This window comes from Artemia sp. Qi Xiang Cuo, chromosome 1 (assembly GCF_049724085.1).
Source record: "Artemia sp. Qi Xiang Cuo chromosome 1, ASM4972408v1, whole genome shotgun sequence".
NCBI classification, from domain to species: Eukaryota; Metazoa; Arthropoda; class Branchiopoda; order Anostraca; family Artemiidae; genus Artemia; species Artemia sp. Qi Xiang Cuo.
The window spans coordinates 99,502,615-99,646,793 of NC_142794.1; the positions used below are offsets into that span (position 1 = coordinate 99,502,615).

Below are 144,179 nucleotides of genomic sequence, written 5' to 3' on the forward strand. Positions count from 1 at the left end.
GCAAACAGACAAAGACAGACACTGTGACAAACAAACACCTGCCCAGAAACACAGGCACAGAGAGTGGGAGAGACAAAAAACTCATAAAAACACACAGATTCAGACATACAAACAGTCAAAGACAGACACTGGGACAAGCAAACACCTCCTCAGACACACGGACACAGAGAGAGAAAAAAAAAAAAATACAAACACACAGATTCAGACATATAAACAGACAAAGACACACGCAGTGACAAGCAAACACCCACCCAGACACACACGCAAAGGAAGTGAGAGAGACAAAAATACTTGAAAACACACATATTCAGATATGCAAACAGACAAAGAAAGACACTGGGACAGGCAAACACCCGCCCAGAGACACAGGCACAGAGAGCGAGAAACACAAATACAAACAAACACACAGATTCAAACATACAAACACGCAAAGAAAGAAACTTGGGCAAGCAAACACCCCCCCATACATTCGGGCTGAGAGAGTGAGAAAGACAAAATTACATACAACTACAAATATACAAAAATAAAAACCGAAATAGTACGGCATTGTGACAAGAAATCAGCAACCCAGACAAACAGGCACAGAGAATGATATAGATAAAATACATACAAACACACAGATTTAAACATGAAGACAGACAAAGCTAGACACTGTAATAAGGAGACACCAACCCGGACGAAGGAGCTCAGTTAGAGAGATACAAAAACATTCATACAAACACACAGATTCAGACATACAAACAGGCAGAGACAGACACTGGGACAAGCAGTCACCCGACCAGACACACGGGCACAGAGAGAGACAAAATAAACACACACGCAAAGAGAGTGAGAGAGACAAAAAAAAATGCAAACACACAGATTCAGATATACAAAACAGACAAAAAAAGACACTGGGACAGGAAAACACTCGCCCAGACACACAGGCACAGAGAGCGAGAAACACAAATACAAACAAACACACAGATTCAAACATACAAACAGACATAGAAAAAACTTGGGCTAGCAAACACCCCCTAGACACACAAGCACAGAGAGTGAGAGAGACAAAAACACACACAAACACACAGATTCAGACATACAAACAGAAAAAGACAGACACTGTGACAAGGAAACACCCGCCCAGACACACAGGCCCAGAGAATGAGATAGACAAACATTCATACAAACACACAGATTCAGATATACAAACAGACAAAGACAGACACTGTGACACGCAGACACCCGCTTAGACACACTGGCACAAGGAGTGGGAGAGTCAAAAACATACAAACACAAAGATGTAGACATACAAACAGACAAACACAGACACTGGGACAAGCCATCACCCGCCCAGACACATAGGCACAGAGAGGGACAAAACACCTACAAACAACAATTCAGACATACAGACAGACAAAGACAAACACTAGTACAATCAAACACTCAACCAGAAACACAGGCAGAGAGAGTGAGAGAGGCAAAAACACATAAAAACACACCGATTCAGACCTACAAACAGACAGACAGACACGGGGATAAGTAAACACCTGCCCAGAAACAGAGGCACAGAGGGTGAGAGAGACAAAAACACATACAAACACACAATTCAGACATACAAACAGACAAAGACAGATACTGGGACAAGCAAAAACCCACCAAGACACGCATGGACAGAGAGTGAGAGAGACAGAAACACATACAAACACATATAATCAGACATACAAACAGACAAACACAGACACTGGGACAAGCCATCACCCGCCCAGACACATGGGCACAGAGAGGGACAAAACACCTACAAACAACAATTCAGACATACAGACAGACAAAGACAAACACTAGTACAATCAAACACTCAACCAGAAACACAGGCAGAGAGAGTGAGAGAGGCAAAAACACATAAAAACACACGGATTCAGACCTACAAACAGACAAAGACAGGTCCTGGGATAAGCAAACACCAGCCCAGACACGCAGGAACAGAGAGTGAGAGAGACGAAAACACAAACAAACATGTGTTTATATGATATATATATATATATATATATATATATATATATATATATATATATATATATATATATATATATATATATATATATACATATATATTTGTATATAGTCAGTAATTTATAAGTCAGATTTGAATTTTCCAGTTTATACTTGTAAGAAATTTCAACTCTTTTTATGGGATAATAATCACTATGACAATGTTTCATTTTATATATGATCAACTCCTTTATAATAAATTATCATATTTGACATTTTAAGTAACAGAGTATCAAAACTGAGTATTTGATTCACTTGACCATCGAATTTTCAATTGATGGGATCAGAAGATATTTTGTTATCCCTTTCTTACAATGTTACTCATTATTACTTTCAAAAAATATGTCACTGAACCACTTTCCGAAATTCTTATTTTTTCAACTTCTGTCTATCTGACATTTAACTAGGACAAGCCTCAGACATTAGAATTAGGACTATGGGTAAGGTTTAGTGCCCAAATAAAGTGTGCAATCCATGGTATAGGCTAGCTTTAGTGCCCAAATATGGAGGTAGAATCAGTATCTATGCCACCGCCACTACTCACATATAGTAAAAGAAATTAATCTTTATGCTGATTCCAAAGACATGGAATTTGTTATGTTTAAAACTACCTGACAAAAATCCAATTCTTAAAAAAATTGCTCCATTTGCTCTAAAATTTGCTCCACAAAAACAGGGGAAAAAACTATTGCAGCTATCTTCTTTTATTTGCGAATTGAGGTCAGTTTCGTCTTAATCCTAGCTAAGATTTTTTCAGATGTATTTGATTGCTTCTCTCACTTACTACGACATAAAAAAAATTCAGAGAAATTATCTACGGTCCTCTACGGCCCAAGGGCTGTATCCAGGATTTATTTCAGGGGGAGTTTTACGCAAGGATTTTTTTTAGGCGAGTTATACAGGAAAACCATCAAAAAACGCATAAAAATTTGTTTGTATCCTTGTTTTACGTTTTTACGAGACAGATAAACATTTTTTTTTTGGGGGGGGGGTCAACCCCTCCCCATGGATACGGCCTTGGTTAACCCTCCGGCAAATTTTTACGCTACCAAGCTATGACACTACCAATGAATTTATAAGCACTGATGCATAGGCTACAATTTAACATCAAGCCGTTGGAGGTTTATAAGGGAGGTAGCCCTCATCATATCCTGGATAGGCCTGAATGTGATTGGACAAACAATGAGAAATTGAAAAGCAAGTTTTTTTTTCAAATAAAATTAAGGAGTGACATTCTAATTAATTTGACAGATATTTAGAGCAAAGTTTTAATATAATTTGAAAATGATTTTTATTCCAATTAAATAGCCTTATGTTTGAGTGGTCGGTCTTTAAGAATCGGGACAAGCCGTCAAACTATGGCGTGAAGAAGGAGAGGTTTGCTTAACCGTAAGCTTGTCTTAGGAGGGGGTGACCCCACTCCTCATATATGAAATTATTTCCATCCGTTTTCAATTTCAGTTTAATCAAGAGACTCGAGTCTTATTTTGAGTCCAAGCCTCCTTGATTATATTGAATTGGTGACTAATCAATTTGATTGGTGTGGGAAATTGCGTCGTAAAAATAAACCAGTTGGATGTTTTTAAGACGGAAGTACAGGGCAGTATTATCAATGGCTATAGGCTACCACAAGAAAAGGAATTTGTGATAATTGAATCTTAGTTTGTATTGGTTTGTATTGATTTGCGTGTTTCTGTGTATTTCTTTGTCTTTTTTTCATAAATCAAAAGAATATATAAATATCTGGTTTTCCAGTTATCTATACTATCTCGGGAATGGGTTGGGGGATGAAGTTGAAATTTTAAAGGAATCTGCTGGTTCAAGGCGACCTCAAAATACGATGGAGGAGGGGCAGAGATGAATCGAAAAACCCTATGTGTATCCGAGGCATCGCAATATCGAAATATCATATCTATAAAATATTGGGAACAGCTTGGGTCGTTGATTCTACACTTTCAGTTAATTTTAGTGAAGGAAGAGTGAGACTTAAGATTTTGTCGTGGTTGGCAGGGGTTGAATATAATTTGTCCCTGGTTAATCTGAACATTTTCGCACTATAAGCAGCAGTGGGACTTGAAACCTCTTCACGGTTAAGTAACGAGGTAAGTCAAAGACATTATGACATAAAGTCTTTGTAACACATTGTGTTACCAGGTTAGCGTATTTACATTATTCTTGGAATGTTTGGAAAATTAAGTCGAAACTTTCAGGGGTTATTTTGGAGGGGAAAACCAAGTGGAAATTAAATTCTTACTTAGGTTAGGAAGCAGAGAGGGGTTAAACGTTCTTTGTCTCCAATTTGCCTAAGATTTCCGGCAATTTAAGTCCCTGTGGCCTCTGAGACTTGAGTCTATTCATGGTGAAGTTACCGTGTAAATCGAAAGCCATTATAACACCCAGGTTAACGAACCATGGTATTTCTAAAATTTCATGAATCCAGCTTTAGAAATCCAGCTTCAAATTCTGGAGTTAGGGGGGTCAAGTGAACAATAGTTTTAAACTTCGAGGAGGAGCAGAGGGGAATCTAGAGACATTATCCGTTCCATCTGACCTAAACATTACATCTGCAATATCTTGGGAATTATTTGGGAGTTGAAACTTCAAGGCGTTGTGGAGGGACATAGGGACGTCAAATTTTGTGTTAGGATACGGCTGAAGACCTTGCATCTCTAATCCACCTTAACGTCTTTACACTGTAAACCCCTGTGGGAATTTAGACAATCAAAATATCTGTAAGATCCCGCGGATAGTGTTTGTTATTGGGAAGCATACAGGCATTCGGGGGGGGGGGTCTGCAGGGAATAGTTTTTCGCGGGGAGAATTTTCCGAGGATAAGGGAATTTTCCTGGGGTGAACTTTCTAGAGGAAATTTCACCCGGGGGAAATGTGCCAGAATTCCTATAAGAATTTTTTTTTATTTGTCTTACTTTCTCTTTGGCGACTCAGTTTTACATTTGGAGATTTTCTGAGGAATCATCCTGGTGAGATTCCCAATGATGCTGGAAAGTCTGAGAGATTTTTTCGTGCTGGAAGGACATCCCACGGGAGAAATTCTCCATTGGGAAATTCTCCAATTGAGAAACGTTCCATTTGGGGGGGGGATTTACGAGATAATTTTCCACGGAGTGGGAATTTGAGGACGATTAGAGATTAAGTAAAACACAAGCCTCTTTTCAAATGACAGTAGGTTATGGAGAATTTTCTTGACAGAATTGTCCGCAGGAAATTTTCCAGGAGGAATTTTCAGCGAGGATGCAATTGCCCAGGAGAGTTTTCCTTGGGGGAGGATTTTTTGTTGGACGAACTTTCAATGTAGATTTCCCGGCATTATTTGAAAAACGATCAGAAACTAAACTTTTAAAATATTTTTTTTTCAAATGAAAGTAAGGATCATCATTAAAGCTTAAATCGAACAGATTTTTTTTTGTCTATTATGGAGGCTGCCCCCTCCTCAACGCCAAGCTTCTTACAGTAAAGTTTGACTTTTTGTCACAATTCTTTAAGAACGAGTCCTGGAACATAAGGGTTGTTTAATTAAAATAATAAGCTTATTAAAAGAATAAAAAGCTTACGCGGAAGAGCGAGGTATTGACGAGGGGGCAGCCTCTCTCATATACGGAATGTTTTCCGTTCGTTTTAATTTTTAATGTTGATTCTTACTTTCAATTGAAAAGACTATTTATTTTTTATTTCATTTTGTAAATTAAAAACGAACAGAGAGACAATTTTTCACAATGTTTAAAAAAAGACGTTTCTTAAAGAGGAGTAAAGAGCCATAATAAACATGAGACAAACAGAGATAAAATCATGCATGGTTGAAACTTAAAGCGATCGGAGATTAATATCAATGAGTAAATAAACCCTGAAACGAAAAGAAATTAAAATCTAAATTCACATCAGACATCGAGATAACAGATACTGGTATAGATAAATAAATGGGTTCTAGGCGTTTACCCCTTCTGTGAAATACCCTCTGGAAATACCCCCCAGGAAAATACCCGCTTGCGGGAAATAAATCCCCGCAAAATAACCTCCCCCACAGAAAATACCCCCCCCCCCCGCGGAAAATACCCTCCGAAAAATACCTTCCTTGAATAAAACCCCTCCCCCCCCCGCCTGGAATTTATCATCGGAAAATACCCCCTCAGGAAAATACCCCCCCCCCCTCAGGAAAATACCCCCCCCCCCCCCCCGCGGAAAATAAGGTTACCAAGTTTCAGAAATTTGTTCGGGTTGTTTTTTCTGGTTTCTTTGAAAAGTGCTAAGGAACAGGAAAAACAGGAACACACCAAAAGTATCTTAAAAACAAAAAAAACGCAAATTCATTTTTGTTGAAAAGACTGCCATATGATCTTCTGTAATTTTTGGTAGTAGTGGCCGCCAAATTAAAAAAAAATGAAGAACAATTTAAAAAATTAAAAAAAATAGGCGAACAGTCATCAAAGTTAAGCTAAAAACATATGGCACCAAAAAGTTTAAGAAGGTTTAGCTTTCCTCTGAAAGGATAGTTGGCTTTGGGAACCAACAAATTCTTATTGTTTAAGTTTTTACGGATGAAAGCGTTGTCAAATTCTACGAATTTGTTTTTCTTATCTTCCAAGTGTTAAATAAATGAAACCCAATAAAATAAATAAAATCCAATAAAAAAGTTTTTTAAGTTAATTTCTGTCCATTTTTATTGACATAGTCTTTGTCATAGAAAAAATATTTTATATCTTTTTGTATTTTTTTCTATTAGACTCCGTAGCTTTTAATTGGAGATTATTTGACTTTATTTCTGCTCATTTTAATGAGGCTCTTTACTTTTCTTTAAAAACTTGTTCCATAGGTTTCTCATTAACAAATACTATCTGTAGGTAATTAAATAAAACAAAAAAACAAGTTTTCCAAGTGAAAGTAAGAAGCAGCATCAAACCTTAAAACAAACAGAAGTTATTACGTATATTAAATGGGTTGCCTCCTTCTCAATACCTCGCTCTTTACCCTAAAGTTTTTTTACTTTCAGTTGTCAAACCTTTTTTTTATATTTAATTTCTGATCGTTTTTAAATAATGCCCGGAAATTTGGCTCTCTCTCCATGAAAAATTCCCGGTAGTTGTGGATTATACGCCACTCACTCAAGTTTACAATGTGCAAAACTCGAGAACAAACCAGTTTCTTCCTTAATTTAGAAACAAATTTGGGCTATGTATTTACACATTAGGGGGGGGGGGGAGGGTAAAGTAAAGCGGGTCTGCATGCAAAATGTATTAGGTACAATTATTCTGCATATTATGAAGTAAGAATTATTTTCTGGCTGCAAACTATCCAAATACCCACCCCCCTTTTAGTGCATATACACATAGCCCAAACTATATATTTCCCATCTATTCTGTCACTTGTCTTTGTCTTGTCTCGAGCCAAGCTGAAAGAAACTAACGATGTTCTCGAGTTTTATTTCGTAAACTTGAGTGAGTGGCGTATACTACACAAGTACCAAAATTCCTTTCCCCTACGGAAAAAAACTTAAATATACTTCTCAAATTAGGAAAGCCTTATTTTCCACGAGGAAGGGGTATTTACCGGTGTGTATTTTCCGTGGGGGTATTTTACATGGGGGGGGTGTTTTTTGGGAGGTTAATTTCCAGGTGGCGTTTTCCACGGGGGTATGCTCCAGGGGGTATTATCAGCGAGGGGGGTATTTTCTGTGGGGTATTTTCCGGGGGTATTTTTCACGGAGGGTATTATTTCCGGGGGAACCGCCAGCCTCCAAGAAAATGAAACATAAAACGAACGGACATTAGAATCAGCAATTAAATCAATCTTAAAACGAATAGAAACTACCACTAACAAGAGTAAAACCACCGCTCGCTTAACCTTCTAATGGCCAGAGCGTCATTAGCGCTTTACTGAAAGCGATTTTTATTTCGAGTAGTATGTTTTCTATTTGCCATGCATAAAATAACAGCAACAAAAAACATACGTGATTGCTTGAACTGGCTGAGTTTGTTTCTAAATCTTGCAACATTTTCGTTTGCTTGAAATGTTCACTCGGATCTTCAGAACTACGTTCCACTTGCAAATGGCTGTGAGACGTCCTTGCTTCAGCTTTTTTTTTCTTGGGATTGACTAGCACACCGGTTCTCTAGCCGTTCAGCAATGTAAGCCTATATCTGCCGTAGTAATAGACAAAACCACAAAGAGCAATAACTTAGAAGGAAGATTAATGCTATTACGCGTCCTTTGAATCAGTTATGTAACATATTCAGACTTTCAAGGCTAGGCTTAAGCACTTCAACTACTTTTCTATTTATTATAAAATACATTAGAATTGATGTAGACGTGTGGTCTCGCACGCAAAAAATGGTTTTGAGGGGGAATTCCCTTCCCCTTTTTTAAAAAGTCTTTTAAGACGTTTAAGTAAGATAAGAATACGGTCTGGTGGTCTTGGTACAAGATTAACTTTCTAAACTAACTCCAAAAACAACAGGCCAATCATCGCGAAGTTTATTAGTTTGTTTGTTCTCTCTTTTTTTTTTTTTTTTTTTTTTTTTTTTTTTTTTTTTTTTTTGCATATTACACATAATCAATAATTCGGCTCTGATAATTAAAAGTGTGACATATGCCATTTTTGTCGAAAAAGAGTTATGTATGTGTCATGAGTAAACTCAGCACTAGGAATTGAATGGTCTAGTCAGAATTGTCCTATTTTGTAGCATTACAAAGATGAAAAAAAGCGGAATATGCCAGTTTTGACAGAAGAAGATTATCTTATGGATCTATAATGGCATTTGTCTTCTTTATTGTCAAAGAAAAAGGAGACATTCGCCAAAAATGGATTAATTTGAATTCGCTGAGAATACTTTCAACAGAAGAGGATGGGTATTATCATAGGCAGCGCAATAGCGCTGTCTAAGTAAAGAACGATGTGGGCACAATGTATTATTATTTATTTTTTTTTTAGACCAGAGCACTTCGTATCGAAAGAGTTGTCGTAGAAACTTCAAAATGGGCTCGTTCGATTTAAAATTGGAAGGGATTGTGGTATTTTTAATAGTCGAAAGTGATTGGAGTGCAACTAACACCCCTCTCACGCCCACCATTTCCCCAAACACATCCAATAAAAATTTTGAGATAGCTATTTTGTTCAACGTAGTTTAAAGTTCTCGAAAGTAGGTCTTTGAAGATGACGACCCCCCCCCTCCCAGCCCTCAGGGCAAGGGTTGTAAGTTATACACTGGGGTCGTATGAGGTTTTTCTAGAAAGTGTTGTCGTAGAAACTTCAAAAAGGTCGAAAGTTAATGGAGGGCAACACTAACCCCCCTATCACACCCATCATTTCCCCAAACAATCTAATCAAAATTTCGAGATAGCCATTTTGTTCAACGTAGTTAAAAGTTCTGGAAAGTAGGTCTTTGAGGAAGACAACCCCCCCCCCCAACAGCCCTCAGGGCAAGGGTTTTAAGTTATGCCGTGGGGGCATATAACGTTGTTTATAGAAAGCGTTATCGCAGAAAGTTTGAAAAAGGCTCATTCGATTGGAAATTGAAAGGTGTAGTGCTCTTTTTAATAGCCGAAAGTAATTGGAGGGCAACTAACCCCCGTCTCACGCCCACCATTTCCCCAGACACATTCAATCAAAATTTTGAGATAGCCTTTTTGTTCAACGTAGTTCAAAGGTCCAGAAATTATGCCTTTGAGGATGACAAACCCCCCACAGCCCCCAGGGCAAAAGGTTTTAAGTTATGCCCTGGGGGCACATAAGGCTTTTTATAGAAAGCGTTGTCGTAGAAACTTCAAAAAGGGCTCATTCAATTTTCAATTGAGAGGGCTAGTGCCCTTAATAATAGTCTAAAGCGTTTGGAGGGTGAATAACCCCCCCCCCCCCCCACTCCCATCATTTCCCAAAACACTTCTGATCAACATTTTGATGTAGCCATTTTGTTGAACATAGTTGTATGGTCTGGAAGTTATGTCTTTGAGTAGGACAACCCCCCACAGCCATCAGGGCTAAGGTTGTAAGTTATGCCCTCGGGGCATATAATATTTTTTAAAAAGCGGTGTCGTAAAAACTTCAGAAAGGGCTAATTTGATTGGAAATTGAGAGGGCTACAACCATTTTTAATAGTCGAAAGTAATCGGAGGGAGAATCACCCCCCTCCCCCTCCCCCTGCCCGTCATTTCAAAAAACACTTCCGATCAACATTTTTATATGGCTATTTTGTTCAACGTAGTTGAAAGTTCAGGAAATGCTGTCTTTTAGAAAGAAAACCCTGCTCCCCCCCATAAAGCCCTGAGGACAAGGGTTGTAAGTTATACCCTTGGGACATATAAGGTTTTTATAAGATTTGTAGTCGCAGAAGCTTCAAAAAGGGTTCATTCGATTGGAAATTGAGAGGGCTAGTGCCCTTGTTAATGGTCAAAAGTTATTGAAAGGCAACTAACCCCCCTCTCATGCCCACGATTTCCTCAAACACATCCAATCAAAATTTAGAGCTAACCATTTTGTTCAGTGTAGTTGAAAGTTCTGGAAAGTAGGTCTTTGAGGATGACAACCCCCCTCCCTGCAGCCCTCAGGGCAAGGGTTATAAGTTATGCCCTGGGAGCATGTAAGGTTTTTTTATAAAAAACGTTGTCGTAGAAACTTCAAAAAGGGCTCATTCGATTGGAGATTGAAAGAGCTAATGCTCTTTTTAATTGTCGAAAGTGACTGGAGCGCAACTAACCCCCCTCTCACGCCAACCATTTCTCCAAACACATCCAATCAAAATTTTGAGATAGGTATTTTGTTCAACGTAGTTGAAAGGTCCGGAAATTATGTCTTTGAGGATGACAAACCCCCCACAGCCCCCAGGGCAAAGGTTGCAAATCATGGTCTGGGGGATATAAGTTTTTATTGAAGGCTTTGTCGTAGAAACTTCAAAAAGGGCACATTCAATTGGGATTTGAGAGGGCCAGTGCCCTTATTAATAGTCAAAAGTGATCGGAGGGCGAATGACCCCCTCCCCCCACGCCCTTCGTTTCCCCAAGCACTTCTGATCAACATTCTTATATAGTCATTTTGTTGAACGTAGTTGAAGGGTCGGAAATTATGTTTTTGAGTATGAAAACCTTCCCCCACAGCCCTCAGGCCTAAGGTTGTAAGTTATGCCTTGGGGGCATATAAGCCTTTTATAGAAAGCGTTGTCGTAATAACTTCAAAAACGCCTCGTTCAATTGGAAATTGAAAAGGCTATTTCCCTTTTTAATAGTCAAAAGTAATCGGAGGGAGAATCACCCCCTCCTCATGCCCATCATTTCCCCAAACATTGCCGATCAACATTTTGATGTGGCCATTTTGTTCAACGTAGTTGAAATGTCTGAAAAGTATGTCTTTGAGGATGGCAACCCCACCTCCCCTCCGTAGCCCTCAGAACAAGGGTTGTAAGTTATGCCTTGGGGGTATATATGGTTTTTTATAGAAATTGGTGTCGTAAAAGCTTCAAAAAGGGCTCATTCAATTGGAGGAAATGATCAGAGGGCAAATAACCCCCGCCCAACGACCATCATTTCCCCAAACATTTCCAATCTAAGTTTTTAAGATAGCAATTTTGTTCGACGTATTTGAAAAGTCCAGAAATTATGACTTTAAGGACAACGAATCCCCTCCCCACAGCACTCAGGGTAAGGTTTGTAAGTTATCCCCTGGGTGCATATAAGTAGTAAGGCAATAATAGATACTGGACGTGATTGCGTAATATGCCTTACCCCGGGCAGGTATCTATATATTCTACGAGTAATTGCGTATTATGCCTTACCACGGTCATTCATCTATTACTACGACCGGTATGTGCCTTAGCAGACAGGTTTCTGAGGCAACACCTATTTTCTGAGCCAATCATAGAGAACGGATACAGAGGGTACTCCATATACGATAACTTGATTAGCATAGTAATCGGATTCAAATATAAGGAGTGATTTTCATTGTACTTCATATTAGTAAGAGACTTGAATTCAGAGAGAGCAGTTTATAATTATTTGAGACGATATTAGCAAAGAAAATGAGTGGTACGTTTACACTATTGGAGGTTGATGGTGGAGCAGATAGAAGCAATGATACAAGGGCGAGAGTACCAAACGTGGCAGTGGAAATAACACGAGGATGTAGACTAAGCCTTGAATGGGACGATATGTATGCTAGATATGTGATATCATTGAGCAAATTTAAGTTGGAGGAGCAATTACACTTTGCTGCAAAACTGAACATTGTGCATATAAATAGACTTCAAGCTGCATTAGATACACTAGTAAAATATATTGAGGAAAATTAATTGAATCAGTGATTGTTATTGTTGTAATTATATTCAATAAAATTGTTTCTAAATCGAAGATATTTTTTCTATAGTAGGTTACCGTATATTTTTTAGAGTAGAAAAAGAATCCTGGTTAGTCTGAAGTTGGCTGTGAGAGTGTTAGGACTCTAAAAAATGGATATATTTGAGAAGGAGAGAATCATAAGGAATCTTGTGCTTATGGGAAAAACGTTTGATTCTAGATGATGATTTTTTGGAGTTATCAGTTCAAAGGAAGATATTTTCTCGAGGAATACTTGTCGATATAATGAAAAACTGATTCTCCGTCATTAGACTATTGCATGAAGCTTTTACGTCGTGGTCCAAAAGCATTTACACAATTTATTGACATATTAATCACGACAAGACAAAATGATATAGTGGATTTGCTTTTAAACACACACTAGCTTAGAAATTTAAGACTATCATTTTTCACGAGAAAGATGTTATTCAAGGAGGATTTACTCCTCTCTCTCTATCCCAATCAATTTGTTGATCGTAGCTCAGTTTCATTTTCGCGATGAGAGTGTGAACACATAAAAAAATGTTCTACGTATGTTCACTATGCATGTATGCACTGGGCAGCTGGTCATCATGTGAGAATTTTGCAATAACCAACGAGTCTTATGAAAAGTGCAGATTATGCAACCCGTGTAAATTCCATTGAACATGTGCTGTACAAATTAAAGGTTGTAATTCATGTCTTAAAGGGGTGTGTGACTCTCATCCTAGATGACACCTATGCTCTAATTGCCACTATGATAAATGTAATCAGTGGGAGAATACATATCCTGGTATGATTGGTGAGAATCCTAAACGTGATTTTAGTTTATTGCTAAGAGGTTGGTATCCTCGTGGCTTTAGATTGTTTTGGGAGGATGAGACAGGTCTAGGATTCAACTGTTGGAACAACAGAAGAAATTGGTTTCTACGTCATTCTTGTGAAGAAAATGGCTATAATTAATGTAAGCTTTCTAAATTCTGTTTTGTTTTAGCAGAATTTGATTTATCACTTAAGAACTCAGCATGAGAGGGTACTTCAAATGAGAAAATTAAAAGATTCGAATTCTATAAAATGTATAAGAATAGTATCATTGATTATACAAAGAGATATGATAAGAGTGAAGTAACATTATACTGTAGAAAATGTGACCCTGACAGTGCAGCACATCAGGATCAGTATACAGTGAATTCAGATGATCCACCTGCATTAGTTATTCTCGACAAATACCTATACGTAGTATAAGATGAAATCTACAGAGTAGAAAAGTCGTTTTTTTATCATGTATATACATTATTTTTATTAATAAACAATTTTACATACATTTTTGGAACATTTTATTCGTAATCAATATTAAAAACGATTGAAAGTATATTTTCCACTAGAAAGTCGTTCAATCGAGGAATCAACGTAAATGCTGAGAAACTGCTTGTAGGTATAGCCACGACATCTGAACATGAATAAGAGTAGTACATGAAAACCGCATGTCTTTGTCGTTAAATCCTGTACTCTCCTTTGATTTTGAATAATAGTTTTCCCACTGCGCTCAATAAAGTTATTGATGTGTGGAGCGTAGAATTTATATGATAGGCCAAGAGGATCAAAAAATTCGATATTCTTTGCTGTTTGAAAGATGCATAGCCAATGACCTGTCTTCAAACTCGACGAACTGCTATTAACAATGATTAGGGTATTGTTAACACTTGGAATTTTTTCAATGAAGTCCGATGGTATGCAATAGGAATTGTATCGGGACATGCATAGATCCATATTAAATACGCTGATTATTTGGGTTGTGTTCATGGTGCTAGGTCTAGTAGAACACTGCCGTCGGGTGTGATATCCCAATAGGTTTCAAATTGACTCAGTGATATTAGCGTGATACTCTCACTCAAAGCATTGACAAATGTGCACTCCAAACGTACATTTCCCGTTCGTACTATGCTCATATCCTGAGTCCCTGACAAGTACAAAACAATTACACCATTGTTTTTTGAGAACATTGAATCGGTTATTCCATTTTCAAATAGTTGTGAGTCATGATCTAGGAATTGTATTGTCAACTCATACAGAGTTCTGTAGGATTTTTTGTCAAGTGATAGAGTGTACAGCGAAATTTCATTCACTTTGCACACAAGGCTAGATAGACCAAAAAATTAAAATCATGGGAATTGCAGTGCAGGATACAACGACACTGGCACTCTTCACAAAGGCCAAAGCGATTTTTAATGGGATTTCTCCATTGATAAATGATGAATCGCTATAGCTGCGAGAACCAATGGCAATGTGACGTTGATTGGTGATCGTATGAGCGACAAGAAGTTTAATGTTGTTACCATTGGCTCGCAGTTTTTCCACTACAAATGCAACACAGCTCATAACCTGTTGTTGTCGAACATGAAGAATTGCCGAAGTGATTTTGACATTTGCATCGGGTGCTGCAGCAAGTGTTTTTCTCAAAATAAAATACGATGGAGCTAGTTTTAACTTTATGTCAATCTTGACATAGGGGGGTAACCATTGGGATACATTGAATATCTCATGATTTAATATTTCATCTAGATGATCATGCAGCCGTTAACGCACCGTCAGTATCAATACCTGATCAATAATTATAGCCCAATGACTGTCCTCTCAACTCCTGATATGCCTTTGGAGTCATCATCATAAATCGCATGTAGCTTGCATAGTTGGATAAATTATTGCTAGTGTTCACCAATGTTCTATTAATAAATACATTAATTTGTTTGAACAAATTGTTTAGGATACATTTTTCATAGGACAGGCGATCGGCAACAGTTGGAGTTGTATTATCTGGCTTTTTCTTCACCACAAAATTCAAATCAATAAATGTTGATGATAAATCAATGAAATAGTCTTCATTGGAAAATATATGAAAGTGTATATTTTCCGAGAGGGGTTGTTGAGGATGAAATTGTTCATTGTAGCCATATTTACCACTAACATCAATATTTTCAGCATTGAACAGATTCAATGAGGAGCTGATTGATGGATGCGATTCTTTGTGGGGGAGATAGGTCATCTTAAGAGAAGAATCCTTCTTTGATCTAGCAATCTTTTTCTTCTTCTTTTCTTATTGTTCTTCTTCGTTTATTCCCCAAAGTCGTTGTTGGTGTCCTTCGCCTCCCGCCTGGGTAGAGACTGATGAGTGAATGATTACCACGCACCCTTTTTAGCCCCTTCCCATTTTTCTGAGATTTTAATTGCTCGCTAACGGCTCTTGCTGAAGATCTAATATTTTCTTTAACACTCTCGTTGAAATTTTTACCCGATCCCCAGTCCTGTGGTGTTAAGACAGCAAAATTTGGTGCAGCAGGTACAAGATATTTTCTGGCAAGGGGTAGTGCAAAACGAAATAGCCTAGCAAACCAACTACCAAGACCATAGCCAGACATGGTAGTACGCCCCTTGTAATAGTCCAATCCATGACCTATTTGACGAGGACTCAGAGCGCTAACATAGCAGTTGATATCAGGTCAGACAAATGGAATTCTTCTATTGTTTATTTTAGGCAGTGATGACGATGGGTCGAATATGACATGTAATCACAGCTAAACCTTTTGATATTGCTAGAGGATGACCTAATTCAGTTCTTAGTGTTAACTGACAGAATTCCAGATATGAAGTGTTTACGGGCACATTCTGAAGATGCTTTATATTGTAATGATGAATATGATCTTGATTGGTTTTTCGTTCAAGAACTCGTAGGAGAGGGGCATTGCTCGTGCCAACTTTCGACGATCCAACAAATGAGGCATAGAGAAATATACAAGTGTCCGAAGAGGAGGCTGGTGGATACTCAGCATAAATAACATTAGTGTTTCCGGCAATTTCACCATTGATTATATTAAGTTTAAAGCCAAGAACATCTTATAGATTATCAATGAGAATGACCTTTTCATCGGCAATGAGTGAACTAATGTAGATCTTCCCCTCTTCCTTTGAATAGTTGAAATGAAAGGCGCCTTTTTTACGAGCGGAAACTCTTTTATGTACTGAACGACACAAATCATTCATACAACTGAGCTCCTTGTATGGTAATTCAAAATACAGATAATTCAACCAATTGAGCTTTTGAATTTGTTGTTGATCACCTGCGGGTGACGGCCAATCATAGGGTCTAATTTTTATATCATATTTGCGATCCTTTCTCGGGATATCATAGGTATTTTTGAGAATGCAGTCGACCAGAGCCACTTCATACGCACCGTCGAATTTGATGGCGGGGGAGAGTTTCGTCCAAAAATAACTTGTTTTATTCAAGTCATTGTAGAGAGGATCGGAGACGTTGGACATAAATGTTCCGTAAAAATCATTGGGCATTGTTAATGTCTTCAACACCGATCCAAGAATCAAAATCAGAGTTGTATCCTAGCCACCGAACAAGTAACTGTTTCTTACCCCTACGAGTACGAGTCTTTAATATATTTTCAATTTGATAGATTTCACTATTATTTTTAAATTTTGTTGTTCATAGTCATAGAAACCGTCAAGAATCTCTTCATCTTTGGTGTCTCGTAGACGATCAGTTATGGGTTGGGTGTCTAGGACCTTTGCCACTTTCAATATTTAAGTGGACCACGAATAATTGTCCTTTTTAAAAATATTCGTTTTTCTATTAATTCAAACAGTACCACCAATATTGAATTTTTTCTTCACAATCATTTCATTGGAATATTGTTTTAAAAAAAGTATCAAATGTTTCATGATCAGAATGATGAACTTCCGTTGGGGTTGAGTTGTCATCCTCAAAGACCTAATTTCCAAAACTTAAAACTACGTTTAATAAAACGGCTATCTCAAAATTTTGATTGGATGTGTGGGGAAAGGTGGGCGTGAGAGGGAGGTTAGTTGCCATCCAATCACTTTCGACTATTAAAAAAGGCACTAGCCCTTTGAATTTCCAATCAAATGAGCCTTTTTTGAAGTTATTACGACAACGTCTTCTATAAAAACCTTATATGCCCCCAGGGCATAACTTAAAACCCTTGTCCTGTGGGTTGTGGGGGAGTGTCCTCCTCAAAAATATAATTTCTGTCTGGAAATCAACTACTGTGAATAAAATCGCCATCTCAAAATTTTGATTGGATGTGTTTGGGAGAATGATGGGCGTGGGGGAGGGGCTAGTTGCCCTCCAATCACTTTCGACTATTAAAAAGGGACTAGCCCTCTGGATTTCCAGTCGAATGAGTCTTTTTTGAAGTTTCTACGACAACGCTTTCTATAAAAACCTTATATGCCCCAGGGCATAACTTAAAACCCTTGCCCTGGGGGCTCTGGGGGAGTGTCCTCCTCAAAAATAAATTTTCTATCTGGAAATCAACTACGCTGAACAAAATAGCCATCTCAAAATTTTGATTGCATGTGTTTGGGGAAATGATGGGCGTGGGAGGGGGAGGGGCTAGTTGCCGTCCAATCACTTTTGACTATTAAAAAGGGCACTAGTCCTTTGAATTTCCAATTGAATGAGCCTTTTTTGAAGTTTCTACGACAACGCCTTCTATAAAAACCTTATATGCCCCTAGGGAATAACTTAAAACCCGTTGTCCTGAGGGTTGTGGGGGGTTGTCCTCCTCAAAAACATATTTTCTATGTGGAAATCAACCACGCTGAACAAAATGACTATCTCAAAATTTTGATTGGATGTGTTTGGGGGAAAGATAGGCGTGGGGGAGGGGGCTAGTTGCCCTTCAATCACTTTCGACTATTAAAAAGGGCACTAGCCCTTTGGAATTCGAATTGAATGAGCCCCTTTTGAAGTTTCTACGACGACCACTTCCATATGAAGTGCCTCTGGGAAAAAAATAATAAATAATCATAAAACATTGGAGCTGTATGGCCTTTACTATAGGCAACGCTATAGCGTTGCCTCTGATTAACGGCCTTTTTGATTAAGGGGTCATTTTTAAAGAATTGGAAGAAAATTCAAATTTTAGTGTAAACAACGAGGTATTGACTAGGGGTATTTGACGTAGGGTATTGACTAGGGGAACTTACGTAACGGAGTTACGTAAGTTAATTCGTAAGTTACGTATATTTATTACTAGTAAAAACGTTCGTAAATAAAATTAAACAACTTTCGAGAAAGCAATTCAACCAAACAAAAGTAAAATCAATATGCAAATTGTGGGTTAATTATTCATGTACGGTGAGCCAAAAAAAAAACCTGCATTAATTCAAAAACGTTCAAAAATTAAACACAAACAACAAGTTCTTTTTAACTGAAAGTAAGGAGCGACATTAAAACTTGAAACGAACAGAAACTATTCCGTATAGGAAAGGGGCTGTCGCCTCCTCAACGCCTTGCTCTTTACGCTAAAGTTTTTTATTGTTTAAAAGAAAGTTGTGAGAAGGAATCTAATTTTAGCGTAAAGAGCGAGGCGTTGAGGAGGGGACAGCCCCTTTCGTATACGGAATAATTTCTGTTCGTTTTAAGTTTTAATGTCGCTCCTTACTTTCAGTTAAAGAAAAACCAGATTTTTTTTTATTTAATAACAGTAGGAGTACAGTTAATGGTAGTAGCCTTAGATTTAGTAGCAGTAGTAGTAGTAGCAGTTATAGCAATAGTAGCATTAGTTGTAGGAGTAGAAGCATTAGTGTTATGATGCAAATACTGTCTTTTGGTTTGTTTAACATATGCCCTATATGTTGATATGCCATTTTGACAACCGGCATACGGATGGCAGGTTGTCAACCCTACAACAGAAATATTCTCTGAAAATTTCACCTTCATACCTTCTTAGGTTGTGGATTTTGAGCTAGTCAGAAAACACTGTGTGTATTCATTCAATGATGCTTCTATGGCAACTGTAACTAACGACACTAATGGCAATAAGTTGAAACTTTTAGGGAACTTGTAGGAGGAGTAACGAACAGAAATTAAAATAAATAACAGTCAGACTCAAACCGAGCAGAAATCAATATGAATAGGGTTCAAAACCCCTATGCTTTCTAAATGCCAGAATATAATTTGTAATTTACAGAAAAAATTCTTTTAAATGTTTTCATTGTTATAACTTTAAGAAATCAAAAACCTAATTAAGGTTTTAAGAAATAAATATCAGTATACGTATATTAAACTGACAATGCATATTCATTTGAATTTGTATCAGTAAAGTACAAATTATATTCTGGCTTTTAGAAAGCATGACCTATCTAGATCTATCTGATCTATCTAGATCGTTTTTTTATGCGAGAATATCCTAAGATACCAATTTTCCCGAAAAAATGTGAAGCTGTTTTCGAGAACATACATACTTGCATACATATACATTTATTGCTCACATATAAAGATAGTGCTTATATATATATATATATATATATATATATATATATATATATATATATATATATATATATATATCAGGGCCGTATCCAGGATTTTTTTTCAGGGGGTTTTTACTAATTTTTGACTTTTTTGGGGGGGGGTTTTACTAATTTTTGACTCAGTTTTCGACTAATTTTACTGATTTTTACCTAGGTTTGACTAATTTTCGACTTATTCTCGAGTCGGTCAAAAATTTCGGGAGGGGTTCAAACCGGGCAACCCCCCCCCCCTGGATACGGCCTTGATATATATATATATATATATATATATATATATATATATATATATATATATATATATATATATATATATATATATATATATATATATATATATATATTTATATATATATATATATATATATATATAATATACAAGGCATGTTTTTTAAGTAAGTACCGTTTTATGATTACGCCGCCACAGTGCTACGGTTGCTGTTCTGCGCATGCACGCTGGTTACCTACATCTCTTGTCTACGCACTGACGCCATTACAGTCTGATTTTTAATTGTATACGTTGTTTACTGAGTGTTTAAGATGCCTCCGACAATCGTGAGTCCCGCCGATTATGAAGTACGGGCGGTTATACGATTTCTTTAGTGCTAAAGGCGTAAAACCGATCGATATTCATCGTGAGATCTGTGAAGTTTACGGACAAAACATTATGAGTGATGGAATGGTAAGGAAATGGGCGAGAATCAAAACAACAATCCATGGAATGGCGACATTCATCATCACCCAAAAAAGTGAAATTTAAGCAAACAATTTCTGCCCCGAAAATCATGTGCACAGTTTTTTAGGTGATGATGAATGTCGCCATCCCATGGATTGTTGTTTTGATTCTCGCCCATTTCCTTACCATTCCATCACTCATAATGTTTTGTCCGTAAGCTTCACAGATCTCACGATGAATATCGATCGGTTTTACGCCTTTAGCACTAAGAAATCGCATAATTGCCCGTACTTCACAATCGGCGGGACTCACGATTGTCGGAGGCATCTTAAACACTCAGTAAACAACGTATACAATTAAAAATCAGACTGTAATGGCGTCAGTGCGTAGACAAGAGATGTAGGTAACCAGCGTGCATGCGCAGAACAGCAACCGTAGCACTGTGGCGGCATAATCGTAAAACGGTACTTACTTAAAAAACATGCTCTATATATATATATATAACATATATATATATATATATATATATATATATATATATATATATATATATATATATATATATATATATATATATATATATATATATATATATATATATATATATATATATATATATATATATATATATATATATATATATATATATATATTATTATTATTTGAAATTAGAACCTTGGTTTCGACTCTTGTTGATAGAAGAGCACCGCCATGTGCTGAAAACCATGTTGTGACCAAGATGGGCCCAGGATTGCACAAAGCCCCCATTCATGGAGGTTCCAGGGACTTCTTGCTGTCCGGTTCTAAGCCGGCTTAAGCACTTCGGCGTAGACTTGAGAAGATATGTGATCCCCGTCCTTCACTGGTATCCGGGATCATTGCTTTTCCCGAGGCGAAAATAATTTCAATGATTTAAAGAACATGAAAATTGGAACTTGGAATGACGTTGGAACGACGTTAAAAAATGACTATCGTATCGACATTTTGACTGACGAATTCAGACGATTCGAACTGGATTTATTAGGAGTTTCAGAAACTCATATCCCAGGGGCAGGAAGCATGAAATTAGGTGATATAGAATTTGTTTACTCATGTAGGAAGGATGGGGTACATAGACAGGGAGTAGGGCTCTTGATGAATAAGAAAGCTGATAAATCTTGTTTAGGCTGAGAAGGTACTGATAATAGAATAATAATCGATCGTTTTATGACTAAAAAGTTCAGGGTATCAGTTATAGTAGTATATGCCCCTGCAGCTAAGAATATTAGTGAAAAAGCTTTATGTTTAATAGAAAGGAGAAAGGACTTGTACAAGAATTATCTGAGTGATAGATCATATGAAAACAAAAGGAACGTAAAGGAAGTGGAGAAAGCATTAAAATATGAACTAAGGTGGTGTGAAGTGGAGGCCATGGATGAAATTGCCGAGGATCTGGAAGAAGCAGCTAGACAGCATAATAGTAAAATATTGTATTGGTATGTTAACAAATTAAGAAAGAGTAGTCAATCAGGACTTGGCCCAGTTAAAGATAGGATAAGGAAATAAATAAAGAGAGATGGGCCGAACATTTTGAGAATTTGCTTAGCCGAGATAGAGATGCAGGAAAAGATATAGAGGAAAATGAAAAAGTTTGTGATACCTTGGATGTGAAGAGAAATTTGTTTTGTGAGGAGGATTAGAGACAATATTAAAAGGATTAAAAAATAGTAAGGCTCCAGGTGCTGATAGGGTGGTGAATGAGTTTCTTAAATATGGTGGCTCTGAGGTTAGAAATAAGTTACTGAAGATTATGAATATGAAAAAGGGGAAGTACCTAACGATTTTAGGAAAACCTTAATTAAGCCACTTATTAAGAAAGGTGATAAAAATGAGTGTGATAATTATCGAGGCATTACTCTGGTCTCCGTAGGTAGTAAATTACTTAGTAATATGATAATTTTAAGACTGAGAGAGGCCGTAGACAAAGTTTTAAGAGAAGAAACGTGCGGTTTTAGAAAAGGTAGAGGATGTGTCGACCAAATTTTCACTCTTAGGCTAATAATTGAGAAGTGCCTGAGTTTTCAAACACCTTGGTCCTCAGTTTTATAGATTACAAGAAAGCGTTCGATTCTGTTGGGGGAAGGGCTTTGGTAAAGGTTTTATCCTTGTATGGTATACCAGACAAATACATTAAAGTGATTAGTGCTATGTACGAGAATAACACTGCTGTGGTTAAGGTAGGAAATGAGGTTAGCAGGTGGTTTTGTATTAAATCAGAAGTTAAACAGGGTTGTGTTCTATCTCATTTATTTGGATTATTTTGATAGACTTTGTCTTAAGGAGCATAGGAAAGGCAATGGGAGACCACGGAATCAAATGGAGAGGAAAAAGTTTGCTGGACTTAGATTATGCTGAGGATTTAAGCATCCTAGATAAAAGCTTCAGCAAAATGAATGGACTTTTAGATGTTTTGCGAGTACAGGGTGCTAGAATAGGTTTTAAAATTAATGTTAGGAAGACTAAGTCACTAATGCTAGGAATAAGTGAAGATGAAAAGGTGACGTTGGGTAATGAAAAGATTGATCAGGTGGGCAGCTTCGTTTACCTTGGTAGTATTATTAGTAAAGATGGTGGGAGCAGTGAAGATGTTAAAAGTAGAATAGCCAAGGCTCAGGGTGTTTTTTTCACAGTTAAAAAAAGTTTGGAAGAATAGGGAGATAAGTCTGCAAACCAAGATTAGAATATTAGAAGCTACAGTGATGACAGTGGTCAAATATGGCTCTGAAGCATGGACGCTTCGAAAAGCGGATGAAGATTTGCTGGATGTTTTCCAGATAAATTGCTAAAGGATTGTTCTGGGTACCCGGCTGACTGAACGTATTTCAAACAATAGGCTATGCGAAAAATATGGTTCAATACCGCTCTCTAGGGCTATAATGAACGAAAGGTTGAGGTGGATAGGGCACGTTGTGCGGATGAAGGATGACAGATTGCCGAAGGTTTTTCTTTTCGGCCAACCTCGTCTGGGGTGGGAGGACGTCATAAAGAAAGATTTAAAGGAAACGGGAACTTCGTGGGTGGGTGTAAAAAGAGAGGTTTTAAATAGATTGGGATGGAGGAGGAGTGGGCGTAGCTGTGTTGGCCTCAGGCGGCTTGGTGTTGCGGTGATTTGTTAGTAGTAGTAGTAGTAGACACTTGGTTACTTTAATTTTGAATCCTCATAGTGAAGCCTCACTTTAGAGTAAGGCTCAAGTCATAACTTCCGTAAATCTTTCTGTATCATTCGAAATTAGACATATGGTTACTTTAATTTTGAATCCTTATAAAGAAGCCACACTTTAAAGTGTGGCTCAAGACATAACTTCCGTAAATCTTTCTGCTTTATTCGAAATTAGACACATGGTTACTTTAATTTTGAATCCTTATAGTGAAGCCACACTTCAGAGGGTGGCTCAAGTCAAAACTTCCGTAAATCTGTCGGCTTTATTCGAAATTAGACAAATGGTTACTTTAATTTTGAATTTTCATAGTGAAGCTGCACTTTAGAGTAAGGCTCAACTCAAAACTTCCGTAAATCTTTCTGATTTATTCGAAATTAAACACAGGGTTACTTTAATTTTGAATCCTCATAGTGAAGCCGCACTTCAGAGGGTGGCTCAAGTCAAAACTTCCGTAAATCTTTCTGCTTTATTCGAAATTAGACATATGGTTACTTTAATGTTGAATCCTTATAGTGAAGCCACACGTCAGAGGGTGGCTCAAGTCAAAACTTCCGTAAATCTGTTTGCTTTATTCGAAATTAGACAAATGGTTACTTTAATGTTGAATCCTCATAGTGAAGCCGCACTATGGAGTGTGGATCAAGTCAAAACTTCCGTAAATCTTTCTGCTTTATTCAAAATTAGACACATGGTTACTTTAATTTTGAATCCTCATAGTGAAGCTACACTTTGGAGTGTGGCTCAAGTCAATACTTCCGTAAATATTTCTGCTTTATTCGAAATTAGACACATGGTTACTTTAATTTTGAATCCTCATAGTGAAGCCGCTCTTTGGAGTGTGGCTCAAGTCAAAACTTCCGTAAATCTTTCTGCTTTATTCGAAATTAGACACATGGTTACTTTTTTTTTGAATCCTCATAGTGAATCCGCACTTTGGAGTGTGGCTCAAGTCAAAACTTCCGTAAATCTTTCTGCTTTATTCGAAATTAAACACAGGGTTACTTTAATTTTGAGTGCAGTCACACTTTAGAGGTTGGCTCAAGTCAAAACTTCCGTAAATCTCTTTGCTTTGTTTGAAATTAGACACATGGTTACTTTAATGTTGAATCCTTATAGTGAAGCCACACTTTAGAGGGTGTCTCAAGTCAAAACTTCCGTAAATCTGTTTGCTTTATTCGAAATTAGACACATGGTTACTTTAATTTTGAACCTTCATAAGGAAGCCACACTTTAGAGTGTGGCTCAAGTCAAAACTTCCGCAAATCTTTCTGCTTTGTTCGAAATTAAACACATGGTTACTTTAATTTTGAATCCTTATAGTGAAGCCACACTTCAGAGGGTGGCTCAAGTCAAAACTTCCGTAAATCTTTCTGCTTTATTCGAAATTAGACACATGGTTACTTTAATTTTGAATCTTTATAGTGAAGCCGCACTTTGGAGTGTGGCTCTTGAATCTTTTGTATATTATTTGTTTTATATGAATATTATTTATAAATATTATTATTTCAGTATATTGAATATTGAATTTTTTTGGTTTGTTTAAATATTTTAAAATATTCTTAGATTGCCTGATATCTATTCACGTAGTAAATCTATGAGTAAGACACGAATGTAAAGAGACCTTTGGATCTGAACTTCACAATCTCCTGATTTAAATAAGTTGCCCCGTAATTGTCCTTAATAAAATAATTTACACATATTTTATTGTTTTAATAGCTTCATTTTCGCCCCTCCTCGAAAGAAGCTTGGGTATACGCGCCATGTGCTCTTACCTGTTAGAATTAGTTTGGGCTGTTGCATTGAAAACAAGTTAAGGTTTTACGGTTCTTTGACCCCAGTACACATTAATTTCTCCTTTATTGTCCCATCTAAATGTTTTTACCTTCAAACATGTTTTCAATAACCTTTATCTGTGCTAATAGGCCTATAATTATTCTTCTCCTTTTTTTCTAATGCAAAAGAAGGTTATGCTATTTATGGGCAAATGAGTGTGACTTTTATACAGTTTTTAATTTTTATGTTTATAACAACAGCGTGCTCTTAAACCCTAAGAAAATCTACCGCTCCCCCCCCTGATAAATTTCGTTTAAATATAGTTATAACTTTCTTGTTTTCTGAATCAACAATCCGTGAGCTAGTCTCTGTGCCTTTCTCGGAAGGGGAGAGGGGTAATGGAGCCATTTCTGGCCCACACTCAAAGAGCAAGCAAGCTCATAGAAAATGCACCATCACGAAACTTCTTCTCAATGGGATAAAATATGGTTTTCTTCCACCCCTTCAAAAAATACTGGATGGTCCCTTGTATGAATTTATTGCATACAAACTTGTGACAACTTCTTAAAAGGACGCGGTGCCTTAAAATAATTTCGCAAGTCTCAGAGTCGGCTTACTGTCACAAAGACCGAGGGCCCCTTTTCGGTCATAGAGAGCTGTCGAGAGTTTGTGCTGTGCAATTTGACTGAAAAACCAGCGAAAATATCCAGTAAAAATTGGTTTGATCATTTCGTCAACTGACCGTATCTTTAGTGTTTACTCTCCGAAATTTTTCGAGAAGAACTTGTCTTTTATAAAGAAAATAAGCAACCAGTATCTAAATTGAGCAGATTTTTTCAAAAAGAAAGAAAAAGTTTCTTGAGATTTTAAAAGAGGTCTTTAAAAGAAAGTTTTATATTATTTACCTCATGTGCCAGGACGAAGTGAAAAGCTGGAAAGATTTTTACAGAGCAACGGTTTAAAAGTAGCTTTATAGAGTAGTAATACTTTAGGTAGTTTTTTAAATTCTGGAAAAGACCAAACTTCATTGGGGCAGCAAAGTGGGGTCTATCAAACCCCATGTACTTGCGGAAGTTCATAAGTGGGACGCATGGGCGTAGGCAGCATTAGGTAGCATATTGTTTGGGGGGGCAGTCGATAGTGTGATGGAGTTTTATCAACTGCTTTTTCCAAACCATCTGCTTTTTCATTCATATCTAATGTAAATTTGAAGGTCTAGGGGGGGGGGGGCCGCTGCTCCCCAGCCCTCCCCCCTCCCTACGCCCATGGGGGGACGTACTAACCAGAATTTTGGAATGAGATTACTGCAGCATCAAGACTCTGCTTCATCGGATTTAAAGCAAAATTAATTTTTGAAAAACAAAGTTTTTCCGAGGGAAGTAAGGAGCGAAGTTGAAACTTAAAACGGACAAAAATTATTACTTCAGAGCACATCTAATATATATCAATAAGACTGATACAGATAAACAAACTTGTTATGTTTCCTATGTTTCTAGGGTTATAAACAACTAGCGCTTTACTGAAAACACAAAAGTCAAGTATAAGAAATAGGAATATTGATTTTGGAGTCAAAAGTGAGTATGAAACCTGACAACAATAAACTAATCTATAAAGCTTTTCACAGTCTTTCAGCAGTTGTGCCATCAGTAACTTCCAGTATACAATTAAAATCATCTTAAAAACATAAGCGTAAAATTAAATATTTTTTTAATAACCGCAAAGTAACTGAACAGCATACAGAAATATTGGATTAATTTATCAGGTTGTATTTTTATTGGCATCTGACGTATCGATACCACTCGTATCGGTACGGGGGCACTGTTATTGGGTGTTTTGGTATCCTCATTTTTGTAGCTCATATAAAAGAAATTGCTCATACATATGTCCTTCCTTCTCATAAATTCCACCATCAGCAAGTTCCAAATGGCACTAACAAAAACGGCATTTTGGGTGCCCTGTCTCAAGTGGGAAAAGCGGGCCTACTGGGCTACCGGAACTTTTTAGAGTGACGTTTAATGGCTCATTTGAAAGCAATTGCTCATATCTACGTGATTTTTATCAATTCTACCATCCGTAAGTGTGAAATAGCACTAAAAACAGGGGCGTAATTTCGTCAAAAACTTTGGATGCAAAGGTGGACCAAACTGTCCCAGATCAAGTGAAAATGTCAGTGAGAAATAAAAAATTAGCCTTATAGTACCATACATGCAAAGAATTACTAAAAAAAAATGGCCCATTTCTCTGAATTATGCAGGCTTATTTTAGTTTTGGCAAGATTTTTGAAGAAACAAAATTTTAACTGGGGGGGAGGAAACTGGGTTCCAGAGGGGGAAGGTGCCCCCTGTCCCATAAAAAATTTCGCCCTGACAAAAAAACAACACTTTTGGTGTCACTTCTTAAGTAGATGATGCAAATATTGCAAATATATAAATAAATGTAGACTTCCTCGAAATGATTCTACATCGATCTTTTGCGTAATTATCTTAACTTTTAGTTACTATGTACCGTGTTTTGTTTTTTACCAGGTTTTAGCTATATCTGATGAAACTAGCTTAGGCTCCATGTAAAATGAACTGTATCGGTCCTTTATGTTACTCTTTCTTGATATTGACTCAAACTGCATATTTTTCTTTATTATCGTTGGTGGCTCTATTAGTGGAGCGTAGGTCTTGAAATCTAAAGGCGTCGAGTACGAGTCTCATCCAGGCCACCTTTTCTGTTAATTATAAATGGATGATGCGGGTTTCTAACAAAGTAAGATTTTATTACAAACCTTAGTCTCCGAGTAATATTCAGTTATTATAAGCTTTACTATTCGTTCTTTACTTTAACTAGCAGAGGAAAAAAGAAAAACCAAAATATAACAATAAAGTGGTACTTGTTCATTATTCGGTACACCCTCGAGAAAGGAGGTTACGCTTTTTTCTCTGGCTGCTGTAGAATCGTCAAGAGTTTCCGATGTTAGAATGGTGAGCATAGCTTGTACAAATTTTGTAAAAATTGATACTACTTACTCTCCAATTTTTTGGGTCTATTAAAAAGGGCACTATAAATTGTAATTTTCGATTAAATGAGGCCTATCGTAACATTCTAGGACCACTGGGTCGATATGATCACCCCTGTGAAAAAGAAAAAAACAAATAAACACGCATCCGTGATCTTTTTCCGGCAAAAAATACAAAATTCCACCTTTTTGCAGATAGGAGCTTGTAACCTCTGCATTATAGACTGAATCATTGAATCTATACACTGAATCTAATGATGTGATTTCCATTAAGATTCTTTGACTTTTAGGGGGTGTTTCGCCCTTTTTTCGAAAATAAGGTAAATTTTCTCAGCCTCGTAACTTTTGATGAATAGAAATAAACCTGATGAAACTTATATATCTAAAATTAGCATAAAAATCCGATTCTTTTGATCTATCTATCGATATCAAAATTCTGTTTTTTAGAGTTTCGGTTGCTATTGAGCCGAGTCGCCTCTTACTTACTCTTTGTTACCACGAACTGTTTGAAAGGCTTGGAAGTATAAAACGATATCATCATTGTAATAATTATGGTCCAAAACCTTTTACTGGAGGTTTGCAAGAACACCTCCTTTATGTCCCTTCTCCAAGCCTCCTTAATAAGCTACGGAATTAAGGTACAAAACCAATATATCAGATTATTAGAGGCGTGGTTCTGTTAGCACAGCGGCGGACTTCAAATTAGAGTGTCTTGAGGTCGATTCCTTATTATTTTTTTTTCAATCACGGTTTTTTCCCCTTTTATATGTTCATTTGCAGATAATTTCAGTGTTTTAATAATTTGATGCACTCATCATGGTTACAGCGGTAGCTGCAACCTAGTAAAGAGCAAAAAACAGCCTATAGTAACCAAAAGCTAAAAAACACGCTTTGAAAAAAAATGCCTAGTGAAAAAAATACCATCTTGCACTAACTCAGGAATGTATATCTACGTGCTTTTTTTATAAATTCCCCCATCTGAAAGTGCCATGTGGGACTAAAATGGCATTCCTTATAGCTCATATAAAAGATATTGCTCAAACGACTTTGTTCCTATAAAGTTCACCATCTACAAGTTCCAAATGGCTCTAAAAACGGCACTTTTGGTGCCATGTCTCAAGTGGAAAAGCTGGGGCTAGTGGGCTACCAGAACTTTATAAGTCATGTTTAATAGCTCATTATAAAATTTTTACTCATATCTATGGGCTTTTTTATCAATTCAATCATAAAGTGAGATATAGCACTGGAAACAGCACTTCTGGTGCCACTTCTTAAGTTGAAAATTTTGGAAGCATAAAACGGAAGCATTGTAATAATTATGGTGCAAAACCCTTAACTGGACGTTTGCAAGAACACCTCCCGCATGTTCCTCCCCCAGGCCCCCTTAGGAAGCTTCGCAATTACAGTCCTACAAACACCAATATATTAAATTATATTATTAGAGGCGAGGTTCTGTTACTACAGCACTAGACTTCAAATTAGATTATCATGCGTTCGATTCCTGCTTGGATTTTTTTTTAATCATTGTTTGTCCCTTCTTATGATTGCTTTTCAGATAGTTCACTATTTTTGCAAATGTGATGCACTCATTTTTTAAAGCATATCCCGGGATGGCTCATTTTAAACTTATTACTCATATCTACGTGCTTTTTATCAATTTTACTATCCATAAGTGCCATATAACATTAAAAACGGCACGTTTGACGCCCCTTCTTAAATGGAAGAGTTTGGAGGCATATAGTGATACCATTGCAATAATTATGTTCCAAAACCCTTAACTGGAGGTTTATAAGTATCCCACACCTATACTCCCCTCAAAGCCCTCTTGTTAAGTTTTATAAACTTGCCTACTACTCTTAAAAGTAAAAGATTATTGCGAAAACAAATTAACTAAAACTAAAATCTTTTCAACTAAAAATCTACCAACAATTAAGCTTGAATGACCAACAGTTTTGAATTGAACCTTCAAATTTAACTCTGCGATGAAGCCCGTGTGCAAGCTCTAACGTCGGTAATTGAGGGGAAGGGACATCCATTCTAGAGTCCTTTCTGCAGTATTTTCTAGGAATATCTTATCCCCCCTGGATCAGTGATGATCAGAAATTGTATTAAAAAATATTTTTTTCAGCTGAAACTAAAGAGTGACATTAAAATTAAAACGAACAGAAATTATTCGGTATAAATAAAAAAAGATCATGGCGGTATTGTTTCTACATCAATATTTAATCAAAAACGAGCAAAGATTAATTAAAAAAAAACAAAGTTATCCGTGGGAAGTAAAAAGCGAAGTTGAAACTTAAAACGGACAAAAATTATTACTTCACAGCCTATCTAGCATATCTCAATAAAACTAATACAAATAAACCAACTAATTATGTTTCCCTAAGTTTCTAGGATTATAGAAAACTAGCACTTTACTGAAAACACAAAATAATATAGGAGCTTTGGTAGAGTAAAAGCAAACTAATTAAGGACACTTTTTAGGGAATAAAAATAAAGTATTCTAGGATTGTTGCTTTATTTTTCTTCGTTTAATTTGGTATTACTGCACGGGCGGATCCAGGATTTTGTTAGGGGAGGCAAAATAAGTTTATCCGATAAACTTGCGTTAGGAGCAAGTTTAATTTACGCAAACTTGCGCTAATTTAGTAAATTACACTACTTTGTGCGACGTTGGCAGGGCGCGCGCCCCCCTCGCCCTCCCCCTGGATCCGCTGCTGTCACTTCTGCACAATGGCACAGTTCAATGGCTGGCTCTCGTTTTAGTTCTGAAAAGGACATGTCATGATTAGTTTGTACACAAGTTAGAAGTAAAGCCATCTTGATAGTATTAGAACTATAGACTAGCTTTAGAATTTGTATCATATCTTGAAATTCATTGTTGTATAGAGAGAAATAACCAGATTTCCAGAGTTCATATTATATCTTATTTGATCTTCATTTCAAATAATACTTAAGCATACTTCTTAAAATTTAAGATTTTATATCACTCACCATAGCTGGCGAGACCAAAATGCTACCTGATAAATCAATCGAATATTTCTGTATACTGAAAGTTACTGATGCCACAACTGATGTAAGACTATAAAAAACTTTAAAGATTAGTTTATTGTTGTCAGGGTACATACTCACTTCTGACTTCCAAATCAATATTCCTGTTTTTTATACTTGACTTTTGTGTTTTCAGTAAAGGTCTAGTTTTCTATAATCCTAGCAACTTACGGAAACAAAATTAGTTGTTTTATTTGTACTAGTTTTATTGATATATATTAGATAGGCTGTGAAGTAATAGTTTTTGTCCGTTTTAAGTTTCAACTTCGCTCTTTACTTCCCACGGAAAACTTTTTTTTTCAAATTAATTGACTTAGAATCCATCTGTCGAATAGAGATTTTTCGATGGAGAACCACACAGTTTTTAGTGTACTTTCAAAAATTCTTCTGAGGGGATACAGAGGCTAATCTTTGTGGGGAATACTCCAATTCACGTGACTTTTAATTTACAAGGGAACATTTTTGAATGAGGGTGTCAATATTTTGGCCTCAGTTACAAATTAGATTAAGAACTCTGTTACATCTAAACTCAAATGTCATTTTTGTGGCCCAAAATAAAAGATAAATAAAACCCAAAATCAAAATGGCGCAGCTGATCTTCAGTGTCTCACGTGGCTGATGTGATTAATGAAGCTGTCTGTTCCATTCCCGAAAGGAAAACTCAGTGACATTGGGGCAGTATATCGGTAGGTTTTTTCGCGTTGTTTCAAAAATACCAAAAAATGGCCGCTTTCCAAATACCTATTTTTACTCACAGCAGAAAAGTAAGTAGGTTAATTCACTAATAAATTCTTCATCCCATACCCCTCCTTTGTGCAGGTTGTGGCTCTAGTGGCTCTAGACCCAAGTTTATTCCTTTGTCTATGATATATTTCAGTAGGATACCCAAGTCACTGACCCCCCTAAACTTAATAAAATTAGAAAGCATGTATCAAAAACGGAAGAATTTATTCAGAATAGAATATAAAATAAGCTTTTCTGGTACCTTTGCCCCCACTCTTCCCTGATAAAATTCTAGCTACATCCATATTCTTTCACTATTATATGCCACTGTTAGCTAGCTCTAAGTACATTCGAGTATTCCTGCAACAGTTATTTACGCAAGTCGGGCCCTTAGACCCGTGCTCTCTTACAATGTCTCATTTTTATAAAAATTTCTCCAGCATATCCTTTAGCTCCCCTTTAATTGGGTATTTCTCGAAATTTCTAAGAAAATATCCCCTCCCCCCAGGCTGCTTAAAAGGAAATCCGCATATGCATATATCTTGAATTTTGTCTCTTTTTTTGTTTTTGATCACACCCTTCGGCTTTTGGGTGGATATTTATATGTTTGAAAATCATTCGTGGAAAAGTGTTAATGCAAGTAGGGTTAAGACAATTGAAAGGGAGATGAATAATGAAACCTGCATTCATTTCGCTATCGTTTTGGGTTTCCCCTAATGACATCTCTGTATCTGATTTTTATCAAATTAACGCATGCGAATTTTAGCGTAAAATTTATGACAAAATGAAAGATAAGTCTTTAGTAAATATTGAGTTTTTGAAGTGACACTTAATTAGCATTCTACTTTCCTTACAAAAGCTGCTAATCTTGGGCCTCACTGTCCAACCTTCATTACTGCTACCAGTTTCGAGTAGCATACCCAAACCCATATTCATTTCCCGCTGTTCCGGTTTTTGGCTTGATACTATTTTCCAGTAGGGCTGATTAGGCAGATCAGTCGAGTGGTTGCTGCAGAACTTTATACTGCTTTGGGATACCTAACTCGCCATGCTGTCGTTGCTTGAACTGATTGGCCTACTCTCGGTTACTTTTATTTTCTACCTATTTGTGAATTTCACATGGAGACTTTTGTACACAACTAGAATTGGAAGCATGCTTGGAAAGAGCATCAAGATGAAGGAGATGGGAGAATGGGCTGGTATTTTAATTTTCTATACTTTCCTAGGGTAGCTACTATTTCGATGCATAGTCACACGCCCAGTCATTTATTTTGAAGTGAGAAAATTGAAAATTTTTCCAAAATTTTTTATATGTTCGATTAGTTTGCAAATTAAAAATTTGAAGAGGTAAAATACTACTTTAGCTACTTTGGGCTATCTTAGAAAGGGGTTAAGTTAGGAAAATGAAACTTTCTGGGGTGAGTCTACAGGCTAAAGTATGTCCCGGGAAGGTACTTTGAAGTAGGCTACCTACCTTCCCTCCTTCTACCTCTAGAGGGTCTTGAAATTTGCCTACATGACAGGTCATACCTATTGAAAATTTGACAAAACAACATTTTACCTTAATTTTCAGTGATCAGTTTCTTTTTCTCTTGCTTTAGTTCTGGAAAATGCAATTCCTGTTATTTGAGTAGGCTAGAATTTTAAAAGCCATATCACTTCATTTAAACAAGATCTATTTGGGAAGGTTTCACCATTATAACACACAGATTTGTAAAGGTCATCAAAGGTCAGGACCCTCTAGAGGGAGAAGGAGTGGAGGTAGGTATTTCAAAATACCTTCCCAGGACATACTTTAGCCTCTAGACCCATCCTGAAAGTTTCATTTTCCTAACCTAACCCCTTTCCAGGATAGTTAAAAGTAGCTAAAGTAGAATTTTACCTTTGAAGATTCTCTCCAAACCTATGATAATCATTACCCTCAAAAATGGTCCTGAGCCCCCTCCGATCAATGTGGATGGTTACAACTCCAATGACGTCAATTGAGGAGGGGGTAGGTGCTCCCCCTAGATTTTTTGGGGGTTCCTCTCTAGATTTTGACACATTTTGTTTGTGTTTCGTTTATCATTTGAAATTACGAACTACAGTTGTTGAGAAATAAACCCCTCCCCCCCCCAAAAAAAAAAAATTGCAAACCCACAAATTTAGCCCAGGGCTAAATCTGGCCTCTTTAGCAAAGGAGCTTGGGACTCATTAGCAAAATTAGAGATTAATATAATTACAAAGAGAAAACTTACCTTTTGTATGGATGCTTGAATCATGCAGCCTTATCTTAGTTTTGACAAGATTTTTGAAGAAACTAAATATCAGCAGAAGGGGGGACAAACTGGGGTCTGGGGGGATCGAAGTCGAGGAGGCAGTTGCGGATCCAGGGGTCGAGGGGGCACGAGCCCCCTAACATAGTCTAAAGTAGTGTAATTTATTTAATTAACACAAGTTTGCGTTAATTAAGCTTGCTCCTAACGTAAGTTTATCGGATCAACCAGGGCCGTATCCAGGATTTTTGTTCAGGGGGGTTTTACTAATTTTTGACTTTTTTTTGGGGGGGGGGGGTTTACTAGTTTTTGACTCAGTTTTCGACTAATTTTACTGATTTTTACCTAAGTTTTACTAATTTTCGACTTATTTTCGAGTCGGTCAAAAATTTCGGGGGGGGGGGCTCAAACCGGGTAACCCCCCCCCCTGGATATGGCCTTGGGATCAACCTATTTTGCGGAAAAATCCTGGATCCGCCACTGCTGGGAGCGCCAATTGCCTCCCTTCCCCATAGCAAATTAGGCCCCTGGTTAGAAGGCGCATTATCGTTTGTTCGTCGTTTAGCTAGTGACTTAATCGAGAAAACCAAGGTGAATGGTTTGGGGGGTTGATTAATTTGCTCTAACAGGTCAGTGTTCAATTTGGGTCGCCATCTTCCGAATAAAACAATCGCCACCGCTGTGTTGAATTCCTCCCTTCCCCCATTCAAGTGCTAGAACAGCCCAAAACGAGGTACTGAAGTTTGCTGGTTGAACTGATTCAAATTCATATTTTTAGTTATTTCTGTCAAAAAAAATTTGTAAACTTGGCGACCGGACTAGGGCCGTATTTAGGTATTTGAAAAAGGAGAGGGTGGTTGAGTTTGGAATCAATTGAGATGGTAGGGATTATGTCAGAAAAAAGGGCTGAGTTTATTAGGAGGGGGAGGGGTTTGAAAACTAGAACTCTCCCTTTCATAATTTTTTATATTGAGTTCTTTTTCTCGTACCGGGTTTCACCCCGACAAGCTTGGCGAATATTGATGAAAATAGTAGAGCCAGCTAGGGGTATCAATTGGGTACCCCCCCTTGATTTTGGATGATACATTTTAGGGGTGGTATTTCATCGAAAAATGCCGTTTTTCGGCATTTCCTTTGAAAAAAAAACCAGCTAAATTGCCCTTTTGATTCTGAAAAATACAATTTGCTCTCCACCTCATTATTTTTGCGAACTGACGTCACTGGAGCCGGACTTTAAGGAATGGACTCTGAAAAGATCAGGATGGTTCAGAAGTTTTTCAGATATTTCAAACTATCCTGATCTTGAAAATAGAAAGTTTGTCTATAAACTTTTGTTTCGACTATTTGGACCACTATGCTAAAAGAGGAAGATAGTTCTAAGTTACGCCTTCTAAAACTGAAGTCGTTCAATTGTATCTCCTTTACCAAAGCCGTATTTCAAAGGAATAAATTATTTTTCAGTGAAATGTCGTTTCCATTATTTCCGCCACATTGTTTCCGTCAGTGTTGCAATCAAATTGTTTTTTCTCTTGATTAGCTTCTTTGATAAAGTCTAGTAACTCCATATACAGGAAATGCATTCACCAGAATGCGGCCCTGAGCCCTGGTAGGATCATTATTTTTCTAATTTGATTCCTTCAACACGTCTGAGACAGAGTTAGTCTCTTTATATCTAGCTATTGAGTTCTTGCAGAAGAAACATTATTTGTTGCAAGCCAATAAATTTCCACCACATTCAGTGAGTGCCAAGCGCAACTCCGTTCAAATGTGTGGGTTTCGGCTCTGACTTTGTGGTTAATGACCTGCCTAAAACATCAGATACCAAATAACCAGTAAGTTGTAGAAGATCTGGGTAACCCGGTGACTTGGTCATATCTTGTGTTCGTTAAATTCAAGTCAATAGATAAAATTCCGTGATATGATGACTCATCACGTATTCTTGATCTTCCGACAACTACATTTAGTGTTTTTGCCTAATAATCAATTAATAATTATTCACCCTGTGGTACTATGTGCTAATGTATTCCTTAAAAAATTGCATACGAGTTTGTGTTTTAAACTGTCCAATGTTTTTCATGCCAAATTCACTGGTAGTTCTGGTCTTTTGCGCCCGGGACGAAATCTCGATTAGCGCCCCCTGGCCTCCAGAAATATTCAGGCCAGATTTTAACAAAAGTTTCATTAATTCTCAAAATTTTAATTTATTCACAAAATTTGAAAACAGATATTACAAAAAACGTCTACTTACTTTTATTTTCAAGGAATGTTGGTGAAGATATGGGATACAACGAAAATATTCGATTGAATTTACGTAGAATTACTGCCAACTGCACCTTCTATTTTAACAAAATGAAATTTCAAAAATTACGAAATTATCATAAGCGCTAGGTTATTTATTTGAAATTTTGCGCTCCTAAAACTTATGCGCCCGGTGTAAATGTCCCCTCTGTCCCCCCTAAAAAAGCCATAGGTCAAATTATTTTCTCCTTATTTTCAATTTATTTGCCTTTTTTGTTATACATTTTTATTTTATCTTAACTCCGAACTAAGTCTTTTCATGAGTCCAGTAAAAAACAAATTTCATTCAGTAACATTAATAACAAGCGTAAGGAAATTAGTAAAAATTTGAATATTCGGGAATGGTGCCTCGGACCCAGAGACCCCCCCCATACACGTTTCGTTATTACCTGTGTGATGTAATTAACAAAGATGATGTACGCAGGGAATATGTGAAAAGTAGGACAGCCAAGACACAGATTATATTTTCGCAGTTGAAAAAAAAACGTCGGAAGAATAGAGGATTTGGCTGCGAATGAAAATTAGAATATTGGAAGCCATCGTAATGACAATGGTCAAGTGTGGCTCCGAAGTGTAGGCGGTCCCCAAGCAGAAGAAAATTCGTTAAATGTTTTCTAGAGGATTTCTATAAGGGTAGTAGGGATGTACGCATGAGTTGTTTGGGTGCGGGGGTACAAGAAAAAATATTGATAATGGTACTTACGGGTTACCCGACCGCACTCAAGAAGTGAAGTTAGGTTAATCCTAATAAAATACACCAAATATGACGAAAATATAATACTTTAGTAACAAAGTTGGAAACTACACCAAAGAATTGTGGAAAACAGGCCGCCTAGAACACATTATATTAAATATCTAACCAACTCCATATATTAAATATTTAATTGAAATATACATGCATAGTAGTTCATCTCACTCATGCTAAGCTGATTATCTGAGAGTGCACATAGAAAAACCGGTTTTATACGGATTACAAACAGACCAAACTTCTTGACTGTGGTCGGGATACACGTGAGCACCTTGGTAATTTGTATGGGAAGTGCCCAGAAATTCGGGAGAATTTAAGATCTTTTAAGGGGGTGGGAGGGGATCTTCCTACTTGCGACTTGAAGGATGATCTTCGATGCTTGTTTGACTGGTCGCATAACAAGCTTTAATTTACGTGAAAGACTTGTTCTGATCTCATTTTCTAGGGCAATAATGGAAGATAGGCTAATTCTCAACAATTGTCGATGTGTATATTTTGGGTTGTCCTCTATGCATATTTCAAATTCACAAATTAAGCAATTCAAAACTGACTACAGAGATGACTGTTTTTCTTTGTTTCAGTTGATTGACGCTCTATAAGTTCAAGTCAAAACGCATCGACTGAAAAAAAATTAAAGGAAATATACATTGTTTGGACTTTATCTGGGACCATCAGAGGGGGGGGGGGTAAATTTTCAGAAATGCGACCATGATATTTGGAAATAGCAGAAAATAAAGCGTCTAATGGTACTGCCGTTATTTGTGTAAAACATTCCTTCAGAAGGGGCGAACCATTAAATAGGTTTTATGCTATTAAGAGGCAACCATTTATTGCCTCTTAATAGCATAATATGAAGAGGGAAACCATTAAAAGGGAAAAAGAGGCATAGGCCTACCAAGCAAACTCACATAACCCCGTTTGCTTTATCCTGTCGAAAACACAAAAACTGAAGGACGTTAGAAACCATAGAGGTTATAATTGTAACCCTTTTATGGTTCCCAGCCTTTCAACTCCAGGAATGGCACAAAGACGTTTCATATGTCACTGTATGGAGGTGTCATTAAGGCGAATCAAGAAAAAAATTACGCTGATATGATCAAGAACTTGGAATTGAGGCATTAAACATCTCCATATGAGGTTGCAGTAGCCTGCTAGTTCTGATATTCAGCAACCAATCTATGAAGCTTATTAAGATGGCTGGGAGGGGGACTAGAAAACCCAGGCTAAGGGTTTTCGGGTACTATCCTATTATGCGGGTCTCTCTAAAAAGTCAAGTTTGGTTAATGCTAATGAAATAAAATAAAATAGAATGAATATATTATAGTTTATAAACAAATTTGGGCTGTATATTCGCACACTAGGGGGGGGGGGGGTAAAGCATTGCACATATTAAATACGTAACCTAACCTAACCTAGGTACCTCCCCCCCCCCTAAACCCCAAAAAACACAGTTTAATATAGTATGCGCTATGAAAACCTTGCCATCATTGCCTACTCTATAACAGTTAAGACGTCAAAAAACGGATTTTACCATTGCCTACTCTGTAGTTATTAACCCGAGAGGCCCGCATAATGGGAGAGTACCGGTTTTCGACTATGGAAGTAATGATAGTACGTTTTTATTCTTTCCACTCTAGACATGCCACCCAAAGTGCAATTAGGGTACCATATGGCACTTCACGATGTCGTTATCAATTCGATTATATGATATAAAACTAGATCTAACTACGTTCTTTAACAGCTGTTTGTGATGTTCCAGATCCCGTCCAGTGCCATCAGGGGCAGAGAAAAAACAGAACAAAACAAATAATACTATATGGCTCATTTTTCATTTTCGCTGTCATTTTCACTTGATTTGGGAAAATTGGCTCCAACTTTGTCCTCCCCCCCCCCAGGACTTAGATGAAATTTCGCCACTGCTGCAGAATGCCCAGGAACTAAAGGATATCACATAAAAATAAATAAAACCAAAATATAAAATTAAATAAAATCCACAAGCAAAATAGCTGCCGGCGCTGAGGAAAAGTGAGTGCCTCTTCATCAGCTCCGAAATTATTGTATTAAAAAAAAAGAAAAAAAAAATATTGAAAATACAAAGTTTTTCTGAGGGAAAACGAACAAAAATTATTACTTCACAACTTATCGAATATATATCAATAAAACTAGTACAAATAAACCAACTTATTATGTTTCCCTGTGTTTCAAGAATTATAGAAAACTAGCGCTTTACTCAAAACACAAAATAATATAGGAGTTTAGGTACAGTAAAAGTAAACCATTTAAGGACACTTAAAAGTATAAAGATAAAGCATTTTAAAGCGTATTTCTTACAATTTAATATTGTATATTACTCACTATTGGTATTATAGCTGGCGAGACCAAAATGCTACCAGATAAATTAATCCAGTATTTCTGCATGCTGTTCAATAACTGCAGTTATTACAAAAATATTTAATTTTAGGCTTATGGTTTTAAGATAATTGTAATTGTATACTGATAGTTACTGATGTCACAACTGGTGTAAAACTATGAAAAGCTTTATAGATTTGTTTATTGTTGTCAGGCTACGTTAGGGTGACCAGACGTCCTACATTGTGCGGGACAGTCCCGGATTCCGAAACCTTGCCCTGTATTTAAAAACACCCCGCAAAATGTCCTGCTTTTTTTAAAAGATTAAAACATTTTTTTATTAAAAAAAAGAAAATATATAATTACTTTAATAAGTTTAATATTTTTTCCCATATATTCGTAAAAATGTTTTAATCTCAATGAAAATGTTTTGATAAAAGCAGACACAGGATTTCGGCTATGATAATTAAAAGGGCGACATATGCCATTTTGGTCGAAAATGAGTTATGTATGTGTAATACATAACTCAGCACGAGGGGTAAACCCAGCACGAGGAATCGAATGGTGAAGTCAGAATTCTCCTATCTCCTACCGTTACGAAGATAAAAAAAGAGACATGCGCCACTTTTGGACGTGGAGCGCAGCTGGGCCAAAAAGGAGATACGTGCAGAGCACGTGTCTCCTTTTGACCCTGTTCTTTTGAACTTTAATATTTGGCATATGTCTCCTTTTTGGCTCAAGAATCAGCCGAATCTCAGCATAATCATCGTGATTTGAAGAAAAGAAGAAAGAGTTGTTGTAATGTGATTGAGACCACAATGCATTAGTTCTTTATTTAAAGAGACATTAAATAAAGAACTTATAGTGATGCATATCGAGTCTTTCAGGCCATGCCAGCCGCATTATCGGCGAAAAAAATAGTCCAAATGTGAGATATTTACCAAGAGAACTCACTGTTCAGTTGATGCTTGATGATTTTCAGAAAAACTATCCAAATGAAAAATGCTCTCGTGCTTCTTATGCCGCTGTGATGCACAGCATGAATGTATCTTTGAAAATGCCTGAGAGTGATACCTGCGAACTTTGTGACACCATGAAAAAAAAAGAAAAAAAAATGAGCAGCTAACTATATCAGACAAGGAGGTAATGGAAATCATAAGCAAATGGCGCAGAAAGCACGAAAGGAGCTAGAAAAAGATGCACAACACCCTCATGGGGTTGAAAAAGTAGTGTACAGCATTGTTATTCAAAAAGTACTTTTGCTGGCCATTATGCAAAAAATCAAGGAGTCACACTTCGCTACCCATTGAGAAGTCCTTAATGAGACTTTTTCTCCTGTAAGATCAGGAAGTGTGCTGGAGACAATGTATTGCATAGTATGGTATGAAGCCATCTATGGCAGAACTGCTGAGGGTGTCCTCTCAGTCAAATACTCTCGAATTAGCAAGATGGGAGAAGTGAAAGAATTTGTCTTGTGGCGCGATAATTGCTCAGCCCAAAACAAAAATTAGATTCTGTTTATTACACTTGTTTGCATCGTGAATCAGAGCTGGGGACCCAACTCCATTACTTTAAAGTACCTTACTAAGGGTCATACACATATGACGGCGGATGCTATCCACGGTTGCATCGAAAAGAAGATAAGAAATCAGGATGCTGTCGAGGATTTGAGGGATCTGGTAACTGTGATGCAAAATTGCAGGAAAACACTCGTGTGAAGGTTCTGGACACTAAAGATTTTTTCTTGTGGAAAAATGAGAAGGCACCTAAAAAGAGCCCTGAAAAGGATTCTATCCTGCTGAACAGAATTGTGCAGGTTACTTTTCAAAAGGGGCAGAAAGATCTATGCTACAAGTACGATTTCGATGACAGTTTACAACGTTTTGATTTTCTTAAACAGAAATCGAAGCGCATGAAAGGTTTGCCAGATAACGTGAAAGGTCCTAGAGGGATTTCAAAAGCAAAGAAGCGAGGAATTTTGAGGCTATCCACACACATTTCCGATGAGCGGAAAACGCAATTTTGGATTGATTTGCCAGTGAATGAAGAGTCTCCTGATCTAACCACGTGTTTTGAAGGATGCCAAAGTGATGATATTTAAACAACGACCTAATAAGCTACCTTGTGATTCATTTCTTCTTGTAGATTCAAGTAGAAGTAGCATAAGTAGAATTTTGCACTAATCAAAATCCATTTTTGGGTCTGGAATACTACGAACTGCAAACGTGTTTAGTCATTGTTTAAACATCATCACTTTGGTGTGTCTTGTGGAAGTAAATCTTCCAGTGTTCCAAACAGGTCGTGCCAATGATTGAGTTTTTATATTTTACTTTGCATTATTCGAAGTTCTTTCAGGAGGTTGTGCCAATTCAGTTCCTTATTTTTACTCTTGTATTATTTGAAATAAAACAGGTATATTATTTGAAGTCCTGGAGTACAAAAAGAGAACGAAGAAGACAACGAATAGTTAGAGTCGGGCGAAGAAAAGTTTCAAAGTACTTTGACGAAACGATGAATTAATATAAAAGGAGGGTAAAATGCGCTCGGTCTGATAATATGAACAAAATGGCCACGATCCGGGAGGTTCTTGTAAGTAATTCTGTAGTACACCAAGGGAAAGGAAGAGGAAGCTAGTGCAAAAAGTAAGACTGGATCAGAAGTCTCTAGTACTTCAACGGAACGATGGTCGCAGGTAAATTTCATATAAAAAAAAAAAGCTCAGAGGCAGCCTCTGTTTGATATTGCAGACAAAATGCCCAGATTCCTTCAGTATTTTTTGGAATTCGGAATGACAGAAGAGGATTTTCTTATGGAGTTATGACATGGGGACCTGGCATATGTCTCCTTTTTTTGTCAAGGAAAAAGGAGACATACGCCATAAAATGGAATAATTTCGAGCTTGCTCAGAATACTTGAATTCAATTTATACCACTGAAAAAAAAAGCAGAAAAAGCTGGTCTAGAATATGTTCCCTTGATCTCCATTAGCCTCGCCCTTCAGAGCGACCACAACCAACAAACTTTTTTCCGTTTTCTGGCTCTCCTGAAAAGTAGCAAAAATGGCGTATGTCGCCCTTTTAATTATCACAGCCGATTTGCCCTATTTCTATTAAATGTGATTTATTGTACTATAAGGTAAACCCCTAGCCAAGATGCTTGGGGCAGCTTGCCCTGGTTGCCCTCCCTGCCCTTGAATGGCTCTGAATTCAAAGTAGGCTATATATATTTACACTCTAGGGGGGGGGGGCGTGTTCAAAGTTCTTTTCTGACACAAAGGAATGTTATAGGCTATTTGGAATCAGAAGGCTATGAAATTCTTTGGTATGTCCCGCATTGGGTTTGTCCCGCAATTTTGGTATGTCCCGCATTGGGTCTGAGAAAATCAGGTCACCCTAGGCTACGTACACACTTTTGACTCCCAAGTCAATATTCCTGTTTTATTTTCCCAAATCAATTTTATGCTTATGTTTTTAAGATAATTGTAATTGTATACTGATAGTTACTGATGTCACAACTGGTGTAAGTCTATGAGAAGCTTTATAGATTAGTTTATTGTTGTCAGGCTACGTACTTACTTTTGACTACAAAGTCAATATTCCCATTTTTTATGCTTGTCTTATGTGTTTGCAGTAAAGAGCTAGTTTTCTATAAACCTAGAAACACAGGGAAAATTTATACTAGTTTTATTGATATGTATTAGATAAGCTGCGTAATTGTTAGTTTTGAGTTTCAACTTCACTCTTTACTTCCCTCGGAAAAACTTTGCTTTTTAAATTAGTCTTTGCTCGTTTTTTATTAAAATTTTATGTAGAAACAACACTACCATGATCTTTTTATTTACACGAAATAATTTCTGTTCGTTTTAAGTTTTAATGTTGCTCTTAATTTAAGATTGTCTTCTCATTGTGTATTCATTCACCATCAATCAATTAGCTTTAGTTTTTATAGTATATTTTTCTAAAGGAAATACAGTCATCACACGTGGTTATTACTTTTTTAAGGAAAATAGAAGATCGGACAATTCCATTACGTACACTTTCCCCCGCGATGAGGAACCGCTGCTTACACTTTGTCTTATCATCTTTAGTTACAGTAGTAGACCAAGGATTCCTTTACAAGAGGAAAAGTAAAAAGAAAAAATGAAGAATTCTTTAGATATAACATTTAGGAGTTTGCATGTTAGAAGCCTGGTAACACTCAAACTATTTATAAAAGTATATATATATATATATATATATATATATATATATATATATATATATATATATATATATATATATATATATATATATATATATATATATATATATATATATATATATATATATATATTGAATCAACATGCTTGACAAAATACCTTCCCGGGTCAAGCTTGAAAAAATGAGTGCATCACATTTACAAAAACAGTGAAATTATCTTATCTTAAAAACAATCATATAATAATAATAATAATTTATTATAAGCCAAAGAAAACAGGCCATACAGAACAGTATTCTTAATTAGACTCCTACGCTTGCTTTCTTTTTTCCGTCTCAACTTTACGCACGGAGTGGTTAAGAGTAATTGTCCGGGGTAAATTTTCACCGGGATCGAGTTGTCTAGAGGATATTTCCGTGGGGAGGAGGTTTCCCCGTGGAGGTGGGGCCAGTTTTCCCGGCACTATTTAAAAAACGATCAGAAATTAAATAAAAAAACAAGTTTTTTCAACTGAAAGTAAGGTACGACATTAAACTTTTAAATGAACAGAAATTATTACATGTATAAGGGTCATTGCCCCCCTCCTCAACACCTCGCTCTTTACGCTAAAGTTTGAATTTTTTCCCAATTCTTTAAGAATGACTCCTGAAACACAAGAGCCATTTAATTAGAACAATAAGACGCTTTTTTTAAAGTTCTTTTTAGTGCTATATCACACTTACGGATGGTAGAATTGATGAACATCACGTAGATATGAACAATAGCTTTCAAATGAGCCATTAAACGTCACTCTAAAAAGTTCTGGTATCCCAGTAGCCCCACCTTTTCCACTTGAGGCATGGCACCAAAAGTCCCGTTTTTAGTGTCTTTTGGAATCTGCTGATGGTGGAATTTATATGAAGGACGTAGATATGAGCATCTTTTATATGAGCTATCAAAAATATGTTTACGATGTTCTGGTAGCCCGCTAGCGCTACCCCTTGAGCAATGGCACAAAAAGTGCCATTTTTAGTGCCATATGGAACTTGCAGATGGTGGAATTTATAAAAAGTACGTAGATACGAGAAATAGATTTTCAATGAGCTATCAAGCATCTCTCTATGATGTTCCGGTAACCCGCTAGCCCTGCTGAAAAAAAGGAAAAAAACGAAATTTCTTTTAATCCTGAACAGCCGCAGTGCTAATGACCCTTTTTTGGTCACCATTACTCTGCAACGTACGACAATTGTCATACCTGTTTTTACGGTGCTTCTAATAACGTGTTTGCTGTGTTAGCGTCACAATGTTTATGCCAAATTTTTGCTGATTTCTTTTTTTTTCTCTTTTAGTGGTCACCGGAGCAACGGACGGCATTGGAAAAGCGTATGCGGAAGAGGTAAGCCTCAAACGTATTACCTTTTAGGGCTTGTACTTGAAATAATGACGAAGCGATACCCAAAACCGGAAGGTTTAGTGTAGTGAGTTAATTTAAATCAAACCAAAGGCTTGTCAAGGACTATTAAGGTAATACAGGAGGCGTATGATGCAGCTTCACGCCAAATCAGAAAAATTACTAATTTGCCAATGAAAATACTAGCACACTGGATTAAAGAATACTCCATTCTCAAAAACACTATCATTGTTTAATTTAGTCGCATGTCTCTTCTTGTCTGAGTTGAGTGACTTCAACATGTTCTTCTTTTCTTCAAATCACTTTCTAATTTTTGATAAAGCAAGAAATATATACAGAAAAAAATTGCTTGGCAGCTAAACCTTAACTTTACTTTCAATTTTGATGCTTTCATGTGAATTTTTATTTTTCATCGTAGTACTCGCCCCAAGGCCTTTAGCCTTACTATTTTGCTCTCTTATTTGTCTTGGATTATTCTAATTATCATCTTCTTCATTAAAACAATAGTCTGATTCTTCTCACTCCCCCAAAAACCCTTGCTTGATTTTTAACATACCATGAGTCGAACATTCCCATTAACACATCAGGGACTTCAGTAGGCTACCTCTATTCGTACTGAAGACCGTAACTCCAAGATTTTTCTTTAGGTTGTTTCCAAATGTAAAGTTCTTGCGGCAGTACCAAGTGCCACAAGCTTTAACTTTGAACTAAAAGATCAAAACCAATTTGTTAAATCTGATGGCAACACTGTTTTTACAAACATTGACAGTCTGTTGATTCCCGAAGAAAACCTTCAAAGGGAAGCAACATCTTCTTAAGGTGATGGTGGCACTTAGCAGTATTAATCCGGCAAATTCGAATCCCGTCCTCGATCCTCGAATATTGTCCCCGTCCGTCCTCGAATACCTTGGTATCACTTCGGCCAGACGCTTAGGTCAACTAGACGGTTGTTGGCTAAGTCAGACTGTAGATATATCTGCTCGGCCTTTGGAAAAGCTGTCAAATGCAAGTGGTAATTCAATCAGTTTATTATGTCAAAGCCTTTCAATGCCGTCGTCTCTCCCATAATCTGGAACATATCGCCCTTGGAGGAAATGTTGTCCCTTTCCGAGTGTTGAAAAGTACGAAGCACGTACTACTGACTTGCAAAATTTTTGCTAAGACTTCCACTAAGGTTCTCTAACATGGAGATCCCATCAATATATAGAATCCTGGATCCACCAACAAAGGTGATTGACCTAGAACAAAGAGCTTCAACGCCATATCTCAGTAAACTATACGACTCACCACTCACTCAATCCTTAATGTGAATTGATTACTTGTAGTTAAGTTTTAGTCTTGGATATGTTTTTTTTCTCTTTTTCTTTTGGTACACCGATTTTTTTCATTTTTATTGTAAGCAGGCACAAATATATATACATATAGTACTGGTAGACCGGTGGCTTCGCCGTCGGGCTCCGGCACGCTTCCATATACGGATTCTCACTGTCGCTTGTCTTCTAAATACAGACAATTTAAGCCTTTTCTTGATATTATGATATCCAAATTGACCTTAAATTAGAAGTAGTGCCTTTGTAAACTTATGTTTTTTTGTACCTTTAACTTTTGCCTCGGCTTGTCTTTTGTCTTATGAAAGACATATCGCTGAACCTTTGTTTCTTTTAATTGTTCAGCTGGTGGGACAAAAAATTCTTCTTTTGCCTCGGATTGTCTTTTGCCATTAGGAAAGACATGTCGCCGAACCTTTGTTTCTTTTAATTGTTCAGGTGGGGGGACAAAAAACTTCTTTTTCTTCCAACGATTTATCTAGTCCTGAAGCGCTCACATGTTCAGTGTCGCATGTCTTCTAGCCGCACGTGTCTTAGCTCTTCATTATCATTTTTGACTCGCCGCCACTGCTCTTCTAACCGCGTGTGTATTTTCTCTTCATTTTCAGTTTTGACTCGTTCAAATGCTCGGTGTCGCATGTCTTCTAGCCACGTGTGTCTTTGCTCATCATTTTCATTTTTGACACGCCGAAGCTTTTCTTCTAACCGTGTGTGTCTCTGCTCTTCATTTTCATTTTTGACTCGCTCAATTGCTCGGTGTCGCATGTCTTATAAACGCGTGAGTCTTCGTTCTTCATTTTCATTTTTAAGACGCTTTAATTCTAGTTTTCGCATATCTTTTAACCGCCAGTGTCTTTGCTCTTTATTTTCATTTCGACACCTTTTTGGATTTTGATTACTTCAGACAATTTAGCAATGGCCTTTGCTTTAGCTTCCCGTGTTGGTGTTGTCGCAATTCAAGGTCCAGGTTGTCGATTTTCACATAGTACATGACGTCATTTGCAAAAACAAAAATTAAGGTTCTTAACGAATTTACTAAGACTTCTGATTTATCTAGATCGTTTTCTATGCGAGAATATCCCAAGATAACAATTTTCCCGAAAAAATATGGAGCCGTTTTTGAGAAAAAATAAATACATACACATATATACAATTATAATTTTAGCTTGTTTTTTGCTGATTTCCACCTATGTATCTGTCTTTTTTCAATTTTGTGCCGATTTTTACCGAGAATTGCACAACTTTGTATGGAGGTCTTTTTCATTAAGAATTCATTTTCTGTGTTTTCCTAATTTGTTAAGGTGTATATTGCTAAGCAAATTTTAACTTAGCCAATGCAAATAATCAGATTTTATTCTCACTGTCCTTGTTATTTTTACAAAACGACAATAACAGCTATAACAGAGGCGTATCCAGGATGATTTTTGGGGGGAGGGGGGTTAAAAGAAAAAAAAACTTTAGAAAACGCATCGAAAATTTGTTGATATCCACTTTTTTTTACGAGGAAGACCAAAATTTTGTGGGGGAGAGTCCAACCCGGTTCCCCTTCTCCTTGATACAGCCTTGAGTGGAAATATTATTTTTCGTTTTTCTCTCTGTTATCCCCAGCTGATTCCGAGCCATGGTGCATAACAGAGGACGTGTTGAAGTTGTTTTAATTTTATTGGTGGCGGAATTCATTGCTTAAACATGTAATCAAAATCCTGGGCGTATTGTTTGAAACATTGTAATGATTCTTCTCCTGTAACACCCAAGAAACACAAAAAAAAGTCAACAGATGTCCAAGAAAGATAATTCCTGACCAGTGATGAGCTTTCGTTCCTTCCTCTAATTTGATTCCTGCATTTAAACGGCTGTTTCTGCTTTTGCCTCTTCCGGCAAAGCCATTTCGCCAGAATAAGGCCTAATGATAAAAAAAGACAATTTCTGGCGAACTCCCCGCATACTTGTCTGAATATTTGACAAGAATTGATGACAGCAGTCAATCAGTCACATCAATCGAGTCGGTTGTTGACAAACCTTTTGTTTGATTGTCGCATGATTTTTGACGAGTGGCAAATTAAATAGGTAACTGTGGTGCAATAAATAATAATCGGTAGCTTTTTGAATACTGCCGACAGTAATCGTATGTGCTGCTTATATCCGTGTGCCTGTTTAAATTAGACATAATGACGGTGGGAGATTGACAAATTGTTTATTTGATTGTAACTTATTTTAGACGCATGACAAAATGAATATGTGTTAGATTTTCAGATAAAAGACACCCGCTTAAATCCGTCTGGGTGTTTAGATTGTCCATATCGATGGTGGGAGGTTGACAGATCCAGTTTTTGATTGCCATGTAATTATTCCTGATTAACAAATGAATTAATTCTGTGAAGAATAATAGTGGTGTAAGCTATTTAGATGAAGTGCGACCATAGACAAAAATAAGGGTGAGACTGACATCCAAATCTGCTTGGGCTGATGCCAGGGCCGTATCCGGGATTTTTGTTCGGGGGGAGGGGGGGGGGTTTACCCGAGTTGGTCCCGTGGACTTTGTCTAACATCCTCGAGCAACATTACGTTAGCTCGAGACCGTTAGTCCGCCTCTTGCGAATGAGGACGCGTCCACTAGACATACTTTCGTATCTATAAGGGGCATTTTTTTTTTTTTTTTTTAGTAACGCAAAAAAAATAAAATTATTTACATACAGTTAAATAATACATGCTAATTTTTTTTTTTTTGTGCAAAAATAAGCCAAATAATAGGGTAGAAGTAGTCTATATATTTTTTAGTTTTTTTTTTTTTTAGCTAAAAGTAAGGGCTAATATATATAGAAACGAAATCCAGGTAACGATTTTTATTCCCTGCAAAAATGTCGATTACCTTGTCAGGGCAGATGTCAACGTCCCTATGGACTGCAAGGAGGGCTAAGCCACTCAATCGTTCTTCTCCTGTTGAATTTCTCAGCCAGGGTTTGAGCCTTCTGAGCGTTGAGAAACTTCTTTCCGGAGTAGCAGTGCTAACAGGTAACGTCGCAAGAACAGCCAGAAGAAGAAAAACATTTGGAACAAAGGTAGCGTCGCATGCCTGAAGCGAAGACACAGTACAAGTAGCCCTCTCTGATACCGGAACATTCTCCCACTTGATGCGCCATAGCTCAATTTCTTGCTTCAGACAGTCTGGCTCGGGAAGAATATCGCCATACAATTCAACCAATGACTCCAGGTTTAATGCCTTCAGATCGACAGAAACAATTTTGGCAGGAGAAAGGACGCTGAGATTTGACAGCAGTTTCTGGTGAAGCACAAATCGTTGTTTCAGCTCGGAAGTGAAGTGGTCCATGAAAGGAATAAAGAGCGAGGTTCTATAGTGGTTGAGAAGGTCTGGATCTTAGCCAAGTCCGAAATTGAACTGAACTGAACTGACAATCTTGCACTCTCTTATACCATACCTCGAGCGCCTATTAATCCTAATTTACTATGCAAGGTCAGGTGAACATGGGGTTACCTAATTGCGTAAGCTGATCAGAGCGCATATTATTAACCCTAATTTACTATGCAAGGTCAGGTGAACATGGGGTTACCTATGGTTACCTAATTGCGTAAGCTGATCAGAACCGTTAACCCACAAAATGCAATAGGATTTAGTATGGGAGCATATTTTTTTTCTGGTAAGGTTTTGTCTTTACAGGTATTTTTTAGACTAATTTTCGACTCGGTCAATAAATTTTGGGGGGGGGGAACAAACCGGGTAACCCCCCCCCCTGGATACGGCCTTGGCTGATGCACGCTTGCACACATACCGAAGGATTTCGTCTCTAGCTCATAATATTCCTTGAAGATAACTCCTTTGCTATTTAGTAAACTAAGTAGGGGCGTAAAGAGTAGGGGCGTAAAGAGTAGGGGCTTGAGGGGTGTAATCCTTCCTTCTATTTGAGTATTTTCTATTTTTTATAAATTTTAATGCCATTCTTCGTTTTCCTTCTAAAAATCTTATTTTTTAAATGTAAGTCGGTACTTGTGTATTATCCCCAATACAGTCGAGAAGTGAAGTTAAGTTAATCATAACGAATATACCAAAATATGATGAAAATATAATACTTTAGAAACAAAATAATGGAAACTACAACAAAGAATTATGGAAAGCAAGCCGCCTAGAACGTATTATATTAAATACCTAGCCCCTAACCCCCTCTATCTATTAAACATTTAAGTAAAATATACCTGCATCGTAGTTTTCCCCACTCAGACTAGGCTAATTATAACTGATTGGAGACAGACAAACCGGTTTTTCTCAGAGCAAACTTCTCGAGTGTGTTCGGGATAATACGCAAGTACCTTTAAGTCATTTTGTAACTCAATTCCGTTCTCTAAAGTGCTTTCATGAAACTACAAGTACAAATTTTGCATAAAGAGTGGGGGGACGTGGTTGCCCTCCAAGTTTGTACTGTGATTTATGTTTTGTTTAAGCTCTATGGTTGCTACTTACTTTGATTTAGTGGCCTCGTAGTTATTATGATAGTTTATAATATATAGGAATTTGTTTCTTTTTTACGATATTAATAACAATTACTAATTAAGACAATTTGTCACTTTCAGTGTGCTCGACAAGGAATAAATACTGTTTTGATTAGTCGATCTCTCAACAAGCTGCAGAATGTTGCCTCAGAAATAGGTAAGAAACTATTCATTTAAACAATTAGCATCAAACTCATTAGGAACAGTGTGATTTTCAGTCCAGTTTAAATTTCATTCAAGTTTTGGAGCACATGGAGCACAAACTCTTCCATTGTTTTCAACTTCGTTCCTTTTGTCGATTAATCATCTGACTCGGCTCCTTGTAATAAAACTCTTAAATTTAATTTAGCTTCTACATTTGTTTCAAATTAAAACTTAAAACATTTACATCAAGTCCGGTGCAAAACTAAGCATTTAGTGTGTCTTTATTCGTTAGCAATGTGTCCCATTTCTAAACGTAAGGACAATAGAGCTGTTTGTCATCCAAATTTCTACCAACAATTGATTAGTTCGTGGGCACAAAATCGTTAACTAAAATAAATATTCACGGGAAAATTCACGGGAACGTGTGAACGGGAGCAAAAATGGGACCTTCAAATTAAAACAGCTTTACAAACTTCATGTTCGAAATCCATCTGCAATTTTCTCCAATAGGACCTCTACTAGTTAAATCATTTTAATTTTTTTGGAAAATTCTCCGTTAATTAGGGGAACAGGTCTAATGAATCAAAGACAAACTTTTTAAATACCCGACTTTTAAAAATTGTTTTGCTGCCTGTAGTCTCTTTAGTTTCAATGTACCTTTGCCTTAAACTTTCTTATCAGATTTTAAGTATATTTCCCCTGCTCTCTAAATAATTTGTTTAATTTAATCTCTCTTTGGTTTGCTTTTTGATAAATCTATTTGTTTAGGCACGTTTGACTAAATAAAAAAAAATGGCTATTTGCATGGCTTCGTAAATTTTATAACGCTTACGAAGCTTTAAATATAAAAAAAAAACAGAGATGAGGAGATGGAAAAGCAGCAATGACAAACCAATGAAGGAGCTGGAGTCAAAGTTGTTACAAATTAATCCTCAAAAGTTAACAATCTGACGCAGAGCTTGGGCAGGGCACAGATATTTGCCCCCCACCTAAATTTTTGATCCTATATTTTTATGTTCAAATTTTGAAAAAAATGTCTTCTCTTGCAGTTTGGAAAATACTTTATATGTTCATAACTAAAAAATTTAAAATAAATCCTTGTCCCCCCCTATATTTTAAACCCCTTCTTTAAAAAGGTATATTTGATGCGAAACTTTGAATCTTCTAAGCTCTTGTCTTCTTCAGATTTTCTTCTGTTATTCGTGTTTTTAATTTTCATTTTGTTACTCATTTTGTTTCATTTTGTTATTTCTTCTTCTGGAGGATATTTCTCAAATTTTGAAAAGTTGTCGAAATAAACAAACTCCAGCTCTACCAAAAGAAATAACATAAACTGATGAGTGATCAATCATGTGAATGTTGAAAATTCACTATTTCACATTTATGATGTAAATTCTAAAAGTTAATATTTTGAACTCGTGAATGCTGTTTTTTTTATGATGTTAAGATGATTTTTTTACAGAAAGTAGTAATTTTCTTGGAAAAAACTTGGAATAGTCCAAGCTTTTCCTAATTATTTTTTGAGTCATCGTGACTAGCCTCGTTATTTAGTCTGGCAATCTAAGAAATATCATTTTTTTTATAGTGGAAATCAGGATCTCTCACTTGGTTTGACCCGACTTAAGTGTCATTCTTACAAAACTTACCATCCAATTAAAAAACAAAACAACTTTGGATACTCCGAACGCAGACGCGAGTTCATAATATTTTCTCCCCTTATACAAATCCCTGCAGAATCGAGTTCAAATCTACGCGGTTCTTACGCGTATCCACACATTTTAGTTACTTTCTGCGACATAAATGTGCCATACTAACTGTTTATGTCTCTCGATTTTATATTTTTTCGGTTAAGTAGATAACTTCACATGTTTCCGGCTAAGGCGCCTGTTTTAGTTTCCTAGGTAACTGTGCATTAGTGGGGAGCAGCCGGAGATCCCAGACTTCAGGAGCAGTATATAAGCTCGGACATGAGGAATATTTAATCAGTTTAAAATAGTTATTCAGAGATTGACCGTAATTACAATGAATCAAATGAACATGCTATGGGAAATGAAGAGCCCCTTGTTTCACACTTTCAAAATGACTCAGATTAAGAAGTTTTCCATCGATTAGATTTAGAAGAATTCTATAGATCTCGTCATGAATGAACCTACGGCCATGGTGAATGTACTTTCGCTTGTTGCTTAGTCTCAAGATGATTCGGATGAGAATATTCGGTCAAGTAGATTAGGAAAAATCTCATTCCCCCCTCCCGAAAAAAGAAGTGACGAGATGCAAGATTCGCCACAAACAGATGACTTTTTAAGTGAAGTATTAGGGAATCAAGATATTGATTATCAAATATGTCCAGATTTGGAAGATTTTTTTGAAGTGGAGAAGAATGGCGAAACACATAGTGTTACAAATCAAGTTGAAGGAGCAGAAACCCATCCTATACCCAGTACTTGAGGACGAAACGAAATTCTAGTCCAGCAAGAAGATTTTAAATTGAAAAGACATGCCTTTGAAGGTTATTTAACATTGTATGCTTTGAAACCCCAGACCCGGACTAGTGTAAATACTGCAAACTCAGAACAAATTATGAATGGTTTAAGAGAATATTTAAATCGTTATTCACCAGGGCCACATCCAGGATTTTTTTCGAGAGGGGGGGGGTACCAAAAAGACTTTGAAAACACATAAAAAAAATTTATATTCATTTTTGTTATGTTTCTACGAGTCAGACACAAATTTGGGGGGGGGATTCATATCCCCTAATCCCCCTGGATACGGCCTTGTTATTGCTCCATAGAGTACAGTTAGTCAAGACGCTTGATGGAATATATTTAAATTGGAATGATAATATTATCTGCATAAACTGCCTATACAGTATAAGGTATTTGGCGGTTTTGAATCAATTTTACAGAAAACAGAAGACTCAAAGTTTTGAGAGCACAAGCCTGAAGCTTTTGGCTATACCCTCATAAAGCAAAACAGGGAGCTAGTAAAGTGTAATGGATACTGAGGACCACCTTGTCATATTCAAGGGCGGAATGAACTCTTAGAAGAAGCAGAAAAATGCCTAGACAAAATTTACAATACAAATATACCAATAATTATTTCAGAAGATGATAAATGAAAATTTAATTTTGATGTTGTTGTATTTGATTGTTGGATTTGCGAGAAACCATTAGAAGATAGCCCAAAAACAATAGGAAAAGTGTTTTAAATCATGATCATCTCAAAGGTTGCCTAAGAGATAAAGCCCATAGCGTAAATTTTAAGGATTATATATTCCTGTTGGATACCATAATCTCTGATATGACATTAAAAATCTAATGGCGGGATTTTTAAGACTTAAGAAGCGAGAATTCGAGATTATGCCAATTGACAAAACGAGCAGAAGATTTATGTCGCCGAAAGTTTCATGGTATAACTCGAATAAGCGGAAAAAGTCTTTTCAGTTTTTTGATAGTTTTATTTTTCTGTAAAAACCCCTCATGTCATTGTTCTAACGCAAAGAAGTGAAGACCCAAATAATTTTCCCTACGCATTAGCACTGGAGTTTTTCTCTATCCTTACGTGGACTTATTTCAACGCTTTGAGGGAAAACCGTTACCAACCAAGGATTTTTTTATAATGACTTAATACAAAATGAAATTTCAGAAGAAGAATACGAATGTGTCCATTCAGTTTGGAGTGACTTTGGCTGCCATAACTCATATGGTTATATTTAGTAAGTAAAATATTTAGTGGCTACTAAATCGAGAACGTGTCAGCATGGCACCTTTATCTTTATACTCACAATTTTAGAGATGTTACGTCAGTGCTGTCACCATCTCTGGTATTTAAGAAATTTGTGCAGACTTTCCCAGGGCAATTTGTTGGACAACACTGCCGAACAGATTTACAGAACCATGAGAATGGACGATGCTGCCATTGTGGATCCTAAACCTTACCACTTTAGAACTCGATGCTACCCGTTCGTCCACATGCTACCCATTCAAAACACATGAAATATGTTTGCCTCAGCATTCAATGAGAAAACGCTTCAAATAAAATTGCGTTTTACCTATTCATTTTTCTCATCAGATGGCCATATCCACGAAATTTATCATCCTCGACCATCAAAGACGAAAGTAGAAGGTCCAAACAAGCCCAAAATTTCAAATTGCGACACGGAGGAGAAAAATAACAATCCTCTAAGGCCAACATCCGGTGGATTTCAGTCAAATTAAATAATGGCAGTCAGGTTCATCATACTTACGTATGAGGTGAAGGATAAAAAAGGAAGGCCTTGTGAAAAAGTGTGTGTTGGAATCAAGGCCGTATCTAGGGAGTTAAAGGGTTTTAAGCCCCTCCGAAATGCTTGTCTGACTCGTAAAAACGTAACAAAAACGAATATAAAACAAATTTTAATGCGTTTTTAGTTTTTTTTACTCCCCCCGAAACATATTCTTTTGTAATCCCCCCCCCCAAAAAAAAAAAAATAAAATAAAATACTGGATACGGCCCTGGTTGGAATGATTAAGTCTAATGTTCCAGATTATGTGATCTTTCTCAGAAAAGCTTGGACTTCTCTACACTTCTACCGTTTTCCTGAAATGATCATGAGATTGAACATTCCAGAGTAACCTAGATCCTGTTGTTTGTGGAAATTCTCCTGTTCCACGATCCTGTTGTTTGCGGAAATTCTCTCAATTACAGGTTTTCAGGCGCAAATACCTGGGGTGTCTGACGTAAAGTGATTTAGATTTTTGTGGTTTCAATTCCAATATTTTATTATCTATGAAGTAGTTGTCATGTATTTTGTGCATAATGTCATAAACACGAGCGTAAGTCATGCTTGTGAGTATTGCACCAAGTTCAGCAAACCTTATAATATGCGTTTCAGTCTAAATGGTACAAATTTAAGGTTTGTGTCAGAGACATCTCTAACGTATACTGATTAGTGGTAGTGCTTTCCACCGAAGATCAGTGACAATCGTGCTAAAGATCGGCCACCGAAGAGAAGATGGACTCTCAAATGAAAATAATATTTAAAATAGGAAATACTTCCGCTGTTTTTGAGTCGCGTTTTTCTAACAAACCGCAAAAACCATCATCTAAAGAGCTTGGCGGCGTGCTGATGCAATACTTATACGCACTCGCCACCGATCTTTGGTGTCAATCTTTCTAAAGATCGGCCACCCAAGAGAAGAGAATAATAATAAGATATAGAAATCCCTGGGCCGATTTTGAGGCGCGTTTTTCTAACAAAGTGTAACATCCATCATCTAAAGAGCTTGGTGGCGTGCTGGTACAATTCTTATACGTACTCGCCGCTGAAGATCGGTGATGATGTTGCTAAAGTTCGACCACCCAAGTGAAGAGAATAAGATTAAAAAATGGAAATACTTCTGCTGTTTTTGAGTCGTGTTTTTCTAACAAAACCCAAAAACCGTCATATAAAGACCATGGCGGTGTGCTGTTGCGATACTTATTCGTACTCACTATAGAAAATCGGTGGTGATCTTGCTTAAGATCGGCCACTCAGGAGAAGAGAATAATATTAAAAAAATGGAAATCCTTCACGCTGTTTTTGAGTCGCGTTTTTCTAACAAACCGCAAAATCCGTCATCTAAACAGCTTGACGGTATGCTGATACAATTCTTATACGTACTCGCCACTGATCTTCGGTGTCGATCTTGCTAAAGATCGGCCATCCAGGAGAAGAGAATAATAATAAGTGCTTCAATTAAACAGCCTCGTGAAATTCCCTATATTTTTGGAATTCTAGAAAACTAGCGCTTTACTGAAAACTTAGGTTGCTTGAGTTTTTTGAAGAATTTAAGCTGTATACTAAAACTTCTTGACTTTCTGGGCAGAGAAAGACTATTGAGAGCCATAAAAATTAGTCTTTTATTTTCTGCTAGCTACTTGAGGACTTTTCTGCTCCTAACTTTTTTGTTGGGTCGATTTCGTGTTTTTAGTTAAGCGTCAATTTTCCAGAATTCTACGATTATATGAAAATATTACGAGCCAGTTTAGTTGAACAATGCTGCAGTTATAAAACGACTCGTAAATACGAAGCAATAAATTTTGGGTACTTGTTTAGAATCCAGAAAACACGCGAAAAGTGAAGTTTCGTTAATACTAATGAAATAAAACAGAATAGGATGAAAATATAATAGTTCAGAAACAAATTTGGGCTATATATATGCACACAAGGGGGGTGGGGTGGGAATAAAGCATAGCATATATTAAAGACGTAACCTAACCTAACCTAGGTACCTTTTATTCCCCTTAAACCCCAAAAACCTAAAGTTCAAATATAGTTCCCAGAGTGAGAAACCCTTTGTTTATACAGCGTCTCATATAAATACCGGGTAATTCTTTTCGATTTTTGCAATACAATTCTCGCGTGTTTTCTGGATTCTAAACAAGTACCAAATGTTGTCCTTTTTAGGTGTCGGCCTCACTCAGGGTTGCCACCCTGGGCTGGAAGAATTTACTAAATCTGAGAGGAAAAATATACTAAATCGCAACTGTTTTTACTAGATGCCATAAAATTCAGATATATTGAAAAATTAAAAAAAAACAATCAACGAAGAAAAACAGCTACAACTCATATTCACGAAGCAATTCAGGCGATGGAGTGCTTAGAATCTGAGGTGTGTTTGAAAGTGACGGCTTTTGAAATTTGTTCCCCAGTTTTCGTTTTTAGGTTTGAAATCTAAACCCTTCAATTTTGCATTTTTAAGAGGAAATTTGCCACTTTTAAAACACTAATTGGGCTGGTCTTTAAATAAGGGATAAGTTGCTTACAAAGATTTCTGGCAAATTTGAAGCAATTAATTTAGGATTTTTTTGAACTGATTTTTTTCTGGATTCTCTCATTCGCATTCAAGGGAATCAAAAACCAATATAATCTATGTTAATTCAAAACGGAAATGACGTGGTCGGCTACCGGTTTAGTTGTAAAAATATGTAAATTGAAAAGTGCACCTCAAGTTGGACTAGGGCTGTCAAGAAAATGAAAATCTATACAACATACAATAATTAGTTTAAAAAATAACATTGTGTCAATATTCTTCAGGTCAGGCAAACCATACAAATTAAAAGTAAGAAGAAAAATATGTAGTCACAATTAAAAAAAAGTCGCACTTAAAAGGCTTTAATCGTCCTCGGCCTCATCCGAATTTAAAGTATCCACTAGTATCGAATTCTGACTGAAGGGATCTACTTGTTTCCATTTCTTGATAGCCCGAGTCAAATTGCTGGGGATCACCCAGTCATGTACTCCACTTGACGAGGGAGGGAACAAGTTGCTTCGTTTTCATCAGGGAAGAAACACTCGAGACATTTATCCTATTCCGGTTTTTAGTTTTGATGACCGACAAAATCAAGAATTGTTTCTCTGCTCCAGCAGTTGAATGGGACAAGCGTCTTTAAAAAGGGATAAGGCCAACTAACAAAGCTAGTAGTTGTTATGAGAGTCTGGTATAATTTTCTGAAAACAAATTAAGCCGGCATACCAGTCCTGATTTTAAATAGTTTGCCTTTCAAAGATGAAGAAGAAGCCGAGAGAAAAGTAGAGATATTTAAGCGCTAGGGTTGACGCGAAATCGCAAAAATGAGAGCAGTAGTAGCCATAATATCTAACGTATTCGAAATCAGATTTTGTAATGAATGGACCCTAATTTTCCCCCCTGGATTCATAGAAAATAAAAAAAGTTTTGTTTACTACAAATCATGACTTTTTACTAGATTTCGGGAAATTTACTAGATCCTCTAAATTTACTAGATTTTATTTTACTAGATCTAGTAAAATCCTACTGACGGTGGCAACCCTGCTCGCTCTTTACTTTCAACAGAAACTTTTTTTTATTTATCATGCAAGTAGAGGAAGATTCGATCTGTTTATAGCACAATCAGACAGAGTCAAACTTAACCATATAAATCCCAGATACGTTTTCTCCTATCTGGGCATATATTAGTTTTAAGAAACCGGTTTTTTTTACTGTATATTATGATCCTCCAGGGAAGTACTTGTCAGAGGGGAAGAAACTTAGAATAAACAGAAAAGTCGTGACATTAAGTAAGTGGCCATTCACCTCAATTTGACTGGGTAATGTATGATTCAGCATGATCGCTTGAAGTTCTCGCATTTTAGTAGAAGCTGTTCTGATAGAAGGCGGTAAATTTTGTCCAGCAAAAACAACCGAGCGACTTCATGTGAAATTACGCTGACATCTTTAACTGAAAGCAAATCTCTCTAAAATCTTCGAAGAAAAAAATCCTCTATATAATTATACATAATTCTAATTCAAATACGTGTAAAAAAGCGTAAATCGGATACTTTCTTTGGTGTATAAACATGAAGCTTTTGTTTATTTTGAACGCGATTTTGCCGACCGAGAAACAGATTTTTTAACCTTGGTCCTAAATAGAAACAAACCGAGTATTTACCCATTACTTGCTTTCATGTGGCGTGGACGTAAAACACCACCGCAGAGGTGGAATTCGAATTCTGTCTGGACCTGACTTAAAATATAGCACGCATTTCAAATAATTGCACTCTTTTCGGTACTCTTGTACCAAACGGACTCTTTTATGTAGTGCTAGTTTGGTTAATGTTAATGAAATAAAATAAATAGGCTATGAATGACTATGTAATAGTTTAGAAACAAGTTTGGGCTATATATTTGCACATTAGGGGGGGGGGGGCAAAGCATAGCTTATATTAAATACGTAACCTAACCTAGGTACCTCCCCCCCCCAAAAAAAAACACTTTAAATATAGTATACTTAATTAAAACCACGCTATACATTGTATTTCTCTGCAGCGGTGTCTTGAATCATCCCGTAAAATCGGGTTTTTCATCGTGTATTCAGTTTGAGATATATAAAAGAGTTCGTTTAGTACAGGACCCAGGGTTGCCACCTTCAGTAGGATTTTACTATATCTAGTAAAATAAAAAAAAATCTAGTAAATTTAGAGGATCTAGTAAAATTTTCGAAATCTAGTAAAAAGTCATGATTTGTAGTAAACAAAAATTTTGTTATTTTCCACGAATTCAGGGGAAAAAATTAGGGTCCATTCATTACAAAATCTGATTTCGATTATGTTAGATATTACAGCTACTATTGCCCTCATTTTTGCGATTTCGCATCAACCCTAGTGCTTAAAAATCTCTCCTTTCTCTAGGCTTCTTCTTGATAGTCGCTTTGAAAGGCAAACTATTTAAAATCAGGACTGGTGTACCGGCTTAATTTGTTTTCAGAAAAATTTCCCACTCTCATAACAACTCCTATGTTTTTTAGTTAGCTTTGCCCCTTTTTAAAGACGCTACTGGAAAATTACTTTTTATATACTTGCCTAAGTTTTGTCTGACTCTCTGCAAGCAGCCCGATTCAAGTTCCGGAACAAAACGACTGTTCTTGATTTTGTCAGTCATCAAAGCTAGAAACTAGAATAGGCTAAATGTCTCAAATGTTTCGTCCTTGATGAAAACGAAGCAACTTGTTCTCAGGTTTTCAAGTGGAGTACATGACTGGGTGATCCCCAGCAATTTGACTCGGGCTATCAAGAAATGGAAACAAGTAGATCCCTTCAGTCAGAATTCGACACTAGTGTATACTTTAAATTTGGATGGGGCCGAGGACGATTAAAGCCTCTTAAGTGCGACTTTTTTTAATTGTGACTACATATTTTTCTTCTTACTTTCCAATTTGTATGATTTACCTGACATGAAGACTATTGACACAATGTTATTTTTTTAAAATGAATTATCGTATGTTATATATGTTTTCTTTTTCTTGGCAGGCCTAGTCCAATTTGAGGTGCACTTTTTATTTTACATAATTTTACAACTAAACCGGTAGCCGATTATGTCATTTTTATTTTGAAGTGGCATAGATTGTATTGGTTTTTGATTTTCTTGAATACAAACGAGAGAGAATTCACAAAAAATCAGTTTAAAAAAATCCTAAATTAATTGCTTTAAAATTTGCAAGAATTCTTGGTGAGCAGCTTATCTCTTATTTAAAGACCAGCCCAATTGGTATTTAAAAACTGGCAAATTTTATCTTAAAATGTAAAAATGAAGGGTTTAGATTTCAAACCTAAAAACGGAAACTGGGGAACTAATTTCAAAAGCCAAACCCACCTCAGATTCTAAGAACCTCATTGACTGAATTACTTCATGAATATTAGTTGTAGCTGTTTTTCTTCGTTGATTGTTTTGTAATTTTTTACTATATCTCAATTTTATGACCTGAAGTCCAGTGATGAATTCCAAGCCGGACTTCATCAGCAGGATTTCCGGAATCCAAGATTTCAGACTATGTTTGAGGTCTTGGATACACCGCATCTGAAATACGAAGCCTATCCAATAGTACATCCAAATAATCCAAAAAAAGGGATTTTTTAACTTATTGGTTTCCAGAATTTTCAATCATACAATGAAAACGAAAGATAAAAGAGAAAAAAAGATTGTGTAAATCCTATTGATTATCCTCCTATAGTAAATATCGATCCTATAGAAATTTTTTTTTTTACCATTTAGTATGAACAGACGCTATTTAGTAATTTTTTCCTCTCAGATTTAGTAAATTCTTCCAGGCCGGGGTGGCAACCCTGTTCAAAACCCTGCAATTCATGCTAAGACCTACAAGTGACAGTATGACGCAAAATTTTCCCACCCATCACCATAAATGATCCAGTTTTGCAACTTAAAAAACAATATGACAAGAGTAGATTAGACTCTTGCCTGAATTCAGAGTTATCAGTCAGACTGTGAAGTATGATCTTATTTCAGCACAAGTTCACTCCTGGATTTGAACGGCTTATGCCAAAATTCATTGTTATTCTTTATCAATGTCCTACAGCCATTGTAAAGGCTACCAGGGCTAAAAAAAATTCTTGTAATAATCTTTTATTCTTCTGAAACATTGATTACAAGTTAAAAATAGGTTTCTTCTTAAAGCTTAGTAGAAAAAATATAAAACATAATTTTTGTTTGAAAATTGATTCCTTTGCGAGGGACTAGAGACTCACCAGAATAGAAAAAAGGGAACTAGAAGATCAATTTATTCTTCTTCAGGCATACGTTAATACGAATGCAGTTCACGTTAATGAATGCAATCTAACATGCAGTAGTGTCATAATAGTTTTAAAAAAATCTTGATTGACGGGTGTGTATCTGTAATCTACGAGCGCAAAGTAAGTCCTTGGGGCAAGAGAAACTTAACGAAGGAAAAAAAAAATTGGGAGACATACCCCCACCCCCAAAAATGTATTTTTCCGATTGGCTTGGAACTTGTATCTTTAAGCCATTAGACTAAGGGAACCCCAATGCGAAAGAAAAAATAGAACAAAAATATTCATTGTCGAAATAAGGGGCCCGACATAAGGATGAGAAACTCACTACAGGCCACTTTGATTAAAACAAGAGAAAGTAAAAACTTGGCGTGGGGGCTGATTCAATATTTGAAGCTCTAGTACTCTTTTAAAGGATCAAAAGCAGTTGGAGGGCTCCAGAGAAGTCGGACAGAAATACTGATAGTTTCATTGTAGTCAAAAATGTCAAAGGATCTAACAAGTCTTTCTCCAGGTTCAAAATAAATCTTATAGCCCTAGGTTGAGTCGGCCAAAATTATTCAAACTTTCACTTCTATTCTTCATCATGGTTTGTGGAGGCATCAGTTTTTTCTAAAAAAATGATTCTAAGATATATAATCTTAAGCAACTTCTATGGAAGTGCTGAAATAAGTCGACTAATATATTACAGGATATTTAACTATATTCAAAATTGTACCCTACTACAACTATAGATGCCCTCAGTGACGCCAAACATGTAACAATTGTCCCATTCTGGTACAATTCACCTCTATTGGTACAATTTAGTACAATCCAATACAATATGATACCTTTTACAAAATTATGGTACAATGTGGTACAATTCAGTATTTTTGTATAACGGCGCGACTATCGCGTCAAAAAATGTGTTTCTGATCCCAGTCAGTGTCTCCATATTTTTCTGCACATGTCTGCCAAATTTCATGCTTTTACCATAAAATGCACAAACCTGACGCTTATGTACCTAACTATTTGTTTTAATTAGCGGGGAAGCATCTTAATACCCTATTGCAATTTCTTGTTTCATCGCTCATATTTTCAGTGAATGTGACTCATGCGTTAAAAATATTTTCTCAAGTTGAATCCTCGTTAAATATATTTAGAAAAACATTTCATAGATAAATGACAAACTAAAAATGAGTTTTCATTGTAAATCCTACAGGTAAAAATGTAATTTAAAAACTATGTACCGGTTGAAACACTTTTAATATTAAATTGATATAAACGCTGTTAAAGTTTCCACTAGTATTTAAGAATTTCTTAAAATATCTAAAAGTTACAATTTTTGAATAGCCTCAATAGTGAGATCCAGTTAACGCCGGTCTCCATAAATTGAGGCTTCAATTCGTATATTGAGGGTTGCCCCCGTTAGTAAGATTCACTATATCTAGTAAATTCAGAGAATCTAGTCAGTGATTTCCCAAGCGGAAAAACGCAAATCGGCGTGACTATCGCGTCAAAAAATGTGTTTCTGACCCCAGTCAGATTTTCCATATTTTTCTACACATGTCTGTCAAATTTCATGCTTTTACCATATAATGCACAAACCTGACGCTTATGTACCTAACTTTTTGTTTTAATTAGCGGGGAAGAATCTTAATTCCCTATTGCAATTTCTTGTTTCATCGCTCATATTTTCAGTGTATGCGACTCATGCGTTAAAAATATATTCTCAAGTTGAATCTTGGTTAAATATATTTTAAAAAACATTTCATAGATGAATGAAAAACTAAAAATGAGTTTTTATTGTATATTTTACAAGTGAAAAGGTAATTTAAAACTATGTATCGATTGAAACACTTTTAATATAAAATTGTAATAAACACTGTTAAAGTTTCTAAGAGTGCATACTGAAATTCCATTTTTTTACAATTTTTGAATAGCCTCAACAGGGAGATCCAGTTAACGCCGGTCTCTCTAAATTGAGGCTTCTATTTATACAACCATGGTTGTCACAGCTAGCTGGATATACTAGATATAGTACTTCAGAGGACCTGGACAGTGATTCCCGGTGGTGGCGAACGTGGTACAGTTGTTCCATTTTGTCACATTTCATCTCTACTGATACAATTTAGTACAATCCCACAAAATATGGTACATTTTACAAAATTATTGAACAATTCAGTATTTTTGTCAAGGTTGCCACCGTCAGTAGGATTTTACTAGATCTAGTAAAAAAAAAAATTTAGAGGATCTAGTAAATTTCCCGAAATCTAGTAAAAAGTCATGATTTATAGTAAACAAAACTTATTTTATTTTCCATGAATTCAGGGAAAAAAATTATCGTAAATATTTGACAAGTTACAATTTTTGCTTGTCTGTTTTACAATTTACAATTTCGCTTGTCTGTCTCTTAAAGAGACAGACAAGCAGTCACCTATTTTCATAAACAAAAGACACTTCACTTTCGGCGCCTAAAGGTCGACAAAAACATTTTTCTGTGTATCAAATCTTACCAACTAAAAATGAAGCTGTAATGACACTTGGATTTGTGATGATTGGGAATCTATAGGAATCAAAACAAAAGCCAGTAGCCAGTATAGCCACCCAAAACAAAACCACCCAAGGTGATTTGGTGAATCTCTTCAGTCGGAAAATTTTTATTGAGGAAAAAGGAGCCTGCTGAGAGAAATTAAAAGTAAGTAGAAATGTAACATTATATATATATATATATATATATATATATATATATATATATATATATATATATATATATATATATATATATATATATATATATATATATATATATATATATATATATATATATATATATATATATATATATATATATATATATATATATATATATATATATATATATATATATATATATATATATATTTATTCTTAAATCACCGGAATCTCTGTTTAAAGCTAGACCTAAATGTTGGTATTTATGAATTTCAACAGCTTCTTTGTAGTGCTGGACAATACCTTTATCATGCGAAATAAGACTAGCTTGATTAAACAAAATAGTATGGTCTGGTTTTTCAAAAATGTGCTCTGCAAGGGCAGAGTAAAAATTTTCTGGGTTTTTCCGCTTTTTAAGTATATTATTAATTGAACTAGAGTGCTGAGTTAATCTATCTGTTTTTCGCTAATCAGTTCTTCTGATATACCAAAGACCACACGAACAAGAAATTCCGTAAACCCCGGAGTTTTCACCCATTAGGACGGGATCTTTACCTAGATGAGTTTGGGACCTGATAGTTTTTCTGGGTCTATAATAAGTGCAAATGTTATTTTTCCTTAGATTTTTTGAAATGTGGTCTGAAATCCCTTTAATGTATGGGAGACCAAGATAAACTGAATTTTCCCTTTGATTTGTGTTTTCTGTGGAACTATCTGATAATCTCTTAATGCGTTTTGCAATTGCAGAATTTATTAAACTAATTGGATAACCATTCCCAAATAAAATATCTCTAAGGTGGTTGAGCCCTAAATCCAAGAAACGTGTTGAACAAACTTTCAATGCTCTATCAACTAGAGAAGTGACAACTCCTCTTTTCACAGCAGGAGAATGATTAGAGGAATAACTTAAGTAACGGTCATTATGTGTGGGTTTTCTATAGACACTAAACTCGAAACCTGAATCATTTCGGTGCACCAGAACATCTAAGAAAGGAAGACGCCTCTCTTTCTCTGATTCCTGAGTAAATTTCAGTTTTGGATCCAAGGAGTTGAGTAAGTGAAGAATAGAACCCAGAGACTCGTCACCATGCTCTCATAAATAAAAATATCATCTTTAAAACGAACCCAAAATTCAGGTTTACAAGAACTTTGCAAAATAGCCCTTTCTTCAAGGTCTTCCATGAAGATATCAGCCTGTATTGGAGAAAGGGGGCACCCATGGAGAGCCCATATTTCTGTCTATAAAAAATGCCTCTATAATGGAGGTAAAAAGAAGTTCTGTTACAAAAGGCTGTAAGCGAAAGAAGTGTCTGATTCGAAAGAGTAGAATTTTCTGATATAGATGGGTTAGAATTAAGTTTTTGCTCCAAAAACAGTTCGGCCTTTTGAGGATCACAATTGGTATACATTGAATCCGCATCAAAACTGCCAATTCTTATATTTGGTTTAACCGAAACTTGCTTTACCTTGGAAACAAAATCAGCGGAATTTTTAATATAGGATATATCACTATAATATGGGCGTATTATTTTTAATATGGGCGAAATATAACTGATAAGAATTTTTCTATTTTTGCTGTAGGAGAATTAAAAGAAGAAACAATGGGTCGAAGTGGATTACCGGGCTTATGAACTTTAGGAAGACCATAAAAGCGAAGGGACGTGCATCCGCGTGGGTAAAACCTTTTGTACAGCTGATCTGTAATTTCACCTTTTCCTTTTAGATAAGAAAGCTCTTTTCGGACTTCCTGTACAAATTTTTCTGTGGGATTGGTAGCTAATTGTTCATATGTGTTAGAATCATTTAAAATTTCTCTGACTTTTTGTCGTAATCATCTGAATCTATCACAACAACAGTATCGCCTTTAACGGCTTTCGTAATAATCCTGGAATGATCTTTATGTAGTGCGTGTAAGACCAAGTGTTCATTTTTACTAAAATTTTTTAAATTTCGATTATTAACAGAAGGCGAATCCAACAAAGTTTCAACAAATTGTGCTCTAACCTCAGCAATCTCTCCAATATCCGTACGAGAGTCATGAAATGCCCCCTCTGTGTTCGCGATAACTTCACTATAAGGTATTTTCGAAGGGGTTATCGAGAATTTCAATCCTTTCGATAGAACTTCATTTTGCTCTGTTGTAAGGGACGTGGAGCTGAAATTTATCACAGCAGGACCAGGATACGCATTTGGGACAAAAGGTGGATTATTAGAGAGTTTTTCCAACTTTAAACGGTGTAATTTCTCAGAAAGTCGGTGTCTAGAAATCCTACAGTCAAGATGAAAATAATTGTCATCAAGACCCTTAATTTGATGAAAATCGGCATGAGAAAGTGTACAGAACCTTTCTCACTCTAGCCTGATAATATACTGATTTCACAAGTCGAGCTTGCTTTTACAATCGTTAATAACATTATTTAAAATACCAAACCCTATACGTTCTGTAAATTGCCGTTCGTTACGTGTGTTCAAGTGAAGTGAAGGTCGCATTGATTTGGGTAAAATACGATTCATTTTACAATTATGAAGAAGATACTGTTGATTAATCAGATTAGCTTTTTTTCTGACAAGAGATATGAACGTACTGACAACATCGGTTGAATGCTCCCCTTAAGTATGACAAAGATAATTTCTTAAACCATAATGGCCTGACATCACATAAAGAAACAAAAATGAGCAAAAATGGGGTTTTTATAGGCCAAATGAAAATACTGAAAAAACAAAGCGAATATTTCGAGAGGACAAACGCCTCTCTTCTTCAGCGCGAAATGAAACGATGTAAACGATAGTCGCGCCAATGTATACCAAAATTGGATTTTGTGCAAATCGCGGATATTGGCGAATAACTCGCTTTTATGGTTGTTAGGTATTTGGTTTTAATTCTTTTAATTTTTGGCTTTTATTGATATATCGTTTCGTTTCACCCTGAAGAAGAGAGGCGTTTGTCCTCTCAAAATATTCGCTCTGTTTTTTCAGTATATTAATTTTGCCTATAAAAACCCCATTTTCGCTAGTTTTTCTTTCTTTATGATATATATATATATATATATATATATATATATATATATATATATATATATATATATATATATATATATATATATATATATATATATATATATATATATATATATATATATATATATATATATATATATATATATATATATATATATATATATATATATATATATATATATATATATATATAATGTTACATTTCTACTTACTTTTAATTTCTCTCAGCAGGCTCCTTTTTACTCAATAAACATTTTCAAACTGAGGAGATTCACCTGATCACCTTGGGTGGTTGGCTTTTGTTTTGATTCCAATAGATTCCCAATCATCACAAACCCAAGTGTCATTATAGCTTCATTTTTAGTTGGTAAGATTTGATACACAGAAAGCTGATTTTGTCGACCTTTAGACGCCGAAATATATATATATATATATATATATATATATATATATATATATATATATATATATCCAAAAAAAGGATTTTTGAACTTGTAGGTTTCCGGAATTTTCAATCATACTATGAAAACGAAAAAAAATAAGAAAAAAGGAAAAAAGATTGTGGAAATCGTATTGATTATCGTCCTATAGTAAAAATCGATGATTTTTTTTGCAACAATTTTTTTTGAGCATTTAGTAAAAACAGATGCGATCTAGTAAATTTTTCCTCGCCGATTTAGTAAATTCTTCCAGGTCAGGGTCAGCCCTGACAGGAGTAGGCCAGTAGGCCTACCTCTTTTCCTTGCAGTTACCTCAATACGATAACATTTCGTAATTATCTATGGTTTCATAGCTCTAGTTCTATTTCAAGGGATATTACGCTCATTGCAGAGTAGGTGGGGTGGGGGTACTAGATCATGGTTGCAGCGGTAGCTACAACCTAGTAAGCGAACCACAGCCCATAGTAACCAAAAGTTATAAAACGTGTTTAAAAAAATTCAAGTGAAAAAAATTACCATCTGACACTGACTAAATAATGGTAACTATTATTTCGGTTCGTCTTAAAAGTAAAAATTTATTGCGAAAAGAAATTTAAGGCGATTTTGAAAAAACCTCAAACCCCTTGAGAATGGCGTCAGATCAAAATAAAAAGTGTACCATTGGAATCAGCAAGGTCGAAAATCCCATACCATGAATTACAGCCCCCTCCTGGAAAAACAAGGAAAATAACTTTTGCATCGGTAGCACGGATCTGTCTCCCGTTTTTTTTTTTTTTTTTTTTTTTTTCAACAGGCCTAGAAGGCTACCAGAATATCATAGGGAGATGCTTAGTGTCTCATTCAAAGGCTATGTCTCATATCTACGTGCTTTTTATAAATTCAGATATCTGCGACAAAAATGGCACTTTTTATGCCATTTCTCAAGGGGTGACATTAAAACTTAAAATGAATATATATTATTCCGTATTAAAAAAAAGATCATGGCAACGTTGTTTCTGCATTAAATTTTAATCAAAAACAAACAAAGATTAATTTTTAAAAACAAAAGTTTTTCCGAGAGAAGTAAAGAGCAAAGTTGAAACTTAAAATCTACAAAAATTATTAATAATCATATCAATAAATCTTGAACATATAAGTAACTAGTTATGTTTCCCTATGCTTTCAGGATTATAAAAAAAATATCGCTCACTGAAAACACAAAATAATATAGGGGTTTTGGTACAGTAAAAGCAAGCCAATTAAGGACACTTCTTACTGAATGAAAATATTATACCAATCCCTTTTAGGATCAATCCTTTTTAAGATAAAGCAACAACCCATTTTAAGGATTGTTGCTTTATTTTTTTTTACGTTCAATTTGGTATCACTTCTGCACAATTGCTCAGTTCACTGACTGGCTATCGTTTTGGTTCTGAAAAGGACATGTAATAATTAGTTTGTACACAAGTTCGAAGTAAAGCCATCTTGATAGTATTAACGCTAAAGACTTACTTTAGAATTTGTATCATAGCTTGAAATTCACTGTTCATCAGAGTTTATATTATGTCTTATTTGATCTTCATTTCAAGTAATACTAAAGCATATTTCTTACAATATAAGACTGTATATTACTCACTATTGGTATTCTAGCTGGCGAGACCAAAATGCTATCTGATAAATCAATCTAATATGTCTGTATGCTGTTCAATTATTTCGCGGTTATTAAAAAAAAATATTCAGTTTTACGCTTGTGTTTTTAAGATAATTTTAATTGTATATTGAAAGTTACTGATGTCACAACTAGGCGTAAGAATATAAAAAGCTTTATAGATTCGTTTATTGTTGTCTGGCTAAATACTCACTTTTGACTCCCAAATCAATATTCCTGTTTTTTATGCTTGAATTTTGTGTTTTCTGTAAAGCGCTAGTTTTTATAATCCTAAAAGCATAGGGAAACAAAATTAGTTGGTTTATTTGTCCAAGTATTATTGGTATATATTAGAGAGACTGTGAAGTAATGATTTTTGTCCATTTTAAGTTTCAACTTCGCTCTTTACTTCCCTCGGAATAACTTCGTTTTTTTAAATTAATAGAGAAAAAGGTTTTTATAATTCAGTCATGTAATGAATAGAATGCTGTTTTTTTCTTTAGCTGCACCTGACACATATGAGAGAATGCAGTGGGGTTACATTTTGGGATACGAAATTAAAAAAGCTAAAAAAAAGGGAGAAAATAAACCGAAAAAATCGGCAAACCTCGGGAAATATATTTTTTTAAACTCAAATTTTGAGGGGTATGAGTACGAACTTAAGAACTTGAGTAACATCTTTGGTTTAAGTACCTAATTTAGCTTATTCCTTGTAGAATCAAGATATGACGTGAAAACTAAGACTATTGACGTAGACTTCACAAATGGCCCCGAAATTTTTGAGAAAATTGCAAAGAATATTGAAGGGTTGGACATTGGAATTCTTATCAACAACGTGGGGATGTCTTACAGCTACCCAGAATTTTTGGATCAGGTAAGCTACATATATTTGTACTATTAAAAATCGATGATGGGGCGGGGGGGAGGTAATTTTTCACCATTGGTGGCGTTCGTAAAAATAAATGAATGCTAAGTGTCAAATTTGAAGATGAGAAGTCAATAAGAAAAAGTGCATAATTCACCTAACTTCCAGGGAAGGAATTAGGACTGAAGTCCCCTTCCATGTATGCCTGCCTGTTAACAAAAGTTTGTTCGTATAAGGGACGGTTTCCCGACATTCAGAAGGCGCAGAAAAGTATCGGTATCAAAAGATTCGAGTTTAAACTATTTCTGCAAGAAGGAAATACAGACGGGACACATTTGGAAAAAGAGAGTACGTTTTTGTTATTTTTCGCCTGTTGTTCTTTTTCATTAAAGGTCTACTTTGTCTTCAGTTTGTTCTTCGCCTGCTCTGCTCATGTGTGCTTTTTTACCAAACATTTACGATAATTATGCTTTTCACTTTTTGAAGCTGGTGGGTCTATAGTGTGGGTGTAGTTATGCTTGGGTAGGGGACACCGTCCAGTAGAAACCTTGTTGCCCTTTAAGAAAACTCAAAAAATATATAGAAATAATATTAAGGGTAATTCGGTAAACTTACCCCTTATTCTTCCCCTAACTTGCGCGCTGGCTTCACAGGTAACATCCCTAGCTATGCCCATGCCCAGATTCCTGCTTTTTTTTAGTTATGGTTTGTCAGCTCGGCTTTTGTTCTTCACTTATTGAATAAAAGAAATAAAACAACTTTTCTCAAGTAAAAGTAAAGAGTGACATTAAAAATTCAAAGATTTTCAGGGTTGGTCCTTCTTTATCGCCGCCCTGTTCCCCGATTTGTTTTATAGTTTTAAGAATAGTTCTTATTAAAATTCAACAGCCTTTGTGTTTGTCCTGTCGTTCTCAAAGAATTGGGGCAAAAATAAAAAGCAGGAGGTTGAGGAGGAGGCGGTCCCTTCACCTAAATGCGAGGATGGTTCTCACCCCTCAAATGTTTGCACAGCAATGCTTCGGGAAAAAGAGCTCATATCGTGTTTTCCTATATTTTTGAGCAATCTGTCATTTAGGAAAATTTAGCTATTTTTAGAAAAGAATTCAAAATTTTGCCATCAGTGTGAGTGATTGCTGTCTCTGAAACTGGAAAAGTTATGTAGTTTATATAATTATTATATAGTTTTTTGATAAATTAGATTTTATTTGCTGTGCCAGAATTTTCACTCGATTGATTTCGCCACCCTTTGGGCTAAAATTGGTTTCTTGCCACAAAATGGCAGAAGATATAAATTTTGTCGGCACAGTCTTTTTTAGTAATCGCAATAATCAGTACAATGCTCATTTTTTTCTATTGAGACTTCTTCCGACATTCTGAAACCATTGATACCATACAAACACCCACGGGACACAAAACAAATGAACATGCATCAGAGACCATTTTTTCGGATGAAATAAACATTCAAATCTTTGTAGATACGAGCTTGAAACCTCTACAACAGAAGTCTGAAAAGCTGAATTCAATGGCATAGTTTTCATCCAAATCACTCATACGCTTTGGGTTGCTCTACCCCTTTTTCAAAGAGAGGGAGAGTCGAAATGTTTGTCCGACTCGTAAAGACGTAACAAAAATGTATATAAACATATGTTTTTTAAAGTTGGTTTTTTATTACCCCTACCGAAAAAAATAACCACTGAACAACATTTTTGGATACGGCCTTGTATATAACATACCTGCAAATAACTTTTCAACATGTTATCGATTTAAATGATCCCTTTACACAAGGCCACAGTTTATAGAATTAGCAGTATGATCATTCTCTATCTCTCCCATTATAAAAACCCGGACAGGGGTGCGAGTGCTCCGGAGAACGTTTTTGCAGATAGAAACATAGGCGTTATCAGATCTTTTCGCGGGTAGACAAGTCAGATTTCTCTTGGACACGAAACAAATGGAAACCCGCTATTACGAATAATGCACTTGGTAACCATTTCTCAGTGATTGACGATAACAAACTAATCCGCTAAGGCAGAAACAAGTGGGAGGAGCTTTTTGTTCGCACCGAGACCGAAGACCAGAAATTATCTGCGATAAGCCTACTGTCTATAAACTGTGCACAAGGCACAGGGTCGTTGCTCTTATCATGCGAAGTTTATTCATAGTTTTATGGTGAGTGAAATAAGATCCATTTATTGACTTTCCAATAAAAATAAATTTACATTCATGATTTGCATAACATGGACTTTGTCTTTTGGAAGACAAACTACTCATGGGTCATTTAAATGCTAATAGATGAAGCGATTTTTGAAAAACAGCGTGAAACATTTATCTTGCTTTGTCTGAAAATATATCTGACATAATTAAAATGATCGGCTCGATCAAGATCATATGATATCATCAAGTGAGATATCATCATATCATGTGACATGATTCATCAAATCGAATTCGACGGAGCCGGAGATTGCACATATAGCATTCATTACATATAGCTTTACTGCTAAACCAATTAAGGATCTGTCTAATTATCATTTATGCATGTTTTATCTTCCCTGCGTTACAATTGCTACTTTTTTTTAAATAAGTTTAGGTCTCCTTATACGAAAATAAGTTCTTGAGTGGTTGGCTGCTTCTGCCCTAGCAAACACGCTAGCAGAATGAAATTCAGAGGCGGTTTTAGGGGGGTGGACAGAGGATGCAGGAATTTTAGGCGTGTAAAATTTCAAATAAATAGTGAAACGGATATAATAATTTTGTAATTTTGCAATTTTACTTATATTGAAATAAAGTAGAGGGTGCAGTTGGCAGTAAATATAAACAAATTGAATCCAAAGATTTCCCTTTTTCCAATATCTTCTTCGCCATTCCATGAAAATAGAAGTAAGTGGACTGTATTAAATTAATTTTAATGTTCTTATTGATATTTTGTATCCAAATTTTGTTAATAAATGAACGTTTTTGGGGGACAGGAGGAGGCTAATTCAGATTTTGCCCCGGGCGGAAGATAGGCTTGGACCACCACTGATAAAATTGAGCTATTTTTCCGGATGTAAGTAAATCATAAAGTTGGATCTGTCTGACTAGTTGACACATTGATAGGTCATTAAAATTGTACCAAGTTTGGAAATTGCGCCACGTTCGGAATTCAGTTTCGATTGTTCATTTCGTGATAGTTCAGTTATCATGACAACACTAAGTTGATATCATAAAGGCAATGAAATGGAATAAAGCTATTTACTTTTGCGATATGCAGAATATATTTTACCTTTCGCGTGTTTGGTTCTTTTTATTGGCGGAATGCCGACAAAAACGGTCGCTAAGTTTCAGAAACTTGAAATAATCGCTTTGACACAAAATCCTGGCTTTCAGGATTTCTCAAAGAGCCACTAGCTCGTTTAGTTTTGAATAAGGGTGACCGTTTCCCACATTAGACCAGGCTAAAACAAAATATAGAGGAATGTGATATATAGTCAAATGTTTACTCCAAGGCCTTATCCAGGGGAGGGGTTATGGGATTCGAATCCCACCATCCTCTCCCCAAAATGTTTGTTCGACTCGTAAAAACGTTACAAAAACGCATATAGACAAAGTTTTCACGCTTTAAAAAATTGTAACCCATCCCCTTACAGGACAGGAGGAATGGACTCTATCCGCACCCCTCCCAAAAAAAATCTTCTGAAGAATTTGGACAGTAGGTTGAGTTGAAAATTCTCCTCTCATCGCATAAAACGCTCAGATTAATATAAATGGATATGTTACTGTGAATGTCCGAAATCTGGCTAATGTCGACATTCACCAGTGAATGTCCGAAATTCCCTTTTCTCTGCTTGGATTCAATTAGCTTTGCCAATCAGCTTTTTCAGTCTTAATGCAAACTTTTATGGTAAACGTTAAAGTTAGGTTAGGTTAAATGGTTCTAGGCGCTTACCCCCGGAAAATACCCCCCGGAAAAATAAGGATTTCCAAATTTGAGAATTTTATTTGAGTTTGTTTTTTTAATTTCCGTAGGGGGAACGAATTTTGATACTTGTGTATTATGCGCCACTCACTCAAGTTCACGCCGCGTAAAACTGGAGAACAGACCGTTTTTTTGTTAGTTTCTTCGTTATTTTAGAAATAAATTTGGGCTATTGATTTGCAGAGTAAAAGGAGGGGGGTAAATATAGCGGGTCTGCCTGCAAATTGTGTTTGGTACAATTATTCCGCATATTAGATAGATAGATAGATAAGTTTATTTTAAAGCCAAATATACGGCCATGAACACAGTAAAATAACATAAATGAAAGGCGCAAATAACATAGACTTTGATCAGCGATCACCATAAAGCACTTAAATGAAACACTAGATTAACCTAATAATAGTACTTAATGCTTGGAAATACGGTCATTGAAAAAAAAAACATTTAACACTTGAAAAAAAACTAAAATGAAACATTACATTTACTTTATACTGGGATTTCTTTTTTTCTTATATAACAAATGTCCCGATACCTCGCTATTCTTCTGTAATTTGTTAGTGGCAATATACTTAGAAATAATTGTTTTCTGACTTCAAACTGTCCAAATACTTTACCCCCCCCCCCCTTATATTCAAATATATAGACCAAATTATATAATTCCCATATATTTTTTCACTTGTCTTGTCTCTCGCTAAGCTGAAAAAAACTAACGAAGAAACTGGCTTGTTCTCTAGTTTTACGCAGCATGAACTTGAGTGAGTGGCACATAATACAATAGTAGCCTACCTAAATCCCTTGCCTCAACGGAAATAAAAAAAAATAAACTCAAATAAAATTCACAAATTTGGAAAGCCTTATTTTCCACGGGCGTCTTTCCGGGGAGGGGGGGCATTAACCTAACTCGTCATCATCATACCTTGTATAAAACTGAAAAAGTTGACTGGCAACACTGACTAAATCCAAGAAAAAAAATGCATTTGGTACATTCACCGGTGAATGTCGACATTCACCGGTGAATGTTGACATTCACCAATTTCGGACATTCACGGCATCATATATACCAATGAGTCGATAAAAAAGTGAATAAATTAATAACTTAGGACATGTAAGTAAGCAGGAATTTATTTCAGAGGGATAGTGTAATTAAAACGGCTGAGCCATAGAAAAATGTTTTAAACCATCCAGAAAATTGCAGATTTTTATTGGGCGATGGGTAGCCCATCATGTGCGTTCTCCTTGGTGAATAGTATTTTCGTCGGAATCACGTAAAAGACAAAAAAAAAAAAAAAAAAAAAATAGGAAGTTTACTCCAAAAATATTGATTTTTTTTAGAAATCATAAAACATTGTCATATGTGAGAAAGACCTGCCCTTAACCCTCCCTGCCCTCTACCCTCCACACTTGTTTCATAGAGGTTGTTGTTGTCCTCAGAATCTGTAGTTGTATTCAATGATTTTATCTAGTTGCATCATTAGGATCGGGCCCCTGAATAAGTGTTCAGGGGCTCGGAGGGGTGGAGGTAATCTTACATGGTTGTGGAAACTTTATAACAAAGTATATATTTAAATTATGATGAACAATCTATTTTGTCAAGCTTGTTCCTGATATTTTTATTGAAAATTTTTTTTTTTGCATTTTTATTGAACAAAATGAAAAAAAAACACAAATATGCCCCCTTTTTGATATTCTGGCCCCTTCCTAAATTAACATGAATTGACGCCATCGTTGAAGTTGGGGGAGGGGCTTCAATTTCAAAACTCTTCTTGCTTTGACGAGTTACCAACAGTTTGGGCAGCTCCTGGCTCCCTAACGTAGCAATTTATATCTGTAATGGTTTATATTCTTATTTATTATGTTAAATAAAAGTAAAAAAAAGGAGTCATGGTTCTCCTGCTTAATATTTTGCGTGTAATATAATGATTGGTGGCGATGATATTGGGACCGCATCCAGATTTAGCCGGTTTTAGTCTGTCGTTGTTGTACTGTTTTGGGTTTTATACCCAAAACAAACCCAAAAAATGTTTTGGGTTTGGGTTTTGTACTGTTTTGGGTTTGGCTAGTCAAATCTCTTGAAAATTTAAAGATCCCTTGTAAGTTTCAAACAAATACCCTAGTACCCAGTAATATTCGACTTATCATTGCATGTGGTTATGCATATACGAGGCAACCCCCACATTCCGAACGCGTTCTTCATTTTGAAATATTGAATGATCAAACATTTCGTTGTAACGAACCATAAGTAAGGAGCGACCCGGGTCAATAGTTAACGAAACTCTAAAAAACGGAATTTTGGTACCGATTGATACATCAAAAGAATCAGCTTATCATGCTGATTTTAAATATATAAGTTTCATTAAGTTTAGTCTTACCGGTTAAAGGCTAAGAGCCTGAGACACGCCCTAAAAGTATTAGAATCACACCATCAGATTCAGCATATCATAACCCTACTGTAATGGTTTCAAGCTCGTATCTGCAGAAATGTGGACTTCTGTATTTTTTGCCAGAAGAAAGATCACGGATGCATGTTTTTTTTCTAGCGGTGATTGTATCGACCCAGTGGTCCTAGAATATCTTGAGACGGATCATTCGAACGGAAATTAAATGTTCTAGTGCCCTCTTTAAGTCACCAAAAAGATTGGAGGGCAGCCTGGCCCCTTCTCTCGTCCCTTTTTTCCCAATTCGTCCGATCAAAATGTTGAGATAGCCATTTCGCTCATCATAGTTGAACAGCCCCAGGAGAAAGGTCTAGGCCATAATATTCGCCCATTTTATATACATACTATTTGTTATTGTGAAGAATGAATACATTTTCGAGGGGGGGGGGTAAATTTTTGCTAGAAGTTGTTTCACGGGAGAATTTTCTATGGGGAGAGAAGTTTCCCGGGGTTAGAACTTTTCAGGGGAATTATACACTGGGGGAATTTGTCAGAATTCCTATGTACAATTATTTTTCAATGTCTTGCTTTCTCTTTTCCGTCTCAATTTTACGCGTGGAGTTGTTAAGGGTAATTGTCCAAGGTAAATTTTCACCGGGACTGAATTGTCTAGAGGATATTTCCGTGCGGAGAGTAAATTCTCCGTGGAGCTGGGGCTAGATTTCATGGTATTGCTTAAAAACTGTCAGAAATTAAATTAAAAAAACAAGTTTTTAAAATGAAAGTAAGAAGCAACATTAAAGCTTAAAACGAACAGAAATTATTAGGTGTATGAAGGAATTGCCCCTTCCTCAACATCTTGTTCTTTACGTTATAGTTGGAATTGTGTCCCACTTCTCTAAGAACGACTCGTTCCACTTCCCTAGGAACGACTCGTTCCACTTCCTTAAGAACGGGTCGTTTAATTAGAACAATAGGAAGTTCTTTAAAAATACTAAAATCCTTTAGCGTAAAGAGCGAGGTGTTGAAGACGGGGCGATTCCCTTCATATGCGTAATAATTTCTGTTCGTTTTAAGTTCAATGTTGCTCCTTACTTTCAGTTGAAAAAACTTGTTTGTTTTTTTAATTTAGTAACTAGAAAAGGACACATTTATATTGTGTTAATTATGACAGAAAATAGTCTTTATGTCATATCAAACTGTGTAATTGACTAATTGATTCTGATATTATCATAAGCAATTATTTTGATATTATTTTTAGGAGAATGGTCATTTCTGTTATAAGCAGTGATTAGTAAATATGATTTAAAACAAGAGATCATAGACAAATAAGCCTCCTAAACAGTGCTGGAAAAGTTCTAGAAAAAATTATAAATAAAAGGCAGGGTATATGCATAGAAGAGAAACAAAAATCTTGCAAGAAGAACAAGGTGGGTTCAGACCATGCTATTCTACAGTTGATAGAGTTTTTTTTATTAATGCTCTTGTAGAAAAATATTGTAAAGGTAAGGAAAGTTATATGTGGCTTTAATTGATTTGAAATCAGTATTTGACAATGTAGATCGTGTTTTATTGTATAATGTTTTGTTAAATCTAGGCCTACCAATCCCTTTTATACAAATTCTATTATCTATGTATTCATTGAATAGAAGTTTTGCGAAAGTTGTTAGGAATGGAATATCTCTACCATTTTTCTCGAAAAAGGGCGTGCGCCAAGAAAGTACACTTTCGCCAAAATTACTTGCCACGTTTATTAATAATATTGTTCTTTATTTCCGACTAAGATGGGCACCTACCCTCCGACTGGGAAATCTGAATATGTCAATGCTACTATTTGCAGACGATATTATGTTACTGGCAAAGACAAAGAATGATTTACAGACTCTTGATTCTCCTTGAAAAAAAATATTTGCAAGAGAAGAAATTAGAGACGAATGTCACGAAATCCCAAATCATGATTTTTAGCAAAAAAACCATTGGAATCAGTACCGCAATTTTTATTGAATGGAAAAATGCTGGAAGTGGTGGAAAAAAAAACAAATACTTAGGTTTCATCCTTTGTCGAAATGAAAAATGAACCAGTCATAATACAACAATGGCACAGAAAGGAAGAAATGCATTATTTGGAATATATAGAATCACACTAACATCAGAAATAAGTGAATTAAGCCTCCACAAATTTATATTGAATACTAAAATTATGCCTATCCTACATTACGGATCAGAAATATGGGGGTATCAGACGGCAAAGCAACTAGAAACCCTTCAACTTCAATATTATAACCGAGTTTTTGACTTACAGAATATAACACATACATTAGTATTAGAAGGTGATCTTGGTATATTTAATCTGAAATTGAAAAGGTACACCCAAATCATCAAATTTTGGTTAAGACTCCTCAAGCGGGGTGCTACCATTTCAGCTAACCGTCACAAGCACTAAACGTCATTTCGTCGACAAGGAAAATACGTCAGAACATCAACACGTCAGGACATTGACAGTCACAATCGCTAACTGTCAGAACGTCGACAGTCATAACATCGACACGTCAGTTCATTGACAGTCACAATCGCTAACCGTCAGAACATCGACACGTCGATGAACTGTCGATGTTATGACTGTCGAGGTTCTGACAGGTTGCGATTGTGACTGTCAATGTCCTGACGTGTCGATGTCCTGATGTATTCTTTGTCAATGTTTTGGTGGATTTTGTTGATGTCCTCATTGTAGTGGTTCTGACACATTGAGGTTCTTGCGCCTTCCCCCTCAAACTGCCCCAGACTAGACTTGCTCGAGCAGCATAAAAAGATCTTCTCCTTCATTATTAACAGAACATCATGGACAGCACAAATCAAAAAGATATTAGATGAGAATGTATTTTTACGTTCGTGGGAGAAAGGAAAAGGGCCAAAAGATCATGAAAAGTTCTTCAAGGAATTTAGTGCTAGACTTGAAGATCAAGAAGAGTAGCTATGGCAATCAGCTGTGGATAAATCTCCGAGTCTTACTTTGTATAGAGAAGTAGAAAAGAATTTTGGACAAGAGTTTTATGTTAAGCTGGGATCGCTCATTAAATATCTGAGGATTTGGATTCAGATTCGAGCTAATTGTCTTCCTATTTATGGTAAAGTTGCAAAGAAAATGAAGGAAGGTCCCGAGCTCGGGTTTATTTGCTTGAGATGTGGAGAGATTGATTATGGGTTGGGCCATTTCCTCCTCCGGTGTAAGCAGCTTTCTCATTTAAGGGGATCAATTATCCAAGAAGGGGAAAATATGCTCCTTTGTGAGTTAATGAGGTCTAGGTCTCCCCGTTATATTGTGGCAGTAGGAAATTTTGTTTTGAAGGGAAGGAAGTCAAAAGAAGTGTAATTTTTCTTTAGTATTTGTCTTTTTTTGTATATGGCTTTAAAAAGCTCTTAAATATAGATTATTATTATTATTTTTATTATGGAATCCAATAAAAGTATGTTGCGAAAAAAAAAGAATCTAGTCTGACATTATTTGTAAAAACATTAAAGTGGTGTGTTTTATATATATATATATATATATATATATATATATATATATATATATATATATATATATATATATATATATATATATATATATATATATATATAAGAAAAAGTACCGCTTCGGAACAAGGAACTTGCTTAGGAGGTGCTTTTGTGTCACCCCCCCCCCCGTGATATTTCGCGATGTTACGATTCCTGATGTTATTTTCTTTATCATTTGCCCATTTCCGTGTGTTTTAATTTGACCTCCCCTCCACAGTTTCCAACACCCTGAAATAAGATCATGCCTACGTACCCGATCCGAACACTAAAAACGTACTCTAAACAATATTTGCTTTTGTGAAAAATTACACAAGTCTAGTCAAACGCACTTTTAGGGTCCTTTTTTTTAGGGTCCTTTTTTAGGTTTCCTTTTTTCAACTCCTTTCTTTTTACACCTATTTACACCTATTTACACCTATTTACACCTATTTTCTATTTACAACATTCTCGGGAACAAGCGCATAAAGTTATTGATATGGAACTACTTGAAACAACGAAAAAAAATGTCAGAAAAATCGTAGAACAATTTTTTTGTGAAAGAGTCAAGAATAGAAGCCTCCCACAGTAGTCATTGACGCCTAATGTGCCCAGTTCCCCTTCTTCTTCTTTTGTTATTGCACCTTTCGATCAGGTTAATGTTTTTACGCTCAACTAGAAAGAATAGAAAAAAATGAAAACGATGCATCTAGTAATTGAAATATGATTAATGCTTGAATATGAGGTTACTGGCGCTATTGATCTAGTTGATCTAGACAATAACAAAATCGTTTAGTTCAATGTATCGTTAAACATTCAAATGTATGCTGTCTTGTGCGGCTGATTAAATAGCTATCAGGAACCGGTTAACAAACTCAGTGCACGAGCTTCTACTAACTAATTCTTAAGTAAATGAGAGCAGGGCCATATCCAGAATTTTGTTCGTGTATGGGGGGGGGAGGGGCAACCAAAAGAATTTTGTTCGTGGTGCGGTTAATGTTTTTTCATCTTTATTTTAAGACAAATTCACGAGTCGGAGTGATATTCCAGGGGTTTAGCCTTTATCCCTTCCCATGGATGCTCCCCTGTGTGGTGTACCTTTGTAAGTGAGGTATCTATTTAATATTATTCGACAGTTGTAAATTAAAGATATTCTTATGAGGATCTTTTCTGCTTCTTGATATGCTGCGACTCTACTAACCTCAAAAAGATAGACTGACGTTTCACAGATATTTATCTCCTATGCGACACTACACACAACTAACTGCGAATGGTGGATCGTTCCAACACTGTTTCCAGCATCTAATTTAGTTCTTTTCTCATTTGCAGAAATTGTCGGAACACGGAATGCTTAGTTTCAATTTTTTGCCATGTTTTGGAGGCATTGATGAACATATCCTTCCTTCTACGCTTCTTTCAGTAATTGTCAAATAGTTCGTGGTAACGAACTGTAAGTAAGGAGTGACTCGGCTCAATAGTATCCGAAACTCCAAAAAAACGGAATTCTGATATCAATAGACAAATCAAAATAATCAAAATATTCAACAAATCAAACAAATCAAATCAAAATATTCCAAATATATAAGATTCATCAAGTTTAGTTTTACCTAAACTTGCCTTACTTGCCAAAAATTTGCCTTATTTTTGAAAGGGGGGGGGATCCCCTAAAATTCATGAAATCTCGAAGAAAATCACACCATCAGGTTCGGGGTACCTGAGAATCCTACTGTAGAAGTTTCAAGCTCCTATATACAAAAATGTGGGATTTTGCCAGAAGACAGAAGACAAATAAACACGTATGCGTGTTTATTTGTTTTTGTTGTTATTGTTTCCAGGTGTGATCGTATTGAAATAATGGTCCTAGAAGATCGAGAGAGGGCATATTCGAAGGGAAATTAAAAAGTTCTAGCGTCCTTTGTAGGTGACAAAAAATTGGAAGGCAATTGTTCCCCTTCCCACGCCAATTATTTTCCAAAGTTATCTGATCAAAGTTTTGAGATAGCCATTTTGTTCATTATAGTTGAAATATCAAATAACTATGTCATAAGGGGTAAAATGAACCCCCACAGTCTGTGGGGAGAGGCTTGTAAGTTATGAAATTTGCCCATTACTTACGTATAGTGTTTGTTATTGGGAAGTATACAGACACTTTTCGGGGGAAGGGGGGTTCTGTACTTGGGGTTGATTTCCATTGAGAGAATCTTCCTTGGGGAGGGAAATTCGAGGGGGGGGCTGAATTATCCAGGGAAAATTTTACACTGGGGGGATTTGACCGAAATACTACAGACACTTTTCGGGGGAAGGGGGGTTCTGTGCTTGGGGTTGATTTTCATTGAGAGAATCTTCCTTGGAGAGGGAAATTCCAGGGGGGGGGGCTGAATTATCCAGGGAAAATTTTACACTGGGGGGATTTGACCGAAATACTATACGAAATTTGTCTTACATTCTCTTTGCCAACTCAATTTTGCATGTGGAGATGCTCCGAAGGAAATATCTGGGGGCTATTTTCCACATGTTTTGATTTCCAGAAAAAAAAATTCGCGGAAGAGGGCATTTCCAGAGTGATCGGGAAACGAATTAGCAATCAAAGTGTTTTTCAAATGAAAGTATGCTAAGGATAATTTTTAGGGCTGAATCGTCCGCATGAAATTTTAAGAGGAGAGAGATTTTCAGGGAGGAAGGAACTGTCTGGAGGGAACTTCAAGGGGGGTCTAATTTACGTTGGATGATATTTTCACGGAGGAGTTTTCCGTGAGGGGAAAGTATATTTCATGGAGGGTGAGCCAGATTAATCTGTATTATTTGAAAAACGAACAGAAATTAAATAGAAAAAATAAGTTTTTTTAAACTGAAAGTAAGGAGCAACATTAAAACTAAAAACGAACAGAAATTATTCCGTATATGAAGAATTTCCCTCTGGTCAACTCCTTGCTCTTTATGCTAAAGTTTGACTATTTGTCCGAACTTTTTTAAGAACAGCTACAGAAACACGGGCCGTTTAATTAAATAGAAAGCTTTTTTAAAAGTGCTAATAGCTCTAGCATGAAGAGCAAGGTATTGAGGAGGGGGCAACCCTTCATATACGGAATAATTTGTGTTCATTTTGAGTTGCTCCTTACTTTCACTTAATTTCTTTTTACCCCCCCCCCCCTGAAATGTGTGTCCGACTCGTAAAAGCGTAACAAAAATGAGCATAAACCAATTTTCGATGCGTTTTTTTAAGTTTTTTTTACCTCCCCCCGGCTTTGTAAGGCTATGTTTTTTGAAGTTGTAAAAAATATTTTTGATTGATTTGACTTTTAAAACTGTTTTCTTTTCAATTTTCCAATAGCAATGTTTTAGGGCTTCAAGTGCAAGGCCTGATGAAAATATGTGTATGTCTGCCTTAGCCTGAAACTGTTGAACCTTTTCATAAGCTGACCGACCTTAGATGAAAAGTAGGGGAGGTAAAAGCATCCGGCCTAAGCCCAAACATAGGTGCATTGAGTTGGAGACTTCTGTTCCTACCCACCCTCTGGTCCTCAAAGTTTCTTTATACTTGAGAATTCTATGTAATGTGTTTTTTTTTCTGCAGCTTTGAAGGATAGAGCACACTGTTCGAAAAACCTGCATGCTTCTGCTTTAGTTATTGTTCCTGTAAAAATAACTTAGTGGCCTTTAGTATTGAACTTAGACATCACCTTGCTCTAATAGCTGCCTTTCGAAACTTGTCAAGCTTACACTGCATGTAGGGTATAATTTATCCAAATAATAATTCGTATTATAAAACAAAATATTTTAATAGTTTCCTTGACTAAAAGATATTTATGTTTTTTCGTCGAGTGAAGATTTTCCCGCGTTGGAGCGCAGCCAAAGTTTATTCATGGGGGGGGGGAGACTAAAGTTGGGAGGAAATTTAAAATAGGTGAATTAAATTAAAATATATAGGGAAGCATGGGAATATCGCAGATATTTCAAGATTGGGGTTCCGCGATGGAAACCCCCCTCCTCCAGATCTGCTTATTTTCTTAACAGAACGCCTGCCAGTGTACTTGATTAATTAATCGTTAGATTGGATTATACTCGTAGCTCGGAATGAATGCCATGAATAGTAATGAAGAGCCATCATAAGGACCAAAATTGGATGGAGAGCCCTAAGGCCGTATTTAGTGGTGTTAAGGGGGTTTGAATCCCTCCCCCCGAAATGTTTGTCTGACTTATAAAAATGCATATACACTAATTTTCGATACATTTTGTTGTTGTTTTTTAGCCCCTCCTCCGGATTCGGCCCTGGAGAGTCCATATTAAAAAAAATATATTTGCTTAGAGTAAATTTGGGCCTTATTAAATCTAGGATAATGAAAATGTACTAAAAAGAGGCACATGCTGCTATTTTCTTTGTAAAGTGGTCAGTCTGAAAGTCTTAAGTTCTCAAGCTAGTAATTAGAGGTACAACAAAAATTCCAGAAGTTCGTTGGCAAAGAAAGCATACTAAATATTCGTTCTTGCAGCAATGTCAAGGCTTTTCCTGGTTGCTGATCCTGTTTTTCTGCTATAAGCCACCGTGCGTTAAGGAATTGCGCAATGTTACTCAGGACACACATCACCACCATTATAGCGCTATCAACAGAAACAAAATCAACAAAGTTTACAAACTTGTTATGACTTTTTTTTGGCTTGACAATAGTTTTTACAATAATTAGAACTAAATTAAGTTGTCTATTGACAAAGAACTACTCCCAATTGTTTTTCAATTTATATATATATATATATATATATATATATATATATATATATATATATATATATATATATATATATATATATATATATATATATATATATATATATATATATATATATATATATATATATATAACGTAATCAATAATGATGCAACTTTGACAATATTTAACAACCTAATTAAAAAATCTATTAAATTAAAAATGTACTTTAGGTACTTATCTGTTAGCCAGTACACATTCGATAATTTGGACCTACAGGTAAGGGGTTGAAACAACTGAGACGCTTGGGAAATGGATAGGATATATATAATTTGCGCAGTATATTTTGCACGTTACGGGGGGGGGGGGTTATGTATGTCGGGGCTGCATGTAAAATGTAACCCAACTTAACCTAACCAAAATACCAACTAAATGTTTATTAAAATATAACTACAATGTAGTTTTCCGCTGAGCCGAAGCTAATTGACTCCGTACACAAACATCAACAAACCGGTTATTGTCCAATCTTATAGATCAAAATTTTCGAGTGTGTACTGGCTAAGAGATAAGTACCCAGCTTTATTCCAATGATAGTGAATAGCGACGCTAAGATTTGAAACGAAGAGAAATGATTTTATGTATGATGGCATCTCTTTGTCCTCACTCCTTATGCTAAGGTTCTACGAGTGTTTGACTGAAAGCTGTTTGTAATGCAACAAACGTAACCATTTGGATATTATGAATTATGTTTATTGATTGCTTTTCAAAGCATTTGAACTGAAAATTTTACTGTGAAAAGAAATTACGAATAATAATTCTTGAGGTTTTGTCCAACTTTAGTGCAAAACACACGGAATTCGGGGTGTAAAAAACCTCCTCATTCATATATTGGGTAATTCATTTCCATTTCAAGTTTCAGTGTCGCACTTTTTTTTATTCAAAAAATCCAATTATTGAACTTTAATTTCTGATCTTTTTCATTCCATATTCAGTGCCATCCTAAATATAAGTGGGTTCTATCACCCCCCCCTCGACCCTAAAATATCCACTAATGCTAGCAGGAAAGTGGTTTATTGAAGTTTGTTTGTAATTCAAAATAATGTACATTAATCTTAAATACGAAAGAATTAAACCTCCACCCTACACGCCTAATTTCAATTTCTAATAATTTTTAGTACTTATTTTTCCGCAATAAGAGGAGAGTTCCAACCCCCCTCCCTTCCCAGCACACATACTCTTTATTTTTCCAAATGTACTCCTCGAAATGTTAGCAAGTCTGAATATAGGTCTTCCTTCATATTCACCCGAATCCCCTTTCATAAAAAGTTTAGAGATGTGGGCCAAAATGCACTTTTTGAGGTTCTAACCCCCGGCCCCCGCCTCCCGAAAAAAAGGCAAATCCCCTAATAGGTGGTTTGGAACAGTATTGTACTCTATAGTCGGTAGTTTATTGTACAAAAGGTCTAAAATAACTGTTAATCATACAAAGTATATGTTCTTTAGGGACAAGTGTGCCACCACACACCGGAGCGTCCCTTGAGGTTTACCCTCTATAGTCGATAGTCTATTGGACGAAAGGTCTACAATAACGGTTAATCTTACAATGCATATGTTTTCAGGGACAGGTGTGCCACTGTGCACCGGAATGTTCCTTGAGACTGAGAGCCCATATTAATATCGTTTCGACTGTCAGTATTGGGTCAGTTCGGGTTCGGATAGCTATAGCCATTTGGCAGCGTCACAACTTTTTCTTGGTAATATTTGGCCTGATATATTTATTTAATTCCCAAATTTAAGTATCGTTTGGGAATCTTAATATGTGGCTTATTATGATGTTTGCGTATAGATGTTTCTTATTTTGTCATTTTTTTTCTGCATAATTGTTAGGATTTTTTAGATAGAATTCATGAAAGAAATTGCATCGTACGTCATACTAGTGTTATCTTTTAGAGCGTTTGAAAAGCCTTGTTTTTATTGCCGCGACTAATTGCCACAAAATGCCCCCAAAAAGAAAAATTGATCCAGTGTCTGTGTTCCTAAGGGAAATGACATACGACAGGATCCTTAAATAGCCTTCGATTGTCCGAGAACAGAAAACACAAAAAATACGCACATGTGTTCATCTTTCTCGATAGAAATAAAAATTTTGTAGTCTGTAGACAGTGGTCATAGGTTCTCAGACATATTGAATTTCATTGTTCCGAAAAGTAGTGGTAAGTTCAGATTTTACGGGAGACGATTTTCACTTCAAAAGTTGAAGTTCAATTCTTCTGATGTGAAATTGGGTCTTGACGCTGATGTGTATCAGGCTAGACGCTGATGTGTATCAGGCAATTCTGTCTCAATTTAAATTTAAAAATTCTTGCTTTTCTATAATTTTTAAAACACACGCTATTAGCCTCTGGCATTATAGTGTTTTAAAGAAGTCCACGCATGTGAATCTATTTAGTTCGTGCTTCACCATTCTATTCTGCTCTAACGGAAATCCAACCAGTCGTGGCAGAAGTCAATTTTCTATTTGTCGTCAGGATTTCAGGTGGTCTGTTTTAGAAAGGGCTTTTATGTCATCAAATATTCAGTCCGCTTCTGTTTTGATTCAAATTTGGAAATTTTTGGTTCTCTGTTAAGTTCAACTCACACAGTACTATCTAGAGGGATTGAGAAGTTAAATACTAAAGCATTCTTATTAGTAGCATTTATTTATTTTCAAAAATTATTTTAAGTCAAATTCCATTTCTTTGCAAAGCGCACCTATATCTAGATTAGCTTGGCAAAAATCACCAAATGTTGGTGTTTGTAACGGAAAAGATTACAACTTTAACACACTTCCACTTCCAACTTCAACTTCCACAAAGCCGAGAAAAATCAATAGTTACGCTGTTTCAAATTTTGTGCGATTTTTCGACGAATACTAAACCGTCGGAGATTTTGCGCATCATGGTTGCAGCGGTAGCTGCCACCTAGTAAAGAGCGAACCACGGGCCATAGTGACCAAAAGTTAAAAAACCTGTTTGGAAAAAACTACCTAGTGGAAAAAAAGCCATCTGACACTGATTCAGGAATGGTAACTATTATTTCGGTTCGTCTTAAAAGTAAAAGTTTATTGCGAAAAGACATGTATGGTGATTTTGAAAAATAGTCTGAAACCACTGTTAAACGGAGTCGGATCAAAATGAAAAGTCTACCACTGGAATCAGCACGGTCAAAAACCTTGTTATGGGAAATTACAGCCCCCTTCCTTGAGCAACAAGGAAAATGACTTTTTTCATGGGTAGCACTGATTTTTTTTTTTTTTTTTTGTTATAGCAAGGCTAGGGGGTGACCAGAACATCATAGACAGATGTGTAATAGCTAATTCGAACGGAAATTGAATTTGCTAGTGCCCTGTTTAAGTGACCAAAGATATTTGAGGGCAACTAGCCCCCCTCCCTATAGGCCCCCTCCCCCAAAGTCATCCAATCACAATTTTAAGACAGCCATTTTCTTCAACACAGTTCAAAGGTCAAAAATCTGGTTTTGGTAATGAAATGATCCTCCATAGTCCCTGGGGAAAGAGCCGCACACTGTATTGGTATTGGACGTATTGATATCACGCGTATCGGTATTGGCGTATTTTTATTCGGCGTATTGGTATCGCAGGTATCTAGACAGATTTTTAATAGCTCATATAAAGAAATTACTCATATCTACCTCCTTCCTATGAATTCAACCATTAGCAAGTTCCAAGTGGCTCTAAAAGCGGCACTTTTGGTGCCAGGTCTCAAGTGGAAAATCTGGGGCCGGGGGGCTACCAGAACTTTTTAGTGACGTTTAGTGGCTCATTTGAAAGCTATTGCTCATATATATGTGATTTTTATCAATTATGCCATCCGTAAGTGTGATATAGAACTAAAAACAACAGTTTTGTTATCACTTCTTAGGTAGAAAAGCTTGGAATTATAAAGTGATATCTTCATCATAATTAATATAATAATTATGGTCCAAAACCTTTAACTGGAGGTTTGCAAGAACACCTCTCGTATGTTACTCCTCCAAGCCCCCTTAATAAGCTACGCAATTAAGGTACAAACATTAATATATCAAATTAGAGTATTAGAAGAGTGGTTCTGTTAGTACAGCGTTCGACTTCAAATTAGAATTTCTTGTGTTCGATTCCTGTTTGTTTGCTTTTTTTCAATCATGGTTTTCTCCCTTCTATATGATCATTTTCAGATAATTTCACTTTTTTTTAAATGCACTCATTTTTAAAAGCATATCCCAGGAAGGTATTTGGTCAAGCATTTTGATTCAAAAAGGAATAGAGGCCATCCCGTTCATGGTTTGCAAGGCAATTCTGAGGAGATCACTAAATCTATACCCCAACGAATGTCGTAATTTTTTCAAAATGCTGTGGGGGGGGGGGGTCAAAGTTGGAGCCATTTTTTCCAAATCAAGTGAAAATGACAGCAAAAATTGAAAAACTAGCCGTATAGTAATGAAATAGGTAAAGATAATTCTTTCCAAAATTCTCGAAATGAAACCAAACTTATTTTATAATATCAGTTATTTTACCTGCGCAAAAAACGATCATTTTTTTTTTTTTTTTATAAATTTCCCTTCATTTCTGAGTAGGCCTAATGAGAGGCTTTTTATTTAGGGACAGGTCAAATAAATCGCTAAGTCTAATGGCACATTTCTGTTGAGCTAGTAACATTTTCCGCAAATATGTCGATATACAAACCTGTCCACTCAGTTAATCTTTTAAGATAAGATAAGATTTATTCTTCATTAAATACACATACAATATTACATGTTATTAATCCCTCAAAGGCTCATTGGCCTGTACAAAGAGGGACGACATATGAATTACATACTCAGAGATAAAAAACAAAAGAAAATTTAAAATGATCACTTACTCAAATATGAAGGAGAAGAAAAGAAAATATAAATAAAATGGAAACTATAGAAAAAATTATAATAAATAAACTAAATTTATTAATTATATTAAATAGACTCAAAAAAAAAGAAAAAGTATTATTATTACTATAAGCGAATTCCAATCGTCGAAACAGAATTATGTGTATTGTCAGGAGAACCAACATCATAATAGCTGTTACGATACTCGCCTGGAGCTTTTCTTTAATTATTGTACGGCTTCTTAGTCCAGCTCCTTAATAAGGTTTGAGGTATCTTATCTCCCCTAGATTGGAGGTGATCAGAAATTATATAAGAAAACAAGTTTTCAACTGAAACTAAGGATCAACATTAAAGTTTAAAACGAAGAGAAATTAATCCGTATAAATAAACAAGGTCGTAGTAGTGTTGTTTCTAAATTAAATTTTAATCAAAAACAAGCATAGATTAATTTAAAAAAAACAAAGTTTTTCGAGGGAAGTAAAGAGCGAAGTTGAAACTTAAAACGAACAAAAATTATTACTTCACAGCCTATCTAACATATATCAATAAAACTAATGCAAATAAACCAACTAATTATGTTTTCCTATGTTTCTAGGATTATAAAAAACTAGCGCTTTACTGAAAACACAGAAGCCAAAGCACATAAAACAAGAACATTGATTTAGGAGTCAAAAGTGACGTAACCTGATAACAATAAACTAATCTATAAAGCTTTTCATAGTCTTACACCAGCTATGACATCAGTAACTTTCAGTATACAATTAAAATTGTCTTAAAAATATAAGCATACAAATAAATCTAATTTTAATAGCCGCAAAGTCATTGAACAGCACACAAAAATAATGGATTGATCTATCAGGTAAAATTTTGGTCTAACCAGCTATAAAGCCAATAGCGAGTAATATACAATATTAAATAGTAAGAAATACGCTTTAGTATTACTCGAAATGAAGATGAAATATGGCATATGAACTCAGGAAATCATTTCTCTATATACAACAGAAAATTTCAAGATACACATTCTAAAGCTAGTCTATAGTGCTAATACTATCAAGATGGTTTTCCTTCAAACTTATCTACAAACTAATAATGACATTTCCTTTTCAGAACAAAAACAAGAGCCTGTCATCGGACTGAGCCATTGTGCAGGAGTGATAATAAATTAAACGACACAAAAAATAAAGCAACAGTCCTAAAATGATTTATTTTTATACTGTAAACAGTGTCCTTAATCGGTTAGCTGTTATTCTACCAAAACTCCTATATTATTTTGTGTTTTCAAGTAAAGCGCTAGTTTTTTATAATCCTAGAAACATAGTGAAACATAATTAGTTTGTTTATTTGTACTAGTGTTATTGATATATATTAGATAGGCTGTGGAGTAATAATTTTCGTTCGTTTTAAGTTTCAACTTTGCTCTTTACTTCCCAGGGAAAATTGTTTTTTTAAAAATTAATAATGGTATGGGAAGATAGGGATTGAAGTATACTAGGGCATTCTTATTATTAGTATTATTTATTTTCCAAAACTATAAGTCAAATTTCAATCTGCGCAAAGCATACCTAGATTAGATTGGGAGAAATCAACAAACGTGGAGTGTATCTAACGGAAAAGATTACCAGTTTTAATCACACTTCCACTTTACGCTTTTCAAAATTACTTTTAGACTATGGTTTCCGCAAAGTAAACTTATTATTCTGCTCTAATAAGAATTCAACCGGTTCCGAAAAATGGGCGATGTCGTAATATCAACACAACTTCAGTTACATAATTAGCTAAGACCTTGACACTGATCACATTACTAGAAAACCTAAAAACTTGTTATCCTGATCTTCTACCCGAATAGTTTTCATTGATTTTGCGTAATTTATAGCGCCTATTATAGACTGGATTAGAATTCAAGTTTTCACACACTATTCGGGTAATATGGCAACCACAGTTGAATGACACTTTGGCCATGGCGTTTGGTTATCACGGCTGACTTGGATTCCTTTAAAGTACTAGAGACGAAAAAACATTTTTTGATCCCTGGACCTTAATAATATATTTTCTTAGAATGAAATATTAACGAAAATATTTAAAATATTTTCCCTGGACCTTAAAATTTTATCCTTAATAATATAATTTCAATGGCAGAAATATTTTTTTTTTTTTTTAATTAGGCCCAAATAAATGTTAAACGTATTTTAGGCCCATTCATAATTGATGAAATCGATTTTATACTATTGTTATTTTACCTGTTTCAACAGTATGCAGTTTTTAAGGCATTACCACATATCCGTCAGTGTTGTCACGTTGAACCGTGAAAATAGACAAAATTAGTTATAATTTGACAACGTGCATCATCTGCTAAAGTTTGAAATATTAACAATCCGTTGAATCCTAAGGAAAACATCTTCAAACGAAAGCTTCTGAATCTGTTTACTCCCACATATATTTAGCCTTTTTTGGTGATTTTTTTACCCAGGTTTCTTTTTTTGGTACCCACTGCTGCTAGCGCCTCTATAACTCCATGTGATGGTCTTTTTCATTAAAGCTTAAACAGCTTAAGGCTTCGACATGCCTGTCCTTGGTATGTCAAACATTGATTTAAGAAGGGGAATATTCCCTGAGCTGTCAGCCGTTCCGAAATCCTCTCCAGTTAAGCAACTGATGATATTTAGGGTCTTCTAGAAAACAAGTTGACATATTCTCTAAAGCAACGTATGGAATATCTTACTCAAAATTTTCTCAACTAAATATCAACTTAATTAAAATCAGCTTCGTGGAAGTGAATAAAAACCAAATCCTTTGATTTTTTGAATTAAAATCAACTTGTTGGAAGTGAATAAAAACTTGAGAGCCAAAGTCTCAGGCGGGCGACCGAGTTTTAGGATTGACACATGACCGACAAGTCCCCCGGACTAACAGATGAACGGGACAACCAATATTTTTAATGGCACGGGTAGACGGCAATATATGACCCAATATACAGCACGGGTAGACGACGGGAGTAACTATGACTCTCGTCGGGAGTAGCTCAAATACGTGTGTATTTGCTTTTGAAGAGGCACGCCTGCCTAAAGTCTCAGGCAGGCGATTCAATTTACAGAGCTCAGACATTTGCACTAATACAAAATTAATAATTTATTATATTTAAAATTTTGTTGTATATACAATTGTAAATAAACAGAAAAAAGCAAATAAATTTATTTGTATGTAAGTTTAAAAAAAAACATTAGGCTAAAACGTAATTACTCCATTCATGTTACTAAATATAAATACCTACTTATCTTATCTGCAACGCTTCTGAATCTTTGCTGATTTAATTCTTCTTTAGTGAAAACCATTGGAAATTCCAATTTACTAGATTTTAGTAAATTTAGTAATTTTTTACTGAAAACACCGCTGTTTCTGAAAAATCCATAAAATTAGTATTTTTATGGCACAAATATTTCGTATTTACCAGTTTTGTAGGAGAAACCTGAGTAAACATGTAACTTTACTAAGTAGTCTCGAAAACGCGTGAGAAAAGAGATCAACCTCAAATAAATTGATAAACAAATGATTCTTTCACTAACGGACTGAAAAATTTGTGCTTTTCCCAGATGTGAAAAGTTTACCATGTTAGCTCTTTCACAGATTTTAGATTTTTAAGGTAAAATTTGAGGTTAAGGCAAAAAAGTTGATTGAGTAAATACCAGAAAGTTCGATCTAATCTAAAATCGATATAAAACGTTTTATTTCTGATCATAAAGAAGCTAAATATTTGAAGTCAAGTGAATTAATCGTGGCTCAAAGCCCTGTGTGAGAGTGAGGTTAGGAAGAGTTGGGGTCCCGCAGGCATATAATAAAATTGGAGCATGCGAAAAAATGTGCAGTCTTGCACATGTGGTAACAGCCAAGACTAGATCTAGCTTCACTCCGGAATGCCTTGAACTTTTAGTTTTGTGAAAGTGAGTAAGATTGAGGAGGAGGAAAGGGAGTGGAAAGGCATATTTGGCAACATAAAAAAACAATACAAAATTGGTCAAAGAGTTTTCCTTAATTGAGACGAAATACCACTTTTCCAATAAGAGATCAATATACTCAGATATAATGTTACACATAGATCAATTACATATGGCAGACAAAAAATCACAACCACACAGAGGCTCATAGGGTAGGAGTAAAGCTATTTAAAATTTGGTCATCTTGTTCGCTACAATCGTTTTCAGGGTTTCCGGCACCAGCTATTTCACGGTTAGAACACCTTGCTCCTTTACAATTACCGCACACACTGTCACATTTTAAGCCATTGTTTTGCAAGAATATCGCAGCTTCGAACCCCAAGGTTTACCTCTTTTAGGTCGACTATTTTCTAAAGATAAATTGTGTAGAACTTCGCGTAAAAGTGATGTTTGGAAGATGCAAAGAACCGAAGCATCTCTTCACTAGTGTAGAAATGAAGGTCCCAATTGCCTGTTCAATCTGTCACAAAGACGGTAGAAGGTCAACAGCATTCATATAAAAGTCAGTCCAGAGACTCGAAGTGCATGATGCCAATGACAGTGACACTTTGAGGGAAATTAGCTTACTTGCAAACACTTGAATGGACGGCTCTTGCTTTAGTTCATTTGCTTTAACGCATGCTTCTAAGACAAGGAAAAATACTGAGTGAGAAACTCGAAGCTCGTCTGAACTGTTGCAAAGATAGACCTGATCAAAATCCACTATCGGCGAAATATAGCATATTTGTGCCACTAGTAAGGCATTCAGGGCCCTGATAGCCAATGAACACCCTTCCGCCGAGAGTTTGCTAAACAACATTCGGTGCATATATCAGCTTCAGTATTTCCTCAAAACTAGAAGCTTTAATCAGATATCCAATGGCAGATAAGACGCTTATTGTGTCGTAAAATGTCCCAAGAGTAAGACTATGCGTTTCAAAAGATATCCTATTCATTCAATCTCTGTGATATATTCAATGATTTCCAGTAAAGGGGTTGATCGAATGTCAGAACTGGTATGGTGTCATATTTTTCACACTGAGTACGCACAAAATGAAAGGTAGTGTAAATTCAGGTCGGATCATTCGGGCTAACATCAATCATCCGCATACAGATCAAGGAAGCCTTTCCAGGATAAACCCACGGTGAGGGAAATCAATAATCTGTAGTGTTCCTTGGCAACTTGAAAATGGGATGCGAAACAGTTTTGGCATTTTCCACCAAAGATTCCAATTACACGAAGGGTTTTGTGAGGAAACTCTCAGTAGCTTCTAATATGAGATGGAAGCCTTGCTACTTGAGTTTTGTAGCAAAGAGTAGGTATTTCTCCCGCCTTCAGCGTCTCTTTCGTGCTCACTCTTTTTCGGTATTTTTTTCGGTGAGTGCTTGTGACGACTGCATACGTGTCGTAATTGCAACTAATAGTCCTATGTCGTGGATCGTTTTGTGTCTTATCAATTGTTCTTGCATTGTAGTCTTTATTGTCGGCAACATGATGTATGCAAAAGTTGCCTTGCAACTCCTGTATTTCGATGTTTGCAGACAATGGAGCATTTTAATCAAAGAAAATGTTTTGTAGCAGGATCAACAAGAGCCCATAGCGCTGGGAGATCAGATAGGTTTCGTCTTTCTTGCTGATGATGAACCTTCACGTCGATTCTCATTTGAAGAGGAGTTTTATGGCCTCAGGTCGAATGGTTGACACGATGCTTTGGTCACTGGTAGCTTTTTTTCAATTTTGTATCTTTGTCCACGAACTAGTTCTCCAGGAAGAACTTGCAGAGTCTGTGGCAAGTAGTTCTAATTTTCTTCGAGATTTTTAAGTTGTATATAACATACTCAGTCATATTTTGAGTAATACATATTATATCGCTCTCAAACAACTCAACAGCAACACTAATAATGTTTGTTCCCTTTTGGTCTTCGTTGCTTCAGGGGCGGATCCAAAATTCCCTTAGGGGGGGGGGTGCGCAAAATAGGTTGATCCGATAAACTTGCGTTAGGAGCAAGTTTATTTAACGCAAACTTGGGTTAATTAAGGAAATCAAACAACTTTAGACTATTTTAGGGGCAGGGGGTGCCCCCCACCCTCCCCTTGGATCTGCCACTACGTTGCTTTCATTTGCGCAAAAGTAATTTTTGTTCTTTTTTTTAGGTTGAAGACTCTGTAGGTTTTGCTATGAGACTGGTAAATTGCAACTGTATCTCGGTTGTCAGAATGTCAATCATGGTGTTACCTCAAATGGTACAAAAAAGAAAAGGACTCATTATTAATGTATCATCTGCAGCCGCACTACTGCCTACTCCTCTCATGACTATGTATTCCAGCACTAAGGTAAGTACCCAGAGATTGGTCGTAAGACCCCATTCCAAAAGTGAAACTTTTTTTCATTTTGAGGACATCAAACCGAGGATAAATAGTCTATATTATTTTTATACCTCTATTGGTAATATTATTGGTAATAATCTCTGCTATTGGTATGACATATGTGCACCTATTACATTAAGCATATGTGCAAGGCCGTACCCAGGATTTTTTACGGAGGGGGTGTTACCCCAAAAAAATTCAGGGGGGGGGGGCAGGTTTACACAAAAAAACCCTCAAAAAATGCATACAAAATTTGTTTATATCCATTTTTGTTACGTTTTTACGAGTCAAACAAAAATTTCGGGGGGGGGGGGTCAAACCCCCAAACCCTCCCTCTGGGTACGGCCTTGCATATGTGATCTAAAACATATTTCTACGAATATGTGACTTTACGTAAAAGGGCTCTAAGATTTCCTTATTTATCACTCATTTTCACCTGAGTAAAATATATAATTCTTCTACACATGGTCGTATACGTTTTGGAGGGGCTTCAGATTAGGCAAAATTAGACAAACCAAATAAAAACCTCGGCAGAGGACGACTTTAAAAGAATTTTTGGCGTATTTGAGGCAGGAAGAATCAAAAGCTGTCATTTTGTCTTATGTTAAATAACCTTTTTAAGGACGTCCATTTTTCAGCACAATTATGGAATCGTGAGAAAATCCATTATTTGCATTCATTTGTAGTAGATGACTCTGTGGTTATTATGTGTAAAATTAAACAGGACTACATGAAAAATATCAAGTCATTATCATTGTTTTTTATTTTGATTTGCGTATTACTATCCTTTCGTTAATTATTGTCAAAATGAACGTGCAAGCAGAATGTTGCTGACTGTATGATGTTTAATCACTGAATGTAACATGTATAAAGCCAAAATTTATCAAAGGAGACATTTATTAATTCTCTACCTGCTCAAATCCTTAGCTCAGGGCCTTGTGCACAACTTGGCCAAGGCTGAGATTATTCCGAAATCCATTAATTCTATCTTAATTTTCTGCTTCACCCTGAAAAAAAAAGATGCTTTGAATACAGAGGGCAAGCTTGAATCGAATACATTGCACAATACATTGCACAAACTCAATGCAGAGACTGACAAGTACCTTTAGATACCCAACCATTGAAAATTGCAGGGGAAGTAAATCTCCTCCCCCCTCCATCTAAGGTAAAAATGGTCAAAAATGCTTTTTTTAGTATTCGGTGGTAAAAAACATGACACAAAGCCCTATTTTCAGACTTTTATCCTTCCGATCACCCGTAGAAATTTTTTTTTACATTGAAAATGTTTATGTAAGCGTTGTTGCATAAGAGCCCAGAAAATGGGACAGTGGAAAATTTTCTGCCGCATGTTGGGTTTGTGTTCGTTCTCACAACTCCTCAGGTACATGTTAGCACATAAATCTACTTATTTTCTAATATAACAAAAACCAAATTATGTGTCACAATGACCAAATGACATTTGGTCATGTCACAATGACATTTATGGTGACCCATCTCATCTTGCTCTCTTTAACGCCATTTTAACCTGTAAGCATTTTTGAAACATCGCATTAGCAGTTTACAGCTGTAATCAAGATAGATGCTAAGGAATTTTCTATTGACCTATAAAAAAATTCTAATTTTGTATTTTAAAGACAATTCTAAGGAACTGGTTTGATGACGTGGGAAAATTCTGAGAATTTTGGCTGTACTTGAAACATTTTGATCAAAAGATTTAATTTTGAGAGTTTGTAATTGTTTTTTATTCACTAGGAATATGGAAGCTGGCTTCTTTTGGCTTATGTTTTTATGTCAAACAACTATGGCTTTGAGGCAAAAAATAGCAATCAGGAAATTTTGCCACATGATTTTACTATTTCTGCTGTAAAATACCACATTTTTTGTTTAATTAGCCTTGAATTGGCAGTAATTTTTTAATGCACCTGCTTATTATAATAGCTTAAACTTAGTTTGTTTGTGGTGCCAAAATACTGCTAGCTGAGCAGTGGTGACAACCCTGCGCGATGAGATGGAATGCCACAGGGCTTCAAGGTATGAGCTCCATTTTTTTTTTTTCAATTTTAGCCACCTTTTTTATGAGGACGGGTTTAATGTAACCGATCATTTCTTTCGCTCAGAAACAATGTCGTCTCCGGTGAATATTTTATCCCTTGTGTGTATATTTAGTTTATCCCAAAGCTAATAATTATTTAAAATAATAATTGCTCAAGCTAGTTGCATATAATAAGTAAAGTGGTTTTACCCCATAGATGGCAAGAAGAAATGACAACATACCTTGAAAAGCAACTGTAAGGCTGCAACTACAGATCATGCACCTCCTTTTTAAGGCGTGTTTAAGATAGTATGTACGTGCTGCTAAATGCAGCACGTACACTTTTGAATATTTCTTTTCTTTCCTCTAGCAGCTAATGAGCTCCGGTCTATTGGAGTAAGGTACGAATGTAGGAACGTTTTTCGGGGGGGGGGGGGCAATGTTAAAAAAAAACTGTTTTTATAATTTTAATAGCAAGTGCCCAGAAACTCAGAAAAATCTAGGATTTAAGAGTGCCGCGCCCTGAGTTTCTTTTTTTGTACGTCCCTGAGTGGAGTCACGAGCCTGGTGGCGTTCCTCCAAAATATATGTACATAGCTGCTGTATAACAATTGCTTCTTGTTAATACTTTTTCTAAGTTATTGCTTTTGATTATGTGGCTTTGACATTTTTATTTTAGCTTGCATTTAATCTATTATAAAAATAAAGTATAGATGCAAACGCTATAAAAAAGTATGGGTTGAATATAGTAAGAGTTGTACCATTCGGCCCTATAAATTTAAAGTAAATTGGTTCCAATATTGCCCCAGTTTTCATGGAAATAAAGAATCAAATAAGTTTTAGAGCAAATTTGTTGTTATTACAAAATACAACAATTTCAATTTTAAGCTCATTATATCTGCGTAGTTACAATGCAAACCTCGAAGTATTTTCAATTTTGAAGTCTCTGAAGTCCTATAAAATTGGCTATTTGCATATTTATTTAGGTTAAAACAAAGAAATTAGGATAAAAAAATAGACATAATGATTGTTTGCTTGTACCAGGACTAAGAACTTAAGACTGAAAAGGTACATAACAAACTGTTGTAATTTGACCTTTGAAATTTGAGCCTGAATTTAAATGTGCCAACAGTTACCAATACCTTACTTAGAATGTAAGGACAAACTGGGGGAAATGCACAGGTGGCAAGGTCTCATAGTGATGTCTTCCTTTTTCCCTGGGTGGGTTGTTGTCCCTCCAGCCCATCCTCATTGCACTAATGTACACGGTTTGAAACAGGTTTTAAAGTAATTAGATTTCTAACTATCTGGTAACATTAAAAATATATCGCCATCTATGATTACACTGTCAGTCATCTACGACTTACTTGGTTTTAGCATTCAAACTATTATGCAACTCTGTCACACTAGACGCATAACAAATGGCTGCAATTAAATTGCTCGCATTTTGAGTTTTCCTTGACATTTGTTCAAAACAAATTTCAGCTACACAGTTGTTCAATTGCGTTCGCCTGTGTGTAATTGCAGAAAATTCTCGAAATTGAAAACACGCAAAAAAATTCTCTTTCTTTTAACACATTTTAATTTGCCACAAGTCAGTTATATTCACAGATATAATGATGTGTGGTACAAAGAAAATATGCAAATTGAATATGGACTTCGCCATGATTTACGATCCAAAAATAATTAAATTTTTACTACCATGTTGCCCATACCAAAGGGTAAATGAAATTGACAGAGAGGAAACTCAAGCTGTTTAACGTAGATTTAATAGACATTAAAAACTAACAGTGCCATTGACAGTACGGTGCTGGTGACTAGGACTAAAAAATATCCAAACAAGCTTATCTTAATTTATTAAATTTCTATTTAACGGTCTAACTTTCTGAAAGTAGACAGTTTTTTAGTTTCTAATGTTATTATAAATTATCGAATAATTAAGCCAAGATCATTCTGCCCAGCATAGACCAAATGAAAAAAAAAAAAATGTGCAGATGTACATTTTGTTCATATATGTATATAATTAAATATATTTTATGTGTATAAGATATGCATGTTAATATACCAATCTAAAGTAAAAATAGAGAATAGAGAATGAAGTAACAAATAGAGCTGTTTTTATATTTAATTTTTCCACAAAAATTCCTGTTAGGGTTTTATAATTTCATCTATGATTTTACTGGGCCATGCTAGACGGTGTAGGATGTTCTTTCTTAACAAGTGTCAAATAACACCAATTAAATAGAAGTGAATAGCGAAAGCTGAATATTTCAGCCATAATTTTATGAACCTTCCTTAGTTTTTTTTCTTTCGGTTTTAAAGTATTCCAGCTTCATTTATTGTTTTTTCTTTTCATTCTTGTTAGTTTTGACTATTCAACAATAGTCTTTGCTAGAAAATCTTAAAGCGAAACATAATTCGTTCTGAATATGGAAAATGGATATGAAGAAAGATAACGAGCAGATTTTTTGCTATGTTCTTCTTTACTTGTACGTTTCTTTCACATTTTGCATTTTTTTTTTTTTCTTAATCCTCTTTTTATTGCAAATGTAGAACACAAAGTGTCTAGTTAGGTAATGTGCACGATCTGTCAATGAGTTAAGTTGCTATTTATTTTTTTATTTTATTTTTTTTTTTGGGGGGGGGGGAGGAGGGGACGAGAAAAAGCGAAACATGTTCAACAAGGGAAGACAAGATTGATAAATATCTCACTGTTATACCATCCTAAATACAACTCGCTCTTTTTTTTACCCTTAGCTTATAAATTTTTGATTACTCAGCAAAGAATTATGGTTAGAAGTAGATTCAAATGAAAATTTTCATTTGATTTTTATAACTCCCACAAAAGTCTTTAAAAGGGTTTTTAAGAAATTCTTCTAGTGAAGTAGGACAAAGCCTGTACATTGTTTTTCTAGGTGGCTGGGACAGGTAACTTTTTTTGCCGAAAAATGTAACTGCTCTAACTAAATTTGTCCATCATCTTAAAAGTGACATAACTCTCATCGATTTGTCTAATTCCTTTTTCCAAATCTTATCTGGTTTTGAAAATGCTTAGAAGGTCATGTTTTCCCAAAAAAATGTATTTAATCCCCTGGTCCTACCCATAAAAATGATTATATTTCACAGCTTGGGATTATAAAAATTATTTTTATCGTATTTTAAGGCCTAAAATAACACTAAGAAAAACATCAAATTTTCTAAAAAAAATTTTCACTCGGCTATAAATTTATGTTTTTGTGACATAATTAGCGTCATTTTCATTTTTATTTCAAAATTATAAAGCTTTCAGCATTTTTGAAATATTTTTGGTCCTCTCAGGAAGCTGATGCCTTGTCCTGCGCGTGCTCTTGGTATATGTTGCTTATGAACTAACTGTTTTAGCTATGGCAAACAATCCCAGCCAAAGAGAAACAGATAGATTACTGCCCTATATTTCGGTATTAAAAAGTTTGTATAATTTCATTGCTTTATTTTTATGAAACATCTTAAAAACTCAGTCAGCTTATGCACTTCTAATGCTGAACAAAAAATTCAAAAAATTCGAAAAGTTCTAAATTCGAAAAATTTAGACATACAGGGAAATCCACTTCCTGACAAAATGGAAGAGAAGTACTTTCACCTTTTAATATTTTTTTCTTTTTTTTTTTGCGAGAATCAAACTACTAAAAAGAACAAATAGTTTTCGAGTCACAACATTTCTTATAGGTAAAATTTCTGTTTCTCTTTGGCCTTACTAATTAGTTGCGCTTTAAATAGCTATAACTCTTGTAAATACTGTACAAGTACATATTGTACATATTGGGTTTTTATTTCACTTTCAGGCTTTTGTACATAAGTTTAGCCAAGATATCTCTCTGGAATACAGACCCTCTGGAGTTACTATTCAATGTGTTTTGCCAGGGTTTGTTGCCACAAATATGAGTAGGATAAAACATTCATCTTTGTCAATTCCGACACCAGAAAAATTCGTTAAAGAGCATTTGAAGACCCTTGGTTTAGAAGTCTGGTCTGCAGGATACTGGTGTCATAATCTACAGGTAAAAATATACTTTTTTTAAATTCTTTGATAGTGGTATATATTTATAAGATATTTACTCAACGAGTCACATGCACGTATTTTTCTATGGGTATAAGCAGATTTTGGTAGGGGTAGAGCAGGGGTGGAAAATTTGACAGTAAATAGAAAATAGGTGAACTATAAAACAGTAAAATGGAAAATAGAATAAACTGTATAATTGAAAATAGGTGAATTATGTGAAAATCGTAGGGTATTGTGGAAAAGATGATAAAGTTGGGATATAAAAGCTTGGTTTTACTTAGTCCTTTTGCTAGATTTTTACATTTACAGAAAACTTACATCAGCCTGAAATTTGTGCGTAAACAGTGTGGTTGTAGTCTTTTTTTTCTCTTATTATTAGATAATAGATATCTAAAAAAAGAAATATAATAAATTAGCCACGTATGTGGCATTCTTCTACGTTTTTCTTAAGGGAAGGGCATGGGGAGAGTGAAGTCGTTAGGCAGCAGAAACAAGTGAACTATAGAAAAATCGTAGGAAACTGGGAAAATTGCCAATTTATAAGATTTGGGGTTGAAGTGCTGGCCGGGTCTAATTTTCTCTCTTCTCTTTTCATTCTCTCTTTCTCTCTTTTCTTTCTCTCTTCATTTTATTTACTCAAACAATCTGTTACTTTGAAATTCCTGCATTAAATGAGTAAAGTGTTCCCATTGTTAAACATTGCGTTGCTATTTTGAGTGAAAACCCAACCTAAAGTAAAACTAAAATAAAGAAGATGGAGTAAAAAGAACAAAAAAAACAATACATATTTGTAAATTTTATTTGAGAATATTAAGGACTAATCTATTCTTTTTAGAATGAATGCAAAACAAAAGAAAGATTATAATGTATATTTTTATTTTTTCTAAGAATTACAGTTTCAAATTGGCTTGTGAATGCTAATAGATAACTGCAAGCGAAATTTATATTGGGAATCGCATGGGACCTAAAGTTGCAAAAGTGGCCAAAATAAATTAATAATTTCGAAGATTGAATTTTCCTTTGACTTAAAATCTTCTAATATTTTTACAAATTTTGAAAAGATCAACGAATTTGAAAAGAAACTTCCTATTTGGCTCGTTGGAAAAATGAATTGATAGAATGAATTGAAATATTGGAAGAATGAATGTTGTAGAACTACAAGTCCAAAAATCAGGAGCAAAACATCTGTAAAAATATTAAAAAACAGGTAGTGCCAATTATGCTTTTGAGCAGCTCTAACTTATGAAAATGTCAAAAAGAAATTAATCGATATTTAACATAACCTTGATGAAATGTAACGAGTTGTAGCCTCAAAAAAAGAAATCAATTGAAAGTGGCAATAAAATGAGTCCTTACTGGTAAAATATGGGGCCAGTTAATAAAATGGTTAAACTTCTTCTAAAAGAAAAAGTTTTGTGATAATCTGTGGCAGGCATCCTTTCTAAAGTGTGTTTTGTGTCAAGAAACATATATGGTATTTACTGTTCTGGGATACTCTATACTTACTATTGATGGACAAATGGTCTTAGATCTTGTATGTTTAGCTACAGCTTTAAGTATTGGAATAAAAAATAGTTCAGGACTAAAAGAAAAGAAGGTATTCTCATCATTATCACAATTAGGGGAAAATTTATTTAGTACCACACTTTTTTTGTCGGGTGTTTTGACAGGAGATCCGGCTTTTAATAATCTGTAAAACTTTGAAATAAAGTGGTCAGATAATTTTAATATTTCTCAATTACTCGTCTGAGCGTCAAAAGTATGGATCCTGGCCTGAGCTTCAATTGGATCCTATGATGGTTCAAACGTGGTCCTACGAGAACTCAAGACCTTGATGGTTTGGCAAGACTAAAATTGGTGATAACCTAAGATATCACCCGAATAGGTCCCCATAAATGATTGTTATGTCAGTTCAAAATCCATTTGACTTATTTCTTGTACGTTTCTTTGGGTGGCCTTGGGGTAAACTCCTTTACACGTTGACAGATCAGCTTTCCATATGGTATCCGGTCGTCTTCTCCTTTCAGAAGGCATAAGAGATATTATCCTCCGGGATTAAATCTACCGTAGATCCTTGTAATATCTAGTTACAGTTAATTATTTTATCAGATATTAAATTTTGATTTCTCAGCTGTTCTGTTACAGAGCCTTTATCAAACAGTTCGTGGTAACGAACTGTAGGTAAGGAGCGACCCGGCTCAATGGTAACCGAAACTCTAAAAAACGGAATTTAGATGCCAATAGATACATCAAAAGAATCAGATTTTAATTATGATTTCAAATATATAAGTTTCATCAAGCTTAATCTTACCGATCAAAAGTTACGCGCCTGAGAAAATTTGCCTGATTTTTGAAAAAAGGGAGAAACACCTCCTAAAAGCTATAAAATCTTAATGAAAATCACACCACCAGATTCAGCGTATCAGAGAACCCTACTGTAGAGGTTTCAAGCTCCTATCTACAAAAATGTGGAATTTTCCGTTTTTTGCCAGAAGAAAGATCACGGATGCGTGTTTATTTGTTTTTTTGTTTCTATGAAGGGGGCGCCTGATTTCCAAGCATTATTTAAAAAACGATCAGAAATTAAATTAAAAAAAAACAAGTTTTTTCAACTGAAAGTAAGGAGCACAATTAAAACTCAAAACGAAAAGAAATTGTTACGTATATGAGGGAGTTCTCCCCCAAGTCAATACCTCGCTCTTTACGCTACAGTTTTCTTTTTTTTAGTGCTTTCAAAAGAGCTAACTATTCTAATTAAACGGCCTTTGTGATTCAGGGGTTTGTGAATTAAATGAAATTTTAACTTTTAACGTAAAGAGCGTGGTATTGACTAAGGGGAGAACCCCCTTATGTACGTATTAACATATGCGTAATAAAAAAAAATAATGAAAAAAAACAAGCGACACGGCTCAATAGTAATCGAAACTTTTAAAAACGGAATTTTCATGTCAATAAATGTATCAAAAGAATGGGCTTATAATGCTGATTCTAAATATAAAAATTTTATTAAGTTTAGTATTACTCATCAAAGGCTACGAGCCTGAGAAAATTTACTCAATTTTTAAAGAGGGGGGAAACATCCCCTACAAGTGAAAGAATTTTAATGAAAATCACACCGTCAGATTCAGTGTATCAGAAAACCCTGTTACATAGGTTTCAAGCTCATATCTGCAAAAATCTGCAACTTTGTATTTTTTGCCAGAAGAAAAATATACGAATATAGAAGTTCGTTACGTAGGTTAATTTGTAAATTACGTCAGAAGCAAATTTAGAGACAGCCATTTAGCAAAAGAAAAGTAAAATTTTTATGCAAACTTTGTTTACTTATTCAATGACGGCGAGCCAAAATAAAAGCTGTATTAACTAAAAAACGATCAGAAATTAAATAAAAAAAAACTAGTTTTTTAAACTGAAAGTAAGGAGCGACATTAAAACTTAAAACAAGCAGAAATTATTCCGTATATGAAAGGGGCTGTCCCCTCCTCAACGCTTCGCTCTTTACGCTAAAGTTTGACTTTCTCAAGACTCTATGTTTGTTAAACAATAAAAAACTTTAGCGTAAAGAGCGAGACGTTGAGGAGGGGACAGCCCCTTTCATATACGGAATAATTTCTGTTGTGGTACTGCGTTTTAAGTTTTAATGTCGCTCCTTACTTTCAGTTTAAAAAACTTTTTTTTTTTTTAATGCTTTACCTAGAGCCATATGTAATATTTTTAGATGGCCATTGTTTCTTATTTTGTTTTTTTTTATGATTGTTTTGATTATTATTTTTATCACATTATTCTTCTTATATTATTTAGTTGTCTTTAGCCACTATTATTTTCACTTTTAGTTGGTATTTGTCAGTTTATTTGTTATAATTAAGACTTATTATTATCATTATGTTATTTAGTAATTCTTTATTAGTTATTTTATATTTATGTTCTAGCTGATCAACTAACTCTTATGGGGTCTTAGGAACAGTTTTTTGAAGCAGTTCGTAGAAGATTAGTTTTTATTTCAATATCTTTTTATCAATTTATTTTCGTTTTATTAATTTATTGTCCTAGCTCCTCGCTATTTCATTGTTATTATATCTATTTTATTGACATTATCATTATTATATTACTAGTTATTTTACCTCAATTATATACTTTTATTATTTATTTGACCTGAAGTCACAAAAATTTGTAAACTAGTTGAGCTTACTAGCACACAGGGAATTTTATTAGTATAACATCAGTATACATACCCAGATTTTCCCGAATTAGCCCAGGCCTTGAAAAAAAAACTCTGACTTATTAATTATCATCTGCAGAGAAATATATTAATTTATTTTAAATCTATTCATCTACTGTATTAGCTGTTTGTTATTCTGTTACTTTTTATTTGTTAAATTTGATACTATTTTTTAGTTTTTCTTATATTACAGAGTTATTATTTGTTACTTATTAGAAATTTTATTTTTATTTTTAGCTGATCTACTACAGAACCCTCATGCATTTTTTTGAGCAATACGTCGAGACCTTCTGTAGAAGACAACTGGCAACTATTAGACAAAAAGCTTTATTCAAGAGATCAAAAATTAATGACACCACCAGTTCTATCAAAGAGCACAACGCGTAAAACGCTACGCGAACGTTTATAAACGTTCTAAACGTTATAAACGTAGAATATCATTCTTCTGTTAAGTCTCTCTGCAATGAAGTTCTCTCTGCAAGTCGCCCCACCAATAACTCATCAATGTCTTTTGTTGTAATAATGCTGTAAATATTAGTTCATTTATTGCTCAGTTTCTTTGCTTAGGGCAGTGAAATTAACAAATGGACTTGAAGCTTTCTTGTACTGCTTCTGTAAATATTTGCTTGAAGAAATGCAAAGTTCCTGTCAAGTGATGATTTTCTTTACACTCATTTTGCTTTTGTCTGTTTTGTAATTAAATTAAATATTATAACATTTTAATAGAAAGTGTTTACTTCAAGTCTAAGTCAGATTTTTCACTGACTCATTCTATTTTAATAATCTGTTTTTTAATTGGGAACTAGCTCTTAGAAAATTATTTAATTAAACCAACTATGTGCATCATTTTTACTTTATCATTAATTAATAACCTTGCTTTCTAAATTTTTAAAAGGCCACAAATGTATTTAAAACTAATTGAAAAAAAGAGTAGTTCTTCCCCAAAGCTAAAAGGCGAAACCTTTGTTTTCTAATCTAGACCCATTTATCTTTGGGAGTTATAAAATCAAGAGTTGCGTCTCTTCAAGCACAATAAAGATAGGTAAGTATCAATGTCGTATTCAGGGGCCATGTTTTAACACCCCCCCCCCAAAAGTGACAAAAATGCATTTAAACTAATTTTTGATGCGCTTTGAACAGTTTCTTTTTGTTGAGGCGAATTTTTGAATTCTGAACCGAGACAGAGGCAAATTGACAGAGGTAACGCTATCATAAAGATATTCTTCTCTCATGAAGGAGACGTAAAATCTTGCTGTTAGGGTGAAATTTGATTTCTTTCGGCACCAATCATGACTGAATAGTTAAGAACTATAAAAATCTAAAAAATAACTATTATATATAAAAAAATATTTAAATTATATACATATATAAAAAATATAACAAAGTATTAAAATATAAGTTATATATAAAAATAACTGCGATTTTGCCTTGACTTTATAAAAAGTTAAGAGAGTATTTTTACTTTTTGAACGGACTGAAACTTTTGATTGAAAATCAATATTACCATTTATCAAGAGCTAGGAACAAGTCCATTTTCTCGTTTGTTAAGATAGAGTGATCGAGAATAAGTATAAAGATTCAACTTCCCTTTATTGTTAATAAACACGAGTTATTCGAATTAGTAAGTTTGAATTCGTAATCACTGTCTCTTCTCATGTTTAAAAAATAATCAAATGGATACGGGTCTTTCAGGATACAGTTGCGGGTTTTCTAATATTTTGTAAATTATTTGGTGATTATCTTCCCTAACTCCAGTTGCTTTTTTCCCGAGTTACTCCCATTTTTCTGCTTTTTTAATCTTCTTCCTTTTTTTGAGAAGCGTAAATTTTTGTTGTTGTTTCTTGTGATAAAGGAGTGCATCGAGTTCTACCTTTCATCTGACTTGTTGCAAGTTCAGATGCAAGTTGTGACCTATTCATTCAAAATAAAAAATCTTCAACACCCATTATTAGATCCAAAGAAAAAAAAAATCAAGTGAACCAAGTTAAGCTATCAATTTTATTCAAAAATTTATTCAGTTTTTCGGCTGAAAAATCCACCACCCCAGGTTTAAAGCCTCAATTCCTTACAACTATAGTCCTTACTCCCAGTAATTAAATGGAAATTCAGTAGGCCTACCACATTTAAAATCATCTGAAAATCTGAAATCTGAAATTATCTGAAAATAATCTGAAATTATCTGAAATTATCTGAAAATAATCTGAAATTATCTGAAATTATCTGAAAATATCTGAAATTATCTGAAAAAAATGATCTGAAAATAATCTGAAAAATTATTACTGATTTCCAAAGGTGTAATTAATGGGTTTATTAAAATACTCATTACTGAAATCTGGATTATATTCAGGGCAGGCATACAGAGACATGGGAGGGGCTTCTTGTCTTTCCCCCCAAAGAAATAGGGTCTCTTTCTGCTTAAGGTATATTTCACACTTAGGGTCGCAGTGTATGTTTCATTTGCTTCTTTTCATAGTATTTATGTGTCTTACTTTGGCTTTCAATTACCCCTCACCAGGGGCGTCGTTTGGGGGTGGCAAGAGGGGGCAGTTGCCCCCCCCCCAATAATGTGAAGAAAAAATGTATTATACATTCCATGCCCTTTGACTGGACCTTTGATCCGGATATGGACCTCTCTTGCCCCCTCCCCCCAAATAAAAATGCTGGAGATTCAACCCTGCCCCTCACCCAAATCCCCTAATCAGGTAAATGTGTAATTTAAGTTGGCCACATTCTATCGTAGTGCAATACAATCAAGCATGAGTGTAAATTAATTCCACTTCCTGGGTATGTGACCTTTAGAGAAGAAACGGGTTGCGCTCAGACAACATTGTTTGGGATCTACTACAGCCAGCCAGTTCTCGAGCATTACAGCCTTAAATTGACGCTTGTTATGAATACTCGCATCATTCCCAAGTTTAAAAGAATAAATTAAGCTGTTCCAAGCGACACGGCCAACTGATGTCCCACTGGTCTGCGTGATCAGGGTTACTACCCCTTGTGATATATCGCTAATTCTAGTGATTTTTATACTGTCTTTTTTATTGGGTGAATATTTCATGCTGAAATATTCGGAAAAAATAAAATCAATTAAAACTTAAAATCAAACGTTACCACTTATTTCACGTTGCCCCAGCAACGAAAATCCGAGCGAAAATCAAGATATCCTTTATGAAAAGCAAATAACAATAACACCCCTCACCCAAATCCCCTAATCAGGTAAATGTGTAATTTAAGTTGGCCACATTCTATCGTAGTGCAATACAATCAAGCATGAATGTAAATTAATTCCACTTCCTGGGTATGTGACCTTTAGAGAAGAAACGGGTTGCGCTCAGACAACATTGTTTGGGATCTACTACAGCCAGCCAGTTCTCGAGCATTACAGCCTTAAATTGACGCTTGGTATGAATACTCGCATCATTCCCAAGTTTAAAAGAATAAATTAAGCTGTTCCAAGCGACACGGCCAACTGATGTCCCACTGGTCTGCGTGATCAGGGTTACTACCCCTTGTGATATATCGCTAATTCTAGTGATTTTTATACTGTCTAGAAAAAAAATCAGCAAATAAATCACTTGATTGTTGAAGAAGATCACTAAATCAACCAAGAAATTACTAAAATCAAGTGTTTTTTTTTCATCGAGCGGCAACCTTGTGTGTGATCGACTACAAAATTTTCTTGTCTTCCTCTGCTACTATATGTACCAAAATCTAAAATGAGATAATGATTTTAGAATACATGATGACATGTTGTGTTTGAAGTGTTATAGTATTTATATTTTTTGTTGACATGTATCTATGACAAATCTATTCGAAACGGGCTACATAATTTGGGGCCTTTTACATAATTTTAGGCCCTTTTCTCTGGTTTGAAACACTCTGTTTTGTTTTATTACTAAGTTCTGGGACTCCAATTACTAGCTTATTTATTAATTGGAATTCGTGGATATCTATCGATTCTAAATCTTCAATCTTAATTTATTACACATCTGATTCTGACACCTTAGCTATAAATTAGTAATGATTTTGACATCACGGCCCTGATAGCAGTGGTGTAAAATCTAAAAATAATAGAATGCACTTTTAAAATAGATTTTTTTAATAAAAAATACACTTCTTTTTAGGCGTTTGTGCTCAAGTTTAGCCAGGATTTAGCCTTGGAATATAAGCCATGCGGTGTCGTAGTCCAATGTGTGACACCTGGATTTGTTGCCACTAATATGAGCCGAATTCGCCGCCACTCCCTTTCTATACCAACTCCGCAAACTTTTGTCAAGGAACATATTCACACATTTGGTTTGGAGACCTGGTCTGGTGGATACTGGTATCACAAGCTTCAGGTAAAACCAAGCTTTGGATTTCTTTGGATTTCTTATTTTGGATAGCTTTGGATTTCTTTATTTTGAAGTACCAAGAACCGTCAAAAGGAAATTTGATTGCCTAATTGGTTTGGTGGTTGATTATTGGTTAATTAATGGTTAATTAATTGGTTTATTTGGCCTAATTGGTTAAGTGGAAACTTTTACAATCAGCTATATTTAATGAATTAGAAAGAATTGAGAATATCCAATTCTTTATCCAATAATGGAATTTTGATACTAGCCGGTGCCAAATGAATAAAAACGGAAACGTGGAAATGGAAAAGTAAGCAAAAAATAAGATGAGCTAAAACAGAAGGAGCCAAACAGCCGAAGAAAATGTAATTTTCGTTAGAAGATGCTGTTAAGGATTGAATTATCACGGTTTAAAATGTTTTCAGATTTAACTAATTTTGGTTATTTATTTTCACGGCTTAGCGTGACAACAATGACAAAAATATGGTACTGCTCCAAGCAGCTTCGAAGTTTTGAAAAAAAAAAGAATCTCACGATTTTGTGTTATTTCAGTATGTATTGACCAAAGAGGCAGTATTTCCACTCGGCATGGTCCAGAAAGAAGTAGATGAGCCCAAAAAATAAGTAGATTGGCAGTAGAAACGGTTTCAAATATAAGTAGAAAATAAGTAGTTTACACATAAATTATCTGACGGATTTGGATAAGAAATTAGATTTTCCGAGGCTCACATAAGGCTTTTCGGTACATTCCCTTTATATGGCCTTTCTAAATAGTCAAGTTTGGTTAACCCTGATGAAATAAAATAAAATATGTTGAATATATAATAGTTTTTAATCAAGTTTAGGCCATATATTTGTATATTAGGAGGAGTGGGGGGCAAAGGATAGCATATATTAAATACGTAACCTGACCTAGGTACCTTCCCCCCCCCCCCCCAAAAAAAAACCCCCAAAAAACAACACTTTAAATATCTTAAAACCACGCTATACATGTATTTCTCTACAGCGGTGTATTGAATCATCTCGTAAAAGCGGGTTTTTCATTGCGTCTCTCCCGTTTGACTGTAGCATCTCTTGTTGGACTTCTTTAGAGAGGCCCATATAAAGGGATTGTACCGGGTTTTCTCTGATAAATGACTTTAATTGTAACCAGCACAAAATTAAAAAGGGACTATATCAGATAAAATACTGGCTAGCTTAACCAAATGTGATCAGACCAAAAAAGTTCAAACGCTTTCCACTATAAAGGCGGAATTTACTTCAAAAAACTGTTTCAAATTTCAAATCTTAAGAGGAAATATCTTCTTTAATATTCTGAAAATGTCACGTTAGATTTGACCCGCTTCTAACACTTTTAAGCGAATCGTCAACGACCATATGGCTGGCCACTTATTTGTTTTAGTCGGCACTTTGTTTGAAGAGTGGTGTAAAGGGTTACACTGGCTAACCGATTTTGCTTTTCAGCCTTGATTGATTTTAAGAAACTAAACAGTCGTTCTCTTGCAACATTTGAAAGTTGCAAACTGAAGAGAAATTCGACTACTTTCAACATGTTTTTAAACTTTTTACGTCCATTAGGCATTTTTACACTTGCGATACATTCCAGAACAAAACTGGGTCAACACTTTCACAGTCTATGTCATCTGGGGGCAAACTAAAGCCAATTCTTGGCACTCCCGGGAGTGCCAATTCTTGGCACTCCCGCTGGCAAACATTGGCTTGACTTGTCAAATGCCCCGTCTGCTGAACAATCTGGGCAAGAGAATTTATCAAGCATATCAACTTTCGTCTCTAAGCCACCATAAGCAAAAGCGACGCAAATAGTCAGCTGTCTATCAGCAGACACGTGAATGGTTTCATCCACAATTATAGAGAAGCAGTACTGTTTCAACATACCAACTAGTTCTTCACTGAAGTGTGGCTCAAGTGCTTGACGCACCACGTTTTTCCCTTTCTGTTTCCCTAGAGCAAGCCTACTCAGTAGTTCTTACCCTGGTAATGACTTTTCTAACTTTGTGATGTTGTTGTATTGGGTGTAAGGCAAATCCTAAAAAGCAGACAATTTTACTTTTAATCTCCAACAAACGATTTTCAACTGATTTGTCCTAGAAGTGAGACCTTATAGATAACATATTTCGTGCTTAGATCCAGGCTTTCTTACTAGTAAGGTAACCTGACGTTGTGACATGCTTCCACAAGGCTGTCTTACCCTGAGAGCAGCTTTAGTATTTCTTGCAGCAATTACAGCGTGTCTTCCCCTCTCCTCCCAGCTGAAATTTACTTTCTCCAAAAATATTGTCAAAACTAAGACAAACTTACATAATTTAAACATCCACAGAAACGGGTCAGTTTTCTTTAGTACATCTTTACCGTTTTTTATTACTTTCAGGTTTTCTCTGTCATTTTTACTTGATTTGGGAAGGTTGACTCCAACTTTGCAGCCCCCCTCCAGGATTTTGACGCAATCAAACAACTGGTTGGGGTATGGATCTAGTGATCTACCAAGAATGTAGTTGCAAACCATGAGCTGGATTACCTCTATTACATTTTGAATTAAAAGGCTTGACAAGTTTAAAAAATAAGTGCACGTGCATCTCTTTTGCAAAAATAGTGAATTATCTGAAAAATAGTTACATAAATGGGATAAAACTGTGATTTAAAAAAACATCGAAACAGGAATTGAACAAAAGACACTCTGATTTGAAGTCCAACGCTCCACTACCAGAAACACGGCTCTAATAATCTAATTGAATGTATTAGTGATCGAAGAGCCATAATTGTTTAGCTTAGTAAGGGGGCTTGGAAAACGAACGTACAGGAGTTGTTCTCGAAAACCTCCAGTCAACGGTTTTGGAACACAGTCATTACAATGAAATTGTTCTATGCTTACACGCTTTTCTACTTGTAAAGTGACACCAAAAGTTTTGTTTTCAATCTTTAATCGCACTTATGGATGGTAGAATTAAGAATCATATAGATATTAGCAATAACTTCCAAATGAGCCATTAAAAGTCACTCTTAGAGTTCTGGTTGCCCACTAGCCCCAGATTTTCCACTCGAGACATGGGAACAAAAATGTCATTTTTAGTGGAATTTGGAGCTTTTAGAATGTGGAATTTATAGGAATAGCATAGATATGAGCGATATGTTTTATATGAGCTATTAAAAGTATGTGTACGATGTTCTGGTAGCCTCAACCCTTCAGAAATGGCACAAAAAATGTCGTTTTTAGAGCCTTAGGGCACTTGCACATGGTGGGATTTCTAAAAAGCACGTAGATAGGCGAAATAGCTTTTGAATGAGTCATTAAGAATCTCTGTATGATGTTCTGGTAACCCGCTAGCCCTTGTAAAAAGAAAAAAACAGGAGACAGATCAGTCCTACCCATGCAAGATAGTGATTTTCCTTGTTGTTCAAGGTGGGGGACTGTAATATCTCTGTATAAGGTTGTCCAACTTGCTGATTCCAATGGTATATCTTTTGGTTTGATCTGACACCATTTTTGAGGGATTTCGTGCTCTTTTTTCAAAATCACCATAAATTTCTTTTCGTAATAAATTTTTACTTTTAACACGAACCGCAATAATAGTTTTCATTCCTAAATCAGTGTCAGATAACAATCATTTTTTACTAAGCAGTTTTTTTAAACACGTTTTTTAACTTTTGGTTACTGTAGGCTGTGGTTCGCTCTTCACTAGGCTGCAGCTACTGCTGCAACCATGAAGGCGGAAAAGTCAAAGTGGGGACGGGTGAGGAATGTTATGACAGAGACGGACAGAAATAGACAAAAACAGACAATGGAAGTTATAGCTGAGACCTCTGAACCCCCAGAAAATGCAATTGCCAAAGGGAAAAAATGGAAGTGGAAAAGCTGGTAGCTACAGCCCATTTTCCCGCTTTCACTTTCCACTATTCCATCTACTGGCTTGTCTGGACTTGCTTTTATAAGTTTTGAACGAGCGAAAAAACTTTCTGTTAAATTGACTACAGAAAAAAAAAACATCTTAAAATAGGATACCGATGGCCACGGGATGATGTGGCACATTATATCTTATTTTGAAGTTATTCATTTGTATAAAATATAAAAATAGAACATATTTACCATTCTCTCGATATGAGAGGAAGCAGAAGGTCCCTGGGATTCCATGTTTCACTATCTCAATGACTCTTCAACTGCTGAGAGTAGTTAATAAACTAGCAGATAATACATCACTAACTCAAGCAATTTTAACTAGAACGGTCTAATTTAGTCAGAATAAACCAAATTTGCATCCAGCTAACTTCCTTCGAAATTTTAATAGTCTACCTCTGAGATATGAGAAGATTCCACTCCTGACAGATGCCACTGCTAAAAACAGTTGCACCCTTCCATCCTATAAAACACATAATCATGATTCAACAGAATCAAAACCAAAACAATTAGCTGCCACGAAAAGTTAAGCCACAAAAAACAAGTAGAAAATAAGTAGATAAATAAATATAATATTTGGAAGTAGAAAAGTCCAAAAATAAGTATTCTACTGCCAAAATAAGTAGAAGTGGAAACATTGCTAAGAGGGCCCTGTGTGGTTTTGTATTCCGCATTATTTAATCAAAGATTCTTAATAGAGTTGTTAGTTTTTGCAGTTTAATTTGCTAAAGATGGCTATTAGTCATATAGCCTTAAGTTTTACTCAGTTTTTTTTTAAATATAGCAATATTTTTTCAATATGGCAATTTTCTTCATGATATCCATAAAATTCAAAATGACTTAACCTAACAACAGCAGGAGAAAGCACTGAAAGTGTACTTTATTGTTATAGGAAAGAAAACTTTTGGATTCTTGCCGAAAACGCAATGAATCAACAAGTGGGAAGGCAGTTTAATATAAGCCTTTTCTGGTGACGTTGTTTATCAACAGTCATGTGTTTATTAAGACCATGGATGAAAACGACCCACAATGGAAATCGTTGTGGTACAATCCCATTATATGGACCTTTCTAAAAAGTCAAGTTTGGTTAATGCTAATGAAATAAAGTAAAAAAGGATGACTACATAATAGTTTAGAAACAAATTTGGGCTATATATTAAATATATATGGGCTATATATAAAGCATTGCATATATTAAATACGTAACCTAACCTAGGTACCTTTTTCCCCATCTAAACTCCTGAAAACAACACTTTAAATATCTTAAAACCATGTATTTTAGACAAAGTAGACAAAGTATTTCTCTCAGCGGTGTCTTGAATCATCTTGTAAAAACGGGTTTTTCGAAGCGTCTCTGCCGTTTGACTGTAGCATCTCTTGTTGGACTTCTTTAGAGAGACCCATGTAATGGGATTGTACCATCGTTGTTTTTCAAACTTGCTGGTCAGATTTAAACTGGAAATTTCAGGGATGATTTTTATCGGGGAAAATTGTTTTTGTTATTGCAATTTTAGGAAAGTAAAAACAGTTACTTTGCCATAAAAGTTGTTATATTTACTATTGGTTTTATCTCTTACTAAAAATTTGAATTGAAGTTATCAAGTATTTTGCAGGGTGCATAGGTTGCATCAAGACATGGCTAATTGTAGACAGAGAAAAGCCAAGACAGATAGTCCAATTAATTGAGAGACAAATGTTTAAATGGCTGGGGCACGGGTAAATGGTGGGAATAAGACATGAGAAGGTGCTTTTTTAATTACCCAACCCTTTCCCTTCCATAGGGCATTAATTGAAACTTTTAGAATTTGATCGGTCAATAAAAAGGTGTATAAAAAGTGAAAATTACAGGAGTAAACATGATTCCAATTGAAAATAGTAAATCAACGCTCAATCGATTTTGAAAATATTGCTGTTTATTAAGAGTAATAATAAAAATATATTTTCTCGTGATAATTATTGTCAATCCGCAATTTTTGATAAGAAAAATCTATTCTTGCAATTGTTGATTACTAATTTGTTCACTAGAAAAGGCCCTATAACTGGACTAAAATGCCATCTATAATAAAAATATGTTATTGAAAATCTACCTCCCTGTTTTTCGTTCACCTATATAGCCTACCTTTCTATAGCCTTTCCCTAACAAATTGATGATAAAAAAATGGAAAAAGCAAAAGACAAGTGGCACTTACAAAATCTCACAATTTTCAAAGGGTCTTAGTACCTTATTGAATAAAAATTCTATCTTCAAAATATAGTTTTCCGTTTCTTTGTGGCTACTGCTTCCAACTGGCATATATGCAAGAACATGAAAACACTAAAGAATGGGCGAATCATATACTGATTTTTTTTTCTCGGAAACAAACATGATTTTACTCTACTATCAGTTTCCCACACTCTTTGTCTCCCACTCAAACCAGCGCCTTTTCTATTAGAAACTAAGGGCATTTTTTTTTTTCAGTGGGCTTACTATGGCAATTTAATGCTGTTCCTCGAATCTTACGTTGAGGATCTTTGCCGAAGAAGCTTGGCGCTAATGCGGGAAAAGGCAAAAAAGAAGAGAGCGGCCCAGAAAGAAAAGCTTGCTCTCCTTGAAGAAAAGAAAGTGGAACTTGGAAAAGAGCACACCGCTTAGAAAAAGCTAAAACAAGTACAACTGAAACAGACTTGATCAAATTTAGGAGTTACGTAGTTAAAATTAAATGACGGTCTATTTACCTAGGGGTGTCTAGGTGTTGTTCGTCAAGGTGACTGTTCTCAGAGAAAAATATATCGATTGCCAATTATTTTCATTTTATTGTGTTATCTATTTTTGTACACAATTCGCAATTTTTAGAATATACGATTTTCCTATTAAAGAATCGAAGTATTTTTAATATAATTTTTGCGACTAGCCAATTAGAGTAAATATTCAAGACATAATTTGTGAACTAGGGTTCATAAAAACTTGAATTAACAGTTTGCTCATCTAGAAACTGAATCTGTTCAGAGATTCAGGGCTTAGCGGAAATACTTAAATAAAATTATTTTAAAAGGATTGTCTATTAATTAGGCCATGCGATTCAAGCTGCCCCTTCCTACGGACAAAAGTGTGACGGTAAGTCAACAGAGAAGAACACAGTTCATTCATAAATCTTGACTATATTAATTAGCCCATGCCATTTAACGTGCCCGTGCCCTTTTCTACGGGCAAAAGTGGGGCGGTAAGTCAACAAAGAAGATCACAGTTCATTCATAAATCTTGGCTATATTTTATCGGCAGGTGTGATTATAGTCTGCTAGCCTCTAGCTTTTGAAAGTCTTAATCAGTTTCCCCCCTCAGAATTCCAATCGATAGTATTTAGACCTCGTTAGCAGACACCGTCGTTTTACAATATAAAAGTGCCAGGACTTTCGATTTTTGTTCGAGTGATCCCTCTCCCAATGTTTTACGTGTGATCGACGAGGGCTTAAAAATTTTTATCCTAGAGGCTCCCCAACATTCTACTGCTACTATCAACTCACTACAGCACCAAATCGCCTGAGGCCAACACAACTACTTTCGCTCCTCCTCCATCTTAATCTATTCAAACCATCACCAAGGCCATTCATTTTTTCACAGGTTTCCGCCTGTCTTTAAATTATACTGGTTTGTGTTTGTGATAATCACTTTTGAATGACAGCTTTAGACTTAATGAATATTACTTATCTACAAGCAAGACAAAAAGGAAGTTATTTCGCTGTGTATATTGTCATCGAAATACCTTTTGTTTAAGGTTCTATTTACTATTGGTACGAGTTTCCCCTTACTTATATTTTGCTACCGCCAACGGTTGACAAATTTTGAACTTCTAAAATATACAATTTTATCAGGAGAGGGAGGAGGGTTTGTTGAACTAATGTTGAAACACCGAAGGCATCTCTGAAAAAGTAATTTCTAAAGGAGACTCATAACTAATATTGCTAATAAAATTAAGGCTCTAGAAAAAATTAAATTTCGTTTGATTATGAATACTCGCCAATCAGGAGATGGCTTAGATCTAAGAAACCATTACAGAACTGGACTGATAATATTTGCCATAATGAATTTGGCGTAATCATGTGGTGTGTAGAAACAGCTACTTATTTAGTAATCATACTAGATTTCTTGAATTTGTACCGGAACAATATCCGTTTTTCAAAAAAGAAACATTTATCAGAAACGAAATTTGTTTATTAGAAAAAAATGTGCATTTCTGCTGGGTCTATTGAAATAATATCTGTCGACTGATGGTGCATATTGAAGAAAGGATTATTGTAAGGCTCTTGTCTATAAAATCTAACCTGTTTCAATCAGCTAGATTAAAATTCTGGAAGAAGCCTTATAGTTTATATTATTAATGAATTGAACCCGCTGTTATGTTAACATAATTTTTTTTTCTGTCATTAATCAATAGCTTGTGGAAGCAGGGTTTCCAACTTACACACTTCTCGTGTGAAATTCATTACGCATTAAACTCTGATGAAACTCTATCTTTTAAGGAACATGGAACTTTAACTAGCAAAATTTTGGCAAGAAATCTCGGTATAATGAAGAAACTCCAACATTGTTTTTCCAAGTATGTCCTTCGCCATCTTTATTTTTCTTTAATACACCCGTAAATACTTTATTGTTCGAGTATTTGGCTCTCTACTTTTTCTTCTATCCTAAAACCAATAAGAGTTCTTACAAAATCATGCTGTAAGAATTTTAGCCGGTATATCTCCACGTATGTCTGTTCGAGAAATTTACCCAACTTTAAAAATTTTGCCGGCTGCAGGCCTTCGTGAATTCTACGTATTGTGGTTTATTTTTGGACTGCAGCAGGATGTTCAGCCTCGTTGGTTTGATGATTTATTGTCCATTAGGTCTACTGTTCATTCTCATGATACAAGGGGTAGCGCGGACTTCTGTGTACCTAGAGGTATATCTTCCCGTTCATGTTTTTCTGTTTTTTATAGAGGTACACGGAAATAGAATAGCTTGAATAGCGATATTAAGACCATTGGTGATACAAACATTTTTAAAAAAAATCATTAAGGAACTGCTGTTTGCTGAATATAAGTTTTGACTGATTGATTGATTTATTAATTCTGGAGGTTTTGTTAATATGATATTCCCAGAAGAAGTATAATATATGATATTATTTTGTATTTATTGTTTAGTATGATGGTATTAGTGGTATTGGTGGCCAAGTGTTCTTTGTTTTAAGGATCTTGTTTTCTCTACCTCCCCCATGGACAAGCTTTGCTTTTTAGGGGAGGAAGTAATAATTTTTTGTTGATATGTTTTTTTTAAAATAAATCTTTCTTCATTGCACTTTTTCTTTCATTGCACCCTTTCACTCCACGGACCAGATTCTCACTTTCTTTTTCCCATTATTTGCTCTTTGCACTCTTTTTTGAAATGATGATAGGAAAAGTATGAGCGAAATAAAAATCTTCAAAATAAATTATTTAAGTGCAAAATATAGAACAGCTAGCCAGTATGATCTCTGCTATCTCTGCATGGACCGTCCCCCAGGCGTTTTTCTGGTATTTTTAACCATTTACGAAGAAGTAGATCAAATTATAGATAACAAGTGAAAACGTGGTAGACTCAACGTCAAATTCTATGGAAGGAAGTTAAGAGCTGTTGGGCAAAACCATTGTTCTTGGAAATGGGCAAAACCATGGGCAAAAACAATGGGCAAAACCATTGTTCTTGGAAATGGAAAAGTGAGTATGCAACCTGCAGTAAAGCGACGGAGAAGCAACAACCAAAACAAATCTTTCCAAAGTCTACTCTCAAACTGATGAAATTCTGCAAAGACTTTGGGCCTATGCACCATTTTAAAGCATGAATGACCCATCTTTGCTTGTGATGGCCATTTTTTTCTGAAAAAAAAAAATCTCTTCTTATCAAGCAGGGGTCCAAGAATTTGCTTTGGAAGGGATCCATACTACCAAAATGAGATAAAAGGGTACTTTAGAAAATATATGGGGTAGTCTAAAGTTGTAGTTTAGACACTTCTTGCTATCTTGGAAAGCAGTTAATTTAGGTGAATTACACTATCAGAAATGAATCTAGGGCCAAAAATATTGGAGCCAATTGAAAATGACAATGAAAAATGGGTAAATATTGAGCAGTTCATATTATTGACCTACGAATAAAGTGAACATACCACTCGATGTCCTTTCTTATGCTCTTTCCTAATATAATTATCGCTTTTGCCGCAAATTCACTTCACCCCACCCCTATATACCAATCCATGGTATATATCTGCATCTTGGGGGCGGGGGGGATAATATTCAAACTTATCTCTATAGTCAGAATTGCATCCTGAATCCAAATTCAACATTCATTGTGCGAGAATAGCCTTCCTACTAGTCAACAGGATGAATGTATTCCCTGATGTTTCTAGTGTAGAAAATAATTCTTTTTTGTTTACATAGAAGGGAGCGTAAACAAATATGTTATTGTTTTAACTTGCCTTTTTTTAGACTTGCATACTGTCTATTGTGTGTCAGTTGTAAACACTATGCCCACAAGAGAACAGTTATGGATACAGACTTTTGCAATTCTGTAGGTATAACAATCTAGTTATAACCATTACAGTGTTTGGTCATAAAATGGCTCATAAGCTAACATGGTACTCACATGATGGTAAGACGGCCAACCTTATTGATTATGCTATCGTAAACTGAAGACTGGCAGGATCAATACAAGATACTAGGGTATATAGGAGTGCTGTTATTGATGTTAAAAGTAAAGATCACCATCTAGTAGTGTCAAGGGTTAATTTAAAGCTGAAATATCGGAAGGGTAATTACTTCCCGGGAAGTTATGATGTTAGTAGACTCCAGGATGAGAATTTGAGAGAAACTTCCCGGGGACAGTTGAATACTAGACTCGAGAATTTAAAATTTGACAATATGGAAGGAGGTTGGAATAATTTTCGAAAAATATTTTAAAGTTACTGAAGGCGTCTTAGGGAAGAAAGCTAGAAATGCAGCTAAGAATATTAGTGAAAAAGCTTTAAGTTTAATAGAAAGGAGAAAGGACTTATACAAGAATTATCTGAGTGATAGATCGCATGAAAACAAAAGAAATGTAAAGAAAGTGGAGAAAGCATTGAAATATGAACTAAGGAGGTGTGAAGTGGAGGCCATGGATAAAATTGCCGAGGATTTAGAAGATGCAGCTAGACGGCATAATAGTAAAATATTGTACTGGCATGTTAACAAATTGAGAGGTAGTTGTCAATCCAGACTTGTCCCAGTTAAAGATAGGAATGGGTTGGAAATTAGCGATTAGGAAAAAGCTATAGCGAGATGGGCCGAACATTTTGAGAACTTGCTTAACCGAGATAGAGTTGCAGGAAAAAATATAGAGGAAAATGAAAAAGTTTGTGATCCTTTGGATGTGAAGGAAGATTTGTTCTGTGAGGAGGAATTAGCAACAGTACTTAAAGGATTAAAGAATAATTAGGCTCCAGGTGCTGATAGGGTAGTAAATGAGTTTCTTAAATATGGTGGCTCTGAGGTTAGAAATAAGCTATTGAAGATTATGAATATGATCTTTGAAAAAGGGGAAGTACCTAACGATTTTAGGAAAACCTTAATTAAGCCACTTTATAAGAAAGGTGATAAAAGTGAGTGTGGTAATTATCGACGCATTAGTCTGGTCTCTGTAGGTAGTAAATTGCTTAGTAATATGATACTTTTTAGACTGAGAGATGCCTTAGACAAAGTTTTAACAGAAGAGCAGTGCGGTTTTAAAAGAGGTAGAGGATGTCATGACCAAATTTTCACTCTTAGGCTAATAATTGAGAAGTGCCTAAGTTTTCAAACACCTTTGCTCCTCAGTTTTATACATTATGAGCAAGCGTTCGACTCTGTTTATAGAGGAACTTTAGTAAAGGTTTTATCCTTGTATGGTATACCAAACAAATACATTAGTGATTAGTGCTATGTACGAGAATAACACTGCTGCGGTTAAGGTAGGAAATGAGGCTAGCAGTTGGTTTTGTATTAAATCTGGAATTAAGCAGGGTTTTGTTCTATCCCCCTTTACATTGATTATTTTGATGGACTTTGTTTTAAGGAGCACATGAAAGGCAATGGGAGACCACGGAATCAAATGGGGAGAAAAACTCTCCTGGACTTAGATTATACTGACGACTTAATTAACCTAGATGAAATTGTGAGCAAAATAAATTAAGTTTTAGAGGTTTTGCGAGTTCAGGGTGCTAGTATTGGTTTGAAAATTAATGTTGGGAAGAATAAGTCACTAAGGCTAGGAATAAGTGAAGATGAAAAGGTGACGCTGCGAAATGAAAAGATTGATCAGGTGGGCAGCTTTACTTACTTTGGTAGTATTATTAGTAAAGATGGTGGGAGTAGTGAAGATGTTAAAAATAGAATAGCCAAGGCTCAGGGTGTTTTTTCACAGTTAAAAAAAGTCTGGAAGAATAGGAAGATAAGTCTGCAAACCAAGATTAGAATCTTAGAAGCTAAAGTGATGACAGTGGTCAAATGAAGCATGGACGCTCCGAAAAGCGGATGAAGATTTGCTAGATGTTTTCCAGAGAAATTGCTTAAGGATTGCTTTGGATTCCCGGCTGACTGACCGTATTTCAAACAATAGGCTATACGAAAAATGTGGTTCAATACCGCTTTCTAGATCTATAATGAAAGAAAGGTTGAGGTGGTTAGGGCATGTTGTGCGGATGAAGGATGACAGATTGCCAAAGATTGTCCTTTTCGGCCAACCATCCAGGGCTAAACGGAAAGCAGGTCGTCCCCGTCTGGGGTGGGGGGACGTCATAAAGAAAGATTTAAATGAAATTGGAAGTTCGTGCGCGGGTGTAAAAAGGGAGGCTTTGAATAGATTGGGGTGGAGGAGGAGCGTGCGTAGCTGTGTTGGCCTCAGGCGACTTGGTGCTGCGATGAGTTGTTAGTAGTAGTAGTAGTAGTACATATTTTGTATCTTGTTTGATTGTTAGTTTTAATTGTTAATTTATCAACATGAGTTTGATCCTACACGTAATTCTATGTGCTGTCTCTAAGGATGATAAATCTGTTTTGTTTCTGCTTCCTTAAAGAAACTTCACTACTGATAGTTATAAGCAGTCATGCACAGAGTGTTTCGTTTATTAACTTTATTATTCTTTATGAAATTCTGTGTAGTTATTGAGGGGCTCCGACTTCTCTTCGATCGACACTGCAAATGCATTAAAATTAAGTGTTATGTCCCATGTACCATTGAACAGTTCGGTAAGCCATTGTTGTGGTTTTTCTATAGTAAAAAATTTAAATTTGTACTTCTGTGTTGTTGGAGTAAACAACCCAAATAGATCTTTTTCTCTGATTAAAATGATCTAAAATACTCCTTTCACAGTATTCGTCTCTCATTCGCATTTATTCATGTTCATTAATTTGCTCAAATTTAAAGTGCTCAAATTAAAGCAGCACATTCGCCAAACAAGCAGCTATCCACCTTCTGGGAATGTCTCAGAAAACTAATCATTTCATATAAAAATTTGGCATAAATTTATAAGAAAAGGATAGAAGGAGAAAATCGAGTAGGGGAAGAAGATGAATTCTTTTGTGTGACTAAGAACGTTTTCACCATTTTTTTTTGTTCTTCCTGCCACGGTACGGTACTTGACTTGACTACATTGAAGTCAGCTATAGTTCACGACTATTTACTTGGATCTCTTGTATTCCTTGCAAAACATTTGGATAAAATGAAGAGAAAACTTTATCTAAACATTTGATGAATTTAATTCTAGTTCAGTTACAGATCCAAGCAATCAAAATAAACACCAGCAAATTTCAAGCAGAAGGGAGTCCTCCGAACTTTGTTTAAACACATCTGAAAAATTGAAAGATAATATGTTTTTTGATCGAACGATAACTGATAATTATTTGTAAATGGCGTAAGAGTGGCCCGAACAGTGAAAGGGGCTGACCACGCGGCAGCAGCCATGCGCGCAAATTTTTTGACTTTCACTCTTTTTTAAAAACTTACACTTTTTCGGCCTTGGTTTGTATTCTTTTTTTATGTCGGCAGTTGGCAACCCTGGGAGGAGTTCCACAAAAACTATTACCTAAAATTTGTGGTCTAATAATTTTACTTTTCGTGTTTAGAAACAATAAAACATTCTAGAAATATCATCAGATTTCTGCAAAATTATCAGAAATAACTCCTGTGTTAAAATACCTCAGAATCTCATTGAAAAAAAAAAAAAACCGATTATAAGGGTGGTGTGGGGGTGAATTATCAAATTAGTTATTATTTTGCCTAAGTTTCACATCCTAACATAAAAATTTTATCACTTTGTCACAAAATGTGCAAATTTTATTTGTTTCTATATCCCGTAAAAATAAATTTGGTAGACAAATTTTTATCTACCTTTTAGTGTTAATTTAAGCTTTGAAACCAGTCTACCATTTTCGGAACCAAATAGAATTTTTGAAAGTAGATTGAGTCAGCCGATCAGGAGTGATTAAATGAGGCAGCATTATTAGAAACAAACATCTTTTTGTTTTTAAACAACAACAGAACCGGATAAGAAACAGCACGTTTCTGAAGAGTGGACTAGTGAAGTAAATGACTGTCAACAAAAAGGCCATTTTGACAAAAGACCGCAGAGAATTTAGAATAAGATAATCAAGAATAAGGTTATAGAGAAAACTCTCTATTTCTCAGAGATAAATTAGAGAACTTAGAGAGAATAGAAAAAAAGACCATAGAAAAAAAATGGAAAAAGGACAAATAAGACACATGGAGATTCAGATTATAGAGAAACAGAAAAAACTGTTTATATTAAAAAAAAGCTTTAAAAAAAATGAATTGACTAATAAAATTAGTTGTTAGTTACAGTAGCTTAACATTTCTCACACAAGAACTAGTCGGATTTTAAAACTGATGTTACTTGTCCCCCTAGAAATTTTGCTATTTTAGAAGATATTTTAGATATAAAGATATTTTAAAAATATATTTTAGAAGATTTATTTTAGATGTTTAGTTTAAAAGAGAGGATACGATAAACTCTTATCTTAGCTAGTTATAAAACAGGAATCTGCTAACCTTGGTAACCAGTGTTATCAGTTTTTACATTCACTTTTAGGTCGATTGTATCCCGGACTTAATATTTTAGTTACTAGGATTCTCTACTTAAAGAACTTGTTCCTTACTAATTGGTCATTTTTTTTTTCATTCTAGATTATTGATTATTCTAGATATAGATTATTCATAGATATTCTAGATTATTTGTCCAAATTTTTATAGTATAAATTTGTAAATACTAAGGGATAAACCTCTCTATTTATTAATCATCCTTAGTTAGCTTGCCTCTAAGCATGTGGTGCTTTTTCATGGTTCTGGAAGTAAATTTCCTGGCTTGTAAATATACGCTTAAAAAAAGACCATAGGGATTAAAAATATTTTGTAACAGTATAGGGCAGCAATCCCTTTTTCTTGTCTTTGATAATTCTCTTGTCCAATATACAACATATTCTGAGATGCAACAAGACGAATTTTTAGTACTAAAGGATTCATGTTTAAAACAAACATACATTTTTGGATAAGGAAAAAAACCCTCTTTATGAGTTTTGTAGTCAAATAATAAAAAGATTTTGTGTGAGAGAGAAGGTGGAAAATAGTCACAGGAGTTCTAGTTCTGGGACACTCTAACTTCTAGAACTCTAGCAATCATTCTTAGAATCTAAAAGAGAGGAAATTTCTGAATTCCTTAATGTAACGTCTGTCATCCTAAAAATGCATCTGTCAAGAAGACAATCGTTCTGGTTTGTAACTGTATTAACGATGAGGTGAAAGAATAATTTCCAATTTTGTTCTAATTAATTTTAAATTTAATCAAAATTTATTATATAAAATAATTTTAGTTATTAATTTTTGAAAACTTACAAATCTGCATCATTTCCATAGCAGTTTCGTATTTACATTTTTCTGAGAAAAACGGAAACGTCAATATTGTCGCTTATTCCCCGGATCCACCTTGGCTCCCCCAGCAATCGAATTCCAAAATACTTCAATAACTCTGATTTTGAAAAGGGCTAACATATATACCATTATGAAATATGTACTCAATGTGTCTTGTTTTTCGGTTTGGATAGGTATCTTAACAAAACTACCGTCTTAAAAGTTTTGTCCAATGTCCAACATGATTTGAATACTCTAATAAAAATTGGCATCCATCTTCACCATATGAATAACAAGGATGGATTGAACCAATAGCTAAATTTGGTTTGTTCTTCCGTGATGATTAAGGTCAAGAGCTGTAGTATCATGTCATATTGAAAAAAAAATTATATCGCAAGGACACCTAGTCGTGTTGGTTTCCTTTAAAAAGGATCTGTTAATACAAGAATCTGGTTTGACCCCTGCAACGATGTAAATCTTTTAATAACCGGTTGGGGTTCAACGGTCTGTTTTATTCTGTCTCCTTAATTTTTTTTGGTGAGAGGAGGGTTTCAATCAGTGGCGTCGTTTTGGTGGGGGGGGGGGGGCATTTTCCCCGGAATAATTTGGAGAAAAAATTATTTAGTAGGCTACATTTAAACTGTTGCTTGTTTAATTTTTTCTGGTGAGTGGAAGGTTTCAATCGTGCTTGTTGAATATAGGAATTTTTTTTAAAAACGAAAAATGTTGTAAATGACAGGCAGGATGCATAAATCATCCGATTTTGAATACAAAAATTTGAAAAACCGCACTTGATCTTTTCGAAAAATTAGGCGTAATTTTATTCCTAATTCTTGATTATATTCTTGAATATTCCTAATTATTCGTAATTTAATTCTGTTTCTCACATTTTATTTTGTTCATATGTTTTATTTTACTCTTTTTACTTTGAAACGCTTTTTTTTACTCTAAATATTGCTGGGAACTTTAAAGAAAAGAAGATAAAAAATGAAAGTTCGCATAAACAAAAGAACGACAACAATTAGACGTAATTGCAGTCTATACAAAAGAAAATTACAAGCCGATTATAATTCAAACAAGAATACTTAACAACATGTGGCTTGTTCCTTGCTTTTTATGTTTTTGGAAAGTCAGTTTTTTTCATAATTTTTTTTTTAATATTTTATGCCAGTACTGAGATTATCTATTTTTATGAAATTAAAAAAAAACTTCTCAAAAAAGAACTTTAATTTATAATGCAAAGTATCTATGGTTGTGAACTTGAGAGTGATAGGGAGCGGTCTGAAGTAAAATAGAGATAAAAAAGTTTGTTGCTTAAAAAAAATAGTTCTAAACAAGTTATATTTTTTGAAATAATTTTCTAAAAAGATAGGAATATTGGAAGCTACAGTGATGACAGTGGTCAATTACAACATTCCTCCGTGTGGTTGCCTGAAACTATCATTCATATTCATCTACCAAATACCATAAGTTGAGACCTGGCCAACAGAATTAAGTCCTAAGAATACAATAAGACCTGACCGGCCTCCGCTTTGAAGGCACCCAGTAAAGCATCACTCTTTTAACAAACATGTCCAGAAGTCGATGTTGACTAAAATTAGATCTCACAATTGACGAGATACGCGAATTGGTATACTTAAAGTTTGGGGGCCCCTGGCTAATCATTCACCACGTAAAGGACTGATTGGCTTGTCGTTTTGGGATTAAATGGTAATAGAATAAACAAGTTTGTTCAAATGAGACTAAATAATAACATTATAACTACAGACAGAGAGAAATCATCATGTATATTAGAGGTTCTGCCGCCCCTATCGACCACTACACAAAAGTTCATTTTCTTTAATATAAAACTACTGCGCAAATTGCTCTTGTTTTAGATGTATCCCCCCTCAAAATAGATTTCTGCGTATTTAGCTGATGAACTTGATGGTTCATAAAGAGTCTAAATCATGAACGCAAGGAATTTGACTGCTGAATATTTATTTAGTTATTGCCAGAATGCATTATTTACTTAAAAGGAAATGTTTCGAAGAAGAACCTGTTCAGTTTCCTTTATTCTAAGAAAACGAAAGAGTTAGAACCCTGGCACCCTTAGATCTTGTTCTAGATTTGTGAGTGCCTATCGTAACAATTTACAATGAAATCTGCATTATATACCTGCTGCTTCCCATGATTCGTACACAGCTATGCTGTTCCAGGTTAATTTTGAGGCTTTCAAAAATCAAATTGCTGATTTCGTCAGTTTTATTAAATTATCAGAGGAATGACTCGCGGATTTGCCAGGGCTGGGCACTTGGCAGTCTGATCAGTATGGTCTCCTCTATATCCCTGAATAGAAGACTCACTCCTTCTGATTATAAGTTTGTTGTGGTCATATGTAATCCAATTTGAAGGTTTTTGACTCTATTTTGTACCAACAGAACGGGCTCTGTTTTGTACGGCTTTAAAAAATGGCTTAGTCCATTCGACTTTTAGGAAGTGTTGTATACTTTGAACTTTGACTTTGAACTTTGACTTTATTCAATATAAACACACAAATAAAACGCAACTCCAGGGACTGATCAATGCGCCCTAGGGCCTAAATTTAGTCCCTAGAGAACTCGAATATTCATATAAATACTATCACTAATTATTGAAAAAAAACAACAAATTGACAAACAAATAAACTTTGAAAAAAAAGACTGATCAATGATCTCTAGGGCGTAAATGTAATTATTTGAAAAAAACTACGTTTTCTAAAGAGTTAAAGAGGCTGAGTTACAAGGTCGAACCTTAAAACGTACAGGGATTAGGAGGCACAGTTGGGGGGCTGCCGCCCCCAAACCCCGCTTTCGCAGCCTTTAAATAAAAAAAGTGTTTTAAACTGAAAGTAAGGAGCGACATTAAATCTTAAAACGAACAGAAATTATTCCGTATATGAAAGGGGCTGTGCCCTCCTCAACGCCTCGCTCTTTACGCTAAAGTTTTTATTGTTTAAAAAAAAGAGTTGTGAGAAAGTCAAACTTTAGCATAAAGAGCGAGGCGTTGAGGAGGGCACAGCCCCTTTCATATACGGAATAATTTCTGTTCGTTTTAAGTTTTAATGTCGCTCCTTACTTTCAGTTTAAAATTATTTTTTTTTATTTAAAGGCTGCGAAAGCGGAGGGTTTGGGGGGCGGCAGCCCCCCAACTCTGCCTCCTAATCCCTGTACGTTTTAAGGTTCGACCTTGTAACTCAGCCTCTTTAACTCTTTAGAAAACGTAGTTTTTTTCAAATGATTTCTGCACGTTTTTGTACAGTTTATTACTTATTATTGCTTGACTAACTGTTAGCTGATTTTACAGCTTATGGGCTTGCGGGCTCTTATAGGAAAACGAGCCCGCGTTTTCGCGGGCTCTTATAGGAAAACGATGAGAGCCCGCTTATAGCGGGTTCTTATAGGAAAACGAGGTTTTTCGTAAATGTAAATTCGGGGGATAACTTTTTCGGTCTGAAAATATCAAAAGACCCTAACAAGCCAAATTCTGCTTCAAATGAGTCCTCATTCACCCGGATCAGTTGCCAACTGTGGCCTGTAGGCGTGGCTAAGAAAAAAAAAATTTTGAACTTTAAGTGGCTATATTTGTTTTTTGGAAAACAGGGAAGGAGTGATCAGATTGAGCTGAAATTTCGAGGATAAGCTCCCAGGCCCCAGGAAAGCTTATTTTCTAAATTTCAACCTAATCGGACAACGTTAAAGGGGGGCTGTGGTCGAAGGGTCGAAACTTCCAGCCCACTTTTACCCATGAAGATAAAGTCGGAGGGGGGTGAAATTTTGCACGTTTCTTAGTTTGAGTTTGGGCTACAAAATGCGATTACAGCTGTCTCTCTGTGACCGCTAGGACCGGAAATCGCTTAACATTGTGGTGGGTTGCCTCTTTATAGAGGCACAAGTGTGCCTCCTTGATCCCTGGTTAACTCAAATATTCATAAAATTACTATCACTAACTATTGACAAGCAACAAAATGACAAACAAAAAACTTTGAAAAAAAAAACGAAAAAAAGGCACTGTGTACTGTATAAAAAATAGAGAATCCTCCTAAAAACTATTTATTTGTACTTATAATTATATTTAAATGACGGAACTGAAACAGAATCTTTTATTTCCAGCGGAATACTGTTCCATAATTTCACTCCAACTATTTGATTGAAAAAGCTGCTCTTTGCGTGTGACAAATATCCAAGATAAGAGAAAAATGTGTAGATGATGACGTTGGATAAGCATGACAATATGACGATAAATAAAAAAGGACAAGTTTTGTTGCGGGTGCTAGACTTTGCGGGTGAGGGACTATTCAAGTATTTATACATGAAAACAGCAATTTGGAGCTGACAAATTTGTCTCACTGTTAGCAACTGAGATTTAAGAAAAACTTCTTTAGTATTAAGATTATTAAAATAAATTGACTTTACAGCTCTGTTTTGCAAGATTTTAATTCTCTTTAAATTATAACAGAAAGAATTAGCCCAAACGTAACAACTATACTGCATATAAGAAAAAACAAGAGTAAAATAAAGGGTTCGCAAAACTTTTTGCGGAAGGAAATATTTAAGTCTATACAAAATCCCAGCTCCTATTGTAAAACGCATAAATCGTATATCCTCGTATAAATCGGTCTAACTGGATTGAATTATTTTACCCTTTATGTCGAATGACTTTAAAAATTCAAAATTGGTTTACTTAAATACTCAATTATATAAAAAGTCTTTAAATTCTCTTTTGGAAGGTGTATTTAGAAGGCAAATGAAACCCTATACAAAAATTGAAGTTGAAAGCGAAATTACATGGCTTAAAATGTATCAGTTAGCTTGTTAGTCTGTCCGGAGAGCTTCTAACAGCCCACAACGACAGGATTTTCAAGCAAATTTCCTTTGAATATGAAGAAACAAATATGGATAGTCTGTTTTTTACATACATGTTTATCAGTTCAAAGTGAATGGATATCAATATTTCACTCGAAGGTAATATTTAAACTTAAGATGCTTCCCCTTTCCACAAAACATGCAAATAGTTAAGGCCTATATTATAAGAATCTTGATAAAAATATCGTTTCCCATATATTTTTATTCTAAGTGGGGTAGTAGTCTCGAATAGCTTCCACACCCAAATGATATTTCGGTACTGGTGCGTTATATGGTCAATTTTATATATTTTACAAGGAAACCAGTCACAAAAAACCCGCCAGATGGGATAGCTGCAAGAGACCGCTATAGAGAAATGCAATGCAAAGCGTGGTTCATTCTTCTTTAAGATTAAATAAAAAAAACAAGTTTTTTAAACTGAAAGTAAGGAGCGACATTAAAACTTAAAACGAACAGAAATTATTCCGTATATGAAAGGGGCTGTCCCCTCCTCAACGCCTCGCTCTGTATGCTAAAGTTTGACTTTCTCACAACTCTATTTTTTTAAACAATAAAAAACTTTAGCGTAAAGAGCGAGGCGTTGAGAGGACAGCCCCTTTCATATACGGAATAATTTCTGTTCGTTTTAAGTTTTAATGTCGCTCCTTACTTTCAGTTAAAAAAACTTGTTTTTTATATTTAATTTCTGAACGTTTTTGAATTAATGCAGGTTTTGATTTTGGCTCCCCGTTCATGAATAATTAAAACAAAATTTGTATATTATATTTGGTTAAATGGCTTTCTCGAAACTTGTTTAGTTTTATTTACGAACGTTTTTATTAGTAATAAATACGTAACTTAAAATTAACTTACGTAACGGACTTCTATATTCATAAATTTTTAACACGTATATTAGGGGGTTCGCCCCCTAGTCAATACCCTGCTCTTTAAACTATAGTTCGAATTTTTTTTCCAGTTCTTTAAAAATGACCTCTTAATCACAATCAGTTGATCGGTTTTTTTTTATTTAATTCCTGATCTTTTTCTTTAATAATGCTGGGAAATCCGGTGCGCCCTTCCTAGCAATGTCCCTTCCCCCATGAAAACTTCCTTCATGGAAAGATCCTTCCATATAGCCCCCGACCCACTCCTTCCCCCACCAACCACAAAAAATCACCACTGAAAAAGTCTGTATACTTCCCAAAAACCAATACTAAATGTTAAAATTGAGTAAAGTTCATAACTTTCAGCCCTCCCCCTGGGGACTTTGGGTGATCAAGTCATCCTAAAAGACATTTTTATCATATTTTCGACCATGCTGAAGAATATGGCTATCTCAAAATTTTGATCGGTTGACTTTGGGAAAAAAATGAGCGTGGGAGGGGGCCTAGTTGCCCTCCATTTTTTTTCGTCACTTGAAAAGGGCACTAGAACTTGTAATTTCCATTCCAATGAGCCCTCCCACGATATTGTAGGACCTCTGGGTCAATACGATCACCCCTGGGGAAAAAAAAACAACAAATAAACAAACAAATAAACTCGCATCCGTGATCTTTCTTCTGGCAAAAAAGACAAAATTCCACATTTTTGTAGATCGGTGCTTGAAACCTCTACAGTAGGGTTCTCTCATACGCTGAATGTGATGTTGTGAATTTCATTAAGGTTCTATGACTTTTAGGGGGTCTTTCCCCCTTTTTTCGAAAATCAGCCAAATTTTCTCAGGCGCGTAACTTTTGATGGGTAATATTAAACTTAATGAAACTTATATATTTGAAATCAGAATTAAAATCTGATTCTTTTGATGTATCTATTGGTATCAAAATCCCGTTTTTTAGAGTTTCGGTTACCATTGAGCCGGGTCGCTCCTTACTTACAGTTCGTTACCACGAACTGTTTGATACCAAGTTTTTCCACCTGTATTAAAATCAATAACCGAGAATATGACCTGTATTAAAATCAATAAAATCATCGATAACCGAGAATATGTACAATCAGTTCACAATACATGGGCTCTTTCATGATTTTACAACGTCTTCCGACACCTTACAAGGATTTGTAAGGCGTCTGCTCCTAAGCGTCGTACAGTAACTTGCACCAGCCCCATGTGGAGCGAAAATAGGTGGAACCTCACAGATAAGCTTGGATTTTATGAAGATATTGATCAAATATTTAACAAGGCCACAATTAGTAATAAGGAAAGAGTTCAAGAGAGATGGGCAGAACTTTTTGAAAATGTGCTAAGCCGGGATAGAGAGGTAGGATAATGTGTAGAGGAAAATGAAAAAGTTTGTGATACCTTGGATGTGAAGGAAGATTTGTTTCGTGAGGAGGAACAGTATTAAAAATTAATAAGGCCTCAGTAGCTGATAGTTTGGTAAATGAGCTTCTTAAATAAGGTGGCTCCGAGGGTAGAAATAAGTTGCCGGAGATTATGAATATGAGTTTGGAAAAAAAGGAAGTACCTAGTGATTTTAGGAAACTCTAATTGAACCACTGTATAAGAAAGGTGATAAGAGTGAGTGTGGTAATTATCGAGGCATTAGCCTGGTCTCTGTCTACAACTATAGGTGGCTAAGACACGTTCTGTGGACGAAGGACGACAGATTGCCGAAGATTTTTCTTTTCGGCCAACTGTCTGGGGCTAAACGGAAAGCAGGTCGTCCACGGTTGAGGTTGGAGGATATCATATAGAAAGATTGGTACTTGTCTAGAATCTGGGTATACACGAGAGAAGTGAAGTTTCGTTAATGTTAATGAAATAAAACAATATAGGATGAAAATATAATAGTTTAGAAACAAATTTGGGCTATTTGCACATTAGGGGGTGGGGGTAAAGCATAGCATATATTAAATACGTAGTCTAACATAACCTAATCTAACCTAGCTACCTTTTAGCCCCCCTAAACCCCAAAGAACTAAAGTTTAAATCTTCGTCCCAGAGTGAGCGATATCTCACTACGTAGTGGAAACCTGTTTATCAATAGCGGCATTGAGATTTCGATGCAGTCTTTCTTTCGTGTGTACCCAGATTCTAGACAAGTATCGATAGATTTAAAGGAAATAGGAACTTCCTGGGAGGGTGTAAAGAGGGAGGCTTTGAATAGAGTGGGAGGGAAGAGGAGTATGCATAGCTGAGTTGGCCTCAGGCAGCTGTGTGCTGCGGTGAGCTGTTGGTAGTAGTAGTTTAAGCATCCTAGTTGAAAGTGTGAGAAAAATGAATGAGAAAAACCTCTAAAATGAAACTTTTAGAGGTTTTGCGAGTTCAGGGTGCTAAGGCTAAGAATAAGTGAAGATGAAAAGGTGACATTGGGTTAAGAAAAGATTGGTCAGGTCGACAGCTTCACTTACCTTGGTAGTACCATAGGCAGCGCAATCCCGCTGCCTAAGTAAAGAACGATGTTAGCACAATGTGTTATTTTTTTTGCGTACCAGGGCACTTCGTATTGAAGGAGTTGTCGTAGAAACTTTGAAAAGGGCTCATTCGATTGGAAATTGGAATGGTTAGTGCACTTTTAATAGTTTAAAGTGATTGAAAGGCAGCTAACACCCCTTCCGCGCCCACCATTTCCCCAAAAACATCAAAACAAAATTTTGAGAGAACCATTTTGTTCAGCGTAGCTGATTTCCACATAGAAATTATGTTTTTGAGGAGGACACTCCTCCCACAACCCTCAGGGCAAGGGTTGTAAGTTATGCCCTGCAGGGCAAATAAGGTTTTATAGAAAGCTTTGTCGTAGAAACTTCAAAAAAGGCTCGTTCGATTGGTAATTCAAAGGACTGGTGCCCTTTGAATAGTCGAAATTGATTGTAGGGCAACTAACATTCCTCTCACGCCCACCTTTTCCCCAAACACATCCAATCAAAATTTTTAGATAGGCATTTTGTTCAACGTAGTTGAAACTTCTGGAAACTAGGTCTTTGAGGATGACAACCCCCCAGAGCCCTCAGGGCAAGGGTTATAAGTTATGCCCTAGGGGAAAATAAGGTTTTCATAGAAAGTGTTGTAGAAACTTCAAAAAGGGCTCATTCGATTGGAAATTGAAATAGCTAGTGCCCTTTTTAATAGTCGAAAGTGTTCGGAGGGCAACTAACCCCCCCTCTCAGTTGGCTTTGACTTACTGACTTAAGGCTTCTGCCGCGTTGGGGGCGGCGTAGAGAGCGTCGCAACTCTGCTCCTCCAGGCTGACCGGTCTTCTGCTATTAGTGGGGGCTGTCAACAGCAATTTTAGCAATCTCCCGGAATTTGTTGAGGCTATCCTTCCACCTTGTCTTAGGTCTGCCCATCGGGCGAGACCAGCCATGAGCTTTAGCGTCAAAATCGTAGACTATCCGGGCTGGGGTTGTCGTCGGCATACGCAGGAGGTGTCCGAGCCATCTGAGAGTACGTTCCACTGTTTGGACGGAGAATGGCACTTGGGAGGTGAGTAAGAGCAACCTTGCGTTGCTTACAAGATCGTCCCATCGGAGTCCCTCAATCCGACGGAGCTGTTTCGTCTGGCAGACGTCTATCATGCGGAGGATTTTTGATTTGAGAGGCCAGGTTTCCGCTGCATAGAGGAGGACCAACCTTACAGATGCATTATAAATTCGCATTTTCGTGCGCCTAGATATATGCGGCATTCTCCAGAGGTTGTTGAGCCTTCCGACGATAGACGAGGCTTTTGAGATTCGGCTGCACACCTCTTCCTCTATAGAGCCGTCATTAGACAGCACGGAGCCAAGATAAGTGAAGTTTTATACAACTTCAACAGGAGCTCCGCAAACAGTTACGTTCTCAGGGGGCGAGACTGGGCTTGGGGGATCAATTGCCATTATCTTCGTTTTAAGCCAGTTTATTTTCAGCCCCACTGTTGCTGCCTCTTCTGGCAGGACTTCCAGAGCGTCGATCAACTGGTCGGTCGAGTCAGCAACGAGACCAAGGTCATATGCGAAGTCAGCGTCCGTCAGAACGTGATCTCCAAACTGTAGACCAAAGGGAAGCGATTTGTTGTTCGTGTCATTACATGGTCTATTACGAAATTGAACAGTTCTGGAGTGGCGGCACAACCTTGGCGTACACCGGTTTTGATGCCGAATGTCGTGCTCCGTTTACCGTTGACTTGGACGCAACTCACGGTCTCTTCGTAAGGCTTTTCAAACAACTTGCAGTGTTTTTCTGGTAGACCAGTTGATCGAAGTATCAGCAAGAGCGAGTTGCGATCCACCGAGTCAAACGCAGCCTTGAAGTCCACAAAGGCTACATTTGCTTTCATCCTGAATTCCTTCGTCTTCTCAATTAACTGGCGCATGGTAAAGATTTGTTCGGCAGTGGATCTCCCGGGCATAAACCCGCCTGCTGGACTCTCCTCTTTATTCTGAGGATACTCGTGCATCTATCCAGCAGGGTCATAGCAAAGAGCTCTCCAGGCACTGAAAGTAGCGTTATGCCTCTGTTGTTCGAACAGCTGCTATGGCTCCCCTCTCTCTTCCATAAAGGCAGGATTATACCAGCTCGCCAGTCCTTCGGGATCCATTCTGTGCGCCAAACCACTGAAAACAGCATGTGGAGCCAAAGTAGCATCGCCGGTCCGGCATACTTCAGGAGCTCAGCAGATATTCTACATATGCCTGCCACTTTGTTGTTCTTCAAACGTTTTACTGATGTGTAGATTTATGATGACGTGAAAGGAGTTTCTGTGTCACTTGTCAGCAGTTCCTGGGTGCTGGCGGCTAGGCTGATGAGTTCCTCGTCAGTCTGCGCTACGACTTCGGCGTTGAGGAGGCCCGAGAAGTGGTCTTTCCATCGATTGACCTGGGCAGCTTCGTCACTGAGTGGCTGGCCATCCACAGAGACAATAGATGCAACCGAGGGGGCTATGTCACCTGTTAGATCACGGAGATGCTTATAGAGACTACCAACGTCACCTTTCTTGGATGTACTCTCTAGCTCATGTGCCTTCCTTTCCACAAACAGCTTCTTTCCTCGCTGTATCAGTTTGTTGAGGACACCATTAAGGCTTCTATAGGGTGGCATGTCACCGAGTAACCTCGCCTTGCGTCTCTGCTCTATGACTTCAAGCGTATCCGACTGAGTCCACGCTTTATTAGCGTGCTTTTCCCGTCCAACATTCGCTGTTGCTGATTACAGGACATTCTTTTTGAACGAAAGCCATTCGTCCTCACAACTTTAAAATTCAGGAGTGCATCAAAGCGGTTCGAGACATCAATGGCATATTTCGACCGTATCTTCTGATCGCAGAGGCGAGATACATCGATCTTGACTGGTCTTGGTTCTGAGCGCTGGGCTTTGAGCCTTAGTCGCATGTTAGCAACGACGAGGCGATGGTCAGTGTTGCCAATCTCAGCTGCCCTCAGATGATGTAGTCGATCATTTTTTTGGTATGGCCGTCGTTGCTGTACCATGTATATTTGTGAATGTCCTTCCTTGTAAACATGGTATTCGCAATAGAAAGGTTGTGCATGCTCCAGAGTTGTAGAAGCCTTAGATCATTGTCATTTAGGGAATCTTGAGTAACAGGTCCAATGACTTGTCGCCATAAGTTGTGGTTGTCGCTCACAGTTGTATTAAGGTCCCAAAGGAGAGTGACAATATCGTGCGGGGATATCTTAGACAATTCATTCGTCAGGACAGAGTAGAAAGTGTCCTTTGTTTCGGTGTCGGCTTCGTTCTGGAGGGTTGCAAGCCCAACCGACCCTAGGCCTGGATTCTGATTGAAGCCAGGATTTACCTGGACACTGAGAATCCTAAGGTGGGCTCTACCCACCTCGTGAGGTTGAGGCCATTCTGATCGGAACGTTTAGTTAGGGGAAACCCCGTATCCAGAGGTACGTGGTCAACAGACATGGTCTGCATCGTTCCGGACAAGCTCCATTCACCTCAAAAAAAGAAGGTTCCACCGAGATATGAACTCTGATCGCAGGATTCGATCCCACCATTTATCCTAACACATTCAATCAAAATTTTGAGATAGCCATTTTATTCAACGTAGTTGAAAGTTCTGGAAATTAGGTCTTTGAGGATGATAGCCCCCTCAGAGCCCTCGGGGCAAAGGTTACAAGTTATACCTTTGGGGAATATAAGGTTTTTTATTGAAAGCTTTGTCGTAGAAACTTGAAAAAGGATGCATTCGATTGGAAACTCAAAGGACTAGTGCCCTTTTTAGTAGTCGAAAGGGATTGGACGGCAATTAACCCCCCTCTCACGCCCACCTTTTCCCCAAACACATCCAGTCAAAATTTTTAGATAGCCATTTTGTTCAACGTAGTTGAAATTTTTGGAAATTATTTCTTTGAGGGTGACACCCCCCCCCACCGCGCGCACGGCAGGGGTTGTAAGTTATTCCCTGGGGGCATATAAGGTTTTTATAGAAAGCGTTGTCGTAGAAACTTCAAAAAGGGCTTATTCGATTGGAAATTGAAATGGCCAGTGCCCTTTTTACCAGAATATAATTTGTACTTTACTGAAAAAAATATTATTTTAAATGTTTTCACTTATAACTTTAAGACAACAAAAATTGATTAAGATTTTCAGCAATAAATATCAGCATATGTAGGCTATATTAAACTGACAATGCACATTCTTTTCAGTAAATTCATTTGAGTTTTTTTCACTAAGGTACAAATTGTATTCTGGCTTTAAGAAAGCCTAGGGTTTAGAACCCTACTCAGCATTAATTTCTGCTCGTTTTGAGTTTTACTTATTTTAATTTCTATTCGTTTTGGGTTTAATTCATTTATTGTTACAGATTGGTGCAAGTTTTACGCTTGATAGGTTATTCGATTCTATTTTTGTTCATTTTTGGTTTAATGGAGTTCTTTACTTTTTTTTTGAAAAACTTATTTTGTGAGAAAAGTTTCTTTGATTAATTGTTAGTAAAATCGGTGGGAGCAGTGAACATTTTAAAAGTAGAATAGCCAAGGCTCAGGATGTTTTGCACAGTTGATTTTCACAAACTCAAACTAAAAAAAAAAAAAAAAAAAAAAGAAAGAAAAAAACAACGGGTAAAAATATCAGCTCTTATTATACATTTTGTTAAAAAAAAACGGCAAAAAAGAATCTTCATGCCTTCAAGTGCGACACATTGGTGGTAACAGTTTAAGTTGGGTCCTTGTCTTCATATTGATAGGGGCATCAGGGGGTACTATGAATCTATGGTGTTTGTTGTTTATTAGGAATATACCAAAATTCATTATCAATTAATCTCTTCTTTCAGAAAACGATGGTAGGTCAATTGTTCAAAGTCCTTCCTCATAGTTGATGTAGTCCCTGTCAAGAATCACTTTAACTGTGCGTTTTTGTACATTTTCCAGCATTTCAGATAAGGATGGTGAATTTTGCACTGCAGGAACATAGGGTGGACATAGTTCACGAAGGCAGTTCTTAACTGGTCCTAAACCAAAACGTTTCATTGTAATAATGGTTTGAAGGGCACTATATGCATTCGATGCCAATAATTCCACATTGGTGTTGAACTTAGTCCGATGATAATATTACACCTAGTAATTTGGTACTGTTGGACAGGGCGAACAGAGATTTTGGAACATCAAAATAGCGCTTTAGAGGGTTAAACCGAATAACTTTTGATTTGGTAGAGTTTATGGTTAGATTAGCTTGCTCAACCTCCTTATCAATCCCGCTTTCTAGGGCTATGACGTGAGAAAGGTTGAGGTGGCTGGGTCATGTTCTGTAGATGAAGGATGAAGGATTACCGAAAATCATCCTTTTCCACCAACCGTCTAGGGTTAAATGGAGAGCAGGTCATCCCTGGCCGGGCCGGGAAGACATCATAAAGAACGATTTTAAGGGAAATAGTAACATCCTGGGAGGGTGTAAAGAGGGATACTTTGAATAAATTGGGATTGAGGAGGAGCGTGCGGAGCTGTGTTGGCCTCAAGTGGCTTGATGCTGCGGTAAGTTTCTAGTAGTAGCAGTAGTAGTAGTAGTAGTAGTAGTAGTAGTAGTAGTAGTAGTAGTAGTAGTAGTAGTAGTAGTAGTAGTAGTAGTAGTAGTAGTAGTAGTAGTAGTCATTAAAATCTAAAATTAACAGTGTTAGAAGAAAGAAAATGCCAAATTTGTTAAAATAATGAATCTTGGAGTGATTTCGTTCGATACAAACTTAAATTCAGAGCGTTAATAGGTAGAACATGTGAAAATGTGAACTAAAAAATTCTTTTTCCATAATCTGTGTATTCATTGGACAAAAACTAAAATGGTATAAAATTTCCCATTTAAACTAATCAATTTAAAACTATTACGAAAAAAATTGAAAAACAGCAAAAATCTCAGAGAAATTTAGAAATCTATATTTTTGATCGGTAAAAATTGAGGTTAGAACTCTAAAATCTTGAAAAAACTTAATATTCTTGACACTTAAAGGTTTAGTTATTTAAATCTGAAATTCAGAGGCTTAGAAGGAATAAAAACAGAATTTGCTAGAATCGTGAATTGGAAGGATTGTGCTTGTCAAAACTTTGAACATAAACTCACTTTTAGGCAAAACAAGCGGAGCAAATTGCACAGAAAAAAACAAAAACAAAGACACATACATAACTTAAACTTTTATATCAGCTAAAAATACAAGGATATTACTAGTTTGGGCCAAGAGAAAGGAAAGCAGGTCTTTTCAATTTAACGATAAGCAATTCCAACAACTGAATAATATAAGTAGTATTGAAATTCTCAATAATACGTATATTGCGATATGAAGAGGGTATATGCAACAAAATTTACAGAAAAAACAAAATTGCAACAAAAAAACATCTAAAATAAGCAATATGGATCGGGTGCAAATCTTTCTTCTTCAGTAGCGAATACATACCAGTAAAAAGTATGACAGAATGTTTACCAAGTTTTTACCAAGTTTTGGTGGAATTTTCGTGTATCCAATCTTCAAATTTTCTTTATCATCTAATCTGTCAAAACCTGAAGTCGCAAAAATAGGTAGCGTGGAACAGATACGTATCCATGGGCGTAGGCAGCATATTGTCTAGGGGGGAGGCAGTCGATTGTGTGATGGAGGGGGAGATGAAGTTATGTCAGCATGGGCGTACGTAGCTTCTTGCCTAGGGGAGGGTGCAGCCACTTCTGTAATGAAGGACGGGGGGGGGGGAGCCGAAGTTATATTGGCAGTTCACAAAACCTTAAATTGCCAGCAAGTTCTATCATACTTATGAAATCCTTATTAATAAGTAGTCACCAAAAATTATAAATCATCAATATGCTTCAGCATATTGATGATTGTCAGCATATTGATGAATGTCCAAATATTGGAACCGATATTTGGACATTTCTGTTTATTTCCAGTTTTTTCAACCATCTACCTTTTGTCAACTGCTTTTCCAGCCATCTGCTTTTTCAGCCATATCTAATGTAAATATGAAGGTCTGGGGGGGCAGCTAACCCCCTGCCTCCCTCTCCCTACGCCCATGTATGTATCCCTAACCACCGTAATCTCGCAACATTAAGAATTACTAAGGATTCACTAGACAAATTATTGGCTGATGATTTGGGATTAAAGGCTAGATATTCGCATTAATCAATATTCTGAAACATAATATATATACATTGCAAAGATATTACCATATTGAACTTATTCCGGCTTAAAACTAACAGGTCGTTCGAGTACACGATTTTCAACATCAGATAAACTATGGAAATTCCTGAGGCCTGATTCCTAATAGCACATTGTGAATGCAAGCATTAAATAGATAGGGTGAGAGCACCCCACAATTTTGTTCTCAAACTGATCAGATATATTACCATAGAGCCCCGAACGCCCTTTCAAACGAAGAACACGAATTACTATACTAAAATTTAAGTCCATCTATAACAGAAGGGTTCACTCCAAATACTGATAAAGTGTGCCACACTAGGGCATGTAAATGGTGTCGAAAGCTTTAGACAAATCCAAAGTCCAAATACGTAATTCATAATCTTTAGACTGGACATCAGAAGCTAAAACCTTATGTGCATGTTGGTACCCAATGTGAGGTAGGAAGCAAAATTGTTTTGAATTTGTCGCAGTCAATCAGTAATATGGGGATGAACAGACTCAAAAATATTACTAATGTTGCATGCAACAACTCTTTTGGCACGCCGTGATGAATTATGTTCTAAATTTGATTTCGGTATTTTGGCAAATCACCGTCTTCGTGAAATCCTTCCCCTGAAAATCTCCCTCTGTGCCAACGGCTTCTGCGATAAGTAGCTGAACCGCAGTGGCCAGATGGGGCACATTTGGTGCTATTTCGAGTTAGCATATGAATTTTATGACAATATCTACAGCTGTGATTTTTATATGTTTAGTGCCTTATCTTTATTATGACAAAAACTCCCACTGATGGGTATGAACGTGTATGGCATTTGACAGTAAAATCGTTTGAGTTTGAGATTGAACTGCGGTCAAAAGAATCTTTTCTACTCTTAAGAATAGAGTCTAACGAGTTACAAAGAAAGGAATCAGGCCACATTGACAAACATAAACTAAACTGGACTAGTAACTGGAACTGGGTGACTAATACAGGACAGTCACACGTAAATGATGAGCGCTAATCCTATCAAGATCACATGATTTAGGCTTAAATTTAAGTATACTATTAATATTACGCTTAGTTGATACAGGAATAACATGATGTTGCAAACTTTAGCAGTCAAAAGCTTAGAAACTAAGCCTTGATAATGAACACTATACTCAATCCTAAAAAATATATTTTAATAATGCCTAAGCCAAGGCAAATCTGGGGTAACGTTACTGGTCCCTAATAAATCATATTTAGAACGGTTAATAACTTCCTTCAGTTGTAATACACTTTTAGAGAACTCAGCACCATATCGAACCAAACGAAGAAAACCAACAAAACGAAAAAAAAGTCATCCAAAAGTCATCTTTCTGAAAGTTCAAACCCATCGTTTTCAGGAATCTATATTTCTTGAAGGAATCTTGAAGTTATTTTCTTGAATTCTTGAAGTTAATTTCTTGAAGTTAATTGAAAAGTACCAGGGGACCGAATGAAAGAACTTTAATTTTATTTTATTTGGCAAACCTTTTTG

General features: G+C 35.8%; 2 protein-coding genes across 3 annotated transcripts in view; both read left to right on the top strand.

Annotated features, from left to right (window-relative positions):
* Nucleotides 1-32,984: 32,984 nt before the first annotated feature.
* spidey (hydroxysteroid 17-beta dehydrogenase 12 spidey) lies at nt 32,985-118,194 on the top strand. 2 transcript variants are annotated; one of them, XR_016141681.1, is made up of 8 exons: nt 32,985-33,312; nt 45,288-45,334; nt 51,262-51,337; nt 70,861-71,018; nt 96,596-96,775; nt 102,662-102,877; nt 107,336-107,625; nt 111,223-111,361. XR_016141681.1 is itself a non-coding variant. In XM_089088122.1 (7 exons), exons 1-7 carry the CDS (start codon nt 33,162-33,164, stop codon nt 117,972-117,974), a joined length of 1,002 nt encoding a protein of 333 aa, XP_088944248.1. In that variant the 5' UTR covers nt 33,001-33,161; the 3' UTR covers nt 117,975-118,194. The 2 variants fall into 2 exon arrangements, 1 of the variants encoding a protein (XP_088944248.1); XM_089088122.1 differs by lacking the exons at nt 102,662-102,877; nt 107,336-107,625 and adding an exon at nt 117,801-118,194 and having other exon boundaries at nt 33,001-33,312; nt 111,223-111,438.
* Nucleotides 118,195-132,116: 13,922 nt separating this feature from the next.
* The window catches only part of LOC148956990 (uncharacterized), a 43,656-nt gene continuing 31,593 nt past the window's right edge, over nt 132,117-144,179 (top strand). Inside the window, exon 1 of the mRNA XM_089097154.1 lies at nt 132,117-132,250. Within this exon, the coding sequence (XP_088953280.1) occupies nt 132,167-132,250 (84 nt within the window). The 5' untranslated portion in view covers nt 132,117-132,166. The remainder of the gene's footprint in view (nt 132,251-144,179) is intronic.

Bases quoted from the DNA above. Each gene is read 5' to 3' on its own strand.
- spidey (XM_089088122.1), top strand. From the start codon at position 33,162: ATGCTGTCGTTGCTTGAACTGATTGGCCTACTCTCGGTTACTTTTATT. The intron at 71,019-96,595 runs GTAAGCTACATA...TCTTTTTTTTAG, and splicing joins ACCCAGAATTTTTGGATCAG to GTTGAAGACTCTGTAGGTTT. The intron at 96,776-111,222 runs GTAAGTACCCAG...ACTTCTTTTTAG, and splicing joins CTATGTATTCCAGCACTAAG to GCGTTTGTGCTCAAGTTTAG.